Genomic DNA, 144179 nt, shown 5'->3' with positions numbered 1-144179 from the left:
TTCAGGTTGGAGGAGAGAGAAAAGGGACTTTGATCCTTTCTTTTGTGGTTGATTTCTTCATAAACTTTTAAATCCTAGTGATTTTGAAAATTTATTTAACAAAGGTTATGGGGTCCTGAGGTCGTGGGATTTAGGTCTCCGATTTCTGTTATGGAGTTTCCTCTGTAGACGACCCCAGCTCCGAAAATTGATGAATTCCTAGTCCCTAGTCCCCAAATATTTTTCAAATTGATTTTCTAATGAGTTACAGGATTTCAAGGTTGGGGGGTCTCTGAGATTTTGAATTTTATGCGCCCAACTTTTACCACCTCTATCTTTTGATCTAGGAGACCATTTGAAAACTTTTTTATACCATTGGAAAGCTATTCTAGAGAAATTTCTTATTGAGTGGGTCTAATGTGGTATTTGAGCTCATCTACTACTCTGAAAATGGCTCCAATTTTTTTTTATCCTTTTTCCTATTTAGCCCTTTGTTATATGAAGAATAATTGAAAGAAGAGAAGTGTACAACATTAGCTCCCACTGGGGATAGTTTCTTGCTAGAAAGGCACTAAGAACCTACACATTAGTATCTTGTTGGGCATGGAGTCAAAAATATATGTACAAAACTAAAAATGAAATAAACACTTTGGTACTTACAATGTTTCACTGGTATTTACAATGGAAGTGGATACATGACATTGGTGTTGAAAGTAGTGTTTGAGGTACTTCCCATTCACAGGAAACTCAAACACTTCACCATCTATATTTTATAGTAGGAATGTGTTGTTACCTTTGGCTTTATCTATCTTGAATGGAACAAACCATGGAGGATCAAATTTTCCATGTTTTCCTTTGTCTTCTCTCCTGACATCCCATCTAAGCACAAGGTCACCTAGCTGGAAAATTATGTTTTTTTCCTTTTTGTCAAACTTTTCATTCATCTTATCATGTTACTTGGTCAGACTCTAAGTCACATGCTCTATGTTCTCCTACAATTCAACCAACTAGTTTATCATCCTGATCAATGGATTTGGCTCTTCCTCTACATCCTGAATTAATTTAGCCACTGGCATAAACAATTGACTAGAGAACAATGTTGGAGTACCATATACTATTCAAATGGTTATTTTCCAATGGATCTATTTGTTGTGGCTCTATTTTCCCAAAGAAAAAATTTAAGTTGAGAGTCCTAGTTTTTCTTATTCTCTAAAATAGTTTTTTTTTTTTAAATTATCACCAAAGTCTTACTCAACGATTCTACCAACCCATTTCCATATGGATAATAGGTAGTAGAGTGACCAAGTATGAAGTTATACCTCGAGTAGAAATCAATGAGTTTTTCATACTTAAATACCTAGACATTATCAATCATTATCTTCTTCGAACAAACAAATCTAACAAAAATATTTTCTTTAAGAAATTTTATAACCACTGAATTAGTCACAGTCTGGGTAGGAATAGCTTCCACCCATTTTGTAAAAAGGTCAGTAGCTTTCAAACTGGAAGGTGGGTGAATTTATCCTATAAAATCCAATCCCCATTGTCTAAAAGGTTCCTAAACAAAAATTGGGATCAAAGGAAATGGAGCTAGCTTCTTATTCTGATTTAAAACCTGACATTCCCTGCAACCTTTCACTATCTTATAAACATTAGAAAACAAGGTAGGCTAGTAAAAACTAACCTTTAGGATAGTATGCGTTGTAACTATCCAACTATAATGATCTCCACAAGTACATTCGTGGTATTCATTTATAATATCGAGAATTTCATCTTTTGTTAACCACAACAATAATACACCAACATGATCCTTCCAATACAACTGACCATATGTAATCGCATATTTTTATGCCTTCATTGTCAAAGCCCTATACTTAGCTCTATCAAAATCTCTTAGGCTACTAAGAAATAATAGGTAATGAACAATAGTTTTATACCAATATGAGCAAAGATATTTATAGGAAATTCTATTATCTTACTCACTAGATTGGCCCTCCTTACCTACTACATTTGGTTCAAAAGTCCTGACTAGCAAATTTATTCCCAATTCTTGAAAATTTTCATATGATAAGATATTGGATAATCCATCCCCTTTTATTAGTTTAGTTGGCTTGATGTCCATGTCATACTCCTGAATTTTAGCTACCCACTTACCTCTTTTTCCTTCACTGTCTCCTTGTGTAAGGATGTCCTTTACAACTGTCATAGGAACATATGAAATTATATTAGATTACAAAACATAGGTCCTAAAAGATTTCATTACATTAACCAGAGCATAGGCCTATTTTTCCAAGATGACATACTTCAATTCTACATCCCTCGGTACTTGGCTAAAAAATGCCACTGGTTGTTCTTTCTCTTCTTCATTATTCTACAATAGGAGAGTTGCAATAGTGTTGGGAAATGCAAAAGAAAATATAAGAAATGGATTTTGATAATAGGGGCTAGCCAAGACTGGACCCTATCCAAAGGCCCTCTTGATTATGGAAAATGACTCTTTATTCTCTACAGTCCACTTGACCTCTCTTTCCTTTTTCAACATGTCTGTAATCTCCTTCACAATCTCGGCATAATTGGGAAAAAAACTCCTCAAGAAGTTTATCCTCCCTAAGAAGACCTATATCTCCTTTTTGTTTCTTGGCAAAGGGATGGCACTAATTGCTTCAACCATTTTGGGGTCAAATTTCACTCCATCTCTTGAGGCTATATGCCCCAACAATTTTCCTTCTTCAAGGGAAAATTGAGACTTCTTTAGATTCAGGGACAAACCATAGTGCTTGCATTTCTCAATTGTGTTTTACAAATGTTTCAAGTGTTCATCATCAGAGTTTGAGAATATTGTTATATCATCCAAGTAAATAAGCACAAATTTATCCTTCTCCCCAACAAATCTTATATTCATAGACCTTTGAAAAGTAGTACCAACGTTCATGAGACCAAAAAGTATTATGACATACATGAATGTCCCCCAAGATGTGGTGGAGGATGTTTTTTTATGATCCTCAGGATTCATAGCAATATGGTTGGACTAATAGAACCCATCAATCATGGATAATATTGATGACCCCACCAACTTCTGTAAAATATAATTTATCTTGGGCAGGGGATAATTATCTTTTATGGAGGCCCTGTTTAGGTTCCTGAAATTCACACACAACTTGATCTCTCCATTCTTCTTTATAACAGTGACCAGATTGGCCACCCAATCTGAATATCTCAATCATACAACCCAATCTTAATATCTCAAGAGCACAATGATTTTAGCTTGGAACATTTCTCTGATTTCTCTCGCTATCAAGGGGAGAAGCAATGAATTTATTTGCCTAAGATTTTTCTTGTGAGGTTTAATTCCAGACTTCAAAGAATCTTATGTTGAATTATATTGATATCATAAGTCTTCAAGTCATCATAAGACCAAGAAAAAATATCAGCATACTTCCTTAACAGGTCAAGTTACTTTTGCTTTTATCCCTATGGAATCCCATTGGCCAACTTAATTAGTTTGGGTTGCTATTTTGTACCAATGTTAAATTCCTTTGTATCCTCCTTACACTCCTTCTTAGCTGGTTTGACTGCCACATCATTAACATCAAATAACCTTTCCAATGGAACCAACCCCTTTGGGATTATGTTTCCTTTCATTTGCAAAATTTTATGCCTAACTATAGATTCCTCCCAAGGAATTTATTGTTCAACTGCTTCAATTTCCTTAATATATTCACCTTCTTGGACTATTACAGCATTAGAAAATTCTCCAATCACCTCCATAAACCTTTTAATATGATCTTCATCCTCAAACACCTGCCAATATTTTACATTTTTAGGCACTACCACTTCATACCTTAGTAGGGGATTTTGCAGGGGCTTGAAAGTGCTAGTTGTTGTTGCCAAGGAATCTACCATTCTATTTTTCTCCCTGGGAATTAATTAAATATTAAATGTGAAAAATAAATTCTCAACTAGGTCCCACACTTCATTTTTGTAATAGTTCTTCTTGGGATGATTGGTTTCACTTTGATTCTTAATTTGTTTCACAATCAGCTCAGAATCTCTAAAAATTGTCAAACATTCAATTTTCGGATCTCTAGAATCTTGTAGGAACAACACCAATGCTTCATATTCATCAATTTTATTTGTGGTGTCAAATTCCAACTTATATGAGAAAGGAATGAGGTTACCTTCAGGGAAGCTCAACAACACTCCTACTCCATTTACTCCCTCGGAGTAGGCCCCATCGATGTATAACTTCCACACACATCGAATTTTCATTTGTTGTTGATTTGTCTGTGAGAGAATTTCCACTTGGGTATCCTCCATAACTTGGTCATCCATTTCCAGCAGAAAGCATGAAACATATTTTTTTCCTATAAACTAGGGAGTTTTTTTAATTGTCTACTCTAGTGACAGTTTTTACAATCTGGATTTTCTGTACATCTTGCACTCTTCTCAACCAAACACTAGAATTGTGGAATATGTAAGATCTAGTTTTATGGAATCTCCGAGCTTCATTCGCTTGGATCTAGAGAGGAGCATACCAAATCTTACAAGAATTTCTATGACCACAAAATCCATTACCATGCTCTTCACATGGATTTGAGACACATTAACCTCCAGATCCTTAATCATCCCATGGCATTTCAATCTTTTGGATTCAAAGGAATACAAGTGCTTATATTGGTTTTGTTATTTGTTGTCCTAATTCTTCCATGACAATTAGAGGCATAATATTATGAGATTCCCCTAAATCAAGCATGCAATTATTCAACAATAAATCATGAATCTCTAAGGTGACATAGAATGGGGGTGTGAAAGGGTCTTACTCCTCCACATGTGGGCCAAACATGACTACATACCTTTCTTCCTACAAATTTAAATTGTCTTGTGATGAGGAAATATGAGACACATCCATGAATTCAAAGACTTGTTTTTTATAGAAAAGCTATTTCAACAATTCAATCAAGGGAACAAATATTTTCACCTTCTCTAACTCTTTTTGTAAACTAAAAACAAAGGAATTCCTATCCACCTTCACTGGCTAAATTGGCTCTTTATTTTCTTGATGTATTGGCTTTGTCTGCACTAGTATTTTGAGTCTATAGTTTCAAATCTAGGCTTAGAATTAATGGGGTGGGAGGTTTCTCCGTTGGGTGGTAGGTCAGGGTTAGCAGGTTTTTCCCCTTTATCAGTTTGTTTTTTTTTTTTTTTTGGGGGGGGGGGGGGGGGAGAGATTGAACTGTTTCTTCATTTTGGTCTTTTGTCTGAGATCTTTTTTTTGTATCTCAAATCATATCTCCTATGTAATTTTTCTTGCATGAAATCATAAAATTTCTTACAATAAGAATCTATCTCTTCTTCATCCAAAGGGGCATTCTGATCATCCTCCTCTCCTACCTGTATATCTGTCTCATTTTATTATTCTAAGAGAGTTGAATATTGGTTCTCTTGAACCTAAACATCATCTCCAATGTTTTCCTTAGGATCATCTTCTAAATATAGGGGAGTTTGTATTTGGTCTTGTTGGTCCTTTCTTTCTCTTTTAAGTATTTGCAAAGGAGGTCTCCTATATTGGGGATTGAATTTTTTGTTAGGGCCTTGTTGGATTTGTCGGGGAGGATTTTGTTTTCAAACTCTAGCTTCACCGGTTTGTTTGAAAGATTTCTAATAAAATTATTCATCTCATCTAGTTTTTTCTCTTGAGCATTGATGAGCCTCATTATTGCAAAAAGAATGTTGCAACTCCTAAGTCTACCAAATTTAAATATCAACCCAAGGTTTGTACAAACCTAAGACGTATCGACACTATATGTGCAACATACAATGTGTTATTCTTTAATTGTCATGATGTAATGGAGTAAATGTAATGAAATCAAATCCTAAAAAAAATTCATAAATGGAAATGTTACTTTGGAAAGAAATTAATTCTAGGCAAAAACAACAATTTGTAATTGAAATCCTAGAGCATGAATTCAAATAAATAGGCCTAATATAATTTTTAGAAAGGCATTTCCTAATTGGTGTTTTATTCTTCTTCAATCATGGATTTAGAGCCTAGGGGTTATGATTCAACCCTAAGAGACAAAAACCAAGCATTTTGAGCAAATCTAGTCAAGTTTACACATGCTAGAGGAGTGCTCCAAGAAGTTATAGTGTTTGATACATGAAGTTACAGGTTTGCTATAGGAAGATATAGTTCACCAAACAACCAAGTAAATAAAATCCAAATGGGATGGGAATTTTTTTTTATTGAATAGGATGTCTTATGTCACCATTCCAAGTGGGATTACTCAAAAATACCATTGTTAATGTGTGCTAAAAAATTACAAACAATTACTAGTCTAAAATATAGAAATTCGAGAACTAGTGACCTAGTTAATCTGTAAAACACCTAACCTAATCAAGTGAAAATTAAAAGGAATAAATTTTGTTATTAAATTGATCTTTTTTATTATCTAATGCAAGTGGAATAAACTCAAATGAAGCTCATTAGCATGTTCTAAAAAATAACAGAAAATTACTACTATTTTCTACAAGGGACTTCCAAAAATTTTAGATTTGTGAATAAGAAAACTAATCCAAATAGCTCAATGATTACTATTACCTTCCAAAGTTTTTACAATGATGAAATCATGCTTGTGATCCTGAAAAATAACTCACTTCAACAATTTAACCCAATCCCACAACAAAAAATCATCAATACTAAATGTAGAAATAGGAAAAACAAGAACAAGAGATGAATTTGAATAAGAAGTGAAAAGAAGAAAAGTAAATTATACAAAAGGGCTCTGAGGCTCCTGGGATGGCCAAGCCCAAGGAAACTTAGATTCCTATGAAAGATGCCAAGATTTAGAAGCTAAAAATGGAACCAAGCTTCATTAGTTGAATCAATCCAATTACATCCCTACTAGAAATGAAATTGGAGCTACAAAAATACAAGTTTTCTCCACAAGAAGACAAAGAAAAACCAACCCCTAGAGGAAAATCCGAATTGGTACTTATAACAAATTATGAGGAAGCATTCTCCTTGAAAGGAGGAAGCCTTTACCTCCAAAATCCCTCAAATAGTGGTTCTGGTTCCCAACACTAGGAATTTGCATTAAATAACAGGGAAGACATTCATAGATTTTCTCAATCATTGGAGCTCCAGAATTTGTGCAATAATTTCATAATATATTTTTGATTTATTATCCAATATTTATCCTCTTGTAGTAGGAAGAAATTGTTGGAAATAATACTGAGAGGGGGGGGTGAATCAGTATTATCAGATCAATAAAACTTTTTCAATGCTCAGAAACATATACGCTACTTTAGTTAAGTGAACCAGCGTGTACACGCTACTGTGTCTAAAGAAAACAGCGTATAACTAGAAAACTTATAATTCAGTTAGTTTATCTTCAGTTAAGTGCATCAGGTCATCATTCACCATATTAAGAGTAAACAGATGCAGTATAACAGAACAGATCATCACACAAAAGCCACACACATGAACACCATGATATAAGGTGGAAACCCAATGTGGGTGAAAACCACCTGCTGCAAGTCGTCTCTATCTTTCTTTAATAAGAATTTCAGTTTACAATCTTTTGTACTGGTGCAGCCTTATGCCAGTACGCAGGCTACAACCTGCAGAAGGCTTCAACCTTCTCTCGTTCTCCAATCTTCCTTGGAAGGGAGCTCCAACCCCCTTTGCTCTTGTGCTAGCTAAGATACTAGTACGTAGGTGCTGGCCTACAATCTTCTTTCCTTCAGGTACCACTTTTCATCAATTTTCAGACTGGATACTCTTGAAGCACAACATTACAATCTGAAGACCATGATTCATTCACAAATCATATAAAACAATCAATACTAGCATCATCAATCTTTGAATCATTGAACCACTGAAACCCTGTCAAACCCAGTCACCAGAACACAGAGCAGACTACAGAACTCTGCAATAACAGCCAGATCCAGCTGCAACCCAAAAATCAAGCTCCAAAAGATATACGCTACTACTATGAAGGCAACCCGCGTATACACGTGGTTTTACCGAAGACAACCTGCGTACAGATCTAAAAATACTTTTTCATAACTTGCAGCTGTACCAGATTTCGTTATACCCAGAACATAACATTGCGTCAGTATGCAGATCTAGAAATTCTCATAATCAACCATATAAAGATAGTTCATTTCAAACCATTTGATCACGATCTCTCGTTAGATCTTGTTCTCCATCAACCGATGAGATCTCTACTTAGCTCAGATCAAGCAATACACCATCAACCAATAACTTGCATACTGGATCTAATACTTCATCAGATATTCAAGACATTTCAGATACATTTGCCTAATGATCTTCTTCTCCTTATATAGCCTTAGGCCTTGCTCAATACCACGAGCCAAAACCATAGAAATCCAAAACCATCAACTCAACACTAGGGATCGACATGTCCGTCGAGACACCATGGTCCGAAACCATAGGCACAATTTCCAAGGAATAACCACCACGGACCAAAAAGGAGTTTTCCACATACACGCGCTTTTACTGAAGCCAACCTGCGTGTACACGCGACTTGGGCTTGATGAACCTGTGTATATGAATTTTCTCTTCTTCTTATAGTCTGATCATCAATTCCTTGCTGCTGACCTTCTGCACTATGATTTGTCATCAGTGAGGTTTGCCATCAAGGACAACACTTGTCTCATAATGCCAACAATCTCCCCCTTTGGACTTGATGGCAACCCCAAGATCCTTAGAATCATTCTCCCCCTTTGTCATCAAGGGCAAAGGGTTGTGCTCCCCCTGGGTACGTGCTGATTTCTCTGCTCTGCTGTGTTGAACATGCTCCCCCTGACTGTAGGCAAGATTTGCAAAAGATGTTCTTCAAACGAACCAAGACTTATACATCATAAAGGACCTTCCTATCACCAAAAGACTCAATGCATGCATCCATACTCCCAACCAAGAGGAGATACATCAGAAATATAATAACCAATAACATTACATCATTCATCCATCCCAGGCATAGTGGGGAAATCATAGGCCGTTACATGACCTTGACACTATAAAAGAAATATGACATAGAGACAACAAATCTAGACCAAGACTTCTGAAAGACACCAGCAGTATCTGATACACCTCTTTTAGATCAGCATCCAAGATTTCCTTCTGAGCTCCTTCTCCTGAAACCAACAACAGCTGTGTACTAGAACCAAAAGCATCTAAATGCCAACAATGCTTTATGAAACTTTAATCTGCTCCCCCTGAACCTGTGCCTGCTGCACCCCCTGAAACTGTGCCTGAAGCATTCTGGCATACCCATCTCAGACCTTCTTCAACCAGAGTCTGCCCTTGCTGTTCAGAACTCCATATACGCGACTTATCCTGCATAAAACAGCGTATGCACGCGGATATGCTTTCTGCAACACGCGTACGCCATACACGCGACTTTCCCAGCATAGATCAGCGTATATACGCGGATATCCCTTACGAAACTTGCGTATACCAACTTTTCTGTAGAACAGACAAGCTTCAACAGCAGGATGAAGCATCAACTACTCCCAGCTTTTGTCTGAGATATTCAAAAGTTTCCCTGGGCAGTGGTTTTGTGAGAATGTCAGCAACTTGTTCCTTAGAAGGAACATACTCCAACTTGACCTTCTGCTCAAGCACTTGTTCCCGAAGAAAATGGTACTTGATTGGTATGTGCTTGGTTTTTGAGTGCATGACTGGATTCTTTGAAATGCTGATTGCACTTGTATTATCACATAAGATAGAGACTGGTGAAGTGCAGGTGATTTGAAAATCCTGCAAGGTCTGCATCATCCAAAGAAGTTGTGTGCAACAAGATGCCGCAGCCACATATTCTGCTTCAGTTGTAGATAAGGCAATCGAGCTCTGTTTCTTGTTGAACCAAGATACTAATCTGGAGCCCATAAAGAATGCACCACCACTTGTGCTCTTCCTGTCATCCACGCTTCCGGCCCAATCTGCATCTGTATAAGCATGAAGTGTGAGATCTGTATCTCTAGGATACCATAAGCCATAATTTTGTGTCCTTTGAAGATATTTGAAAATTCTCTTCACTACCTGAAGATGAGTCTCCTTTGGATTTGCTTGAAATCTTCCAACTATTCCGACTGCATGCATGATGTCTGGTCTGGTACCTGTCAAATAAAGCAAACTCCCAATCATGGATCTATAAGTTGGTTGATGAACTGCTGCTGATTCATCATTTGCACTGAGGCTGCATCTTGTAACCATGGGTGTACATACAGGTTTTGAATCTTCCATGCCATACTTCTTCAAGATCTGCTTGAGGTACTTGGTTTGAGACAAGAAGATACCTCCTTCATTTTGTTGGATTTGCAATCCAAGAAAGTATGTCAATTCTCCAAGAAGTGACATTTCAAATTCTTTCTGCATAACCAAGGCAAAGTTTTGACTCATAGTCTCTTCATTGCTGCCAAAAATAATATCATCAACATAAACAACAAGTATTAGCAATTTGTTATTTTCAACTTTTATATAGAGATTGCTATCTGCTGATCCTTTTGAAAAGCCATGTTGGTGAAGATATTTGTCCAACCGATAGTACCAAGCCCTTGGAGCTTGTTTGAGACCATAGAGAGCCTTTTTCAATCTGCATACAAGGTTTGGATCATTCCCAAGAATGAAACCATCTGGCTGCTCAATATAAACTTCTTCTTCTAAGTCTCCATTTAGAAAGGCTGATTTTACGTCCATTTGAAATACCTTGAAATTTTGAAAACTTGAGAGAGCAAGGAACATTCGGATGGCCTCAAGTCTTGCAACAGGAGCAAAAGTCTCTTCAAAATCTATCCCTTCTTGCTGCACATACCCTTTACAAACAAGTCTGGCGTTGTTTCTAATTACTTCTCCATTTTCGTTCATTTTATTCTTGAAGACCCATTTTGTTCCTATGACATTCTTATCTTTTGGTCTAGGAACCAGTTCCCAAGTGTTGTTCTTTTCTATCTGCTCAAGTTCTTCATCCATTGCCTTGACCCAAAATTCATCTTTGCATGCTTCTTTCACATTTTGTGGTTCAGTGGAAGATAGTAATGCCAAATAGCTTGAAGCTTCTGCAATTCTTCTTCTTGTTTGTATTCCTGCTTCTTTCTGCCCCACAATCTGAGATTCTGGATGATTCTTTTGAACATATCTGGATGGAGTCTTCTCTTCTATTCTTGTCTGCTCCTCTGGTTCTTTTTGAGGTTCTTCCTCTTCTTGAGGTTCTTCTTCTTCATCATTCTGCCTTTGAGGATAGTCTTCATCTTCTTCAATGTCTTCACGATGAATTTGCCTAGGAATGTATCCCTTCTCATCAACCACTACATCAATGCTATCCACAATTCTCCCAAGTCTTTTATTGTAGCATTTGTATGCTTTGCTATATGGAGAATAACCAAGAAGAATACCTTCATCTGCTCTTGGTTCAAGTTTTCCAAGTTGCTCATCAGTATTCTTAATATAACATTTGCTCCCAAAGATTTTGAAGTGCTTCACCGAAGGAGTCTCACCACTCCAGAGCTGATGAGGTGTTTGAGTGCTGTTTACCCGGACATTTGTTTTGTTAACAATAATAACAGCAGCATGTGCAGCTTCACCCCAGAAATTTGCGGGAGTACCTGATTCATCAAGCATAGCATGAGCCATTTGTTGGATTGTTCTGTTCATTCTTTCCACCACCCCATTTTGTTGAGGAGTTCTAGCTGTAGAGAATTCTCTTCTTATCCCATGTTCTTCACAGAAATCGAAAAATTCGTTTGAGGTAAACTCCCCACCTTTGTCAGATCTGAGGCACTTAATTTTGTGTCCTGATTCATTTTCAACCAAGGCTTTGAAGGATTTGAATTTTTCGAATGCTTCATCTTTGTGCTTCATAATTCCTATCCAGACAAACCTGGAGAAATCTTCAATGAATAATATCAAGTATTCTTCTCCTCGAGGTGTTCTTTTTCTGAATGGACCACATGTATCTATATGTACTAGCTCAAGAGGCATGCTAGCTGATCCTTCCTTCTCTGGAAAGTTAGTTCTGGTTTGCTTTCCAAACTGACAAGATTTGCATATAGTGTTGTCTGGAATTTTGATATCTGGAAGACCACGAACTGCCTGATATTTGCATGATTTCCTTATTTGTGAAAAGCTTAGATGCCCCAACCTTCGATGCCATAGCCATTGTTCATCATCCTTGCTCAAATAGCATTGTTGTCTTTCCTCAAAGGTATATAGATTATTTGGAGTCCTTCTTCCCTTGAGCACTGTTTCACCTGTATCAAGATCGCGAACACAACATCCATTTGATCTAAATATTACCTCTGTTCCTTGATCGCACATCTGACTGACACTCAGAAGATTATGCTTCAATCCATCAACATATAAAACATTTCCTGCTTTGACCTTCTCTTTCAATGGAGCAACACCTTTTCCTTTTATGGCTGCAGAGATATCGTTTCCAAAAGAAACTTTTTTCCCCTTTTCTAATGCGGTATATGACTCAAGCTTTTCTTTGTCTGCTGTCATATGCTTCGAACAACCGCTGTCAATGTACCATATACTTTCTTGACCTTCTGCATAAAAGGCTATCCCACATCTTTTTGGTTGCGGTTCCTTTATTCTCCATGTTCTGACATTTGAAGTTTGTTCCTTCTGAGTTGTCTTCAGGAACCTGCTCCTACATTCAGAGTCTTCATGACCAAAGTTATTACAAATAGAGCATTCAACTTCATTTTCAAGAACCGAAAAGTTGTTATAAGTTCTCTTCATGGTTTCAGTCATTCTCCCTTGCTTTTGAGCTTCCCTAGTCATGATTGTCTTGTAGGCAACACATTGAGCTGCTTTGTGACCGAAGTTATGGCAAGAAAAGCATTGGCCATTAAAGAAACTTCTGCGATAATCAGATCTATCATCCAACCGATTGTAGCTTCTATTCACATTCATTCTTGGAGCAAATTGGGAAGATTTTTACCCGTGGCTGATTGTAGCTTCTGTTTGTCCTTAAGATGGATTGCCCCTGATAGTTTCTGTTTGCAATTCGTCCCTACTTTACCTGATGGTCTTCATTGTGCTTTTGCTCATTTCTTCTTGCTACATCAAGATAACTTTTAGAGGTAGAGGCTTGAGATGTTTCTCCATTATATCCCATACCTGTCTTGATCAAAGGAGATCGCTGCATATTGATAATCTCATCCAAGGTTTCAGATCCTTTAACAAATTTGAGATTAATAGCTTTTGTTTTCTCAATCTCTTTTCTAAGACCAACAATTTCACCTTCTAATTTTTCAAGATTTCTTTCCTTTTCATCAATTTGAAATTGTAGAGTATCAATGATCATATTCTTCTCTTCTATACATCTCTTAAGTCTAGTAATTTCTTCATGAAAATAATCCACATCTATAGCATCCATATATTCATCATCTTCAAATGCCATTAACAATTTATATTCATTACCTCGTTCATCTTCATCATTGTTTGATAGACCATCACTATCTTCATGAGTGTACTAGCTTTTCTTATTTGCACTTTGTTTCTTGTTCCATCTAGCAGGTTCCTTTCCTTTATCCTTATAAGGACATTTTGCAGCATAATGACCTACTCTTCCACAAGCAAAGCATTTAAAAGGCAACTTACCTCTGAACCTTCCAGAACCCCTTTGAAGATTTCTGACAAAGTTTGATTCTTCTTCTTCTTCTAGGACGTGGCTTGCTTCATAATAATCTCCTTTCCCTAATGCCTTGAAAGCAGCTTCTCTTCTGTCTGATGGACCTCCCTTTCTCATTTCATAAGCAGTTAGAATTCCATGTAGCTGAGACATAGTAAGAATTCATAGATTTTCTTTTTCTTCTATTGCAGATACTTTAGATTCAAACTTGGGGAACAATGATCTTAGAACCCTTTCAACCAATATAGCCTCTTTTATTTCTTCACCCAAATTTTTCATACAATTAACAATCTCATCTACCCGAAGAAAATAGTTAGCCACACTTTCATCATTATACATCTTGAGAGTCTCATATTGAATCCTGAGAGTTTGAAGTTTAGCACGCTTTACCTGTTCATCTCCTTCATAGCTCGTGACAATTTTGTCCCATATCTCTTTTGCGGATTTGTAGTGCATTACCTTCATGAATTCTGTTTGGGATATACATCCTAATAGGGTACTGACTGCTTTCGCATTTGTTTCATACTTCTTTTTCTCAGCTGCATCTGTAGGAGTAGCTGAAGGAAAAGTGTAGCCTGTTTCTACGATATCCCAAACTTCTGTACCAAGAGATTGAAGATAGGCAGTAACTCTTACCTTCCAATAATTGAAATTTGTCCCATCAAAAACCGGTGGCCTGATTGATGCTTCTCTCTCATAGTTGCTCATGATGAACGATCTACCTTAAAGCGATCAAGCTTCTCTGAAGGACCTGCTCTGATACCAATTGTTGGAAATAATACTGAGAGGGGGGGGTGAATCAGTATTATCAGATCAATAAAACTTTTTCAATGCTCAGAAACATATACGCTACTTTAGTTAAGTGAACCAGCGTGTACATGCTACTGTGTCTAAAGAAAACAGCGTATAACTAGAAAACTTATAATTCAATTAGTTTATCTTCAGTTAAGTGCATCAGGTCATCATTCACCATATTAAGAGTAAACAGATGCAGTATAACAGAAAAGATCATCACACAAAAGCCACACACATGAACACCATGATATAAGGTGGAAACCCAATGTGGGTGAAAACCACCTGCTGCAAGTCGTCTCTATCTTTCTTTAATAAGAATTTCAGTTTACAATCTTTTGTACTGGTGCAGCCTTATGCCAGTATGCAGGCTACAACCTGCAGAAGGCTTCAACCTTCTCTCGTTCTCCAATCTTCCTTGGAAGGGAGCTCCAACCCCCTTTGCTCTTGTGCTAGCTAAGATACTAGTACGTAGGTGCTGGCCTACAATCTTCTTTCCTTCAGGTACCACTTTTCATCAATTTTCAGACTGGATACTCTTGAAGCACAACATTACAATCTGAAGACCATGATTCATTCACAAATCATATAAAACAACCAATACTAGCATCATCAATCTTTGAATCATTGAACCACTGAAACCCTGTCAAACCTAGTCACCAGAACACAGAGCAGACTACAGAACTCTGCAATAACAGCCAGATCCAGCTACAACCCAAAAATCAAGCTCCAAAAGATATACGCTACTACTATGAAGGCAACCCGCGTATACACGCAGTTTTACCGAAGACAACCTGCGTACAGATCTAAAAATACTTTTTCATAACTTGCAGCTGTACCAGATTTCAGTTATACCCAGAACATAACATTGCGTCAGTATGCAGATCTAGAAATTCGCATAATCAACCATATAAAGATAGTTCGTTTCAAACCATTTGATCCCGATCTCTCGTTAGATCTTGTTCTCCATCAACCGATGAGATCTCTCCTTAGCTCAGATCAAACAATACACCATCAACCAATAACCTGCATACTGGATCTAATACTTCATCAGATATTCAAGACATTTCAGATACATTTGCCTAATGATCTTCTTCTCCTTATATACCCTTAGGCCTTGCTCAATACCACGAGCCAAAACCATAGAAATCCAAAACCATCAACTCAACACTAGGGATCGACATGTCCGTCGAGACACCATGGTCCGAAACCATAGGCACAATTTCCAAGGAATAACCACCACGGACCAAAAAGGAGTTTTCCACATACACGCGCTTTTACTGAAGCCAACCTGCGTGTACACGCGACTTGGGCTTGATGAACCTGCGTATATGAATTTTCTCTTCTTCTTATAGTCTGATCATCAATTCCTTGCTGCTGACCTTCTGCACTATGATTTGTCATCAGTGAGGTTTGCCATCAAGGACAACACTTGTCTCATAATGCCAACAATCTCCCCCTTTGGACTTGATGGCAACCCCAAGATCCTTAGAATCATTCTCCCCCTTTGTCATCAAGGGCAAAGGGCTGTGCTCCCCCTGGGTACGTGCTAATTTCTCTGCTCTGCTGTGCTGAACATGCTCCCCCTGACTATAGGCAAGATTTGCAAAAGATGTTCTTCAAACGAACCAAGACTTATACATCATAAAGGACCTTCCTATCACCAAAAGACTCAATGCATGCATCCATACTCCCAACCAAGAGGAGGTACATCAGAAATATAATAACCAATAACATTACATCATTCATCCATCCCAGGCATAGTGGGGAAATCATAGGCCGTTACATGACCTTGACACTATAAACGTAATATGACATAGAGACAACAAATCTAGACCAAGACTTCTGAAAGACACCAGCAGTATCTGATACACCTCTTTTAGATCAGCGTCCAAGATTTCCTTCTGAGCTCCTTCTCCTGAAACCAATAACAGCTGTGTACTAGAACCAAAAGCATCTAAATGCCAACAATGCTTTATGAAAAATTAATCTGCTCCCCCTGAACCTGTGCCTGCTGCACCCCCTGAAACTGTGCCTGAAGCATTCTGGCATACCCATCTCAGACCTTCTTCAACCAGAGTCTGCCCTTGCTGTTTAGAACTCCATATACGCGACTTATCCTGCATAAAACAGCGTATGCACGCGGATATTCTTTCTGCAACACGCGTACGCCATACACGCGACTTTCCCAGCATAGATCAGCGTATATACGCGGATATCCCTTACGAAACTTGCGTATACCAACTTTTCTGTAGAACAGACAAGCTTCAACAGCAGGATGAAGCATCAACTACTCCCAGCTTTTGTCTGAGATATTCAAAAGTTTCCCTGGGCAGTGGTTTTGTGAGAATGTCAGCAACTTGTTCCTTAGAAGGAACATACTCCAACTTGACCTTCTGCTCAAGCACTTGTTCCCGAAGAAAATGGTACTTGATTGGTATGTGCTTGGTCTTTGAGTGCATGACTGGATTCTTTGAAATGCTGATTGCACTTGTATTATCACATAAGATAGAGACTAGTGAAGTGCAGGTGATTTGAAAATCCTGCAAGGTCTGCATCATCCAAAGAAGTTGTGTGCAACAAGATGCCGCAGCCACATATTCTGCTTCAGCTGTAGATAAGGCAATCGAGCTCTGTTTCTTGCTGAACCAAGATACTAATCTGGAGCCCATAAAGAATGCACCACCACTTGTGCTCTTCCTGTCATCCATGCTTCCGGCCCAATCTGCATCTGTATAAGCATGAAGTGTGAGATCTGTATCTCTAGGATACCATAAGCCATAATTTTGTGTCCCTTGAAGATATTTGAAAATTCTCTTCACTGCCTGAAGATGAGTCTCCTTTGGATTTGCTTGAAATCTTCCAACTATTCCGACTGCATGCATGATGTCTGGTCTGGTACCTGTCAAATAAAGCAAACTCCCAATCATGGATCTATAAGTTGGTTGATGAACTGCTGCTGATTCATCATTTGCACTGAGGCTGCATCCTGTAACCATGGGTGTACATACTGGTTTTGAATCTTCCATGCCATACTTCTTCAAGATCTGCTTGAGGTACTTGGTTTGAGACAAGAAGATACCTCCTTCATTTTGTTGGATTTGCAATCCAAGAAAGTATGTCAATTCTCCAAGAAGTGACATTTCAAATTCTTTCTGCATAACCAAGGCAAAGTTTTGACTCATAGTCTCTTCATTGCTGCCAAAAATAATATCATCAACATAAACAACAAGTATTAGCAATTTGTTATTTTCAACTTTTATATAGAGATTGCTATCTGCTGATCCTTTTGAAAAGCCTTGTTGGTGAAGATATTTGTCCAACCGATAGTACCAAGCCCTTGGAGCTTGTTTGAGACCATAGAGAGCCTTTTTCAATCTGCATACAAGGTTTGGATCATTCCCAAGAATGAAACCATCTGGCTGCTCAATATAAACTTCTTCTTCTAAGTCTCCATTCAGAAAGGCTGATTTTACGTCCATTTGAAATACCTTGAAATTTTGAAAACTTGAGAGAGCAAGGAACATTCGGATGGCCTCAAGTCTTGCAACAGGAGCAAAAGTCTCTTCAAAATCTATCCCTTCTTGCTGCACATACCCTTTACAAACAAGTTTGGCCTTGTTTCTAATTACTTCTCCATTTTCATTCAATTTATTCTTGAAGACCCATTTTGTTCCTATGACATTCTTATCTTTTGGTCTAGGAACCAGTTCCCAAGTGTTGTTCTTTTCTATCTGCTCAAGTTCTTCATCCATTGCCTTGACCCAACATTCATCTTTGCATGCTTCTTTCACATTTTGTGATTCAGTGGAAGATAGTAACGCCAAATAGCTTGAAGCTTCTGCAATTCTTCTTCTTGTTTGTATTCCTGCTTCTTTCTGCCCCACAATCTGAGATTCTGGATGATTCTTTTGAACATATCTGGATGGAGTCTTCTCTTCTATTCTTGTCTGCTCCTCTGGTTCTTTTTGAGGTTCTTCCTCTTCTTGAGGTTCTTATTCTTCATCATTCTGCCTTTGAGGATAGTCTTCATCTTCTTCAATGTCTTCACGATGAATTTGCCTAGGAATGTATCCCTTCTCATCAACCACTACATCAATGCTATCCACAATTCTCCCAAGTCTTTTATTGTAGCATTTGTATGCTTTGCTATATGGAGAATAACCAAGAAGAATACCTTCATCTGCTCTTGGTTCAAGTTTTCCAAGTTTCTCATCAGTATTCTTAATATAACATTTGCTCCCAAAGATTTTGAAGTGCTTCACCGAAGGAGTCTCACCACTCCAGAGCTCATGAGGTGTTTGAGTGCTGTTTACCCAGACATTTGTTTTGTTAAGAATAATAACAACAGCATGTGCAGCTTCACCCCAGAAAGTTGCGGGAGTACCTGATTCATCAAGCATAGCACGAGCCATTTGTTGGATTGTTCTGTTGATTCTTTCCACCACCCCATTTTGTTGAGGAGTTCTAGCTGTAGAGAATTCTCTTCTTATCCCATGTTCTTCACAGAAATCGAAAAATTCGTTTGAGGTAAACTCCCCACCTCTGTCAGATCTGAGGCACTTAATTTTGTGTCGTGATTCATTTTCAACCAAGGCTTTGAAGGATTTGAATTTTTCGAATGCTTCATATTTGTGCTTCATAAGTCCTATCCAGACAAACCTGGAGAAATCGTCAATGAATAATATCAAGTATTCTTCTCCTCGAGGTGTTCTTTTTCTGAATGGACCACATGTATCTGTATGTACTAGCTCAAGAGGCATGCTAGCTGATCCTTCCTTCTCTGGAAAGTTAGTTCTGGTTTGCTTTCCAAACTGACAAGATTTGCATATAGTGTTGTCTGGAATTTTGATATCTGGAAGACCACGAACTGCCTGATATTTGCATGCTTTCCTTATTTGTGAAAAGCTTAGATGCCCCAACCTTCGATGCCATAGCCAGTGTTCATCATCCTTGCTCAAATAGCATTGTTGTCTTTCCTCAAAGGTATATAGATTATTTGGAGTCCTTCTTCCCTTGAGCACTGTTTCACCTGTATCAAGATCGCGAACACAACATCCATTTGATCTAAATATTACCTCTGTTCCTTGATCGCACATCTGACTGACACTCAGAAGATTATGCTTCAATCCATCAACATATAAAACATTTCCTGCTTTGACCTTCTCTTTCAATGGAGCAACACCTTTTCCTTTTATGGCTGCAGAGATATCGTTTCCAAAAGAAACTTTCTTCCCCTTTTCTAATGCGGTATATGACTCAAGCTTTTCTTTGTCCGCTGTCATATGCTTCGAACAACCGCTGTCAATGTACCATATACTTAGTTGACCTTCTACATAAAAGGCTATCCCACATCTTTCTGGTTGCGGTTCCTTTATTCTCCATGCTCTGACATTTGAAGTTTGTTCCTTCTGAGTTGTCTTCGGGAACCTGCTCCTGCATTCAGAGTCTTCATGACCAAAGTTATTACAAATAGAGCATTCAACTTCATTTTCAAGAACCGAAAAGTTGTTATAAGTTCTCTTCATGGTTTCAGTCATTCTCCCTTGCTTTTGAGCTTCCCTAGTCATGATTGTCTTGTAGGCAACACATTGAGCTGATTTGTGACCGAAGTTATGGCAAGAAAAGCATTGGCCATTAAAGAAACTTCTGCGATAATCAGATCTATCATCCAACCGATTGTAGCTTCTATTCACATTCATTCTTGGAGAAAATTGGGAAGATTTTTACCTGTGGCTGATTGTAGCTTCTGTTTGTCCTTAAGATGGATTGCCCCTGATAGTTTCTGTTTGCAATTCGTCCCTACTTTACCTGATGGTCTTCATTGTGCTTTTGCTCATTTCTTCTTGCTGCATCAAGATAACTTTTAGAGGTAGAGGCTTGAGATGTTTCTCCATTATATCCCAGACCTGTCTTGATCAAAGGAGATCGCTGCACATTGATAATCTCATCCAAGGTTTCAGAATCTTTAACAAATTTGAGATTAATAGCTTTTGTTTCCTCAATCTCTTTTCTAAGACCAACAATTTCACCTTCTAATTTTTCAAGATGTCTTTCCTTTTCATCAATTTGAAATTGTAGAGTATCAATGATCATATTCTTCTCTTCTATACATCTCTTAAGTCTAGTAATTTCTTCATGAAAATAATCCACATCTATAGCATCCATATATTCATCATCTTCAAATTCCATTAACAATTTATATTCATTACCTCGTTCATCTTCATCACTGTTTGATAGACCATCACTATCTTCATGAGTGTAGTAGCTTTTCTTATTTGCACTTTGTTTCTTGTTCCATCTAGCAGGTTCCTTTCCTTTATCCTTATAAGGACATTTTGCAGCATAATGACCTACTCTTCCACAAGCAAAGCATTTAAAAGGAAACTTACCTCTGAACCTTCCAGAACCCCTTTGAAGATTTCTGACAAAGTTTGATTCTTCTTCTTCTTCTGGGACGTGGCTTGCTTCATAATAATCTCCTTTCCCTGATGCCTTGAAAGCAGCTTCTCTTCTGTCTGATGGACCTCCCTTTCTCATTTCATAAGCAGTTAGAATTCCATGTAGCTGAGACATAGTAAGAATTCATAGATTTTCTTTTTCTTCTATTGCAGATACTTTAGATTCAAACTTGGGGGACAATGATCTTAGAACCTTTTCAACCACTATAGCCTCTTTTATTTCTTCACCCAAATTTTTCATACAATTAACAATCTCATCTACCCGAAGAAAATAGTTAGCCACACTTTCATCATTATACATCTTGAGAGTCTCATATTGAATCCTGAGAGTTTGAAGTTTAGCACGCTTTACCTGTTCATCTCCTTCATAGCTCGTGACAATTTTGTCCCATATCTCTTTTGCGGATTTGTAGTGCATTACCTTCATGAATTCTGTTTGGGATATACATCCTAATAGGGTACTGACTGCTTTCGCATTTGTTTCATACTTCTTTTTCTCAGCTGCATCTGTAGGAGTAGCTGAAGGAAAATTGTAGCCTGTTTCTACGATATCCCAAACTTCTGTACCAAGAGATTGAAGATAGGCAGTAACTCTTACCTTCCAATAATTGAAATTTGTCCCATCAAAAACCGGTGGCCTGATTGATGCTTCTCTCTCATAGTTGCTCATGATGAACGATCTACCTTCAAGCGATCAAGCTTCTCTGAAGGACCTGCTCTGATACCAATTGTTGGAAATAATACTGAGAGGGGGGGCGGGTGAATCAGTATTATCAGATCAATAAAACTTTTTCAATGCTCAGAAACATATACGCTACTTTAGTTAAGTGAACCAGCGTGTACACACTACTGTGTCTAAAGAAAACAGCGTATAACTAGAAAACTTATAATTCAGTTAGTTTATCTTCAGTTAAGTGCATCAGGTCATCATTCACCATATTAAGAGTAAACAGATGCAGTATAACAGAACAGATCATCACACAAAAGCCACACACATGAACACCATGATATAAGGTGGAAACCCAATGTGGGTGAAAACCACCTGCTGCAAGTCGTCTCTATCTTTCTTTAATAAGAATTTCAGTTTACAATCTTTTGTACTGGTGCAGCCTTATGCCAATACGCAGGCTACAACCTGCAGAAGGCTTCAACCTTCTCTCGTTCTCCAATCTTCCTTGGAAGGGAGCTCCAACCCCCTTTGCTCTTGTGCTAGCTAAGATACTAGTACGTAGGTGCTGGCCTACAATCTTCTTTCCTTCAGGTACCACTTTTCATCAATTTTCAGACTGGATACTCTTGAAGCACAACATTACAATCTGAAGACCATGATTCATTCACAAATCATATAAAACAACCAATACTAGCATCATCAATCTTTGAATCATTGAACCACTGAAACCCTGTCAAACCCAGTCACCAGAACACAGAGCAGACTACAGAACTCTGCAATAACAGCCAGATCCAGCTGCAACCCAAAAATCAAGCTCCAAAAGATATACGCTACTACTATGAAGGCAACCCGCGTATACACGCGGTTTTACCGAAGACAACCTACGTACAGATCTAAAAATACTTTTTCATAACTTGCAGCTGTACCAGATTTCAGTTATACCCAGAACATAACATTGCGTCAGTATGCAGATCTAGAAATTCGCATAATCAACCATATAAAGATAGTTCATTTCAAACCATTTGATCCCGATCTCTCCTTAGATCTTGTTCTCCATCAACCGATGAGATCTCTCCTTAGCTCAGATCAAGCAATACACCATCAACCAATAACCTGCATACTGGATCTAATACTTCATCAGATATTCAAGACATTTCAGATACATTTGCCTAATGATCTTCTTCTCCTTATATAGCCTTAGGCCTTGCTCAATACCACGAGCCAAAACCATAGAAATCCAAAACCATCAACTCAACACTAGGGATCGACACGTCCGTCGAGACACCATGGTCCGAAACCATAGGCACAATTTCCAAGGAATAACCGCCACGGACCAAAAAGGATTTTTCCACATACACGCGCTTTTACTGAAGCCAACCTGCGTGTACACGTGACTTGGGCTTGATGAACCTGCGTATATGAATTTTCTCTTCTTCTTATAGTCTGATCATCAATTCCTTGCTGCTGACCTTCTGCACTATGATTTGTCATCAGTGAGGTTTGCCATCAAGGACAACATTTGTCTCATAATGCCAACAGAAATTCCCTAAATTATCTCCTCCAAATCTTCATAATCTTCCCAATATTCTCAGAATATTCTACAAAAATAAATAATATTACGCACAAATATGCAATTATTCATAAACATTCCTAATGAACATATTAAAGTTAAAAAAACATTATTAAGTGTAGAAGGAGGGGTTTAATATAGCCCCCATGTGCCTAAGAAAGCTTAGATGGGCCTTAATTTGTGTCTAATTTGGAGGCCCAACATATCCCCTACTGAAATTGTTGCTCATCCTCTGAGCAACCTATTCATCCTCTTTTCACTATGGTTCTTCATGTATGCTAGCCTGTTTCATTCTCTGTTTGTTGGTCCATGTGTTGCTCCTCCTTATTCTCTTCTTGCTAATCTTATATTTTCATCTATTCTCCTATCTTAATTTCCCATGGTACTTATAATGCAGGTTTAGGTTACTTATTTCTCTTAGGTGATTCTTCAATTGTAATGGTTTCTATTTGTGAGGAAAACACCTTGCTTTTGGTTTGTCTTTTTGGTATTCCTCTGGGACTTCTCCTTGTGAAAAGAAGGATTTTTTGGCATCCATTACATCATTACTAATGTCATTATCACTGAAGTCCAAGCCTCTTACTGTTGATAAAAATTCTTGGCCACGACACATCATAAAATCCATAAAATTCTTATGAACACCCTTGATTAGAAATCTAAATTCTCTTTGCTCATTAAATTCTGGAATTGAAAACACTTAAGATAGAGCTCTTTCTTCTTACAGAGGGAGAAATGATGGTCAATAAACTGAAGAAAAAGAAAGGAATGATGTGATGACCAAACTAGTGACTTGGATGCCTTTCACCCTTAGAGAAGTTACCATTATGTAACCCAAACTTCCTACAACAAACCCTTTGCAGCTCTATTGTGTGTCTTTTACTTTTTGGAAATTAATTAATCATTACACCCCAGTAAATTTTTTTTTATCAAGGAGCTCTCCTGTAGTATTGTTGGTACTCTTGTAGCACTACTAGTACTCCTGTAGAGGCTTTGTTTTCCCCTGTAGCATCTTTGTTTGCACCATTTCCATTTCCTTTGAATATTTCCTTGCTCCCCAAGGCTTTATGGTGAAATTTTCCTTCTTATAGCACTCTTATTAACTTCTTGTAGCAGTTTCATGGTCGTCCTATGGCTTTTGCAGTCTTCCTATATATTCTAGTAGCTTTTCGGAGCCCTCCTGTAGTGCAACAAGATCTTCCTATAGAAATACAGAGGGGCTGAAATTTAATTTTTGAGCTACTAGGATGATGGATAGTGGTGAGTACACGAGCTGTACACAACCTGAATCTTGTAGATACTAATATTTGCATGCCAAGAGGTGGTGGGTGCACCTTTTAATTCTTTTATTTTTATTTTTAATTTTTTTTTTTCCATTATTTTTGTTTTCAAATTTTATCTATTTTTTCATTACATGCAACATAAAATCAAAGCTCTTTAAGTTAACTAAGTTGGCCTTCACCTTCTCCTTTGCACTCCTTGTCTTCCATCATGACTAAATGATTACATCCCACATTCTCAATTCCTCTTCACTTTTGTCTTGTCCTCTCCCCCATGTGTGGGTGTCTTGGTGGAAAAGTGAAGTTAAATGCTAGATAAGGCCAAGGTTGCTCTGCTACTAATATTGGTTATAAAATCATTTTCCTTCATACACTTGCAATGTTTTTCAGCTAAAATAAGTTCATAGGAAAGGTTTAAAGGATTGTATACCTGATCCTTACCCTTGATGTGTTTTTGTAGGTGATATTGAGGTTGCTGTTATGAATGTTGAAGTTTCCTTTGGTGGTCCTGAAGCTGCTACTAATGATATTGAAGTTGCATGTGATAATCTACTGGAGGTCCTCTAGGTTTTCTTGCTAATGTTGTTGCTTTGATCCTGATATTACCATTATGTGAGTGTTGTAGTTGATCATATATTATTTCTAAACAGAGGTAAGGTTGTTGTGCATGTCTTCTAAACTGGATTGTACCTTGATTGATGATGTTCATGTGTGTGTGCAGGTATTTCTCTCATGAATGGGTTGCATCTGTTTGTGGAGTTTTTTTCTAAGGGTGGTGAGTCCCTTCTAGGGTGCATACATTTCTCCCTCATTCTTTCTGTTGGTGAGGAGAAAAAATCATAGATTTCTTTTGACTGCAGAGGTTGCTACAAGAGGAGTTTCATCCTATACCAACCTTTTGATCCTTTCTGCTAGTCTTCAATTGGCATGGTGGTGTTGAGGGGAGTGATGAAAATCCATGTAAACAGGGTTGGATTCATGAGTAGGCAATGTGAAAATGGAAAATTAGAGAACAATGCTATCTGTGTGTGGTTTTTTTAGGCAGGACAAAGTGAACATTTTGAACAAGTTTAGGTGAAATGGAGTGGATGAGTGATGAAAAAAATGAGTAAATCATTGGAGGACCTCTATCAACCTTTCCTAAAGAGAACGTGAACTTTTTATCTCCTTCTCCAATCAGATCTGCCTCATGTAGCTTCTTCTCGATCATCCTATAGCAATTCAGACCTTCATGTAGCATTTCAGGACAACCTCCTGTAGCAAAATTGTTTTATGCATGTCTCTCAAATGGTAGGCTATATTGACTTGAATATTTTTGAACATGTTTCCATCATCCTTATCCACCTCTCCAAAAAACATCTTGGACAAAGGATGCACGAATATTGAGAAAAAATAAAAATGGTTATAGGTGATGGAGGTAGATTTATCGAAAAGTGTGCACCCGAATTTGCTGAAATTTCTTGAGAATGTTACCATCATCAATATGCATATCCCCATGAAATAGCTTGGCAAATGGATGCACTATGTTCAAGATATGATAAAATCAATTTTCTGCTATGTGTATTTTTGCTTCCTGTAGCAAAACAGAGCCCTCCTGTAGCATTTTAGGACAAGGAAGAAAATGCATGGGAAAATATTGGGAATGATGGGTGGATGGTGGAAATGGATGAGGATAATGGATTGACATGGCCTTGTTCCTGTAGGAACATCTGGGCAAATGAGGAGGAAGCTCAAGTTTGACTTCCTTTGACTAGATTTTTGACTAACTTTCTCTTTTGGTGCTATCTTGTTTTTGTTGCTTGCAAAGGTTGGAGAGCGCCTTCATTCACTAGAGAGAGATAAATGGAAAAAATTAAAAAAATCAATTTTTTTTTTCTTTTAGGCCTACTAGCTGCCTCAATGAGGTTTTCAACTAGTAAGTCTTCCTAGGTGCCCTAAAGGAGGTTTTCACCTAGGATCTTTTTTCTCTTTTTACAACCCATTGACCACCTCATGAAGGTTTTCAATCAATGAGCCAATATCAGATGCCTCAAATGAGTTTTTCACCTGAGATTTTATTTTTTATCTTATTTTTCATTTTTTATCTTTTTCTATCCTACTCTACTTGAAAAACAAAATCTCTTTCAAGTATAGGAATATTTCCAATGGAGCCATGTGCACATTAAGATGTTAGAGACACTGATATGTAGGCTTTAAATATATGCTTTGAAATGTAACTGAATTTCAGAGACCAAATTCTTTGAATTTGACAATATCAAGCATAGTTAAAGAAACGTGTTTTGTTGCAACTTAATGATTGTATGGAACCATATTTCAATATAGTTGTGATGCCTCTGGTCCACTTGCTAATCTAGATCATTATTTATGTCTTATTCTACCATGAAATTCAAATCTTCCTCTTTTTACATATTATTCTCTTGAATACATGGAGGATCTGATGGTAAACATGAAGGATCTTTCTTATTCGTTGATTCTAACGTATGCTCTTCATCAAGTGCAGCCCATGATTCTTTGGTCTTCTCATTTGAATCTTCTTTTTCTACATGTTGTCCTTCAATGACATCAAGAGAATCTCTTTCTTGCAATACTCTTCCTGAGTTAAGATCAATACCATTGAGATCAAGAGTTGATCCAAAAATGGATCCTGGATAAACTTTTAAGTCTAAAAGACTTCATGCAAGAGGTAAAAGGTGTCAAATGGAACAAATCCTTTGTAAATCAGAGGAAAATGAAAATTGCAGGCTGCTCTCAAAAATAGCCTTATTGTAGAGATCTTCTCATTCTGAATCCAACACAACTTGAATGGGTGAAAACGGACTTCAGATGAAGAAGTTATCATGAAAAGAAGCTCCTCTTGTTCCTTTGAAAATGAGGCAAATTCTTTGAAAAATGGGCTTAAGGCCTTAAAGAAGGAAATCACATCCGAGAAGCCAAGTGAAAGTGTTATCGGACCTTAGCCTCTAAAGGGAAGTGCGATTGCACATGGGCCGTTAGATCAATGGTGGAGATGGCTTCATTGCATCACAGTAGAACAACGGCGTTGGGCCGGACCTTAAGCCTCAAGCAATTGCGATATGCGATCGCCGCAATATCACATCGCAATGTTCCATTGAATATTGAAAGGACCCTGGGCCGTTTACATATGTGATAGCGATATGCCGATGCGATTGGCGATTGGAGCGCACGATAAAAAGGGTCATTGGCAATGCGATAATGTCGGCATGTGATATGCGATGCGATATGCGACCAACGATCGGGCGATCAGAGGAGTAGAGCATCAGGCCTTAGACACATGCGATATGCGATGGTGCGATTGCCGAAATCAGCGGATCACAATCGGAGCATTACAAAGGAATGGACATATGTTATATATATATATATATATATATATATGTATATATATATATATGTATATATATATATATGTATATATATATATATGTATATATATATATATATGTATATATATATATGTATATATATATATATGTATATATATATATATGTATATATATATATCTATGTATATATATATGTATATATATATGTATATATATACATATATATATACATATATATATACATATATATATGTATAGATATATATATGTATATATATATATATATGTATATATATATATATGTATATATATGCCCGATGCGATGGCCAGACCCGATGGGGCTATAAGCGAGATTTAATATATTTTGAAGTCCATTTGATGGTATTTTTGCATTATTTTCCATGTATTAACATATTTTAAAAATACAAAGGGGAAACCTATGGACAAGTGCGATATGCGATAGCGATTCCCAGGTAGACCCGATGGCGCTATAAAGCGAGATTACGAATGTTTGAAGTCTGAGACATAACGTTTTGGCAAATTCTCTCTGTTAAAATACATTTTCACTATGTTTAACAAAGCACAGTTGTTTTAGGAGTTGCAGAGGCCCGAGGCACTGTTATGTTACAGAAATGATGGCTACCTCCCCTTTTGGAACTAAGCAATGATGGCATAATGCCTGGAAGAGGGATTCGAAGCAGACAGAGGCTGGGGAGACTGAAAGATCAGAATCTGAAATGAATAGGTAGTGTGATTTGTCTTAAAAGCCACATAACAACAGATAATAAGGGTTTGCTGAGTTATTTGATGGTGGCCAAGTTGCTATTGCTGTTGAAGGTTGTTGTTGGGGTTTTGCTGTGAAGCAGAAGCCAAAGAGGCAGCCGAAGCCAAGGAGGTAGCGTTGAGACAACATCATAGAAGTAAAAGAGTAGCCTACGGGATCACTTGGAAGCCAAGTGGAAAGCCAAGAGGACTATTTTTCTGATAGAAGGCAGAAAGAAGCCAGAGCTAAAGAATCCAGAGCCAAAGATCCAAGAGCCAAAGAGCCAGAGTCAGAGCCAAGAGCCAGAACCAAGAGCGAGAGAGCCAAGAGCCAGAGCTTCAAGAGCCAAGGGATAAAATGGTGTCTGAACCCACTGTTTATGTGTAGAACAGTAGGAGTTGAGTCAAAGACTTGTAAAAAAGACTTACACCATAATCCCAGAGAGTTTAGTTGAGTTGACTAGCGCTCATGAAGACGTAGCCCAAGAGTTGTGGGTGAACTCAAAATTAAATCATTGTTTCTGTGTGTGTTTTATTGCTGCATTATCTCTACTATTTTTTTACTGTTATATGTATTTATACATTAGTATCAGCACACTAATTTATAGCATAACAACAGAAATTAAAGCAAGTAATCAGTTGAAAACAAATACAAGCATACACCCATATTTTCAAGCATTTCTTAATTTTGCATTGGTTAATCAAATAGACTTGGGAAAATTCAAGCTTTGGAAGTGGGAGAGTCTCTTGTAAGCTAAACAAGAAGCCTAAGAGCCCCATTTTCAGATCAGGTGGTATCAAAGCTTAAGATTGATTAGCCACAACCTCAAGGAAGGATTACATCAGAATGCTTGATTGACAGAGCAAAGACTGCTTATCTAAAAGGTGTTTGAACAACAAGAGGCTGATTGGATGCTTGTTTCAGACTAACTATTTGCTGAGGTTGCAGAGGCAAAGGGAAAGCTATTGATAGCTCAGTCTAGGAAGGACAACAAGGAGAAGGGTTGAAGGAATTATTCTATCCCAAAGGACATCAAGGCAATCCAAAGAACAAGAGGTTTGTTGCAAGAGGTTGCTTAAATAAGCTCTTTATTTATCTTGTTGAAGTTTTTTTTTCTTCATTGGCATAATGACAACTTCTACAAGTGGGTCCTCAAATTCTGCTCTCTTCACAAGAGTCTTTGATGAAGATATGAAGCAAGAATTTTCCACGATGATGGATATGGTGAAAGAAATGTATGAGGATGGAAGGAAGAGTAGCATGCTTATAAGGTAGTTGAATTCCATGAAGGAAGAGAAGTAGTTGCTTGCTGAAAAATTACAAGAAATGGAGAGACAACTTCATATTGCAAATATGAACTTGAAGAGGATGCATGAGTTGGAAACACAACTCTTTGTTGCCCAAGAAGCCTTAATCAAGTACTAGCTTGAAGAAGAGGTAAGCCATTCCAGTTTGTCTTCAAATTCCTCTAAGAATGCTTATATTGGTTCTTTTGAAAAACATACTAAAGGCATAGGTTCCAAGCTAATGTCCAAGATGGGCTATGAAGGATAGGGCTTGGGAAAGCATGAACAAGGTATTGTTGAACCAATAATGGTTGAGGAAAGGCCTTGTCATGCGGAAAGAGTCAATTTTGCGGACAAAACCGGCCTCCCTAGAAGCTAAGGTTTTCTAGTGACAAACAAGACAATTAAGCACTATCTTTCCCTAAATATGTATTTAGAATACAAGCAATCAGGTGTTTATAACATACCTTTAGCCCAATGCTGTTTGTAGCAGTCCAGCCTTTCTGATCCAGATGAGCTCCTCCTTCTCTTCGAAACCTGCATTCACTAACAAGCAAACGATTACATAGCACCTGAATAACTTATAAAATAAAACATATTCATCATAAAGACCAAGGAGTATATGAAACAAATTATATATAACAACTTTTTGAGAAAAATGAACTTAATTGTATTAAGTGGAAACAAAAGAAACCATTACAACCAGTGCCTTGGTGTTGTGCAGGTCCCTCCCAGGGTCCAGCAAGAGTTCTCCTTTACTTTGATCAGCTCACCCACTTCCAAATGAAGCTAAGAAAGGATGGGAATCTCTCCTCTCAAGCTCTATAGGGGAGTCCTAATTTCAGCAACATCTACCCTTAGTAATGTTCAGCTTTCAACCTCCCCTCCCTCTGGCCCAATGCCTGTATTTATAATGCTTTGGAGGAAGTTAATCAGGTCCACCATCAATGGGATAAACCCCTCTTTCAATGGGATAGCTCCCCTCTTGATGGGATAAGTTCCTCTTTCATAGGGATACATGAACCATCTGGAGGTGCTCAATACACGTCAAACCATCTTCTAGAAAGCTCTAGAATCAACCACAAGTAACTTTTTTGAAGTAAAACTCGCGCCTTTTGACCTTTACAGGAGTACGCACCCACCCCTTTACAGACAGAGCGTACAAGTACGCAGGTATTGTGAACTTGGACTGTGTACACGCAGGTAAGGTTAAGAGAAACTGCGTAACCAGAGTTAATTGACTTTTTAAGGACTTTCTCTCTTTCTTGGAGTTTGAAATGAGGAGCAGAGGTATGAGACTTGCCAAGGAGGATAGTATGACAGTTGATGGAGCCATACTCACTGTAGATAGTCATGGTGACAAATTTTAGTGTAACAGATTGCCCCCTAAAGTGCGAAGCCTGTAGTAGATTAGGGTTTCATATCATCTAGGAAGGGTGAAGTACTTTATCATTTCAAGGATTATCTCGTGGAGAGCCCAGTCGGAACCTGCAAATATTCAACACAAAATACATATGTAAGATCATATCATCACTGAGGTAGGCATTCCCATACTCAGATTGAAAACTTTAACTAACAAACTAACTACTGCTCTGATATAGGAATGATTTCACAGTACATCATAATCATAGACTCATGTAGACACAGTATGGACGCAGCCATCTGTTTATGATTAGTCTACTATATAATGAATACAAAACTCCTTGCAGCCTGGATGGTGGAAACTGGATCCAGCGTCTTCGTTTCTACTTCCCGAAATGGTACGATTCTATCCATGCGAATAAATGAGTTGATGTCGAAGATGGTAGAAACCACTTGATTACCAGTCGATGATGTAAACTGTTAACAAGTGTGAGAGAGACCACCAGTGATGTCAATGGTTCTCAAAGTACTCAGTACAATCCATGAGATGTGAATGAATGTGTTGATGTCGAACATGTCACGAAATCCTTCGATCGAAAGTCAATGATGTAAACCGTCGTCAAAGGCGAGAAACCTGCCATTGATGCATGCATATTTCAAGGTACTGACGATTTCTAGGTAATCTTTCTAGATAATGTGGTGATGTCGATAGAAAGCGACCCGTTGCAGGCAAGCCCACAACACGAAATCATAGATCAAGTTGAAGAAATGTAGCTGTAAGGACTGACTCATGGATGGTCGAGATGGATGCCAGGTATTTTGCAGATGAATGATTTATTTGCAGTGACCTCTTGAACACATAACGACATGACAGATGGCTTGGTGACAATTGACCCAAATTTAATACCCGGAACCGGCTGAAGATTTTCAATGTGGTTTGATCAACTGTTAGGCAAAGGATTTCCCAACTCAGGTGAATGAAAAGTGTCGTGTTCAAGAGTGGTGATAAGGTTTCTTCTGAGACAAAGGATAACAAATAGGCTCATTTTTCTCTCTTTTCCCCCACCATTTCTGGCAAGTACCTCTTTATTTTTTACAAGCTTGAGGAGGATAACATATGCTTGATTATAAGCTCATCCTTCGGATGAGTCCAAATTAGTTTAGATGTGAACCCTAAGAAGGAGTGGTCCGTTCCTGTTTGTAATAGAACAGGTCCTTTACTGTGAAATTTTAACGAGTCCAGTATAGGAGAAACTCGGCGTTTTTCAGTTTTAGAGAGTCTGAAAAACTTAAGAAAACTCCAGGTTTGAACTTTTTCGTAAATTTGTGTCTCCCAAGCCCGAAAAAGTATAAAATAATACTTGAGAGAACCGCTTGATCTTTTACGACCAAGGAGTACTTTCATAATTATTGTCTTTGATCTGAAAAGTAAAAATCGATCAAGGACACGTCGTTTTATTTCCAGTATCGAATTTGAAACAACAAAAATCTGGCAATCTTTTCCTGTTTTTATGGTCAGAAAAGGGCCATAAGGGGACAGTCTTTTAATTCCGTTTTAACGAGTGTAAAAGAAACGCTCGGCAATATTTTCATGTTTTAGGAGTCAGAAAAGGGCTTAAAGATGACTCTAATGTTTTTGTTTGTGAAAAAATGACAATTTTTCCTGAAAATCCTTTATCCTGCACAAAAACCAGCACATTACTCATACCTGTTTAAGATAGATAAAAAATACTTTGAAAAATACCTTTTCATGGTGAAAAATAAACAAATTTACCATTTATTTACCCAAAAAACCTATAAAAAGGGCTTTTACCAATTCATTTTTACCATTTTACTGTTGAGGAGAGAAAAAGGGCTTTTGGCAAGAAATTTGTTTTTAGGCCCTAGTTTCATTTTTTGGAGACTTTGGGGTTTCAAGGTCGGCCTTTCGGGGTACGCAGGTGCTCCACTAGTGACCCGCGTACCCCGACATTTTCTCAGTTGGGAAAATGCCGGGTGTACGCACCTTGCCTTAAGGGAAGCCGCGTACCCACGCCCTGTTCCTAAAGGCGGGGTGCGTACCCCGCAAAACGAGTTTTCAAACCCCAATTTCTTCAAAATGGACCAAATTTTTTTATTTCATTGAATCTAACAGATGTTTTTTGGTGTGTAGATTGCCCACCATGCTTGATTGGTGCGAGAGAGAGCACGAAGATGTTGATTTGGCCGCCATTAATCATCAACCATCCATTGATGCTTTGAAGGCATGTGGCCTTTACAAACACTGGGCCATACCTGGCATGAGGGCCCAGGTGTGCTTTCTAGAGTGGCTGGTAGAGAGATGGAACGTCCAGGACCAGTGCTTTTACATTGGAGGGCACCAGCTCGAGATAGAGCCCTTAGATATTTATTTTCTCACTGGTTTGCCCAAGAGAGGCAAACACTTGACTCTGTTCAGGACTAGGTCGGGTGGCCAGTCCATCGCTAGTCTCCGACAAGAGTGGTGTAACACTCAGTCTCAGGAGAAGGGGATAGAGATCAAAACTATATCTCGACCTGAACTTATGGTGATTTCTTTTATAGTTACCAGACTTTGCGGGGCTGCCGCTTTACACATTGCCACTGGATCCCAGATGCAGATGGCGATTGATTCCTATCGGGACACCATTTTCAACTGGTGTGATGCTGTGTTGGCCAACTTAAAGGGCCAACTGACTAGAACTAAAAACGGACAGCTGAAGACTTTTGGTTATGGGCCTTTAGTTGTGAGTTTTTGCCTAGAGAGGGTTCCGATGCTGATCCCACAGCAGCTCACTTTTGAGGTTGGGCCTCCCCGAGAGCCTAAGTTGATGCGATGGGTTACGGTTATGGCCCGTCATCCTGACGAGGGCACGGAGGTTGTTCGATTTACTCCGGAGTATTTTCACTGGTTGGAGGACCAGATCTTTTCTATACAGGATTTTCCTTATGCCGGAGTTGATTTTCGTGGAGATCCGGACATGGTTCTTCCACCGGGAGAACAATGGGATGACACAGGTACTTCATTTTTCACAAATTTTTAAATTATCTACTTTTTTTTTTGTTTTTATATCGTCTCAAAACTGACAGTAACAATTTTCAAAATGCAGATGTAGGCCCACGTCATCCAGCCAATCTCCGGCCTTTCGAGAGGAGACTACCAGTTGCAGCGGCACCAGCCCCACAGGACGAGGCCACAGAGACCCTAGCTCAGTTGGAACAAGACCTAGAGCGTCTTACGGCAGACATACCAGAGACTACTATAGATGATATTCCTATCAGGCTTCAGCGCTATGTAGTCGCAGTCCCAGGACCTTTTAGGAGGTTCTTGTGTAGGGTGGCTCGTGCAGTGGTGTCGTATAGAGAGCATCACCAGTGATTGGATGGTCGTTTTTGTAGACACATGTGACATTTTGCTTTTTTGTACTTATCATTTTTGCCGATCATAAGGTGTTTTTCAACCTATGATCGAAGACGATGTATTTTTTGACACATTCCTATCTATATATATCATTATTACCGGCTTATCTTGTTAAACATGTGTGATGAAATGTTTTTAAATTTACATGTATGATTATCGCAAATGTCTGTTTAACATTCGAGAAGCAATTGCATCTGCTAATGTATTTAAAGACCTTGGAATATGCTGATATTCAATGTAATCAAATTCACGTTCCAAGAGACGCACTCTCAAAAATAACCTTAATAACACTGGATTTCTAATGGCATACACTCTATTAAGCTGTAATACAATGAGTTCAGAATCTAACCTCACTATCAAACTCCGAATCCCAAATGAAATAGATTCAGACAATAACTCAATCACTGCACTGTACTCTGCAATGTTGTTTGTTGTTTGACCGAGGCTTACCCCATGCATAGAAACTAACTCGTCAGAGGGCGAATAGATAACTCAAGCTGTGGAAGAGATATTCCGTGTACTACGACAAGCACCATCAGTAAATCCAATGTATGTTTGGAGAGGAATCGACATCTGCAAACATCAAGCGTAAAACCAAGATAAGCAGAATAACGACGAAAAACACACTTTCTAAGTTGAGCACACTGTCTAAACTAACAAACACACCAGCTAGAAAGAAAAACCTAACCTAACTAAAATCTCCATACCCATCATTTAAGCATAATACCTCTTTAGGTAAAGTCCATTTCTGGGTTTACCTAAAGAGTCCCCGTCAAAGTCTACCAGCTCATAGACCCCTTTTGCTAGCTTTCGCTTGACAATGTAGGGCCCATGCCACATAGGAACGAATTTTCCAGCACCTAATTTATCGTTAGCTTGATCATATAATAGCACTAGGTCTCCTTCCGAAAAATTTCGAGGAGACACATTTCGATCATACTGAGCTTTCATACGTTTTGCGTGAGTCTCGATTGCCAATGCAACATCACGTCAAGTCTCATCTAATTGAGCTAAGTATAATAAATGCTTCTCCTCTTTGGAAGTAGCTGGAAGTAATTCGACAGCCATTTGAAGTGACGGGATTTCGCATTCAATGGGTAGCACAACTTCCAAACCATAAACTAGTTGGAAAGGAGTGAACCCTGTTGATGTTTTCACTGAGGTTCGATATGCCCAAAGCGCGGAAAATAACATGTTGTGCCAATTCGACCGATGAATACCAATGATTCGTCGGATCATGATAACTAAAACTTTGTTGATGGACTCAACCAGACCATTCGCTTGTGGATAATAAGGAGTTGAGCTATCGTGACGCAAACCAAGCTGGCCTGTAAGTTCTGTCATCATAACGTTTCGAAAATGGCGCCCATGGTCAGTGATTATCGCTTGTGGGACACCAAACCTAGCAATAATGTGATTGAATACAAAAATTGCAGCTGTCTTGCCATCTGCCTCGAATGTAGGCATCGCCTCGGCCCACTTAGTAAAATAATCAACCACAAGGATGATATACGCATGCCCCCCGGCCGAGTGAGGGTTACATGTAATAAAATCGATACCCCATTTGGCAAAAGGACCAACGACAATTATAGGGTGGAGAGGAGCAGGTGGAGCGCGCATCTTGCGATCAAACACTTGACAGTTGTGGCATTTCCGGACCGCAGTAATACAGTCTTTAAACAAGGACGGCCAGAAGTAGCCAGCGCGCAATATCTTTTGGGCTGTGGCATACCCAGACATATGACCGCCACACGCTCCAGAGTGACAGTCATTCAAAACCCTTTCAGCTTCCTCGTGAGTTAAACAACGGCGAAAAACCAAGTCCGCCCCACGGCGATAAAGATTATCTCCAATAATTTTGTACTGTTGGGATTGGAAGCAAATTTTCCGACGTTCCGACTTTGAAACTTCGGGCTGAAAGGATTAGGTCTAGAGATAGACGATGATATCCCCATACCACGGATCTAAAGTGCTGATGAGAAACAAAGATTCGTCCGCAATGGGCTCCTCTGCCACAGTTTCTGTGTCAGCACGCGGGAAGTCACACATTAACTCTGCAAAAACTAAAGATTTCTTAGACTTAGATTTCTCAAACTCCAAGTCGAACTCTTGCAGGATAACAATCCATTTAGAGTACTTGCCCCCTAGCAATTGTTTAGTCAAAATGTAGATCATAGGGTTGCAATCCGAAATGGCTGTAGTTTTATGGAGTAGAATGTAGTGACGAAAACGTTGGACAGCTTGAACGGCTGCCAATGCCAATTTCTCCACATGTGAATATTTGAGTTCAGTTGGATTTAACGTCCGACTAAGGTAATATATCACATGTTCCATTCCGAATTCGTCTTCCTGAACTAAGACCATTCCGATGGTGGAATGAGCGGCGGCGAGGTACAAAAAGTAATCTTGGTTGTAGTTGGGAGGATGCAGCAACGATGCATGGGTTAACGCGTGCTTGAGTGCATCAAAAGATTTCTGAGCTATCTCATCCCAAGAGAATTGAGCATTCTGTTTCAACAACCGGGTAAAACCCTTTATAATCTCGGCGTAGTTAGGAATGAATTGGCATAAAAAGTTTTCTTTCCCCTGCAAACTTTGGAGTTGGCGAAGACTCGAAGGAGGAGGCAATTTGATGATAGCTTCTACCTTCGAGGGATCGACGCAAATGCCGGCTTTCGAAACTACAAATCCCAGCAATCGTCCCACTTCTATGCAGAAGACACATTTGTGTGGGTTCAACCGAATATGATAATGCCTACACCTCATGAAGATTGCGCGTAAATGGACAAGGTGATCAGTTCGATGTAATGAATGAGCGGGCAAATCATCAAGATACGGTTGCACAATGTGTTTGATGTCATGAAACGCATAAGACATCGCCCTTTGAAAAGTGGCTCTGGCATTCTTAAGCCCAAAAGGTAATTTGCAATAAGCAAATGTCCCCCATGGACAAATGAAAGCCGTTTTTGGTTGATCGGCAGGTAGAATATTGATTTGGTTGTAACCGAAAAAACCATCCATAAAGGAAAATATTTCACTGCCGGCACAATCATCAATTATTTGATCGATATAGGGCGTTGGGTAGTTTTCCTTTGGACAAGCTCGATTAATATCCCTATAGTCGATGCATATTCTTATTGTTCCCTGTTTTTTGTTAACCGGAACAATATTTGATACCCAATCCGTTAACGGGATCGGATAAATGAACCCTGCTTTCAATAGCTTCTCAACTTCTGCTTTAATTGCAGCTGCTTTTCGTGGGTGAATCTGACGCAGATGTTGCCGGACGGGTTTAGCATCCGGGTAAGTCTTGATCTCATGGACAACAATCACGGGATCAATTCCTGGCATTGCCTCATAGGACTAGGCAAACACGTCGTGGAATTCTTGAAATAGGGCCTTGTATGTCTGAATTTCGTCATCTGAACACGAGGCACCTATATGAATGTGCTCAACAATTCCGAGCTTGACTGAAATGTCAATGGGAATAGTTCGAGAAATGTTTCCCAAATTCAGCTCTGAATCAGGATGTTTCATTGGATTCTGAGCTTCTTTGACATATTCAGCCGTAAAGATTGATGAGAAATCATTTTCAAAACGATCATCCTCAGGTAAAAACGAAGATCTGTGATGGAGATCTTCCCATGGTAAATCGTCTACACACAGGACTTCACGAAGTTGCTCGTCAGATGACACAACTTCGGGAAACGCTATTAACTCCGAGGTTGACGCGAAAAGTGATTCCTCACAGACCACATTCATTTGGTTGATTTTGGTTGAACGCGGGTCGGTAAAAGACTGCACAGCTTCATAGGCAATTTCATATGGACTCAAAGGCATAGCATCACCAAATGAGTCTATCTCAGATTCAGAAGGAATGATACAAGGATCGTCATAAACAATGGTATCTGATATAATCATATGAATGGATACAAACGAAGACGAGGCATTGATTGGAGGAAAAGGAAAAGTTCCCAGTAAACCGGCATCTTTAACTAATCCTACTCCAACATCCTTATAAGGGATAGTCGTTTTACCGACATGCTGGATACTCTCTGAAGAGGCTGGGTCGGATGAAAAGTAAGCCAACTGGTCTATGGTTACGATCTTGCCATTATGTGGAAACTTTATTACTCTGAAGATCGATGAAACGATCGTTGTCATAGCATAAGACCAACTTCGACCCAGGAGAAGGTTGTAGTCTAGAGGGGCATCAACCACCTCCACATCTAGACTAACGGTTTTTCCTTCAACCCCTATAGGAAAATCCTATAGAATGCCAAACAGATGGAACCCACGGCCATCAAAGGCCTTAAGAATTGTCAGGGATTGATTTAGTGAAGGAGAACCAAGTGATCTCCAACACTGTATCGACATAATACACGTGGAAGCTCCCTCGTCAATTACAGTCCGATGAATAGGCCTGTTTTTGACTATCACTGGGATCTAGAAAGCCATTTGATGAGGTAAACACGGTGTACTATTTTCTAGATCAAAGATTATTAAGTTTGGGTCCTGAACATCAACAACTCCTATAGCCGACAAAAGTAATTTACGTTGTGCTGGGCATGATTGCAACACTTCCAAAGCCGACATTGCTGAGGGTGAAACAGCTAAATCCTCAACAATGTTGTAATTCTAGGCCGCTCTCGCATGTGGATTGAAAGCAGACCTTCGAAGTACACCCTTGGCGGGCGGTTTGATTACTAAGTCCGGGTTAGGCTTCTCGATCTGTAGTGGATCGGAACCGGGAGCTGAGGTTGATGGATTAGAATGAGAAGATTTTGCTTCTTTGCCATCAACAGGACTCTTACTACCATAATCTTGTGATCGAGTCGCAATCCTTACATGAGACATCATCAATATGGGTTCTTCAGTGGCACTCGAGGAAGAACCTATCATCTTACTCTCCTGCTTTGGAAATGGATCTTTCAAAACAGCAGGAGTTTGGGAACCCTTGACGATTTTCACAACCTCGGCCTGATGAGGGCAATCTCTTGTAAAATGATCCTCTTCACAAATAAGACAAGGATATCGAGGTTTGCGCTTTTCATCATTGGTTTTCGATTTTTCATTTTTCTCGTTTGGAGTTTTGTCTGCTTTATTCTTCTTCTTACCTTTCTTTTTCCCACCGGATTTAGATTTAGCCGTAGATGACTCTACAACGTGAATATCAGTGGAAAATTCAGCAGAAGATTCTCCTGTCAGGGAGTCTGGTAAGGTTATAATAGGCGAAGAATTCCTTGAAGACTTCTTCTTGCTTTTAGTGTTCACCGTACCAATCATACCATCAGCGGCATGAGACCCCAAAGGAGCAGCAACGATTTGATTTGACTTAGGAAGATCTGGGATATTTTCGTGTAACGTACCTGATTGAGTGTAAACTAAGTCAAGGTATTGCGCTTGAGAAATCACTTGCTCCTCAGTAACTACTCCGGCCTTAGCTACGTCTTCAGTAATCTTCGGTAACAATGATTTAACAAACCATTCAGCTAAGATTTGGTCCGGGATAAAAACTTTCACTAACCGCCTTCGACGTCTCCATTCATGAATATGATCGGAAATATAAGTGGACGTCAATTGTTTTAATGAAGTTAGTAACTCCGTGCCATTATCATATCTGACCGGCAACTGAAAATGAGTTAAGAACGAGGTAGCTAACTGGCTAAAATTATAAAAAGAGGCCCGTGGTAACTCAATATACACTTGGCCGCGAGACCAGTGAGAGTATGCTGGAAAAGACGTAAGCAGATCGAATCATCCGAGATGGAATTAGAGGCACACCAGAGGTGGTAAGTCATCACATGATTCGACGGGTCCTCTCCAGACTTACCTTCTAACTTGGGTATGTCACTGGGCAACTTATTTGGCATTGGCGGCCAAAACAGAAGATAATTTATTGGATTGTTCGTTAGGCGCGACAAGTCTAGTAAATCCAAAGTTGCGATAAACGGTAATTGCCTATTAGGATCCCTAAAACTCTGGGTCATGAGACCAGTCCCAGGAGGAGGATATCCAGGATAACTTGGAATAGGAATCGCGTTCGGGATATTGTATCCTCCCGGAAAACCAGGATTAACCAGACCGTACTGGGGTTGTTGTGGTTGTTGATAAGTGTACCCAGGATACGGTTGATACTGGTAAACTGGCTGCTGGACAGCAGGCCCGTATTGGTACTGTCCCTGGTACGGTTGATAAGCGAATTGTGGTTGACTAGTGACAACCGTACTTAAACTAGGTTGTCCTACAGGCATCTGAACCGTAGTTTGAATCGTGGATCCAGACAATGGTAAAGATGTTTGAGGAGTAGTTACAGAGACAGTAGAAACCGGAGCTGTCGATACTCTAGAAGTAAGTGTGGTAGACTGAACAGATGTTGCGGTAGTTGCAGCAGTCGTTTGAGATGGAGTACTAGGTGCAATAGGCCCAGACTGAGAAACTACCGAAGGTACAGAAGTTTGAACATTAGACTGGACTGGTTGCTGGGGTGAACCAGAAACTAAGGGTTGTCCAGCTTGAGATAACAACTGTACACTTGGCTGCAATACCTGTTGAACTTGCGATGGATCCCACACTATGTTCATTTCGGGGTATTGACCCATGACAGGTTGAGGATATTGAGATCCATAACCGGATTGAGGGTAGGATTGATAATTGAAAGGTACATTTCCCGTACCTTGAACATAAGATTGACCTTGGGGTGGTTGATAACCTTGACTCGAGTACTGACCTTGGAGTAGATACCCTTGAGGTAAGTACTGATACTGGGGTTGACCTTGAGGTATAAATTGATACTGAGGTTGACCTTGGGGTACATATTGAGGCTGGGGTTGACCTTGAGGAATGTATTGCACCACGGGTACATACTGTCCTTGAGGTTGCCCCCCAGACGCAATTTGTGTACCTTGAGGTTTCCCCCCAGGCGTTAATTGAGGCTGCCCCCCAGGCGGTAACTGGCCACCTTGAGGTTGAGAACTGGGAATTGAACCTGACATCATGTAAATGTCTCCTACGCCCAAAGGTTTATTACCATTGTTTCCAGTTAATAACCCATGTTCAATGGGTTGAGGAGATACTCCCGCAAAAGTACCAGAAAGTGACTGATACCCAGAGGGAACAGAAGGACCGTCATACAAGAAAGATTCAGGAGATTGAGTAAACATAGACAACTGACCTGACATATTTACAGGAGTATAAATACCTCCGGGTGGATAAGGAGTACGAGGTGGAGAAAAACTTGACCCTGAGTTGTCCAAATAATTAGTTAACAAAAGATACCAAGTAGTACTTCTAGGTGGACCGTAAAAAATGGATTCACGCTCCCTTAGATCAATAGTAGGTTGATCTTCAGGGATAGGGACGCCTATTTCTTCTTCTGGAGCAAGTTATTCAATAGCTATCAAACCAGAAGGAAGATTTTCGGTGATGACTCTTTCTACCCTAGGTGAATCAGGAGCACTAGAGGTTGGAGTAACAGGTTCAGATATCTCAGGTTCTTCGCCTATATCACTAGTAGATGAAAAACTACCAGCAAGCTTAGACACTGGAATAGCTTCGGGATTATAACCTGTTTCTAGACTTTGGTAATCAGGATAAACTACCAACGAAGACTCTCCTTCTTCAGGTGAACCTACTTTACTGCCACTAGGAGTTACAAGGACTTTCAAACCTTCGTAATGACTCGGGACATCTTCAGGAGGTTGGCCCCGAAGTCTACGGGACTTCCTCAACAAATCGGCCACGGTTACAATCTCAGGAGACTGGCCCCGAAGTCTACGGGACTGTCTCGGTAATTCAGCCACAGTTAAAAACTTTTAATGACTGCATACGCAAACAAAGTAAAATCTCAAAGAAAACCGCCTAAAGTCTCTAAAGAACCAAACAAATTCGAATCACATGCCTAAAGAATCTAGGGCGTCAAACCATACACAAACAGTAGCCTTCTGGACCGAAAACACTAGTTGGTGATGAAGCCCAACATCGCCGAATTCAATACAGAAGTGGCGGGTGGAACAGTTACCCCGGCAACCTGCTTAATGAATAGACCGGCACAAGTTCCTCCACTTTAACCATCTGGAGTGAAGTGAACGCCTCGGAAAATCCAAGTGAGTCTAGCCGACGTTTGCTCCAGGTACAGTGGGATCTTCCCTCCACCGTCACCTTGGGTAGAACCCTAAAGATAATGGTCACTAAGGTCACCAACAACAACAAATACACCTGGGGGAACAGTCTACGATCCGATAGCACGCAAGGGCAGAGTATCAAGCTCAATCCCCTTGCCGGCTCCTTGACAATAATCCAAGGTTTACCGACAAGTGACCCCAGGCTCCTCGACAATAATCTGAGGTTTACCGTTTGTAGTACGTGCGTATCTGGCGTCGTTCCCAATGAAGGAGGATTGATCCCCTCACTGGTTCGGACACGATCTCGTGCTTCTCCTTTAAGAGGAGCTTTCTCAGAGCATAAATGTAACAGCTGGATTTATCCTACCACAAGATGAGCTACTTGTTTGGTTTTTCTGTCTTGGAGAGTTAATTACTCTCCTACTCCAAGACACTAGCCTGATCTATATTGGTGTTTCAGAGCCCTAGTAAATAAAAAGTTACTAAGTTAATTTTACTTTAAGCGTTAATTTTTATGGCTTTTCTTTAGGACAAAAGGTAGTGGAGATGAAACTGATGGTGTGTAGACTCGACTCAAATCCACTAAAAAGATGCACCTAAGATGATTTATACTATTTTTCTTTTTTCAATGAATTCTCTAGCTAAGAGAGTTGGAGAATGCAAAATTGATATAAAGAAAACTTTCTTGGAAATGAAAATCAAAGAAACAATCTCTTTATCTTTTCCAAAGCATACAACACATGACCACTAATTATTTCACGAAAATTCCTTTCTCTCTTCAAAGACTTCAAATGCTACTAAAACAAACTTTTCTTCAAAAGAGATTTTTGTATTTTTTCCTATATTAACAAAGCATATAAAACTACTCAACAAAAATCAAATTTAAAAAATCTATGACAATCAAATCAACTTTTTCTAAAAGCAAATCTAAGAGAAATTTACCTAAAAGCAAATCTAATGAGGCAAAAGCCTACAAAATATAATTCCAGGATGTTTCACTTAGTTACAATTCAACCAAGGACTAGTTCATGTAGGATCATAAACCAGTAAAAAACAAAAATCAAAATCTTTTGTTCTTTTTCTTAAGAATGAAATTCACAGCTTTAACAAACAAGCTTTCTCGAAATTCCGCAAAGAGACAACACAAAGGTAGGTTTCTCAGACAGGTGGATTTTATGAAAGGTCCGACTCCTAAGAAGACTGAAAAGACCAGGGATATCCAAGGTTTTACAACTTCTAAAGCCAAAGTCACTACAGGACCAATGCAAAAATCAAACCCTAGGGCTAGAACTTCTATGAATTTCACTAAAACCCTTGATACTAATGAAACAAGCTTAGATGAAGACTTCTGACAGGTAACCAGTGGATCTGGGCAGCAAAAACAAATTATTAACAAAATCTAATAGGAAAAAAGGAAAAAATGGAATTTTCTCAACTTTTGACAGGGTACGCAGGCAGCCTGTTTGCACAAGTGCGTGTACGCTCTGTGTACAAAGCTGCAGTGCGTACAAGTACGCACTGTGCTTAACGCAGAGGGCGCGTACTGCTAGCAAAACCAAGAAAAATAAATTATAAATTAACCCTAAGCTATTCCACCCAAATTCACAGTCAATCAGTCAAAAACCAGAAAGAAATCGACTTTTCTCAAATCAAAGTATCAATCAAAAGAGAAATCAATCAAATCCATGGATTCCCCAGTGGAGTCGCCATTTTGTCATGCAGAAAAAGTCAATTTTGCGGACAAAACCGACCTCCCTAGAAGCTAATGCTTTCTAGTGACAAACAAGACAATTAAGCACTATCTTTCCCTAAATATGTATTTAGAATACAAGCAATCAGGTGTTTATAACATACCTTTAGCCCAACGTTGTTTGTAGCAGTCTAGCCTCTCCGATCCAGATGAGCTCCTTCTTCTCTTCGAAACCTGCATTCACTAACAAGCAAACGATTACATAGCACCTGAATAACTTATAAAATAAAACATATTCATCATAAAGACCAAGGAGTATATGAAACAAATTATATATAACAACTTGTTGAGAAAAATGAACTTAATTGTATTAAGTGGAAACAAAAGAAACCATTACAACCAGTGCCTTGGTGTTGTGCAGGTCCCTCCCAGGGTCCAGCAAGAGTTCTCCTTTACTTTGATCAGCTCACCCACTTCCAAATGAAGTTAAGAAAGGATGGGAATCTCTGCTCTCAAGCTCTATAAGGGAGTCCTAATTTCAGCAGCATCTACCCTTAGGAATGTTCAGCTTTCAACCTCCCCTCCCTCTGGCCCAATGCCTGTATTTATAATGCTTTGGAGGAAGTTAATCAGGTACACCATCAATGGGATAAGCCCCTCTTTCAATGGGATAGCTCCCCTCTTGATGGGATAAGTTCCTCTTTCATAGGGATACATGAACCATCTGGAGGCGCTCAATACACGTCAAACCATCTTCTAGAAAGCTCTAGAATTGACCACAAGTAACTTTTTTGAAGTAAAACTCGCGCCTTTTGACCTTTACAGGAGTACGCACCCACCCCTTTATAGACAGAGCGTACAAGTACACAGGTATTGTGAACTTGCACTGCGTACACGCAGGTAAGGTTAAGAGAAACTGCGTAACCAGAGTTAATTGACTTTTTAAGGACTTTCTCTCTTTCTTGGAGTTTGACATGAGGAGCAGAGGTATGAGACTTGCCAAGGAGGATAGTATGACAGTTGATGGAGCCATACTCACTGTAGATAGTCATGGTGACAAATTTTAGTGTAACAGGCCTAAATATTTGGGTCTTCGCTATGGATAGTCTTATGGAGAGAATTCCAAAGCTGCCATGAAATCCATTGAAATAGTCCCAAGAAGGAGTTTCATTCCATGCCCTCTACCTCAAAAGTGTGAAGGTTGTATCCAAGAGGAATACAATAGCTTGAAACATCAATTGCAGGATGCAGGTGTTCAGAAGCACACACTTGAACCAGAGAGTTGGGGAGACTTTAACAGCCTTGAATAGTTTGATGGTGTTCCAAAGGGAGCCACTTCTTCATTTGCTTCACCTCCTCATGAAGGCAATAAAGGTGAAAGAGGCGGGTATAAATCTGGTTCTAATTATATTCCTTTTGATTTTGCAAAGCATGATAAATTTCCACATAAGCATGGGGAAAGATTTTCATGTTCCTTTTGTGGTTTGGATAACCATGATGTTTCTAGATGTTGGAAGAGAATGGCTGCATACAGGAATCAGAAGAAGGAAAAGAAGCAAGCAGCCAAAGGTCCATTGGACAAGGCAAATCATGCTATCAAGAGGATGCACATGCAGTTCACTTACTACCATAAGCAAGCAAATCCTGCTGAAAAGTGTTGGACACTGAATCCAACAATGCTTCCACCAAAGCTGAAGAAAGTGGAAAGAGAAGATGGCAGAAATGGAAGTGAAGATTCCATGAATGATGTGTCTCAAAATGATTCACATGTTGATGCTGATGTGCAGGCAAGGGTAGTACCTTTGAAAGGGATTGGTAAGGAACAATTAGAGTTCTTATCTAATTAATATTGCATGTCTATTGATGCATCTACATTATATTTCATTACAACTTTGAAAGTACAGTGTGCTTAAGTGAAAGTTGAAGGATGAAATGCATGCATGAGCATGAGATGCATGAGCACAGGGATGTTGATGATTTCCTTGTTTTTGAACATGTATGTGTAATTAACTTGCAGGGTTGATTGCTTTGACATGCATGTGATGCCATGTTGACTTGAAAGAAGTTAACTTGGTCTCCAATTGGAGATAATGATGAAGTGTTTCATCTTTTGAAAAAGAGTCATACTGGTCTTTTTCTACATGCTTGACTTAAGGGTCATCTATTTAAAGGCATGTTTTGTGGGCTTGTTATCTAGTCCATCATTTGTATGCAGATGTAAGACATGGAGGTGTTCACAAGATGTGAAATCCGTTTCTTTTGTTGAAGCAGGAGTTAGTCCATCCAGTTGTTTTCTATATGCCTATTGTTGTTAACAATTGTTGTTGCAGCTTGTCAAACAAGTACAAATGAAAGTTTTGTGGAGCAGATGTACTTTACATTTGTTTGAGCCACCTTGGATCAACAATCAAGGCAAAGAAGCTCAAACTACCTTCTATGACCATTTCAATGGAAGTTCTGCAAGAAGGTGAGGAGGAAGACAATTCTTCTTAGGAAGACCAGCCCATCCAGAGAAAGGAAGTGGTTAGAAACTTTGGTTTAGAGGCACTATGCAATGGAAAGTGTAGGGAGGCTTAAAGAAGAGGGTGAGTCACTTTCATTCACTATTCAGATCAATATATTAGTCTTTGGAGACCAAAAGTTCTTTTAGTGGGAAGGCATGATCCAAAAATGGATCCTGGATAAACCTCTAAGTCCAAAAGACTTCATGCAAGAGGTAAAAGGTGCCAAATGGCACAAATCCTTTGTAAATCAGAGGGAAATGAAAATCATAGGCTGCTCTCAGAAATAGTCTCATCAGATATATTCTCATTCTGAATCCAACGCAACTTGAATGGGTGAAAACAGACTTCAGATGAAGAAGTTATCATGAAAAGAAGCTCCCCTTGTTCTTTTGAAAATGAGGCAAATTCTTTGAAAAATGGGCTTAAGGTCTTAATGAAGGAAATCGCATCGGAAAACCCAAGCGAAAGTGTTATCAAACCTTGGCTTTTAAAGGGAAGTGTGATTGCACATGGGCCGTTAGATCAACGATGGAGATGGCTTCATCTCATCGCAATAGAACAACAACGTTGGGCCAGACCTTAAGCCTCAAGTCATTGCGATATGCGATCGCCGCAATATCACATCGCAATGTTCCATTGAATGTTGAAAAGACCTCGAGCTGTTTAAATATGCGATAGCGATATGTTGATGTGATCGGCGATCAGATCACATGATAAAAAGGGTTGTTGAGAATGTGATAATGCTAACATGCAATATGCGATTAGCGATCAGGCGATCGGAGGAGTAGAGCACTAGGCCTTAGACCCACGCGATATGTGATGGTGCGATCGCTGAAATCGGCGGATTGAAATCAGAGCATTACAGAGGAACGATCATATGTTATATGTGTGTGTGTGTGTGTGTGTGTGTGTGCCCGATGCGATGGCCAGATTTAATATATTTTGAAGTCCGTTCGACGGAATTTTTGCATTATTTTCCATGTATTAATGTATTTTAAAATACAAAGGGGAAACCTATGGACAGACCAAATGAGATATGCGATAGTGATTCCCAGGCAGACTCAATGGCACTATAAAGCGGGATTATGAATGTTTGAAGTCTGAGACATAATGTTTTGGCAGATTCTCTCTATTAAAATACATTTTCACTGTGTTTAATAGAGCGCAACTATTTTAGGAGTTGCAGATGCCCGAGGCACTATTATGTTACAGAAATTATGGCCACCTCCCCTTTTCGCGTTAAGCAATGATGTCATAACACCTGGAAGAGGGATTCGAAGTAGACGGAGGCTGGAGAGACCAAGAGATGAGAATCTGAAATGAACAGGTAACACGATTTGGCTTAAAAGCCACAGAACAACAAATAACAGGGGCCTATTGAGTTATTTGATGGTGGCCGAGTTGTTGTTGCTATTGAAGGTTGCTGTTGGGGTTTTACTATGAAGCAGAAGCCAAATAGGTAGCGTAGAAGCCAAGGAGGTAGTGCTGAGACAATAGCGCAAAAGTAAAAGAGCAGCCTACGGGGTCACTTGGAAGCCAAGTGAAAAGCCAAGAGGACTGTTTTTCTGATAGAAGGCAGAAAGAAGCCAGAGCCAAAGAAGCTAGAGCCGAAGATCCAAGAGCCAAAGAGTCAGAGCCAAGAGCCAGAACCAAAAGCTAAAGAGCCAGAGTCAGAGCCAAGAGCCAGAACCAAGAGCCAGAGAGCCAAGAGCCACAACTTCAAGAGCCAAGGGATAAAATGGTGTTTGAACCAACTGTTTATGTGTAGAACAATAGGAGTTGAGTCAAATACTTGTAAAAGAGACTTACATCATAATCCTAGAGAGTCTAGTTGAGTTGACTAGAGCTCACGGAGACATAGCCCAAGAGTTGTGGGTGAACTCCAAATTAAATCGTTGTTTCTGTGTGTGTTTTATTGCTGCATTATCTCTGCTATTTTTTTTTTATTGTTATATGTATTTATACATCAGTATCAACACACTAATTTACAACATAACAATAGAAATTAAAGCAAGTAATTAGTTGAAAACAAATACAAGCATACACCCATATTTTCAAGCATTTCTTAATTCTGCATTGGTTAATCAAATAGACTTGGGAAAATTCAAGCTTTGGAAGTGGGAGAGGTTCTTTTAAGCTAGACAAGAAGCCTAAGAGCCCCATTTTTAGATCAAGAGGAGATGTTAGGAAGTGTTGTACTTCATCATTGTAAGTGGGTTGTGTTACTTCCTTGTGTAGGTTTGGAAATGGTGGTATAGGTAGTTGAGTGGGAGTTGATCTTTGAGATGGATGTGGTTGAGGTTATGGTTGTGGTGGAGGTGGATGGTAGGGATACCATGGAGTTGGGTATGGAGGATATTAAGGAAAATATTGAGGATATTATGGATTTCTCTCATAAGGTTATTTCCAACCTTGTTTTCAAGATTGGTTTTGGGGTTTAGATGACCAAAGTTTCCAAGGAATGGGTGTGTTGCAATTACTTTGAGATGGATGTGCATAACCTTGAAATTTTTAATTAGGCTCTTGCATCATACCAGGTTGACTAGGCTACCATGGTCCTCTTGGAGCTACATAACATAACTGCTTTGGTGATTGACTTGCTCCATTTTCCTCTTGGTAAACTTCCTTCAACCTTGGTAACGATGGAAAATATTTAACAGCATGTGATTTTTCATAAACAACACAAATATCCACATATACTTTTTCCTCATCTTGCATTCTTAACATTTTGACTTGTTTTCTTAGATTGCTAAGAATTTATGTTTTAAAGTCATCAAACAAATTTCCAAGTTTAACTCGACTTACCGATCTTGATGCCGATTTCATTTATCTTACCCTTCCTCTTGATATGTGTTTGCATGTTTCACAAATTTATTCAAATGATAATTGGTATACATCACCTCTACTCATGAGATCGAGGAGATTAATTCAATCATCCCTAATTTTTCTAAGTAAGAGGATTTTTGTGTGTCAGATCCTAAATGATTTAATTTTTCCCTCTTAACATTATACATGAACCTCTCTATTAGATCCTTAAGAATCTCATATTGTTTTTGAGTCATTCTAAATATTTCTTCCTTAAGATCATGGTGTTTATAATTTTCTAGAAATATCTGTTGCATATCATTCCATGATCTTATTGAATTAGTTCTTAAACTCATGAACCATTTAAGAGCTCTATCCTTCATTGTTGCCAGAAACAATCTCAATTTTTGAGTGTTTAATAAGTAACCATAATATCTACAAACAATTTCTAATTCAAAGAGAAATTTTCTCAATCCTATGACCTCATACCATAGAAGTTAGGAAGGAAAGATGGAGGGATGTTCTTCATATGCACACCACATCAGTGTCTTGAATGGGAAATCCAAGAGGATCTTCTTCATTGTCATCATCTCCATCCATTTCTTCTACCTTCTCTATCACCTTCTCTTCTTCTACTTGAAAACGTGGATGGTGATGTGACTCTTACTAAACCACGTGATCAAATTGGGGGGTTGGTGTTGGAGAAATATTTTTAAATTTGAATAAGAATTCTATTTCATTGCAATTTTATGTTTTTTAAATGAAATATGCTTAATGAAATATTTTTTGTTTTTTCAAAAAGTAAAATAAATCAATCAAATAGGGAATAAAATAATGCATGCTTTGACATCTCCCTGGAAACGGTGCCAAAAAGTGATGAGCCTCAGTATTGCAACAAGAATGTTGCAACACCCAAGGCTACCAACTTTAATTATCAACCCGTTGTTCGTACAAACTTAAGAAGTATCGACACTATATGTGCAGCATACAATGTGTCATTTGTTCTCTATCATGATGAAATCAAATCCTAAACAAATTTCATGTATGGAAATGTTACTTTGGAAATAAATTAATCCTAAGCAAGAACAACAATTTGTAATTGAAATACTAAGAGCATGAATTCAAATATATAGACCTAATCTGCTTTTTTAAGAAGGCATGTCCTAATTGGTGTTTTATTCTTCCTCAATCATGGATTTAGAGCCTACGGGTTATGATTCAACCATAAGATACAAAAACAAAGTGTTTTGAGCAAACCTAGTCAATTTTACACATGCTAAAGGAGTGTTGCAGAAAGTTACAATGTTTGCCACAAGAAGTTACAGGTTTGCTATTGGAAGATATAATTTACCGAATGACCAAGTAAATCAAATCCAAATGGGATTGAACAAATTTTTTATTGAGTAGGATGACTTACATCACCATTCCAAGTGAGATCACTAAAAAATACCCCTGTTAACACGTGCTAAAAAATAGCAGAAAATTACTAGTCTAAAATTTAGAAATTCAAAAACTATTGAGCTAGTTAATATATAAAATTCATAACCTAATCAAGTGAAAATGTAATTGGATAATTTATTTTATTAAATTGAATTTTTTTATGATATAATGCAAGTGTAATAAACTCAAATGAATCTTATTAGTATGTTCTAAAAAATAGTAGAAAATTACTACTATTTGCTATAAGGGACTTCCAGAAATTTTAGATTTGTGAATAAGAAAACTAATCCAAGTAGCTCAATGATTACTATGACATTCCAAATATTCTCCAAAGGTGAAATCATGTTTTTGATCCTGCAAAAGAACTCACTTCAACCATTTAACCCAATCCTACATCAAAAAAATCATCAATACTAAATGCAGAAATAGGAAAAACAAGAACAGGAGATGCATGTGAATAAGAAGTGAAAAGAAAAAAATTAAATTATAAAAATAGATCTGAGGCTCCTAGGATGGCCAAGTAAAATCAAATTCCTATGAAGGAGACCAAGCTTTAGAAGCTAAAAATGGAACCAAGGTTCATTATTTGAATCAATCCAATTACATCCCTACTAGAAATGAAAGTGGAGCTGCAAAAATACAAGTTTTCTCCTCAAGAAAACTAAGAAAAACCAACCCCTAGAGGAAAATTCGAATTGGTACTTATACAAAATGATGAGGAAATATTATCCTTGAAAGGAGGAAGTTTTACCCTCCAAAATCCCTTAAATAGTGGATATGGTTCCTAATACTAGTAATCTACATTAAATGACAGGGAACACATTCCTAGATTTTCACAATCATTGGAGGTCTAGAATTTATGCAGTAATTTCATAATATCTTATTGATTTATTATCCAATATGGATCCTCCTGTACTAGGGAGAAGTTCCTTAAATTATATCCTCCACCAAATCTTCACAATCTACCCAATATTCTCACAATATTCTACAAAAATAAATAATATTAGGCACAAATATGCAATTATCCATAAACCTTCCTAATGAACATATTAAATCTATAAAGACATTATTAAGTGTAGAAGGAGAGGATTAATATACTACTCGTGTTCCTAAGAAATGTTAGATGGGCCTTAGTTTGTGTCTAATTTGGAGGCCCATCAAGCATCCCTCGCCTAGCCAAATGAGTTGGATTCCTCTTTTCCTCTTCTCCTATCACTATGTTCTCCCTTTGCTTTCAACTTCCCAATAGATGCAAAGTTTGCTTCAACTTCTAGAGCATCGTTCTAGATCTAGTCCAGTGTTAAGGATTTCCTCTCTCTGAGGGTAAACCTGAAATCTGACTCAAAGGCTCCAACAAAAACTACCTTATTTTTTGCCTATGGAGGTTTAATCTCATCACTCAAAATGTTTTACAATTTATTAGATATTTTTATAAATTTTGTGACATATTCATTATGCGTTTTATTTATTTCATTAAACTCAATTAAGAAATATCCATGGTATTTCTTCTCCCCTCATTTTTTCATAAAGGTGTTGTCCAATTCCTCCCAAGTGTTCATTGAATTGTTTGGTAGGGTCTTGAACCATTTTTTAGCCTCCCAATATAAATACTGAACAAATAGCCTTAGGACTACATCTACTTGTTCCACATTTAGGTTTTTTATAAAGGCACAAAAGATCTCAATATGTTTTTGGGTTGTGACATCATCTTCCCTAGTGAATCTATGCAGGAATTCCAAAAGCTACAAAGATAGATCACATACTCCAAATATCGGTGCTTGGAATCACCAAAGACTTCTTCATTAATCTTCAAAAAAACATACATTTCATAAGGCTTCAGAACTTTCCAAACTCACAGAATATTATGGCCTCTAGAATAGAAAATCAAACCCCTACAAATGAGATCTTCTTCCCTTTTATAGGGAGACTCCTCACAAAATGCGTTACAAAATATCTCTGAGTGTTCCCGCTGTTTAAACTAATCAATTGTGCAAGTGTGCCAATGGCCTAGTTGTCCTAATTATTACATAACAAACTTGATTTAGTGGCCTAGTTTGTGGCTTTTACTATAGCTTTCTGTTCTACGATTAGTTTCAAGTGTTCCCATATTTTCTTTATTTCAGAGATGATATCATCCCAGATTACCTACCTAGCTTCGATGAGGGACATGTTTCCCTTCAACTTATTCTTTAGTTCTTTGATATCGTCTTATGCCACCTGATACTTATTATTAATTTGATCCACACTTGCCTTGGTGGACTTGAGTTGTTTCTCCTTATTTTCTAGCATGTACTTGGTGTTTTCCAAGTCAATATGGATCCTTTTAAGCTCGCTCTCTAACAGTTGCAGCTTTGTGAGGGCCTTGGTTAAGTGCTCGGTGGGGTTTTGTGGGTTTTCTAGCACAATCACAACATAGATATGGGAATTAATATTTTGTTGCAGCTTAGTTACCTTCAGCTTGAGTGCTACCACCTCATTATTCCTTTCACTCAGTTCCTTTTCAAGGATTTCCTTCTCATTTTCAACTTGAGTCAACTCTTTGATTTGTACATGTTCGATGCTAGGCACCTTAAGTTGTTACCTTAGTGGTTATATTTATGAATACAATCCTTTAATGATAACATCTATGGAAACCTTGTCACTTAGATCCACCCCCGGCGTGATAATCAGCTCCTTATAGCCTTCATTTTGGAGATGGAGGGCCCTTGAGTTGGCCTCCTCCAACGGGGTGTCCGAGTGGTCTTGGAGGCAAGGTTCGACCCCCTAGAATTATCATAACCCTCAATTTGTGCTATTGAATTTATTGGCTCTGACTTTCCTGGGGCAAGCGTCGACTTAACTGGCACTCTTGTTAACCCGCTAGAGAATTTCTTCGATGAGGTCACTTTGAGATGGATGGGGATCCACCCCACGAATGGATTATATTTAATTGTTACATTTGGAAAGTGGGTGAAGTCCCATTGCCACTCAATGGATCCTTTGTACTGAAAATGGTGTTGCCAAGACTTCCTCACTGTTGAGTTATAACCTGGATGCCCTAGTGCCCTGGTTCCCTAGTCCCCTAGTCCTCGGAAGCTCGAATCCTCTTGAAACATAATTGGAAATTGTTACAGGGTTCTGAACCTCTGGGTTATGTTGTAGGGATGAAATCATATTGTGTCAGGTGATCCATGTGTCAAAGTGTGATTGTTCAATGTGCCATCTATATATGGTCCTTTTAGGTGCTTGAAAACACTAAAGTTGCTTGTCGTGTGCCCACCTCCTAGTGGAAGGTTGTTGACGTCACCTCTACCCAATGAGTTGTTGCCACCTATTTGGTCGAAGGAGAGAGAAAAGGATATTCGATCCTTTATTTTTTATTGATTTCTTCGTAAAAGGTTCAATCCTGATGCTTTTTAAAATTGATTTAACAAAGGTTACAATGTCGAAGGATTTAGGCCTTTGATTTCTGTTATGAGGTTTTGTCAGTAGATGACCCTTTCTCCGAAAGTTGATGAATCCCTAGTCCCTAGTCCCCAAAGCTTTTTGGAATTTATTTTCTAATGAGTTACGAGATTCTGGGGTCATGTGGTCTCTCGGATTTTGACTTTTATGGGCCCAACTTTTACCGCCTCTATCTTTTGATCTAGGAGGCCATTTGTAGACTGCTTTATAGCATTGGAAATCTCTTCCAGAGAAATTCTGATTGATTTGGTCCGATGTGGTTTTTGATCTCATTTATTTCTCTTAAAATGGATCCACCCTCTACTATTCTTTGCATCTTGACCCCTTTGTTATATGAAGAATAACTGAAAGAAGATGAGGGTACAATAGGAGGAACCCACTATGTTCTCTAGATTGAGAGTTGTTAGATAAATCCATGATAATGATGATGTATATGCTAGAGGGATCTACTAGTTTCTCTAGTTAGTGTGGGTGTATAAATAGAGTTGAGCCTAGGTGGATTTTCTATATCAAAGTATAGGCATAAAACATGATGGATTTGGGATGGTGGAGCCCGCGAGCCTAAATCCACATGGTGAGAATTGATTGGAGTAGAGGACATATACATGGATGACATGTAGGAGCCATGAGAGGTGTTAGACTATCAAGGATGACATGGAAGGTCTACGAGGGCCGCATGCAAGTGAAACATGGTGGTACATTGATGATGTGCCATTATCTAGTTGGTAAAAATTTAAATGGGCATAATTTTTTATCTGTGATTCAGATTTAGATAAAACTCACATTCTTAGAAATGTATCGATGAGCTAAGTATGATGGTGATATCATAAGTTAATTTCACAAGCTTTGAATAAAGATGATTTTTGTAACCCCATCTTCATAATACACCATGGAGATTGGGTTAATTATAAAGTAACACATCTCACAACTTGAGAATATTTTAATGGGATGGGAGGGAGTGTTAAAAGTGGTATGTGAGCAAAGGTTCTACACTGGACCTTTGGAGATAAAATTTGGAGCTCATATACTAAGCGATATCATAGCACCCAAGTTCAACACTCGGAATGATTGGTTCTATAATGATGATGTTAGAAGATATATTAGGAATTTTAGAGAACAATAATTATATTGATTATTGATTGTTGTATGCATATGGGTGTTGATTTCATAATGTTAACTATTCTGACTACTGACCTAACAAATTACTTATAATTTTTTTTCTAACTAGGATACTAACATGATATTGGATGTCCAAGTTAGTTCCACATCAGCATGCTTAGTGCAAACATGGCAAGGTGATGGATAAATGTGTCTATTTCAGTTTGATTTAACTAACATACATGTGCATATGACAACATAGACATAAGAAGTAAACGAGGAACAAGAGGGAAATCAAGGAATAAGCAGAAAAATGGTAAAATATAGCACCGATAAATCCTAGCATTGTTAGGAAGAAGACTCAATTGGGAAAAGGAGAGATGAAGACTCCCTTGATTGGATGAACACCTTTCGAAGTTTAAGCTCTGAGTTGAGAAGTTATAAGGTTGACAATGAAAATATTATCAGAGGCCAAGAGAAGCAAGCAAAAGTAAATGAAACCACATTTCAGAGCTTATCAGATCTACAAAGGTAGAAGAAACATGAGCTTGTTGGAAATAACAACAAGAAATGTTAAAAATAGAAATGCTAAAATAGCATTGCTATAAATAGAATTTCAAGTACCAGTGTTGGACATAGCAACAAGGAATGAAAAAATGGAAATGCTAAATATAGCATTGCTATAAATAGTATTTTGGGATAGGTTCCAATTTTAGTTAGTCCCTGCACTAAAATTGAGAATTAAAATTCGAATTTGATCTTAGCAACTGTTTGTAAAATAATTAATTAATTCATCTTGAGTTAATTAGTTGTAGGAAATCAAACATGAAGTCTATGTGAAGACATGCGACAGTTTCTCCATTGGTTGAGGAAGTTATCCCTTGATTAAAGGAGATCAGGATGAGTTGTACTTTAAGTTGTAATTAGTTAGCTCAATTATCTTAGTTAAGTCCAGTCAAATTAGTTCCAATAGTTTTTGGAACTGATTGTAAGTTCAGTTAATTAATGCATGCATGCATGTAACTATTGCGCTTCAGATAACTGAATATTCTCTCATAAATAACTCATGCATGTTAGTTCAATCAGAGACCCAGTTGAGATCAGAGGAAGGGACAATGTACTATTAGTTGGAGGATTTTTCCTATATAGGAAACTCATCCATGCAGAAGGAATTATCTCCTTCAGGATTGTGCAATTACTACTGAGTTTAGTGAGCAGTGTGAGAGGTGAATTCACACAGGTGGCAGCATTGGACCCTAGGAGAAACTGCAAAAGGAAATAGGAGGTTTGGAGGATTGGAGGAAGGAATATGTTGTGTCTATGCAGTCTATGATTTGTATTGAGGGATTGTACTAAGAGCTGGATAGCTTGTGAGCTAAAGCTTTGTGTAATCTGGACATATTTCCACTTGTATGATAATACACAGATCGGGGTTTTAAGTTGAGGCTTTCCCCAGAGTATTTTTCTTCTCTGTTATATGTGTTCTATTTGATCTTGCTCAAAATCGATTAAGCTTCCGCAAGTAAAAGTAGATCAAGTATTTTACTTTAGTATATTGCATTATTAGGTGATCTATAGTGGGAAATTCTATAGAGCTAGGTGCCAGTTACCTAGGAAAATATAAATCTAGTTAGAGCTTGTATGGAATTTGGAAACATGAATTGGAGGCTAATGGATGAGAAGGTATAAAACCTAATAATGGGAACATACAAGCAAGTGAATATATGGTGAGAGGAGGAACTCCACTTAACACTCTAGAGAGAAGAACAAGAATTCATGAGAAATTGTCTAGTGCTCTAATTAAGAGACATCACCAATATAGGAGAAATGAGAAAAACTTGAAGCCATGATAATTTAAGAAGGAAAGACATCTTACCTTTGATTGATAAGTAAAGAAGGCGAAACAGGCAGAAGCATGGCTACTAGGAATGAAGAAGTATTCTAGGGTTCATGACTACTAAGAAAACATGAAGGCAAGAGTAGCTGTTACACTAAAAAATGTCACCTTGACTACTTACAGTTAGTATGGCTCAAATCAACAGTCATGCTACCCTCTTAGGCAAGTCTCATGCCTCTGTTATCCATCTCAAACTCAAAGAAGAGAGAAAGTCTTGTAAAAACTATGTTTATCTCTGGGGTCGCAGGTTCTCTCTAGTCTTACCTGCGGGGACGCTGACCATGTTCACAAAATCTGCGTCCATGGACGCTCTGTATGTTAAGGGACAGGTGCGTCCCTCTGTAAAAGGCAAAATGCGCGAGTTTTATCTTGAAAAAGTTACTTGTGGTTACTTCTAGAACATTCTAGAGGTCGGTTTGATGAAATGGATGCGCCTCCAGTTGGTTCATGTATCTCTATTAAGGGGGAACTTATCCCATCAATAAGGGAGCTATCCCACCCAAAGAGGGGGATGATCCCATTGATAGTGGACCTAAATAACCTCTTTACAGCACTATAAATAAAGACATTGAGCCAGAGGGAGGAGAGGTTGAAGCTATACATTTTCTTTGGGTAAATGCTGCAGGAATTAGGACTCCCATTTAGAGCCTTGTGAGGAGAGATTGTCTTTGCTTGATTCTACTTGGAAGTGGGTGAGCTTTTTCAAAGTAGAGGAAAACCCTTGATGGACCCTGGGAGGAACTTGCACAACACCAAGGCCAGGTTGTAAGAGTTTCTTTGTTTCGTTATTAATACAAACTGGTTCATTTTTCTCAATAGCTTGTGTTAATGAGTTATTTCATGTGTTCCTTGGTCTGCATGTTGAATATATGTTTTACTATATGAGATGCAAGTGCTTGGTAATTGTTTGTGGTTGCAGGAATTGATGTGAAGGAGGAGCTCATCCGGATCGGCAAGGACGGGCTACAACAACAGCGTTTTGGAATAAGGTAAGCCTAAACACTTGTAGTTTTCATGTTTTAAAAGGTGTATTTAGAGAAAGATAGCTCCATTTTGTCTTGTTTGTCGCTAGAGAGTTTAGACTCCTAGGGAGGTCAGCTGTGTCCGCACAAACGAATTTTTCCGCCATGACAGTAGCCATCATTAGTTTGAAGATAAAAGTTGATATTTTGTGGAAATACCTTACGAATGTCAAGGACATTAGATAGAAATAGATATACTGAAGAAGATTTGAGAGATATTTCCAAGATGTATCTATTTGAAAGGTACAATGATAGCAATATTAAAGACTTTTGTAAACACACATTAGGGAAACTTACAACTGATGAGTACAAAAAATAGGTTCTTGGATCTTCTAAGGTATGTACATTCCATCAAGGATGAGAAATTAAAGATTCATAGGTACCTTAGTGGGATAACACAAGCTTACAAGTATAGAATTGAGTTTGATGAGCCAAAAACATTATAGGACACCATTCATGAGGCAAAGTACTAGTATGAACAATCCAAGCGTAAAACAAAATTAAGACTTGAATGGAAAGAAAAAGGTAGGAACAATTTTAAGGGAAAAGGCCATAACTATTTAGGACATAAGCTAGGAGGAAAGGATGTGAAGTTCACCACACCTTTTAAGGGTGATATCTACAAAAAATATAATATTTCCAACATAGACCGGTCATCTAAGCTAACGAGAGAAGAACCAGAGGAATTTAGAAGCAGACACATGTGGTGAAAACCACATGCAAAACGATTGTCCTTAGTGACAAAATAAAGTCTCAAGGTTGTATAATGTGTAAGAAGTAGAGATAGTGAATGATGTGGTTTAGAACATGCAGTGGATTTATGCCACATTGGACAATAGGTAGGCAAATCATCAAGCTTCAATTATTGATATGGAAGGTATGGTTATTAACCAACCTATTTCAATTTTGATTTACTGAGGCTCTAATTTAAATTATGTTAGTTTGGATACCTATTGACAGGATGGAATGTACCATCAATAGCAAGTGGATATCCTCAATGTAAAATCCCAATTAGTCTCTACACATTTTGTTTTAGGAGACCCATCTAGTATGTAGGCCTGGCTACCATCTCGTTGGTTCAAATTCACTTTGGACAAAAGAAGTAATAATCGTCAGAGAAAAAATAAAGGTTTAAGAAATGAAAGTGACCTATGGAAATTCAACATATAAGATACCATGAATAACAACAACATAATATCAAAGCATGAATCTCAAGAAAATTAGTGTTACGCAAAGCTTCAAATAAAACCCAAGCACTTTACAATGATACATTTATCAATCATGAATAAGTTTGTGACCAATAACACCATGAAAGCATAAGTAAGTGCACAATTTTACAATGATGTATTGTTCAAGTCAATATAACAGTTCATTGACATAAACTTGAAGAAAAAACACATCATATACCATACATTCACCATAAGAGAAATCCCACAATGCTCAATGACACATGAAGAAATTGTACGCCAAAATTCATAAAGATTGAAACATTAAGCTGAAATATCCATGGCACCATCACATGGGAAGTCCATTAAATCCATGATTGGAAATATGAAATCACCTATTTCATTCACCAAAGCATCTATTATTTCTAAAAAAATATGCATAAATGAGTCCAAAACCAAAATTCCATTACATTGTGCCATGAGGATATATTTATAGAAAAAGGGGGTGACCTTTCATCTACCCCTATGACTCTTGAGCTACCTCATGACCTTTCACACTCCCATGAGGCTTTCTACTCTATTGTAGTATTCTATCATATTACATGAAATAAATGCTCCTATTCTACTAATTTAGTTATAGACATATTTGGGACATCTAGATGTAACTCCTGTACAAGATACATGCACCAAATCTTGTATTCCTTTGCAACATTGATGACCTTATTCTATTACCTGTCTCCATGTTTGTGAAGGCATTCTAGGGCATCTAGCAGCGAAGTATTATTCTTTACCTTGATCTAATTATATAGGGTCATGAGCTTGGTGTATATCCTTATAGGCTCCACCACATATTGGGTAATTTATTCCTTTGTAACCTGTAAGTTTTCCATGGTAGAATCTTGTTTGAAAGGATTGAGGAATGCCTGGATTTATTATAAAACTTTTTCTGGTGGCCTTACTTCACTTACTGGTCCAATAGGAGGAACTTTGTGCATTTCAATTACAAATTCCAGCCCACTCGGCAAATGCCTATATGAAGCTAACACTTTATCGAAATCATTGGTTAACTCATCACGTGAATGAAACTTGATGTGAATATAAACTTTATCATCTTATGTAGTTATCCAACCCTTTCTTGGGAGAGCTTATAACACATCCAAATATTAAGTGGTCTATTCATGCATGTCTTAATAGCTATCATGGCATGTTAAAGCATAACTATCTTTTTTTTTTATTCTACCTGTAGGGTTGGTGTTGGCTTGTTGGGGCCTGACCCAGGTTCAGAGGTGATTTAGCCAAAAAAATCTCGGTACTACTGGCTCTTTTGGCAACAGTTCGTGGAGCGCGGACTGAGATCTCAGCCGAAATAGTATGGGAGGGTGCTAGAACTAGGTTTCTGCACCCCAGAGATGTCTAATGGTTTCAAGTGGTCCACGGTTCGACCCTGCGCACACGTTGCTACACGTACTTACCCGTACCTCACAGCTTGCGATGCTACCTTCGCACAACCCTACTTGGGGGCCGAATAGTGTTCTTACCCAAGTCCTTACTAGTAATCCAGTATTAGTTGATTAACTTAGCTTAATTGTATGCTTTTCGTTATGCTTAACAATATAAATCATTCATACAAGTGCACGCAGTAAATAAACAATATAATTGCAATTCATATCCAATAGATAATAAGCCAAGAACAAATACACATAATTCAGATAAAACTTCTCTTTATTATTCTCTTCCTTCAGTTACAGACTCTATTGCACCCTACGCACTCAGATGCAGGGATCTGTGCACTTAGATGCAGACTCTACTAGGCCTCTGCGCACTCAGCTGCAGAGCCTTTTCCTGCTCTATGACCCAAGATACACTTAGACACTTGCTTTGTGCTTATATCTCATACTCCACTCTTCCTTACTAACTAACTTTTATACTTAGAGCTTCGCTCTATTTATACAATCCTATGGTCCGCAGACCATGGGTAGGTCGAAATTACATTCAAAACTTAGGGCGGACAACCCTTATGACTCTAACATACATTTCGCGCTTGCAATTCGTGGAGATTTACAACAATATTATCTCAAAACTTGGGCTTTGAGCCCCAAACATATTGTGGGGGGATTCCATGCCCAACAGGCCCCTAACACAAACATCGTGACTCGCCCTCGAGTCACTCTGTCGACACGGTGATCTTGGCACAGAGTCCCTCCAACTGCTCTTGAATAGTACTAATGTCTGCAATGCACTTATTTGTTGCTTGTTGAACCTGTTGCATCCGTTCTTCTGAGACCTCTATTGTCAGCGCGCTTTCCATCTATGCGTACATACCCTATATGTGCGCAAGTTTCCCTTTGATATTGGCCGTGATCATGAAGGCCTCATCAATCCATGGATAAATGCATGCTTTGAGAACTGCTTCCTTATGGTGCACCGTGTCCACTTACTCCTTTAATACCTTGCCTTGCTGCATCCTCGCAAGCCGCTGAGTGAGAACTATTGTTTGCGCAGTTCCTCTAACGCTGTCATAGTGTTGCTAGAGTTTGCACACCTCTATCTCTAGTTGTTGGATGTTGGGGTCCTCCTACAAAGTCGTGAGGACCTCAAGTGCCTATTCCAACATGTTGGTATAGTCACACAATGCACCTCCAATTTCTTCAAACCCTGAGGTAATAGCACTAGCGTGCTATTCTCTGATTTCCATGGGAGTGGAAGGTTGCGCCTTCAACCGCAGCTCGGCGATCTGGAGATTCAGCTTCAGCTGCACCTTTGTTGTCTCTTCCCTGGCCTCATGGATGTCGGTTTCCAAACTATGGATCTACTATGAGGTGGGTAGAAAGGTTACCAACCTGACGGGGGCACACCTGTAATTCCTGCAGCTGTGCTCTGAGGGTCCCCAACATAGTTTGATGCTCCTGCATAAAATCCTGAAGTGCTTCATTTGTGACATCGCGGATTATCTCGCCGATGTCATGGAGATCATCTTCAATTAAGGTGATCAGGTCAATGGCCAACTTCAAGGCCTTGACCTTCTTCCTTGGTCCTGCTCGCTTTGCGATGTGTGGCCGCTTCAATTGTGTGGATGCAGCCCCTGGGTCTGTGCTCCCTTATGCTGTTTCTATTTCTTCTGTCTCCTGCCCCTCTGAGGATGTTGCTTGGCCCTCATCTTCCTATGTTTTTGCTATCTCGACTGCTTGTGCTACTAATACTGCTTCTATGGCCTTCTTCTGCTCCACAAATTTCTGTGTCGCTTCTCTCGCTGCCCCTACCTCAGCTACTGCTTTTTCCTACTGTTATCACCCTAAAATCTTTGTCTCTAAGCTTTGGAAAGTTGCCTTGTTTCTAGTCATAGTCTTATAAGTTTTGAGTCATCTCATCACAATTATTTTCATTCTCATTTACAAACCCTTCTTCTAGTCATGGTGTTAAAGGGTCTCTAGGTCATTTCACGCTTTAAGGGTTAGGTCATAAGGTTAGAAGTCGTTTAAGGTCATCTCTTTTCCAAATAAAGTTTGAAAGCCTCATTCCATGTCATAGAAGCCTTACCAGGTGTTTAGAATTCATATCTCACATCATGTTAGAAATATTTTGAAACTAGCTACGAAATCACTGAACTAGGAGTTTTCGTAGCGCGCTACGAAATCCCTGAAAAAGCCTGTTTCAGCATAAAAAACTTTGCTTTCTGCGTTTACTAGTCAACTTCCAGAAGGGTTCCTGAGCAGCTGAGAACTCAATTTTGAATACTGAAAGAGGCTTTTCTTTATAACATACCAAAATACAAAAACCTCTTTCAGTTTCTTCAAATCCATTTTGAGGTGGGAGGAGTTTATGGTTAAACTTGTGCTACGAAACTACTGAAATTCAAGCTTGGTCTTCTAGTTTTAGCAGTCTTTTTCAAGATTTGTTTCTGGTCACATGAAAAGGTATTTTGGAATTATGAATGAGGTTTCTCTTCATAAACTCTCCAGATACAATAACCTATCTCACTTTAATCATAAGTATTTTCAGCTGGGAGATAATAATCTTTCTTTGAAACCCAAAATTCAGAGAGTGGATTTTTCTTGTTTGACATGTGTTGTTCAAGGACAAATTCTGGACAGCTGGAGAATTATTTTAAAAAACCAAGAGAGGTGTTTTTTCTAGACATAATGGAATACAAAAACCTCCTTCTGTTTTGAAAAATGTGTCATGGATGAGGAGATAAAGGCTCTGTCCCACGTGCCATTTTCAGGGATCCTAAACCTAAAAACAGGGAAACATGTTCCCTAATTTCTAGGGTTTGTCTTTAGCAGTCAGATGACCACGTGGGAGGCTTCATCAAATTCGACTTATTGAGGTTGAAATTTGTCAAAGAATGCTTTAAATGCTTAGATAAGGTTGTTGTAATCATGATAAGGAGTTACACTCCTAGTTGTATTAGGTCTCTAGGACTGCTAGTTAGGTGTCATTTGCATTTAATAGTTAGTTTTAAGTATCAATAGGTGTCATAGTAGGATGAATTCGAATTCCCCTCATGCTTGAGGAGGAATATAAGTTATGTAAAGAGCTCTATATATAGAAGAAGATGTAATGTACAAAGGGTTGGAAAATTATTGAGAAAGGCTCTCATATTGTGCTTTGTGAAAAGACTCTGTTTTAGTAATACAATACTTGGCTTTGCTTCTCAGGAATCAGAAGGAATTCTTGTCTTCTTCCTATTATCTACAGTGGTATGAATGTGTGATTACTTAGAAATCACTAACAGTGCTCTAATTTCCTTCATGCATTTGTGAACTGTATTGGTCCTATGTGTATCTAGTGTTTTCTCCTTATGTTGAATTCTTATGCCCTGACTTCTATGTAAAGCTAACATTATTGTCAATACTGAAGCATATTTGACTCCATAAACCCAATGGATACTTTCTAGTTGTGTTTCAACCTCTTACACTTGTTCATTTGTTTCATAGAGTTAGCCATCTTATTCATTATCCAAATCCTTAATCTTGTGAGAGAGCCCTCTCAGGTTGGGGAGGCTAAGCCTCAGCCAAAAGTTGGTTTGAAAGAGTTACACAAGGTCTACCTGATCAGCAACCTATCAGGGGTCTGATTTTGTGATAACACCTTTCACCTTTTCTTTTCCAATTGAGTGACGTGCATCTTGGCATTATCCTTTTTATTCTATGCTACCACCTTCTCTAATTCTGCCAGATCCGAGGCACGCCATTTGGTAGGCCATGTCTCCAAGACAGTAAAAATCACATCGTCAGTGGCTACAAATGGTAGCTTCATCCACTACTTTGCTATATCCTTTCGTGCCCTGATATAAATGTTGTGCATATTAGCTTTGAAGTCTGCAAAACTCTACAGACTATTGTGCACTGTAGGTGACAGGCGCGGCTTCCGATTGATCCACATCCGGATGCTTTCCTCCATGAGCACCCAAAAAATTTTGGTGTCGCGAATCCATTTTGCATCCTTCGTGGCCCAAAGCAAAGCATACTTCGTAGCCTCTAGTAACTCTCTGTCAATGTTGGGGAGTTGACTATCCTCCGCAGTTCTCCCACTACTAGAAATATGGATAATAACAACCACACGTAGTGCAAGGTTTTACCATGCTCCTGGGCTTCGTGAAAATTTGTCAAAAATTCTTAGCAGAGGAATTCAGACTAGTTGAACTGGACCCCCTCCACACACTGCTCGGCCAATGTGACCATCTGCACCGGTACCTCATCGGCGCAGCACTTCCTCATCACTTTGCCAGACAGGAGTTGGGTTGTTATGCATACCCCTTTTTCTTTGATGCTAGAGATGGCGTAGCTCCTCTTCTTCTTCTCCAGCTTGTATTTTTCTTTCATGGCTTCTACGAGAGCCAAATCACTGCCCTTTCTGGCTATAGTCACAGGGTCCTTTCCTTTACAGGGGAGCTGAGAAATATGGTGAATGAGGTCTCCATGATAGGAATAGGCTTCTCTAGCCATAGATACCCATCACGCACCAGGCAATGCAGCTGCCTGATGACGAAAATGGTGATGGGCACACGGTGGAAATGTGGTATCCATAATAAGTGTAGAAACCCGGCCTTTTCCACACTATGCAACCATTTCCATGGATCTAACATTATTACTGCTCCCTCAGTATTCTGCTCATCAGAGTCATGGTCTCCAGATGAGGGAACTTCTCATGATCAGTGAGGTCCCAGTCTTCGAACTTCATGGTTGGCACATGGCCTAGGTGCATGCCTTCAAACACGATGTCGTCTAGGAGGAGTGGTGTTTGGAGCGGACTCTTGGTTTCCTCCAGATTTTTCGGCACTTTCCCTTTCTGTGGAGGGACATATGTAGGCAGTTTCATTGCAGAGTGTAATAGTTGGATATCCTCCTACATGTCTTCTTCTTCTTCTTTTGTAGCGATCAGGGCCTGCAAGTTGTCTTCTTCCTCATTAGTGTCGATCGTGGCAACTTTCCCCTTTTTTGCTATTGATATCTTGTTGCGCATTGGGTTACTTGGGGACATGCGTACTAGAGCCATTGTCTATTTATCTTTCTTGGGCCTCGGCATTCGCGGTGATTTGAGGATTTCTGCCACAACCTCGGCACCTTTTGGAACATCCTCCATCATTGGGTCTGCTGGGCCTCGCTAGCGGTTACCTCTTGAATTCCCAAACCATCCTTAGTGGTCGTCATCATATCTAGGCTATATTCTATCACTCGCGAACTTAGGGGCTCAATTATCGCTCAGCTCTCAATCCTCAGTGCTCTACTTAAGCACTCAATTCTCAAGTGACCAAGTGTTGTTCGCTAGCTAGCCATTTGTGTTTTATAGTGCCTTTTGAATTCGAATTCAACCGTTCCCCCCAATTTCGGGCCATTAATGCTTTCTTGGCAGCAGATTTTCCCAAATCTTTCCCATAACTCGTGTCTTAAATGCCTGTCACCCATTCCATTTGGCCTCAAATCTCACATCCCATCGTGTATAGAGACCTCAATGATCACTTCCTAGCCAACCCACGTGGCAGCGCAGCCCTCCGTGCACGGCCGTGAACCCTGTGACATTCTAATTCTATGTGCATGTCCAATATCACACAACTCCCAGGAAGAATATTTTATAGTCCCACGCTCCCTTTCAGCTGCATGGAGCATGAATACTATTCCTCTGATGGCTAGTCAGGTGGTCGCACCACTCGTGCAGGGCTCCATCCCGTCCTCCACCATAGTTCGCAGAGAATCCTCATCTTCCATTGTGGTGATTGACACTACTAACTTTACTACTTGCAATGTACTACCCTGGTTACCTTGTTTGGTGATATGTGGTCCAAGCCACGGTAGCAAACTAACCAATTCACAGTGATAGTGCTCCAACTTATTTGTACGATCATACACACCTTGCCTTACCATTCCTAGCTTTTCGATGAGAAATGCTTCCTTCATTTTGTTTTTCCAGCTTCTTAACCTCCACATCCATTAAATTGCTTTTCTCCCTTAGCCGTACTCGGTCTTTTTCAAGTTCGCGAAGCCTAAAGTTTCCCCGTTGGATTTCTTCCTCAAGTCTTATATGTTCTGTTTCTCATAGCTGTGTGATTTCTTCATTCCTGTCTGCTGGACCATCATATCTATGGGTGATGTTGCATGTGGACTTGGCTTTGCATGCTCCACATGGATTATAGCCCCTACTTCATACTTCAGCTTTAGAATTGCTCACGCAGTTAGGGTCTTGCACATGGTCCTATAATCCCATACAGCCGCTTGTACTCTCAGGTCCTAGTCGATGCATCTCACCTGGTGGAACCTGTTCAGTACTTCACACACCTTGTCAAAGTCTTCCCTGTGTATGATTTTTGGTGTGATAGGTCTTATCATACTTCGTTGTTCATGCACTTGTCTTGCCTTCTTCTGCTTGTTGTTCCTTTTTCCTATCGTGAGAGTGGTGTGCATTCGTGCGAGCTGTGTACCATATGCTTGTACCCATCTGTAAAGGTGGTCATGCAAGTTGTTTCATCCATCATTCTCGGCTTCCATTCACATATAAGGCTTCCCAAATCGTAAGCACATCATATTTCTGCATTCACACCAGCTCTCAATACTTCTCTGATGCGTACCCCACCACCTTGCAGGTGTAGCGCGCAGTGCCCATTTCAGAGCATCGAACCACTACTATTCTAGAACTTCGATTTCAAATTTGTTCAGGAATTCATCCACCATTGTCAACCCATCATACATAGGCATATCCCTTACCTCTGTTGTCACGCAGCATAATGATCTTACCATCATGTTGCAATTGAGCGTGGTTACCTCGTGTAACTGGTTCTGCCATCATTCTATTTCCTCATCCGAATCTGATGTGCAGGAGCTTTCGCGCTCCCACGAAATCCTGCCATCCATTATAGGATTTACCCAATCCTATTCCCAAGCAGTTATCTTGTAGATACAGTCTAGCTCGTCGTCACTCTCGTCGTCGCGCACTAGCTCTATGTAGCACAATCCTTCCGCAGGGTCTAAAGGTACCACTACGCACAGTGATGTTTTCTCAAAAATAATTTTGCACTTCATTAGATTTATCACTCTATTCATATCAATGGCCCAATCTATTCCCAGTAGCATGGGATAAGGATTGTTGTCATCGAAAATCTCTATCACTTCAAAATCTACAAGCGCGCTCGCACCTTTGATGTCTACTATTATTCCCTGCAATCTTCCCATCAGTAGGATATTTTACTAGTTCACCATTCGCAATTGAATAGGGGACCATTGCAACGCGGGCCTATGCATGTGCTCCCATGTCTACTTTGGTAGTACATTCGCGTCCGATCATAGATCTAGAATTACTTGATCCATTCCATAGTCCCTGATTTGCATAGTCAATCTCATTTCCCTTCCTGTTCGCGATGTATGTCTCTCGAGCTTCTGAACTACGTGTGGTTCTCCTAACCCAGTGCACCTCATGATAAGTTCCTACAGTCCTTTCACAACTTTGTTGTCATGAAGCAGCTTCATACATGTCTCCAGAAAGGTAGTGAGCATTGAAGGATCCATCTCCAGTCCAAGCTGATCCTTACTACCTGAAGTGGTGGCCTTTGTGAAGCTCTTCTTAGCTTCCATGAATGTCTCCTTCATGCGCTCCAAATGAAATTCAGGCTCCTTTGTGGGAGCATTGCAAACCCACGCACTTTCTTCAGGCTGCTTACCTTTGTCATCCCCTGTCGTGATACCGCTTCGGAGCATGATGTTTACATTCGGGTCCTCTTCGTGCGGCTCAGACCTCATCATTTGCAAATTCTGAGTCGGGCAAGGTTGGAGTATCCCTTTATCGCGCAGCCTCACTGTTAGTGTAGGGAAGTCTTCCATCTCATGATCAAACCGAGTACAATATAATCATGATGCTCTCATCAGATTTGTACAATCGCGGGCATAAAGCCTTGGGCCTCCGTAATTGTAACAAATTAGCTGTCCACGACCCCTTCCTGGTCTCATTCCACCTCGACCTCATCCGCGCCCATGAAATCCAGCACGCGTCATCCCTGCATTTTGATTGAGGGCTCACATTTCGGTCTGCACTCTGTAGGCAAGGGTTTGATCCATCATTAGTTCATAGCATTTTCAGGTGCGCTCATCATGGCCTACCGACCTGCAGAAATTACAAAATAACTGTTGGGACATCCGTGTATACTTCTGTAATAGGTGACAATTATACGTCGCATGCTTTCCTCCTATTTGAAAAATCACGCACCATAATGCAGGTGTCGCACTCGGTCCTGTTTGTGCCTCTGGTCTTAATGGCATCGACCCTCCTCCTGCCAAGTAGTTTGTGAAGACTGGACAGTGGTCCTTGTCATGCACTTGGTCTTTGCATTTTATGCACCATACCTCCTCATGCACTTTTGGGCGAGTTGTCCAACCCTGTTTCAAACTCTACATTTCCAGACACAAATTTTGCAGTTGCGAGTGGATTTGTTGGAATCCCAGGCCAGGATCTTGTATTGGGGTCTCATGTAGTCTCATTGCAATCTACAAAGCTTTGGCCTGGGTGGATAACTTTTGCTGTGACAGCACCGTCCTTAAATGTGGAGTTAGTGACGCTACAAACCATGCACGGTGTTGTCCATCCATTAAGGTCATGTTGACTTCATGAATCATACTCTTCAGTCTCTGATCCAGATCCCATGGGGTCTCGCCTGGGAGCATCTTAATTTCCTTAAACTTGATAATCAATTGTGTCTCCGATTTTGGCCTGCTAAATTCCCTGTTCAGCACAACCTGGATATCTGCAATCCCCACATTTGCATGGTCATTAGAATGCTTAATGTACCATGTTAGTGCGCGATCCTGCAACACGCTTACCAGCGTTGCCTTCTTTATATTTTTATCCATGACTCCTTGTGCTTCCTATACGACTTTTACCACAAACCAAAAATGGTTTGGATCTTCATTCCCTACTCCTCTGAATATCGGAAATTTTATTGCACTCACTATATTAAAATGTGGTGGTGGCGGAGGTGGTGTGGGTGGAGATGGAGGTGACGATGGTGAAACCAGTGGGTGTGGTATGCGCGGAATTCACTGCCTTATCAAACTTATCGTGCTTCTTAGAGAAATTTTCACGAGCTCTTCCTCACTTTCTCGTCGAGGCAAAATCAAGGGGCTATTCTCTATCTCTGCACTTCCTTCATTTCTATAGATCCTCCCACTTCGCGTAGCCCCAAACATCAATTTATTCCCATAACCCACTTTTCACACAGTAGCATTTTAATCCAAGTGTTCAAAGACTTAATGTACTTACCTCGCAGCCCTTTAAGGAAGCGTTGTTCTGCCTCATTGTATCTGACTGAAGTATCTACCGCAAATTCGGTCATAAACCCTCCTATAATTTGATCGAGCCAATGGTCCACAGTGCGCGTGATCTTATCTTCCAATGCTTCTAGTTTGTGCACCAATTCTAGAGTCCACACATTCGGTTTGTCGAGCCTACACCTTCCCTCATTGTCTGTTAGCTTCACGATCCACTCATACAACTCAGAGGGGAAGGATGCAAAGAAAAATTCATGGATTTCCCTATATAAGTAGCGCTCTAACCACTATTCCTTTGATACTCACGGATTCTTGTTTTTCTGTGCCACAAACTCATGAATCTTTTTGTCCAACCACCCTTAAATTTCTTTCTTTGTCAGATTCCAGTGACACGACATCAAACATCCCTTATGTAGATCCCAGTCTCAGCAACAGAACCATTTTTTGGCTTGTTGGGGCCTGACTCAGGTTCAGAGGTGATTTAGCCAAACAAATCCCGACACTATTGGCCCTTTCGGTAACAGTCCATGCAGTGCGAACTGAGGCCTCACCCGAAGTAGTATGGGAGGGTGCTAGAACCAGGTTTCCGCACCCTGGAGATTTCTGAAGGTTTCAAGTGGTCCGCAGTTCGACCCTGCATGCACATCACTACGTGTACTTACTTGTACCTCGCAGCTTGCGATGCTACCTTCGCGCATCCCTACTCGGGGGCTGAACAATGTTATTACCCAAGTCTTTACTAGTAATCCAGTTTTAGTTGATTAACTTAGCTTAATTGTATGCTTTTCGTTATACTTAACAATATAAATCATTCATACAAGTGCACGCAATAGATAAACAGTATAATTGCAATTCGTATCCAATAGATAATAACCCAAGAATAGATACACAAAATTCAAATAAAACTTCTCTTTATTTTTCTCTTCCTTCAGTTACAGACTCTATTCTTCCCTGCGCACTCAACTACAGGACTCCGCACACTCAGCTGCGGACTCTACTAGGCCTCTATGGACACAGTTGTAGAGCCTTTTCCTACTCTACGACCCAAGATACACTTAGACACTTTCTTTGTGCTTCTATCTCATACTCTGCTCTTCCTTACTAACTAACTTTTATGCTTAGAGCTTCGCTCTATTTATACAATCCCATGGTCTGCGGACCATGGGTAGCTGACATTACATTCAAAACTTAGGTCAGATAGCCCTTATGACTCTAACATACATTTCACGCCTGAAATTCGCAGATCTTCACAACAATATCAACTCAAAACTTGGGCTTTGAGCCCTAAAACGTGCTGTGGGGGGATTCCATGCCCAACAGTTGGAAACATCATTGTAGACTGATGTAACTTCATCATATTTTGATAGAAAAATGCCATGGAATATTCTAGTGTTTCCACTTCCTCTTGAATGGATTCTTATAATTATTTTCTTCTTGAATGAGTCATGCACAAATCTTGGTTCTCACCTAGTACTTGTGCAACCCTTTGCTCAGAAGCAACAAGCTTGGCTTGTAGATCAACAACTCATTTGTTCAATATACTCATATCTCATTATGTTGCAGTCACAGAGGTTGTCCCAACTTAAGCAATCATCTTGGGGTTCATAGTGATGTCTATAACAATTTCTTTCTCTATGACCACTAATATGGGATTATATGGGTTTTTAGCATAATATTTCCTCCTTTCTTGCATTATTTTGTATCGAATTTGATCAAAAGTTAGCCTTGTGATATCTAGTACTTCCTCTTATTCTCTTGTTTTCTCTTAGCTATTGTTGTGTTACTTTCTTCTAGGGATTCCCCTTCTTCATCTTCTTTTTCATGATCCTTTGGGATTTCTGGATATTCACTTTTATGCTTCTTTTGCTTTCCATTATTGTTTTGTTGTTCTTTCTTCCTCTGAAGTAAAGCTCTTTGATCCTCAAGGCTCGTGCCTTCTCTATCCTCATAATGTAATTGCTCTTATTATTGTTGTTATTCTTATTGTTTCTCATTTTGACCAAATTCCCTAGAGGCATTATAAGAGCTATTAACCGTGTCCTCTCCATTCTGTTGCTCATGCCTATAGGACCATCCAACACCAACTTCTTTACAATGCGCAGAAGAAATACCCCTTGGGTCATATTTTTGGATGCCCATATCAATGAAACATAAACCTTTTATTTATTCATATTTGGCTTTAGCTTCTTTGAAACTTTCAAGAGAATTTGCCCCAATTGTTAGGGGAAATATAGGCCAAGGTCATTTTTTTCCTTTTGACAATGTCTTGGATAATCTGGTAGCTAGTTGATAGCATATTTCTTGAAAGAGTACTCTATTTGTTGTTATTTTTGGGAGAGAATGTGGAATCTTATATGCGCAAAAGACCCTAATATAAGTTTCTTCCCCAACTGGAAACCAATCTACCACCTCGATAAGAGTATTCTGAACTTCTTGTGACATACAAGGTGGATTATGACCAAAGTGTGTCTGATGTAACAGAGCAATAAAATATTCCAAGGTAGTTTCAAATGAAACCTTGTAACTCAGGTTCTAAAAGCACTTGTAATAGATATGTACTCATTTAGGTACCTCTAGAGCCCATCTAAATCTCCATCCTTCAAATTAGCATTGGTGCAAACTATATCAAGAAGATAAGAGGCCATGTAGAATTATTATGGATTACCCTTCTCTAAACTTTTGGATCATTGAATATTCGTCTTAAGTGAAAATGCCAAAATTCTTTTGCAATTGAATATGGTGCCTCTGCTGGAAACTGCATGCATTAGAGTTACCTATGGTCCAAGGAAGGTGTCAATACCTTCTCTCCCATACAACTTGGGTCATGTTCATCATAGCAGCCATAAAATAATATAAATTTCTTAGGCCTTCTATCTTATAGATTTGATATGGTTTGACCCTGAACTTGGAGGGTTACTACCTCATGATTTTAATATGTCTTTGGTATCTTTGGAAGTTTCATTGAAATATTACAACCACCTAGTGTTGAATGATTCCTCTCAGTTTGGAATATTGTAGTAGATGGAAATGTCAATTGCAATAAAAGAGGCTAAAATCCCTCCATCATGCCCTTTGATGGCCCATTGACTGAAATACACACACTGCGATAGCCAACCAATAATTTTGGTACAAGGGAATATCGGCAGGTATGTAACTACCTTATGCAACCAAGATCTTTTGATGTTGATGTAAACTCTAAAGTATTCTCTATATTTTTGGATATCATGGTTGGAAAAATTGAGATAAATATCCCACCAAGTCAACTTTGTATTCTTATTAATATTAGAGATCATGTCCCCATAAATTGGCAGAGAAGGTGGGTTATCCACGACTCCTTCTATGTTGATCTCTTCTCTATCTGAACTCTTGTGAGAACTCTTGACCACTAGAAATTCCCTCTCTCAAGAGAAGGATGAAATATTGATATAATCAAGTTCAACGTCACCTGGCATTTCAAAGATGTGATCTAAATACAACAAGGTTAGAATGAATAAAGATGACTAAACATGAATAAACTATCAGGTACAAAACAAAAGGGTTACTTGGTTGGAATTTGGATTGTTAAGGAAGGTCAAAATCTTGAATTGTGAGACAGGTCACATAGGGCTTCAAAAGGATAGGCTCCAATGTCCCTCTGTCAGGTAGGTCACAAAAATGGACCAACTTTAATAGCACATAGGCGTGACTATGTGACTAAGTAGTTATGTGTAGGAGTTCAAGATCAAGGATAATTGCAAGTCACACATCACACCTTGTGTTAGACTTATTGAGTGTGATATGCGATTACGTGATCGAGTGATGATCCAAGTGAGATAGGGAAAGGGGAAGTCACGAGTCACATAGACATGCAATTCATAACCTTGGATGCCTTCTTGCATGTGAATATGTGATTATACAATTAGGAGTGATGAATGATTGGTTGCAGGGTTGTTGCACTAAATAGGTCGCAAAAATATAGGGTTATTAAATTGTGACCATGTGACTTCGGGATAGTCATACATTATGCCTCAATCACAAGCTGCAATCAATAGGCGCTCATTTGAGCTTTGTTTGAAATTTATGATTACACTTTGTTAACGACCTAAGGTGATACAAGGGTTATGTACCTAACATATAACTTCAAAATTTCAACTAGGCTCTCTGGTTAATAAATATTCAAGGGACTTAGAAGACAGAAGCCACTTGACAATGGAAAGGACTTACTATTGGTTGTGAGTTTTAGAGCTTAGTGAGAGGGATAGAATTTTATGGTTTCATTTATGTAAAATAAAAAATCTTCTTCGATACAAGGAATGGTGAGGTGGGACAAACATCAGATGAATTAATCAGACTCATTGCATGGAAAAGGGATGTGGTCAACACAGATGCCAAGATAAGGAGATTAGGGAATGAGGAGTGTGAGGATGTAAGGGGGAAAAATAGTTGAGAAACACAACTGGGAGCATATTGGGATGATTATGAGATTTATGTGCTCTTATGGAGTGTTTTGGGCATTGCACAGTCATAGTGTGAGGGATTCATCTAGGTGGAAGAATCAATAAAAAATAATGATGATATGAGTGAGATGAGAATATGCTTACCTTTGGTGGTTGGGGAGGAGCTCTACTCACCTAGTGTCAGGTTTAGAATGAGAATGAATTGGATAGGAGGGGAAAAGGGAATATATGTAAAGAGAGCACACATGTGGGGGAAGAGGTTACGCATGGAGGGGATGCTAAGATGAATTTGTGTGTGACTATCTCTTAGTGGAGATCACAAGAGGCATTTACACTTGAAATATTGTCACATGTGACCTATTTTTGGGGGTCACAAAGTCACATCAGAGTGGGGTTGTGAGGTTAAAGTGTGAGTTAAGTGTGACTATGTGAATATTCGAGGTAGAGGTAGAAAGGTCACACCATTAGGTAGGTTGCAGGTTTCATAGAGATAGGGATTGCGAGGTCACACGAAATATCGGGTCACAAAGTCCATGGTTTCCAACCATGTGACTATGCAATTATGAATTTATGAATATTAGTTGTTGGAAAGAGAAGGTCATATGCGACCGAGAGGAGGAGGCTCACAGGTTGCATCTTTAGATATTATGCTAAGGTCTCCAAGTACGACTAACAACCTAGAAGAAATAATTCGAGGTAGGGATTGTGATTTGAGATTGTCCTAAGTCTCAAAAGATCCTAGGGATGCAAAGGAGAAAGGGAGGCCATACAATGCCAAAGACAAAGATTTGGGTTCTAGCATGGGGGGCTCCAAAACTTTGAAATAGGTCAAATTTTTGTGTTGTTGTAGTCCCTACAACAATTAGTGATTCATTGGTTGAACTGTAGAGTCTCTGCTTAATCTCTGTTCAAAATTTAGTCACGCCTTGTGAAAGTTTCATCCCGGGCCCATATGTGCCACTAATGTCTCCAAGTTACCCTTTGATATTAATCACAATCACCTCACCACTTTGGCCTGGATTACTTGAAACATCAACTAAGAACGGTACAGATGACTTCAATATGGGTTTGGACAATAATGAATGGGTTGTATATACGTTTAGGACTGAAATTATAGATTTATGGTGTCACTATGCTACCAACGAACCTTGTTAGTACCCTAGTGGAGTTACTCCAAAAAATCACAAACGTTGCTCTGCTACCAGCGAGCCTGGTCAATACCCCGATAGATTCATTACATCAACTCTCTATGTAGGAAGCCTTTCTCAATCCTTTACCCTTTATTCAATTATATTTTTTGTATATTCACATTGGAACCATTTATTAGGCATTTATTTTGCTAGGGTGGATGAGTGATCCTAACTTATTTTGCATGCAAGAGAGGTTGTTTCTGGTTTTTCAGAGACTTTGTTATTTTCTTGGCAATAGTTTCCCATTACACATTTTCCTTCTTCTTATCAATTCACTTGGTCTAAATGCAAATTTTGAACCTTTAAAACCAAGTCAAGAGTGAGGGTCTTGCTATTAAATATAAGGTGTCTAGAATAATCAAGGCTCCCCACCTAACTCAGTCCTTACATTTTAGCAAGGATTTGACCTAAAGACCTTCAAGACCAAACATAGACAAGAAGTGAGCAATTCAACCATTGGTGTATTGGCTACCTAAACTTTATGGCATACATTTTCTTCAGGATAATGTCTAAGAACTCTTTATTCAAATGTAGAGCCTTTATTTATATACAAGAGGTTGCTATAATTCAGAAATTGTGTAGTAAATGCATGGAACTAAATGAAGTGCAAAACTGAAACATGAAAAGGTAAAAGAGAGATATGTATAGGGGTGAGTGGGAAGCTGCAAAAGCTACTAGGTGAAGTAGAACTCAATATCTTGGCAATTTATAGGAAGAGGTTCAGTCCTCCCATCTAGGGTATGGATGTGATAGGTATGTTAACCAAGTTTTTCTTTGACCTAATATAGTATGATCCACTTGGATTTAAATTTGGTCTATTTACCCTTATCCTCATGGGATTTATCCCATTTAAAGACAAGTTCACATACGTTAAAATTGTTTCTCTTTGCAGATATCTTATCGAACCATCTATTGATTTGATTTTGATGCACGAAAATGTTTTCTCTAGCCTTTTGCCTCTCTTCCTCCAGTTTAAGTAAGGTATCGTTCTAGTTTTGCATGGTAGGACATGGTGTACCTCAAGGTTCTTATGACAGTGTAAGGTGGGTATGTAGAAGTTTCGTGGTAGGATTTATTCCTTCCCATATACCAGGAAGTATGGATAGGTTCCAAGAGATAGTTTCAGTGTGACAGAGTCAGCGCATGGGGCATTGGTTAGGTCATTGTGCCAATTCTTTTTTTGTGACAACAAGGTTTTCTTGATGATGTGAATTAGGTTTTTATTAGTGGATTCAACTAATTCATTATCTTGGGGGTAATAATTAGTAGAATGTTTCAAGATAATACCATTTTCCAAAGAAAAATCATACAACTTAAACAATGAAAAGTAAGTAACATTACAAACTACTATAGGGATTAATGCATGGGTGGTTGTAGATAGAAAAACCCTCCCGGGTATCCAAGACCCAAGGTAGATGGAATCATATGATCTAAAACTATTCAAATATACATGCATATAGTCATTTTACTCTTATAATCAAAAAAGTGAGAGAGAAGAGTTACCTCTCTGTCTCTAGTTTAGCTTCGTTGGAGACCTTAGTGTGGTAAATGGAGGACCGCTTCACCCTCTCGTTAGAGGAGAACTTGAACATAAACAAGACAAGAAATAACCTTCACATCATATACATCTTGATGATTAAAAGCATTAACATATAGGAATACATAAAGCAAGCATGCATCTAGCATAATCATCAATTTCAAATCTGCATCAACATATACAGAAAGGAGTTTTCAACATCATCAAGTAGACAAAACAAGAAAAAATCTATATTATCAATTGTGAGAAGAATGATTACAACCATGGTTGATGAATCAATTCTTCCATTAGCTCCTTGGCTCCTTTCTCTCCCTCTCTCTCAACTCTTTGAAAACATAAAAATATTGATCTAAATTTTTTTTATCCTTGTTAGAATGGCCAAGCCCCTAATTTATAGATGAGGATAGACTCTCTCCTTTCCAATTCCTTCATGAGTTCCAATTAGGAAAAATCTTGGATGTTACCTCACTTTATTTTTCTTTCCCTTCCCGTGAAGCTTTGTTAGGAATAGAAATGTCCTTATTTAGGCATGAGGTAGATGTTTCCTGCTTTTCGAGCTGAAATTTGAGTAAAAAGTGGAGCGTTAGATAGTCAACTCATGCTTTGACCTCCGTAATCTCATAAATATCCAGTAACGCTGCCCTTTAGGCAAAAGAATGGATTAAACTAGGGACTAAATCCCTCTACTAAGTCATGGTGAGTGTTATAATTCCTTCTGTTTTTTTTTGGGGTACGTTACCATGGCAAGTAGGCCCACAACTTAGTGTTTTCTTCCAGTCAAAGTGTACTTCTCCTCTGATATGATTAGGAGGTCATTTTGTGTATAACAGATGCCCCCTAAAGTGTGAGGTCAAAGACAAAGATGATGGTCGAAGTACTTTATATAAGAGAGAGAGAGGATTGGAGCTTCAGAACTATAGGACACTTGAAAACAACAACATATGTCAGAAATATATCAATTTTTCCTAAGTCAGGCATTCCCATGCTTATTAGCTATATCAAAATGATTTCGCAGAAGAGGTATGACTATCATGTCCACCGATAGGCTTAATGTGAAATATGAGTCATAATATGATCAATATGAAGATTTGTCTCCAAAAAGAGCCTCTACCCAAGGTCTTGGTCATCGCCTCTTTGAACGACATATTTTTCACATGTGAATAAAGGAGTTGAAGTCGAACATGTGAGAAATCCTCTGATTACCAGTCAATGATGAAAATTTTTAATAGATGCAAGGATGGTCACCGATAAGGATGATGGTATCCAAGATGTCTAGTACAAACTAGCGAGTGTGAAAAAAATTTTGTCATCGAACACTCGTAGAATCATTCAACTAGGAGCCAATAATAAAAACCCCCAATCAAACGCAGGGTACCTACCATTAAGGACTACAAGTTCCAAGGTACTGATATGCTTCTGGATCTACTTCCTTGATATAGTGTTGAATTCGATAGGAAGAGATCTATCAAAATGTAGGAAATAACATTTCCTACATCAGTTGACACGAAACGGGACGAGAATGATTGTTTTGGAGATAGATTAGACAAATGGGTCAAACAAATGGAGTGAAATTTCAGGCATATGATGGTATCATCGATACAGGAAGCAAAGGATAGATGAATCCCTTAAAAAATAGAAGGAATGATATAAATGTTACTAGGAATCTTAGACTCATGAACACCAAAGAGTGTTATGATACAGGGATGTAGGAATATCAGAGTATGAAGGCTAAACTCATAGAATGGTATGGTTCAGCGAGAAGCTAACAAAAGTGGTTTGCTGAGGGGGTTCCATGTGTTGGGAATCATGATTTCCATTAGACCAAAACCCATAGGTGTTAGTCAACGATCACATCCCAAGAGATAAGGATCGACAAGAGGCGGTTACTCCATGTCACGAAACACACAGGGAGCGTTGGTTTTTCCAATGTCCAACAATATCTTCCCCAATGCAAGCTGAGTGTGTATCAAACTTGTGACCTATGCTTTGATACTACTTGTTGGGAATCATGATTTCCATTAGACTAAAACCCGTAGGTGTTAGTCAATGATCGCATCCTCAGAGGTAAGGATCCATAAGAGGCGGTTAGTCCATGTCACAAAACACACGAGGAGCGTTGATTTATCCAATGTCCAACACCCTGTTCAAGGGATTGATGGCTGCCAAAAGATCCTTCAGAATATAGATATTGAGCCATTGTTCTATCCATTTTTTCTCCATATGATTAATTTTAACGAGTCTAGATGGGTAAACTTGGTGGTATTTTCATATTTAGAGAGTCTAAAAAGATCGCAAAGACAACTCCAAGAAGGTACCTTTTTCATGGTTGATGACTGGGTGCGGAAAATGGATAATAATATACCTGACATAGTTCCTTTTCCGTAAGTTAGTCCATTGAGTCTGGATAAAGTGATAAACCTATGCTCAATGGATGTCTACCTCATTTTGTTACGAGTACAAGGAGATAGTCAACTCAATATTATTCATGAAATTTTAATGAGTCAGATGAAGAAAAACTCGATAGATCTTCATAAAATTTTAATGAGTCAGATGAAGAAAACTTGATATATCTTTTTTCAGTTTAAGGAGCAAGAAAAATAGGTAAAACAAATTCCTCAGGTCTTCTTTGTAGGAGTTTTACAAGCCCAAAGAAGATGACTTGGGGGTTTTTCAGTTCAAGAGCAAGAAAAAGTCCCAAAAAAGAATGTGCTCATATCCTCTTTGTAGGATTTTTATGAGCCCAAAGAAGGTAACTCAAGGGTTTTTCAGTTTAAGAGCGAGAAAAAGTCCCAAAAAGGAATGTGCTCATTTGGAGTCAAAATTTTTCAACTCTGCATAAAGACACTAAAATATCATCAGAGCATAAGTAAAATTTGACAGAATATCAATATGGCACATGTTTAAACAAGATAGGAATGAAAAGCTTCAATTTCAATGACTAGCTAGAGTGAGGCATACCTCTAGAGTGACTATAAGAAGGGTGACAAACCCTCATTTTCACTATTTGAAGTTTGTGAGAGTGATCTGGAGAGAAAAAGGAGAAAAACTTTCCTGTGTGATTATGAGCAATCCAGACAACCATTTGACGTTCTGCCAGTTCCAGGTAGATGGCTTGATCCCTAACTTGCATTTAAATACTTAATTCAGGTAGTTTTCTGGTCAATTTTGTAGTTTTGAGCAACGCCTAGGTGACTTGGTTGGCTAACATAGTCGCCCAGGCTGACCAAGCGCAAGTTAAGTTTGGTTTTCTTGATTTCCTAGGGATTTTTTCCAGCTAGAGACTGATTCAAGGGTTGTTTGTGCAGGAATCAATCTTGCAAGATGAATCTGTGGAGACAAAGAGCTCATGATCTCGAGGAAATACAAATGCTAAATGATCTGGCATGTTTGGCAGCTTTGAGATGATGTGGGTTGCTGAAGTATGCCAAACTTGACCTGATGAAGAGTCAGGAGGATCTCTTGAGTTGGATTATCTAATGGTGGGATGAATGATAGGGTGTGTTCAAGATTGGGGACCATGAGCTCTCAATTGAGAGAGATGACATATATTTCCTCATTGGTTTATCATGTAAAGGTGCACAAGTAAACTTGATAGGAGGGAGAGAAGATCTTAGGACCACCATGGAGTTGATCCAAACATATTGCATAGATGGCAGTCACCCAGTGAGTAATAGAATTCCAATAGAGTGGATCAAAACAAGGCCAATGAGATATATTCTATGGATGGTCATGCACATGGCAGGTTCTAAGAGTCAATATGTGACTACAAATGCCCAGTTGCTATTCGCATTAGAGTGCTTACAACTGCAAGTATTCAACTAGTGTGAGGGAGTCCTACATCGGGTGAAATCAAAGTTGACAGCGTGTAAGACTCGAGCCCAAAGAGAGTTTGGGTATGGCACCTTGATCATTTCCTTCATACTAGAGAGGGTTTCCATGATGAGGCCTCATATGATTCTTGGTATAGTTGGTCCCAAGGAGCCTAGACAGGAATGATGGGTAGCCCTAGCACCTTGTAAAGGAGGGGGACCAATTAGACAATTCTTTGAGGATAACTTATTTGAGTGGATTAGTGGCCAGATCCTGATAATTGAGTATTATCTGTATGCCGACATGAACTACTTAGTGGATCTGGAACTGATATTTCCACTCGAACCTCAGTGGGGGCCTCTAGGTAAGAGGATAGATTAAAGTGAAAAAGTGTTTTTTGTTTTTTGAATTTTATGCAATTGGTTTTATTTATGGGTGAATTTTTTTTAGATGAAGTGTTTGCTTGACACAGATGTGGCACCAATATGTTTTGTGGGTATACCTCACCATGCTAGGTGAGGTGATCAACTACCTGGGGTTGGAGCAATAGCAGAGGGTGGGGAAACCCTTGAAGAGGGAGATGACACATAAAGTCTTTGCGAGGTTTTTAGGAACCTCGAAGGTTTGAGCATGGGTGTGTCACCTCTTCCCATGTGAGAGATACTAATTCACATTCATCAGCATAGAGTGGGTGTGCTTAAGTATTTTTTGGTGCCTTTAAGGAGGTTAGCTATAGCAGTGATCTATTACCATGAGTGGCAGGCTTAGTAGGAGTAGGGTATGACCAGCAAGTGTCAGAGCGAGGCTTAGAAGATCCATTTTTTTATTTTAAAACACCCAAGTTTTGGGAATTTTTGATGTAAAAAGACTGGACACGATCTATATATATATACAAATATTTTTTGGCGATTTGATGGTGTATGTGTTTTGTGATTTTTGTAAATTTTTAACTATGAAAATTTTACACTCATGCATGTAACTATAAAGAATGTGACAGATGCCAATCCAATACATAATTTTCCAATGAATCAGCTAATGCATTAGATTCTCTAGGAATGTGTTCATAAGTAAGAAACTCGAATTGACGTTCTAAAAGTCGTACCCTTAAAAAGTAACGTAACAAGATTGGATTGTGAATGTGATAATGATTAGTTAATTGCATAACAACTAGCTAAGATTCTAACCTCCCCACCAGATTATATATGTCATGAGATGTGACTTTAGTAAGGATTTTGATAACAAACATGCACTCATCAATATTCTTGGTGGAAGAACCAAGAAAAAATCCCCTGGAACTAAGTAGTTCCGACTCAAGTGTATAAAGAACCCAAGTAGTTGATGCAATGTGCCATGTGTGATGACTGGCACCATCCACATATCTGACGTATGGTAAGGGTGAAAAAGACATATGTGCAATGAGAGACATGTATGAGACAAATACCTATTTAAAAACTGAAAAAATCTAGACACACCAAAAGAAGCAAAACTTATAGACATAAAATTAGAAAGAAGATGCCTAGTAAAACACTAGGGAAAATACCTCTTCAAATAGAACCCATTTTGGGGCTCAGCAAGTGGGATTCCATCACAGTCCTGAAGCTCATAGGAACCTTTAGAAAGAACCTTAGTAACGACATATAGACCAACCCATAATGGTTGAAGGGTTCTTGCCTCCAAGAGATCATGCTTCTAATCGTAAAGTAAAATGAGGTCGCCCTCTTGGTCAGATCGAGGCTTGACATGTTTGTCATATTGGGCTTTGATTCATCGCTTATGTGCTTTGAGGGCTAGTGTAGCATCTTGATGAGTCTCATCCAGCTGAAATAGTGACAACAAGCGCTCTTCTATAGAAGTAGTGCCGGGTAGGAGTTCAACAACTAGTTTAAGGGAGGGAATTTGGTACTCAATACAAATAATTGCTTCCAAGCCATAGGCAATTTGAAATGGCGTAAATCTTGTAGCAGTTTTGACTAGCGTTCAACATGCCCATGCCAACAATTTTTATGATTGCCCACTAATTGATGGATAATGGTCTTGATGATTCCATTGATGGCTTCCACTTAGCCATTGGCTTGTGGGTAGTATGAGGAAGAATGTTCTTGATAAAAACCAAGCAAAGATGTTAAGTCAGACATCATATGGTTCTAAAAGTGGGAGCCATGGTCTGTAATGATCTTGTGGGGTACAATGAAATGACATATTACCTGATTAAACAGGAATAAAGAAGCAGTTTCTCCATCAACCCAGAAAGTGGGAATGGCCTCAACCCATTTCTTGAAGTAGTGTACAGCAACAACAATGTGGTTGTGTCCGTCAGAGGAAGTGGGATTACAAGTGACGAAGTAAATTCCCCATTTAGCAAAGGGACCGATGGAAATAATTGAGTGAAGAGGGGCAAGGGGCACACGCAATTGTTGGACTATAGTTGGACATTGTTGGACTATAGTAATACACTCTTTAAACAAGGTTGGCCAATAGTATCCTGTGCGAAAAATTTTCTTGGTAGTAGCCATGCCAGAAAGATGGCTGCCACATGCCCCAGCATGGCAGTCATTAAGAACATGTTATGCCTCGAAAATTGTAAGACAATGTCGAAGAACTGAGTCAGCACCATGATGATATAGAGTATCATTCAACACTAAATAGTGCTTAGCTTGGTGGCAGATGCAACGACAGTCGTCTGACAATAGATCTAAGTGAAAACGTTTTGTTTAGCGGTAGACAATAATTTCTCCATACCAAGGATCAATCAAGTCAATCAGATAGACAAAATCATCAAGCATAGGATCATGAGCTACTTCATTTGGGTCAACTTTGGGAAGGTCCAACAATAATTTGGAAAAGACTAAGGATTTTTTATCCTTGGCAGGGGCGAAAACTAGATCAAATTGTTAGAGGATTACAATCCATTTGGAACATTTTCCTCCAATAACCTGAAAAGACAGAATGTGTCTCATGGGATTTTCCAGGGCAATGATAGTAGTCTATCACAACATGATGTAGTTCAGAAGCAATTAACAACAAAAACAAATTCCAAGGATAGTTTCTCCACATGTGAATACTCGATTTTGGTCCCAACAAGGCCTTTTGAGAGATAGTAAAACCATATGATCACTGTGAACATCGTGAGTTTGAACCAACACCATGCCAATGGAGGATGGCAAGGCTACCAGGTATAAGAGAAAGTCACACGAATAGTCAGGAGGGCTGAGTAGTGGGGCATATATGAGTGCAAGTTTCAAGGCATCAAATGATCATTGAGCTTGATCATCCCATAAGTACCATACTCCTTTCTTGAGAAGGTGCATAAAGCCTTTCATTAATTCAGCATAATTCACGATGAAATGACGTAAGAAGATTTCCTTCCCTTGCAAAATTTGGACATATAGGATGGATTGTGGTGTGGGAAATTCAGTAATCATCTTTACCTTATCGATATTAACCCCTATCTCGTATTTTGAGATAATGAAACCAAGAAATGGTCGAAACTCGACCAAAAATACGCACTTATGTAGATTCAAACAAATGTTATAGAACCAACACCTAAGAAATATTTCTCAAAGATGAGTTAGGTGTTGGGCTCATTTCCTAGAGTGAGCTGGAAGATCATCTAAGTAAGCTTAAATAATATGTCTGGTATCATGACATGCATAGTCCATAATCCTATGAAATGTTGTACCGACATTCTTGAGACTGAATGGGAGGTTCTGATACACAAATGTGCCCCAAGGATAGATGAAGGTATTTTTGTGCTGGTCCCCAAGTTTTATAGCAATCTGGTTATAGCCTGAGAAGCCACACATGAAGGAGAAGGACTCACAACTGAAATAATCATCGATTATTTGGCCAATGAATAGAGTTAGATAGTTGTCTTTTGGACATGCAGCGTTCAAATCACGGTAGTTGACATGGACATGGATGGTACTTGTTTTTTGTCTACATGAACCATATTGAAAACCCATTTAGTCAAGGGAATGTGATAGATGAAACGAGCACTCAACAGTTTTTCAACTTCAGTCTTGATAGCTGCAGTTTTGCGAGGGTGGATTGGTCAAAGTATTTTTTGAACAAGCCTGGAATTGTCATAAACCTTGATCTCATGCTAAAAAATACAAGGATCTATGCCAGGAATTTCCTTGTAATACCAAGTGAAAAAATCACAGCATTCTTGAAAAGGTAGGTGAAGCTCACAATTTCCTTCAGACTGCAATCAACTCCAATCTGAATGTTTTCCATGATGCCTGTTTTGACCGAGATATCAATGAGCATAGTCTTTGAAATATTTCCCAAGTTCCCTTTTAAATCCATAGTTTGGATAGTCGTATAAGTTGAAGGAACAATATCAGCTGGGTCAAAAGGTAGGATTTGTAGAGGTGTCACATCCAAATCAGATATCGAAGCACGGTGATGAGAATTTTCCCAAGGTCGCTCTTCTAAGGACATAATCTCTTAAATAGATTCGTCTAAAGGTAGGACTTCACTGAGGAGATGATTATAAGGAGGCATGATGGGAGAGGAAGTGGTACCATTGGTTTTAACCAAAGCAGGGGAAAAATTAGATACAAATTGAATGGCTTCATAAGCCAATTCAGCTAGTGAAAATGAGATTTGTTCTCCATAAGAGTCAATGTATGAAGGGGCTGAGAGGATCCAAGGATCGGTTGGGTCATGAGGAATGGTGAAGACCATATAAACCGTCTGTGGAACCTCGGGCAATGGGACAGGAAAGCAACCCAATAGGGAGGAACCCTTAAAACTACGGTACCTACACTAACATAAGAGTCAGGTATACCACCCATTAAGGGCACGATGTCGCTAGGCAACAGGGAGTAAATTGGGTTAAAAAAGGACATTTGATCCATTGTAAATAATTTCTTATCTAATGGGAAGAGGAAGAGTCGAAATACCGAAGAAACAATGGCAGTCATGGCATAAGTCCAATTGTGGCCCAAAAGTTGATTATAGTCGAGATGACGATCTACGACTTCAATATCTACCATTACCATTTTCCCACTTAGTGATGGGGTAGCTAGTAAGGTATCATTTTGGGATGAAAGTGTGGCCATCGAACTATTTGAGGGAATTTGATGGTGGTTTAAGAGTGGGAGAACCTAGGGAGAGCCAACATGAAGTTGACATTATGCAGGTCGAAGCACCTCCATCAATGATCATTAGATGGATAGCTCTGCATTTTGATATAACCTACACCCGAAATGCAAGCTGGTGGGAAAGGTGATGCTTACTTTTCTCCATGTCAAAATTTTATAGCATGGAATCCTAAGGGTCAATTCCACCAATTGCAGAACGAAAAGCTTTCCATTGTGCTGGACAGGTTTGTAATACTTCGACGACAGACATGGCTGATAGTGCTTGCACCAAATCTTCTACAATATTGTAGTTTTAGGCAACACATGCAAAGGTATTGTGTGACATGCGATGAAGTGTCCCCTTGGGGGGATGGATCACAAGTTCAACGACAGGCCTTTCGATATGAAGATCATTAGGTGGCGGTGGATACGAACTCGAGGCAGTGTCCGGAGCGTTAGTGGCTAGAGTTCCATAATTTTTGGCTTATGTTTGAAGATCAACCATTTCAAAGGTATAAACAGTCGACGATCCTTCACCATAGGAAGGAGGATGTGAAACGTTGTTGCTCCCCTTGCGGGGATTACAGTGGGTTCGAAATAAGATGTTGTTTCTGTTGAGTAGGGAAAGTGTTGTTTAGGACTGCTAGGATCCAACAAGTGTCCTTTTGAGAAAGAAGGTCTGCGCATTCATGAAGATGAGGAAATTTGTAAGTCATGTGGTCCTTCGTAAAAATATTGCAAGGGAACTCGATAGTTTTTTCCTTTCCTGTGTCAGATTTGGAAGCAACTTTTTATTTGGGGTTATTCTGTGTAGCAGGCTTCTCCTCAAAAGGAGAGGTCTTTTTCTTCTTGTTTTTGTTCTTACCGCTAGGATTTTTTGTAGACTGCACAAATTTGATCACAACAATTGGAAGAACATTTGATTGGGTAGTAGGAGAGGTATCGATAGAGAACTGGGTAGCTTTCCCACTAATTTGTGTTACATAAGCCCCAAAAGTAGCACCGACGAGGCCATCAAAATGCGCACCAGGTTGTTGAGTAGTGGAAGCATTGAAAGTTCGAGGGGCATGGAGAATTAAATCGTAGAGTGTGCTAGAATGGTAGTATATCAAATCTAAATTTTGGGAAAAATGAATGGATTGGTCTTCTGTGACTGCACCACCTAAGGCAATGTCCTTGGCAATTTGAGGAAGAAGTGACTTGCAGAACCAATCTGCTAATAGGGAATCTGGAATGGGTGCTTTGAAAATCCTTCACCTACATATCCATTCATGGATATGATCAGAGATGTGGGTAGAGGTGTCTTGGAATAGAGTAATAAGGAGTTCCATTTTGATTTTGTAACGGATAGGGAGTTGGAAGGACTTTAAGAATTCCAATGCCAAGGCACCAAAGGTATTGAGTGACGTGTGTGGTAACTCAATGTACCACTTGAAAACATTTCCAATAAGGGTGTGGGGAAGAGTCTCACCTGGATACTATCATCAACCATGGATTTCAATACACACCATAAATGGTAGGTGGTGACCTGTGTAGCCAGAGCAGCCCCTTGTTTCCCATCAAATTTTCGTTGGCTGGTATCTTGTGTGGGATTGATAGCCAATGCAAGTTATGTTTGATGGGATCATTAATCAATTTATACAGATCAGGGATATCAAGTGTTTCCAAAAAAGAAAAATGTGTAGGTTCCCACAAGTTTGACTAGGTTGATGAAGAATGACTTGAAGGACCAAGGGGTTCCCCCATCAAGTTGTTTCCAATAGGATACATAGGATTCATTGGATAATAACCTCTAGGTTGTTGTGGTGCAGTCATATAATATGGTGGTCCATATGGGATATTAGTTTGGGGGGAAAGGTTGGTTTCCCCCAGGAAGAAAAGTCCCCCTTGATTCAATGTAGGTTGAGGAGGGGGTGCCCAAATGGATGTAGAAGGACCAGGTTGAAGGAACTACTAGCCATATAGTTGGAAATAGGCACATGATTGACACTAGAATAGTGTCCACTTGGAGGAGGTAAGTCAATCAACGAAGATCCAAGTTGTCCTATAGGAAAAAGGGTAACAATGATGCCCCCCACTAGTACATGTATGTTGGGAACATTGCCCCCAAGCATCTGGACCTGGGGGTTAGAACTTAGAAAAGGGTTCCAACCAAAAGGGTTACTAAAGTAAGCCATGATAATAGCGCTACTATAAGTGAAATACAAAATTCCAGAAGCTGACACGAAAGGGACAAAAACTGGGATGTGCAGGATTCCACTCATAGCTGGTGTAACTAGGTTTCTCAGATTAGGCATAGTGTTAATAACAAGGTAACCAGTTAGTTGTGTAGTACTGATCATAGGAAGGGGAAGTGATGGTGGAGAAATATTTTCCATAAAGGACCATGACCCATTTTTCACCAGAGGAATATTGGATGTGGATACTAACAAAGACATGACAGGTACAAGTGTTACCTGAGCCAACACTAGTCCAAGAGGAGCAATGAGGGGAGGATTATAAGGAGGTACTAATCCTTCACTAAAAAATTCCTCAACCAGTATAGTGTCTTGGGAAGTGTTATGTGATTTAGTGTTAGACCCTAGAGACTGATTTCCCAAAGAGGGAGAATCTGAATCTCGAGAGATCTTCCAGGGTCAATGGTGGAAGACCTCATTGTCATCTAGATAGATGACAAGGGTCGAATGTAGCCACAGTGACAAATATATCTTATAAAAAAAAATTAAAGTGATATTTATTATAGTCTCAGAGATAACAAACCATCACCAAAAAATAAAAAAACACTCTAAAAGACAATCAACAAGTAGCCAAGGGATATAACTATGTTCGTTAACCACCATTCGCTGGAGATGAAACCCAGTATCACAGTGGCTAAAAGAGAGAGTTGGAAAAATGTATAGTTACAATTACTCTTGAGCTTCACCTGACCCTTAGATTAAGGGGCCAAGTACTCTCGTGAAGACTATCACCCTCCCAAAAACTGAAGACGGAGTAGGTTCGTCTATTTAGGTACCAGGGCAACCTGCCCCAGTCGCCTTGTGTTCATCCCTAAAGAGTCTGGCCGCTAAGGTTACCTCAAATCATAGACACCACTGAGGGGTGTTAGGTTTTGGTAGCATCAGAATTGTTCTAGCTTTGAAAACTAGTGGAGAGCCTAAGGCACATGAGTTCTAAAGAACCCAGAAACCGTTTGGTGAAATTCCACCCGGATTGTATTTTATTAAAATAATTAATATTTTTAATGGATTTCCTAAGTCTAAATTTAGGGAAATTAAAATATTAATCAAAATATGCATAAGAATGATCTAGAAGGCAGATCAAGTCATGTTTTAATCTTAGCAAATGATTAGAGACTTAAAATCAGATGTTGAAGACTCAATAGGAAAAGTATAAAATGGAGGCTTGGGGTTCATTTGAAAACATACACAGAGAGATTGAGGAAATCAATTTTCTGAGGTGAGAAGTTCTCAGGAGGAAAATTGATTGGAGAGATGTTGTAGCAGAGGGGCGAAGAGATTTTGGGAGAAGGACTTTCTGGAAAATATAGAACAGAGAAGTGGAGAGAATCTTACGCGGAGGCAGCGGAGTATCCAGGAGAGCTGACGCATAAAAGATGCCTGTCACACAGAATCTAGAATTTTCGAAATAGATGAAATTGTTGGAACTGCCGAAACAATTGGAGAGCTGACGCAGAGGCAACCTAATAGCCGTGAGAGATGATGCATAAAATCTGTTTGACACATAGATTCCAGAACTATTAGAACAACCAAAACTATCAGGAACTGCCAAAACTGCTAGAACTGTTGTGAACTATCGGAACAGCCGGGAGAGCTAACGTAGAGGGGAGAGAAGGTGGCGTAGGGATGATGCAGAGCCAGAGCAGAAATAGTCAGGGTTAGCCAGTCTTGTACCAGATCAGCCATAATTCTTCCACGCTAAGTGATGTAAAACTCACTCATATTTTTTTCTAGTATTTTCTCTGTAAAGGATTGCTAGATGAGTATCCTAGATTTGTATTCAGATATTTCTCCTGCATAATAATAAACCCTCAAAACTGTTGCACCGATTTTCCTGCATTGGGTTTTTCTGGGGACTATTGTGTCCAAAAATAAGTGTGTCCTATGTATATTGTTCTTTGCTCTAATTTTTGTTTCATGGGATCAAATATTTAATTAGTGTAGGCTACAAAAGTAATTTTCTTCTGTATTCAGAAGAATAACTTGATGAGTGCAATTTAAAAATCAAGTAGGTGAAGTAGATTCAGATTTTCTACAGTAGGGGTTCCTTCAGAGTGTAGGAATTTCACATGGTATCAGAGCATTGATTTTGAAACAAAAAGACAAGATCTAGTGTTGAGCAGTGAGGCCAAAAGATGCACTTGGCAGCAATTCAAATCCCCTTGAAGGGATTGCACAGTCCTTGTGAAGAAGCAGATCCAAGGAAATATCTCTCTGAGTGAGATGACAGAGAGGTACAATTTGCAGTTCGTGAGTTTATAGAGGCAGAGGGAGTGATGCAGAGCCTCAATGCAGTGCTTGAAGGGTGTAGTTTCTGCTAGAAAGGAAGGAAGACACGTATAAGGGGAATTTTATCTTGAGAAAACTTTTCGCCAAAAAGTTTTAGTTTCTCACTTGTTGAGTAGCTGAGGAGTGCTAAGGAGTGACTAGAGGAGTCAATTCAACAATTGGGTGAGATGGCATCACATGGGCTCCGAGATGAGGATAGGCTGGAAGGGGCTTCCAACTATGTCATATGAAAGACTAGAATCATAGTTGTTCTGGAGGAACATGATCTCAAGACCTACGTCAATAGTGTTGTAGTTGTTCCTACTGACAGCGATCAAAATAATAAATACAAGGCCGAGCAGGGGAAGGAAAAGAAGTTCATTCTCGATGGAGTTCGATATCATGTGGTATCACACTTGCAGGGAAAGGATGCAACCCGAGAGATGTGGGAAGCCTTGTCTTCTCTATATGAAGGCTCTTCTAAACAACGGAAGATGTATTTGGAGCAGAAGTTGCAATGGACTTTGATGCATAATGGAGAAGGGGTGAACCTCTATCTTTAACATCTTCAGGACACTAGAGACTAGCTTTGTGCATTGGGATCCACTCCTTAACCAAACGTGATGGTGAGGATATCCCTGAATGGAGTCTCAGATGAATGGGAAGTTTTCATCCAAAGCATATTGGGCAGAGAGAAACTACCTTAATGGGATGATATGTGGGCAACTCTTCAACAAGAGGGGTTAAGGAGGGACCTAGTGAAGGTCAAACTTAGTGGTAGTAGTGACAGTGGCTCAAAGACAAAGGAGGGGGAAGAAAACATAGCTCTAGCTTTGAAGGGAAAGCAGAAGCCGAAGCGAAAGAAGGACATTTCGAAGGTGAAATATTTCAATTGTGGCGAGATGGGCCACTATGCATCCCAGTGTTCTTTGAAGAAAAAGGATAAGGATGAGAAACATGATCCTAAGGCTGCTTAAGAAAATATTTATGAGGATGAGTTTGCCATGTGTGCCCACACATCTCCAGGCGGGAGATGGGGCGATATTGAGTTGTAGTTGAGAGGACTACATGTGGGTAGGATCCTTGAGGTTCACCTCTTATATCAATTCCTTGCTATGGGATCTTAAGATTTAGCAGTAGTAAGATGGAATTAGTGTTAGATGATGCAATGGAGTGTTTGGAGGACAGATGTCGTATTTGGGGACTAGAGACAAATCAGGCAGAGCAAGGTTGGAAGAAAAGCAGTTGGCATAATTCAGGAGTCAGGAACAACGCAGAATATTCAGAGGGTTAGAATTAGTAGCAACCAAATTCCAACATTCATTGTATTATGTTGAACAAAGTTAACTTCAAATAATTTTTGATGCTTTTTAGTTGCTTCTCTCAGCAACAGACTTGCAGTACGGATGCAGTGTTAGCAGTGGTAGTGCTAGAAGCATAGTAGATGCAGCGTTTGAGAGGGAGTTTCAGAATAGATGCAGCAGTGGTAGTGGTAGTGTCATGGGCAGTAGTACAGTAGCAGCAACAACACAGCATTGGTGGCAGCAATAGTGCAGAAAGGAGGTGCTTCAGAAACAAAGCAGCATGCAGGTGGACATTATTGTTATAGCACTTTCCTCGCTAAGATGTAGTGTTATTTTTTCATAGCATCGAAAGTTCTCTAGCCTTGAAAATTGGTGGAGAGGCTAAGGCACATGATTTTTAAGGAACCCAGAAACCGTTTGGTGAAATTCCACACGGATTGTATTTTATTAAAATATTTAATATTTTTAATGGAGTTCCTAAGTCTAAACTTAGGGAAATTAAAATATTAATCAAAATATGCATAAGAATGACATAGAAAGCGGATCAAGTCATGTTTCAATCTTATCCATTGATTAGAGACTTAATATCAGACGTTGAAGACACAACAGGAAAAGTATAAAATGGAGGCTTGGGGTTCATTTGAAAACACACAAAAAGAGATTAAGGAAATCGATTTTCTGAGGTGAGAATTTCTTAGGAGGAAAATCAATTGGGGATATCTTGTAGCCGAGGGGAAGAGAGAATCCGCGAGAAGAACTTTCTGGAAAATACAGAATAGATATGCGGAGAGAAGCTGACGCAGAGGCAACATAGTAGTCGGGAGAGTTTAAGCAGAAAAGATGGATGCCACACAGAATCTAGAACTGTTAAAACAGCCCAAACTGTCGAAACTACTAGGAACTCCAGAACAACTGAGAGAGTTGAAACAGAGGCAATGTAGTGGATGGGAGAGTTGACGTAGAAACGTTTCCTGTCATGCAGATTTCAGAATTGCTAGAACAACTGAAGCTGTCAGGAACTGTTAAAACTGTTGTGAACTGTCGAAATAGTCGGGAGAGCTGACACAAAGGGCAGAGAAGGTGACGTAGGGCTGATGCAGAGTGAGTGCAGAAATAGCTGGGGTTAGCCAGTCTTGTACTGGATCAGCCTGAATTCTAGCTGGTGAAGTGAACATATGCACAAAAGTCTGATAGACAATGCTCTAACAACTAACCCAATATAGATAGAAACAAACCAACTAAAATAGAAAACTAAAGTAATTTTTTTCATTTCATTTTTCCTGAAAATAAAATGCAATTAATCTATTTTCTAAAAAAAAAATGATCTTGCAAATAGCTAACCAAGAAAAATTCACAATTACAAATCCAAGGGGCTAGATCATAGGAAACCTATCAACCTAAGAATCCACAGAATTGGGCGGATGTCAATCTATTGGTTCAGTAATTCTCCTCATAAGGATAAGCAGATCATTAATAATAGGACTAACGCTTTTTTCCAGACACTGGAGTGAATTGTAGCGCTCTGGATTTCATAAGGAAGTACGTTACAAAGAAACAAGATGAAAAAAGGGTCCATTTAGGGTCTAATCAGAAGCTATGAGAGGTAGAAGAGGTTAGGAAGCATACTGGGTCATCAAAATGAGAATCTAGAAGAGAAAGAAGCGTTGGAGAGAAAGAAAGATCTAGGAACAAGGAGAGAAAAGACAGGAACTAAGAGCATTCCCTAGTGGAGTCACCAATTCTATTGTAGGGATTAATGCACAAGTGGTTGTAGATGGAAAAACCCTCTTGGGTCTCCCAGGACCCAAGGCAAACAAAATCAAATGACCTACAAATGTTAAAAGATACATGCATATATTCATGTTACTCTTATAATCAACAAAGTGCAAGAGAAGAGTTACCTCTTTGCCTCTACTATAGCTGCACTAGAGATCTCAGTGTGGTAAAGGGAGGACCGCTTCACCCGCTCCTTAGAGGAGAACCTGCACATAAACAAGACAAACAATAACCTTCATAGCATATACATATTGATGATTAAACGAATTAACATATAGGAATACATAAAGCTAGCATGCATCTATGATAACCATCAGTTTTGAATATACATCAACATATACAGAAAGGAGTTTTCAACATCATCAAGTAGACAAAACAAGAGAAGATCTATATTATCATATGAGAGAAGAATGATTGAAACCATGGTTTCTGAATCAAATCTTCCCTTAGCTCCTTGAATACTTTCCCTCTCTCTCTTTCAACTCTTCAACAACATAACAATACTGATCTCAAAAATTATTATCCTTGTTGCAATGGCCATGCCTCTAATTTATAGATGAGGAGAGGCTGTTTACTTGCCAATTCCTTCATGAGTTCCAATTAGGAAAAATCTTGGATGTTTCCTCACTTTATTGCTCTATACCTTCCTGTGAAGCTCTGTTATGAATAGAGATGTCCTTAGTTAGGCATGAGGTGCATTTTTCCTACTTTTCGAGCTGACATTTGAGTGAAAAGCAGAGTTTTAGTCAGTCAACTCATGCTTTGACCTCTGGAATCACATAAATATCCAGTATCATTTGCCTTTAGGAAAAAAAATGCATTAAGCTAGGGACTAACACCCTCTGCTAAGTCATGGTTAGCATTATAATGCCTTCTGTATGTTTCTAAGGTGCATTACCATAGCAACTAGACTTGCAAATTATTTTTTTCTTCCAGTCAAAGTGTCCTTCTCCTCTAATCTTACGAGGAGGTGATTTTGTGTGTAACAAAAACATGAGGGAGGTAGTAACACAAAACCTGGTTATGATGTTTTAACTAAGGAAATGAATTACCTCCTGGTCGTTGATTTTTCGTAGCAACACAAATTACACCCATCTTGTGAAATAATCCATGGTTGTGAGTATGTACTTGTGTTGTCTCGAGGAATGTGGCATAATTTCCCCAATGAAATCCAACCCCCATTGCTAAAAGGGTTCTTCCACTTCAATAGGATGGAGTGATGTAGCTGACCATGATTCCATTCTAGCACATTTATGATAGATAGGACATTTGCGCACATATGCATGGGCATACATGAACAAGAAAGGACCATAAAAACTAGCCATCATGATTTTTTGTGTTGTTTAGTCATCGACATAATGCCCACCTACTGGCCCATCATATAGCTCCTTCAATACTCTTTTGGGTTCATCAGATTCGATACACCTGCATAATATGTTATTGTATTTTCTACTTTATGAACAAGGTAGGAGACAAATTCCCTTGTCCTAAATATTTTTTTAGATCAAAATACCATGATGACGATGAATCAGATGATGGCACTAAATCATTATGATATATTTTAATTTCTTGTTCCCATCCTGTTAGTTTTTCATCTAACTAATCAGAAGCTTCAGTAGTTAGTTTACATAGTTTATGTCCTTTGACTGTGTGAGAAAATTTGAATTCCATATCATATTCCTAGAGGTAGGTCATCCAATTAGCTCTTCTTTCACCCAAATCCTACAGCACAAACAACAATCTTACAACTGGATGGGGCACAAACATTATCACATGATTTTTTAGAATGTAGGTTTGTAAGTGTTTGACGGCTTTTTATACTACATATGCATGTTTATCCATATCATATAGTTAAGATTTGATCTATGCAAACCAGTACTCATAAAATATATGGGTCGTTCATTTCCTTATCTATCATTTTGCATCAACATGGCTACTAGAGATGAATTTGAAGCAAAGGTATACAAAATGAAATCCTTACTTGAATAATGGCTATAAAGAGAGGGGGCTTCAATGTTGAATTTCTTGATATGATTAAAATCCTCCTTTTCTTGATTCCATTTGAATACCACATCATTCTTTACCATTTTTTTGCAAAGGTTTCACTATGTGGAAAAATAAAAAATAAACATGGAAAGAAAGTTAATCTTACCCAAGAATGACTTCATGGCCTTCTTTCCATTAGGATGTAAGGTTTGCATGATAACTTTTACACATTCATGATCAATTTTGATACTACTCTTGGTTATTAGATGTCCCAAAAGGTTACCTTTGGAGACCATGGAAATGCTCTTCTTAGGATTGAGTGATATCCCATATTGCTTGCAACGTTCAAAAAATTTCCTCAAGTGATGTAGATGATTTAATCTTCTTCTAGAGAACATCATTACATCATCGAGGTAAACTACCACGCTTTGACCAATGAGCCCTCCAAATGCAATATCCGTCACTCTTTGAAAATTATCTCCAACATTAATGAGACCAAAGGACATATGCTAAAAAGAAAATGTCCCCCACTTTGTTCTGAAAGTTGTCTTTAGTTGACCTAATTCAACAACTAAAACTTGATTGTAACTAGAAAATAAATCGAGAAAGTAAAACATTTCAGACCCAAAGACCATTTGCAAAATATCCTCCATAGATGGGACATGATAATTATCTTTGTTAGAAGCTCGATTCAAGTTTCGAAAATCAACATATAACCGAATATCACCAAACTTATTTATTACATGTACTAGGTTAGAGACCCAAGTGGAGTGTTTGACCCTGAAGATAATTTGTGCATCTAACAACTTCTTCAATTCCTTTTGGACAAGGGGTTCTAGTGTCAGATGCACTTTCCTTAACTTTTGTTGGAACGGTTTGAACTTGTCCTTTATGGGTATCACACGTTAGATGATACAGGTGTCATATGTCTTAATATCTCTGTGAATCAAAGTGAAAATATCTTAGTACTTCTTGAAAATATCAATAAATGCTCGTCTCTTAGTAGGTGAGAAACAAGTGTTGAGATTAATCAAATTTTGGGTCTGCTTCAGTTCCAATATTGACTTGTTCGTGCAATAACATAGAATTATGTGTCTTGGTATTAGGAGGTCCCTAAAACTGGTTTTGAAAGTCAAAAAAATTCTCTAGAGTAACAACACCTTTGGGCATGGGATTGCCCTTGTGCATCAGCCTCTTCTTGCAAAGCTATTTTTTGTTCTTCTTCATTTACTGCTACATTTTTAATGCATTGGTGATGAAGTCAAGTATTTGTTAATCATTGTTAAAAACACAGAAGTTAGTCACATTGTTGGGGATGAAAGGTTTATAAACAATTTCAATACAAAATCATCCCTAAATGGCGTAAATCTAGTTGTAGAATTAGTTAAAGTATCAACAACAACATTATTAATCCTAAGAACATATTTAATACCAAAATCCTTAAAAGAAGAGATCAACCACCATACCTCTTGTTGATAAAATTTTAGGTGTGGTTATAAACAATGGATTATGCTTCATACATGCCTGTGATTACTTCTGAGTGTTAGAAAATTAGATATTATAGAGCAATGGAACACATAAAATATATTGCAGAAATATAAACACAGAAAACACATAACACAAGAGAGACAGAGATATACATGGTTCACCCAATTTTGGCTACGTCCACAGAGAAACAGCCAGTCCTTCCTTTTATATTATCCAGCAAAATGAAGAGATACAACCTACAACAGATCCGATGTAATTCCCTCTTCACTCTCAATATCATCTCTCTTACTCACTTAGAATACAGATCTACATAGATGCAATACAATTCCCTCATATATAGTGAGGGGTTGCCTTTTAAGGAAAAAAACCCTAAATTAAACATAACTTCTACCGTCAAATCTCTCCCTAATGAACAGCCTAGATTGAATACGAAATTACAAAATTTGATAAGGCAATTTTACATCTATTTTTAGCTTCGGGGACACTGCCCCTGATCCCCTGCTGGGGGGGCCTCCAAATAATCGCCATCTTCCCCCCCTGGCGATGAACATTTTACCGGTGGCGTTTCCGCCACATTACAAACTGGGGTCCAATGCGGCGATACCTCTGAATAAAGAGGATAATCGGGCTCCACACCCAACAATATCCCACTTGGAGACTGATTATGGAAACTCCACTGCTGCTTCATTTGTTGGAAAATGAATCCACTTTGGACCTGGTTGTTTCTCATCTTCTTCATCATACTTGAAGACCAATTGAAACTAATCAAAATCTCAGTTTCTCCCTGGTTGCAACTTTTGTTAACATATCTGCAAGATTCTGGCTCGTGTGAATCTTTTCCAGCTTCAATTGTCCATCTTCCAACGCTGACCATATGAAATGGTACTTGAGTTGTATATGTTTAGTCTTGGAATGAAATGCATAGTTCTTTGCAAGATGTATGGCACTCTGGCTGTCACTATATAACCTGCCCAACTCCTGCTTCTCACCCAATTCATCCAGAAACCTTTGTGACCAAATCATTTCTTTACTAGCCTCTGTAGCAGCAACATACTTTGATTCTGTAGTTGAGAGTGCAACAACACTTTGCAATTTTGAAACCTAACTAATAGTTGTTCCACCTATAGTAAACACATACCCTGTGGTTCTCCTCTTGTTATCTCTATCACCCGCCATATCTGCATCAACATATACCTACAGAGGAATGTTTGAACCACCAAATCATAATTCTTGATTTGTGGTACCTCTCAAATACCTGAGAATCCACTTCACCGCCATCCAATGTTCTTTTCCTGTATTGTTCATGTACCTGCTTACAAATCCTAGTGCATGTGTAATATCAGGCCTTGTGCAGAACATTACATACATTAAGCTTCCAATTGTTGATGCAATGGAATTTTATACATATAAGGCATTTCTTCCTGATTCTTGGGACACACCTCCTTACTTAGTTTGAAATGGCTAGCCAAAGGTATACTAACTGGTTTTTCATTCTGCATATTAAATCTTTTCAACACCTTTTCTATGTACTCACTCTCAAACAATGTTAATTTTCGATTCTTCTTGTCTCTAGTTATTCTCATACCAAGGATTTTTTTGCATCACCCAAATCCTTCTTTGCAAATGAGTTTTCCAATTTTCTTTTGAGCACATTTATTTCCTACATGTTAGAACCTGCAACAAGCATGTCATCTACATACAATAACAATATAATATAGCTACCATCATTTTTCCTTTTGAGATAAACACAATGATTAGAGTGACATCTAGTATAACCTTATTTGGACATAAAACTATAAAATTTTAGATACCACTGCCTTGGAGCCTGTTCTAAGTCATACAAGCTCTTCTTCAACCAGCACACTAGTTTCTCCTCCCCTTTTACCTTATATCCTTGTGGATGCTGCATATATATCTCTTCCTCCAAATCCCCATGGAAAATGTTTGTCTTTACATCTAATTGCTCAAGATGCAAATCTTGAGCCACTACTAGACTTAAAATAGTTTTGATTGAAGTCATTTTAACAACAGGAGAAAATATCTCATCAAATTTTATACCCTTTTTTATGCAAACCCCTTCACCACAAGTCTAGATTTATACCTTTTTCTACCTCCATCTTCTTCCTCCAACCTGTAAACCCATTTATTCAGCAATGTTGTTTTACCTACAGGCAACCTAACTAAGTCCCAAGTCTGGTTATGTGCTAAGGAGTCCATCTCTTCTTTCATGGCTTTCTTCCACTTCTTCCTGGTTTCTACCTGCACTTCTTCTTCATAACATTTTGGTTCACTAGAATCAGTCAACAATACATAATATAATTAAGGAGAGTACGTTCAAGGGGTCTACTTATCCTAGTAGATCTTCTAACACCACTTTCAGTTGTTTGAGGTGCTTGTTGATGTTGTTGTTTTGCCTGTTGATCACTATGATTTTCAGGCACCTTCACTTTTCCTGTGGTCTCATCAAGCACTATGTATTCTCTGTTTTCTTTTTCCTATTTCTTTTCTTGCATTTGATCCTTATACAAAACCTTTTCATTGAATATGACATCTCTACTCCTAATAATTTTGTGTATTTCATAATCATAAAAGAGATAACCAAAATCATTAACACCATATCCAATAAAGGTACATTTCTTTGATTTTGCCTCAAGATTTTTTCTATTTTCTTTATTAATGTCGACAAAGGCTTCACAACCAAAAGTTTTTAAAAATGAGTAGTTTATCTTTTTACTTGTCCATGCCTCCTCTGAAATACCACCATATAAGGAACTTGGAGGCCCTATATTTATTAGATAAATAATAGTATCTACATCATCTACCCAAAATTGTAAAGGCAATCTTGCATGCAATCTCATGCACCTTGCATGCTCCATGATTGTCATGTTTATCCTTTCTAACACACCATTTTCTTGTGGTGTTCCTGGAACCATCTTCTCTTTGTGAATTCCATTCTATGAATAGTGCCTATCAAACTCTTTGCTATAATATTCACCTCCATTGTCTGATCTGAGACACTTCAACCTTTTACCTGTCTCATTTTCAACCAAAGCTTTCCATTTCTTGAAAGTATCAAATACATCAGATTTATTTTGAATACAATAAATTCAGGTTTTTCTAGTTGCATCATCAATAAAATTAACATAATAATGAGAGCCACCAAGAGATGATACCTAAGCACATCCCCATACATCTGTATGCACAAGCTCTAATTTTTCGCTCTTCTTTTCTTTCCCAACTCTGAGGAATCTGACTCTCTTTTGTTTTCCATAAACACAATTCTCACATAATTTTAAATCAACATGCTTCAAACCTGGAAACAAATTTCTTGAGTGAGGAATCTGCATCCGCTTCTCACTCATGTGTCCGAGCCTATGATGCCACAATGTCATATATTCTCCCGTAGAGGTTAAAACATTAACAAAATTAGAAATACCATTGCATAAATACGATGTACCAACCTTTTCTCCTTTTTCTATTACCAGGGCTCCTTTAGTGACCTTCTAGGTTTTATCTGTAAAAGTTGTTACATAGCCTTCACCTCCCAACTACCCTGTTGAAATCATATTTTCCTTTAGATCTGGAACATGCCTTACCTCTTTCAATAACCATTGATTTCCGTTTTTTTGTTTTATGAAAACTGTACCCATTCCAATGATTTTACAAGATTTATCATCACCCAATTGAACTTGTCCAACATCTCCTTGAACATAATCATGAAAATGTTTCCTATCAGGTGTGGCATGGAATGAGGTCCCTGAATCTACCACCCATATATCAATAATATTTTCTAATGAAAGAATCAAAGCATCTTGCAACACATCACCTGTCACATTCTCTTCATGATTGATTTATTGTTGTGCGTCTCCTTCTTTTCCCTTCCGAGACTTGCAGTCTTTCTTTAGGTGTTCTTTCGTCCCTCAGTTCTAGAACACTATCCTCGATCTAGAAACGGAATCTGCCTTTCCTTTACTTACTGTGATATCCTAGCCTCTTTCCTCTTTCTTGTTTCCATTTTTCTTCCCCTTGTCTTTGCAGTCAAAGCATTACCTGATGTCTCACTGGAGCTTTTCTATCGCATTTCCTCGCTAAGGATTGCACCAACAACATCATCAAACTTTAAAGTACTAGATCCAGAGATAGAGTTACTAATGGCCATAACTAAACCATTCCAACTTGCTTGCAATAAGCATAGAAATAACAAATCCCTAAATTCATCATCAAAAGTTACCCCTAAAAAACTCAACTGACTAGTAATTGTATTAAATTCATTTAAATGATCAGCAACGGATCCACCTTCTGACATCTTCATGTTAAATAAATGCCTCATAAGAAATACGTTATTTGAGGCCAATGGTTTTTCATATAGATTGGCCAATGCCAACATTAAACCCTTTGTTGTCATTTCCTTTGAAATATTAAACGCTACTGACGCCGGTAGGCACAACCGAATTTTTCCAAGTGCCTTTCTGTCGAGAATATCCCATTCTGTATCTATCATACTTTTCGACTTCTTTGTCTTTCTGCTCACTAGTAGGTACAGATATTTATGAGATAGATAATATTCCATTTGCATCTTCCACAACTAGTAGTTTTGGTCGTGAAGTTTTTCGACCCTAAACCTACCATCTTCTACCGTTTCTCCCACTCGAACCAGGAAGCCTTCTCTCTTGCTTGTTTTTCAGCCAAACAGACTTTCGGCTCTGATACCAGTTGTTAGAAAATTATATATTACATAGAAATGGAACACATAAAATATATTGCAAAAATATAAACATAGAAAACACATAACACAAGAGAGACATAGATATACGTGGTTCACCCAATATGGGCTACGTCCCTGGAGAAACATCCAGTCCTTCCTTTTATATTATCCAGCAAAATGAAGAGATACAACCTACAACAGATCCGTTGTAATTCCCTCTTCACTCTCAATCTCCTCTCTCTTCCTCTCTCAAAATATAGATCTACATAGACGCAATACAATTCCATCATATATAGTGAGGGGTTTCCTTCTAGGGAAAAAAACCCTAAATTAAACATAACTTCTACCATCCGATCTCCACCTAATGAACAACCCAGATTGACTACGAAATTACAACATTTTACAAGGCAATTTTACATCTATTTTTTAGCTTTGGGGGTGCTGCCCCTGATCCCCCACTGGGGGGTCTCCAAATAATTGTCATCACCCCCCCTTAGACCCACCTGGGGGTGAACATTTTACGAGTGGCATTGCCACCACATTACGAACTGGGGTCCAATGCGACAATACCTCTGAATAAAGAAGATAATCAGGCTCCACACCCAACACTGAGTCACCAATTACCTTCAAACATTCAACTTTGAGGTCAATAGCTTTCTTTTGTCCAAGGATCAACACTTCATATTTTGCGATGTTGTTAGTACACTGAAATTATAACCTACAAGAAATCAAAACCTTATCTTTTTTTGGGATCCATCACGATACATCCAACACCAACTCCATCTTGAGTCTTGGACCCATCATAATATAAGTCCAAACATTACTACCATTAAAATGTAAACTAAAACTATTTACATATAAAGTAAAAGATCCATTAACATCACTTGGAGGACAAGGAAGGAGTTCCATTTGCATATCTGATGAGATGGGAAATTGTATGGCTTCATAACACCTTATGTCCATCTCCAAGAAACACATCCTCGACTCTTCCTGAGCGAAACTGATAGGTTCATTTGCTGCTTTCCGTTCAGTAACTGTATGCTTCATATATGGTTTGTTATTGAATCTGATTTGGTTATTCTTTCCCTTGTATGGGAGCTATAGATGCAACCAATCTATTGCAAAATAACCCTGCAGCTTGTTGGACCAGTCCCTACTTAGCCATAACCCATATGCTTCTAGTATGTCAATGACCATGATGTCTATTCATTAATGGACTCTAGAATCAAAAGACAATTTGATTATTATGTTGTTCAACTCTCCAACGACAAGAACTAAATACCTATCGAGCTAGATAATCTTAGCATATGTCTTTTTGGGATCAATGTTGAGTTTCTTACAAACTGATAGGAGCATGACATTGGTGGATGTGTCAGAATTGAAAATACATTTATGGGAATTGTAGTTAAAGATCTCAAAAGTTAAAAGGAATGGAGAAGTTGAACCTCTAGAATTGTCATTAGCAGCATTGAAAATTGACTACATATTAACAAGAGTTTTATACTGACTGGAAGAGGTATTTGTTGAAGAGGAAGAAGTCTTACTGGCAGAAGACATGGAAACAAAGGTCTTGATAGTTAACTCTTATCGACTAACTAGCTTAGAAAGTTCATAAAGTGAAATATTAGCTCATGTCTTCTTCAAATCTTCAATGATGTTATATCCAATATCTGAACATAATTACCTCCTTATATGTTTGAGAAGTAGAAGCAAGTTGCGGATTTTTAATAGGAGTTCCAGGAGTATTAGAGTTGCCTTTTTTTCTTGTTGAAGTGATGTTCAAGGATTGGTCAGTCGAAGGTTTAGGAGTTGAATTCAAAGGCTAGGTATGGTTGTTGGGGGCAAGATCCTTCTTAACATCACCTTGTTCTTTTCTTCTATCTTTGGCTTAGTTACTGGTCCTTTTCTCCTTAGACTACAGGTCTTCATGGTTTTAGGAGGAAGAGCTTCCCTGATAAAGGCTTCTTGGATAAATTGAACTTCCACTCCTATGATAACTTCAAATGCCAATACATTTGAACCTTCATTATCATCAGAAGGAGAAGATTCCTCTTCAACATCTTTCACTCCATCTTCTTCACTAATTGTTTGAACCTCTAACACCTTGATCACTCCAGTACTCATATTATATATCCATTGCAGACACATATTTTCTAGATGAGTGGCTTGGTGAAAGGTGTAATAGTTATCCATGTTAAGCTCTTCTATGTTAAAATTCACTTTAGAGATCTGAGATAACATTACAGGTAGATTGTTATTGCAGGTGGATTGAAGAAAGTCTTTTATGGTTTTCTTCTTGATGAACTCTCTCTAGTATTTCTCTTCAGCTTAGACACTTAATTAGTTAATTGCTTCAAATATTTAACTCAAGCCTCAAAATCAAAAGAATATTTATCATGATATTTACTAGATAGGGCTTGAGTTTTCTTACCATCAACCTTCAAATATTTGTGTGTGTCGTGTTCCAAATCTCCTATTAAAATAAGATCCTTTTAATTGGCATGGGCCTCCACACAATTCTCCACCAATGTGACCTTTTCTTCCCTCTTCATGAACATTTCAATGTCCCATGGTAATGCCTTAGTATAATAATCAATATTTATGGAGTCATCGAGAACAACATCACTTGGGAACTTATTTGGGATAATATTAAATCGTTGATTGAAGTCCTTAAACTTCTCCTTCTTACCCATATTCAAAGAACTAAGCTTAGTGAGAAGCATGGAGGGTGTCTTACCCTTAGCAAAGTTTTTGAGATTTTTTTCTTGAAACTTGTCCCAATTCTGGATGGAAGCTATAAGTAGAGAGTGATACCACATAGTGGCCTTATTCTCTAAAACATGTGGAAACAACCTATAATAACATCATCATGTTGTACTCACATCATTTGCAAATCTAGATAAAAGTTACTGATATGATCTTCGGTCGTGGTTCCTTTATTGGGATCATATTTTGGTAGATATTTCTTAGGGTCTCAAGGCATGTCATGAACTTGACCCTGAATTTCCAAGGGAAACTAAGACATACAATCCAAAGGTTTTCTTCAATTAGCTCTCTATGGATGGTAGGCCATTTGGTTAGCATTATCTTCCTCATCACTTTCAAAACTAGACCTAGAGCCTTTACTAGTGTGCAGGGGCTATTCCTCATTCCTTCTAGGGACTCTAAGATTTCTTATATTTCTAATATTTTTGAGGTTTCTATGGTTCCTAAAATTTCTCTCAAGTCTAAGATTTCTTTCATTCTAGGATTCCTCCTCATTTTGTAAGTTTACGTGATTCCTATTATTCCTTCACCCTGTGGTATTTGAATAGTATATATGTTCTCCCATCAGTGATAGTTTCCACCTTCTAAATTCTCCCCTCCACAACCTTCCTCTTCTGACCCAAGGGGGATTTATAAGCCTTGGATTAAAAGTCTTTAAACAACGTTTTCATAGTCATCTAAGGTCATATTAATCCATTCTTGTACTAATCTTACTAGGACGCCCTTATGGGTATGGTGGGGCTGAATTGAACATGTAGGAGGAAGGGAGCTTGTGGTAGGGATACATTTGCGGATTTTAGCAAATTGATGAGTAACAGGGCATAAAGCTCTTAATTTCTCATACGTGGCTTCATAAAGAGGTGGACCTTCATCAATAGGGCCATATTCAAGTGGGGATGGTTGAGTATGAACAAAGGGAGTGTCATCGATATGTGGTCCTTGAGAAGGATGATGAGAAGGTAATGGAAGAATAAGAGGAGGTTGGTTACTAGCTTACTATGAGGGTTTAGCGCGAGGATGCCTGTTAATGCTATCCATTTTGGAGATGGGATGTGGCCTTGCTTATAGAACCAAAAATTTGTTGATGAACTGGAATGTATCGCCAACAATAAGGCAATCTCCTTAGTGTAGAATCCCAATTATACTCTACACCATTTGCTTTAGGAGTCCCATCAAGTATGTAATCCTAGCTGTCATCTCCTTGGTTGAAATTTTCATTGGATGAAAGAAGTAATGATCGTAAAAGAACAAATAAAGCTTTAACAAATGCAAATAAGTGACCTATGGAAATTCAACACATAAGATACCATGAATAGAAGAAACATAATATCAAATCATTAATCTCAATAAAAGAAGTGTTGACAAAGCGTGAAATCAAACCCATCCACATTGCAATGATATATTTATCAGTCATGAATAAGTTCATGATTAATAAAACCATGAAAGCATAACTAAATTCACAATTATACAATGATATATTGTTAAAGTCAATAAAAGAGTTCATTGACATAAATGTGAAACAAACACATGATATACCATACATTCATTGCAAGAGAAATCTCATAATGTTTGATGACACATGAAGAAATTGTATGCCAAAGATCATAAAGTTTGAAACATTAAGTTGAAATATCCATGGAACCATCACATGAGAAGTCCATCAAATCCATGAGTGGAAATATTAAATCATTTCTTGCATTCACCAAAATATATATTAGTTCTCAAACAATATTCATAAATGCTTCCAAAACCAAAAGTCCATTACATTGTGTCATGAGGAAATATATAGAAACAATGGGGTGACCTTTCATATACCCCTGTGAATCTTGAGCTACCTCATGACCTTTCACATTCCCATGATACTTTCTACTCTATCCTAGTCTATTATCATATTACATGAAATAAATGCTCCTATTCTACTATTCTAGTTATAGATAAATTTGGGACATCTAGATGTAAATCCTATACAAGATATGTGTGCTAAATCTTGTATTTCTTTGAAACACTTATGATCTTATGCTACTTCTCATCTCCATGTCTATGAATCCATTCTAGGGAATTTGGAAGTAGAGTTTTCTTCTTTACCTTGATTTGATTAGATAGGGTTGTGAGCTTGGTATATATCTTTATAAGCTCCACCACATATTGGGTAATTGCTTCCTTTGTAGACTGTAAGTTTTCCATGGTAGCTACTTGCTTGAAAGGATTGAGGAATGCCTGGAATTCTTACATAAATTCTTATTATGGCCTTACTTCACCGACTAATCCAACAGAAGTAACTTTTTGCACTTCAATTATAGATTCCATCCCACTTAGAAAATTCATATATGAAACTAACACTTTATCCAAATATTTGGTTAACTTGTCACATGAATGAACCTTGATGTGAATTTGAACTTTATCATCTTCCAAAGTTATCCGGTCCTTTCTTAGGACATCTTATGATGCATCTAGATATTGAGTGGTCCATTCATGTATGTTATCAAGAGATGTCATGGCATGTTTAAGCATAGTTGTCTTTTATTTTGATTCTGCCTGTATGGCTTGAAACGTTGTTGTAGCTTGATGTAACTTCATCATCTCTTGATAGACCAAGGACATGGCATATTCTAATGTTGCCACTTCCTCCTAAATGGATACTTGCAATTCTTTTTTTCTTGAATGATTCATGCATAAATCTTGGTTCTTACTTTATACTTGTGTAACCTTTTCTTAGAAGCAGCGATCTTGGCTTGTAGATTAGAAACTCATATGTTTAATCTACTCATATTCAATTCTGTTGTGGCCACGAAGGTTGTCCCAGCTAAAGAAATCATCTCATGTTTCATGGTGGTGTCTATAACAATTTGTTTCTCTCTGACCACCAATACGTGCTTAGTTGGATTTTTAGCTAACATTTCCTCCTTTCTTACATTATTTTGCATTGGATTTTATCAAAAGTTAGCCTTGTGATATCTGGTACTTCCTCTTCTTCTCTTATTTTCTCTTATATATTGTTACATTCATTTCTTCTAGGATTTATCCTTCTTCATCTTCTTTTTCATGATCATTTTGGTTTTCTGGCTAGTCACCCTTCCACTTCTTCTTTCTTCCATTCTTCTTATTTTTTTTCTTTCTTCCTCTCAAGTAAATTTCTTAAGTCCTCAAGGCTCATTCCTTCTTCGTCCTTTTCATCTGACTACTCTTCTTCTTCTTCTTCTTCTTCTTTATCATTTGGACCCAATGCCCTAGAATCATTATAAGAGTTGTAGACCTTGTCCTCTTCGTTCTGTTTCTCATGCCTATAGGACCATCCAACACCAACTACTTTACAATGCATAGTAGCAATACCCCTTGGGTCATATTTCTGGATGCCCAGATCAATGAAACAAAAACCTTTTATTTCTTTAGCTTTGGCTTCGGATTGTTTGAAACTTTCAAGAGAATATGCCCCAATTGTTAGGGGAAATACAAGCCAAGGTCCACTTTTCCATTTGACAATGTCTTGGATAATCTAGTCACTAGTTGATAATAGACTACTTGCAAGAGTAATCTATCTGTTGCTAATGTTGGGAGAGCATGCGGTGGCTTATATGCGCCAAAGACCCTAATATAATTTGTTTCCCTAATTGAAAACCAATCTACCACCTCAATAAGAGTATTCTGAGCTCGCTCTAACATACATAGTGGATCATGATAAACAAAATGTCTTATATAACGCAGTAATAAAATATTCCGAGGTAGTTTCAATTGAAGCCTTGTAACCCAGGTTCCAAAAGAACTTGTAGTAGATATGTACTAGTTTAGGTACCTCTTTGGTCCATCTCAAGCTCAATCATTCAAAATTGCATTTGGCGCAAACTGCATCAAGAATATAAGAGGCCATGTAGAATTATTATGGCTTACCCTTTTCTGGATCTTTGGCTACTTGAATATTTGTCTTAAGTTTGGATGCCAAAATTCTTTCCAAATTGAATATGGAACCTCTAGTGGAAACTACATGCATCAGAGGTACCCATGATACAAGGAAGGTGTTAATATCTTCCCTCCCGTACAACCTATTCATCATAGAAGTCATCAACTAATATATCTTTCTCAGGCCTTTTGTCTTATAGATTTGATCTGGTTTGACACCAAACTTGGAGGGTTCCTTCCACCATGATTTTAATTTGTATTTGGTATCTTTTTAGTTTCATTAAAATCTACTAGACACCTAGTGTTGAATGATTCCTCTCACTCTAGTTACTTGTAGTAGATGGCAATGTTAGCAGAATAAAAAGAGGCTAAAATCCCTCCATCATGACCTTTTATGGTCCATTGATTGACATTTGCACACTCCAATAACCAATTAATAGTTTTGGCACAAGGGAATATCGATAGGTGTGTGATTACCTTATGCAACCAAGATATTTTGATGTTGATGTAAACTCTAAAGTCTTCTTTGTCTATGGGGATATATTGGTTGCAAAACACGAAATACATATCCCACCAAATTAGATTTGTCTTCTTATTAAGATTATAGTTTGTGTCCCCATAAATTGGAAGGTTAGGTGGTCTATCTATGACCCCTTCTATGTTTCTCTATGATCTAGTTGAACTCTTGCCTGAACCTCTATAAGAACTATTGACCACCGACGGTGTCATCTCTCTAGAGAAGGATGAAATATTGACACAATAAAGGTTAAAATCACCTAGAATTTAAAAGATGTGATCCTAAGAAAATGAGGATAACAAGAATAAATATGACTAAACACAGATAAATTATCATCGGTTCAAAACAAAAGGTTTACTTGGTCAGAATGTGGATTGTCAAGGAAGGTTGCAATCTCAAATTGTGAGAAATGTCACATAGGGCTTCAAAAGGATAAATTTCATGGTAACTCTCTTAGGCAGGTCGTAAAAATGGCCTGACTACAATAGTTTATAGGTGTGACTATGCGACTAAGTAGTTATGTGAATGAGTTTGGGAGCAACGGTAGTCGCAAGTCGCACATTACACCTTGTGGTTGTCCTTATTGAGTGTGACATTTGATTATGTAATCAAGTGATGGTCCAAGTGAGATAGGGAAAGGGGAGGTCGCAAGTCGCAACCTTCGATACCTTCTTATATGCGATTATGAAATTATATGATCAAGGGCAATAAATTATTGGTCACACAGTTGCTGCACTAGATAGGTCACAAAAATCCAAGGCTATCAAATTATGATGATGTGACATCAGGATAGTCGAGTTTATGCCTCAATCACAAGTTTCAATCAATAGAGGCTTGTCTAAGCTCTATTTTTATTTGTGATTACACCTAGTTATAAACCAAGGGTGATACGAGGGTTATGGACCCAACCTATAACTTCAAAATTTCAACTAGGCTCTCTGGTTAAGAAAGATCTAAGGTACTTATAAGACATAAGCTAATTGACAATGGGAAGGAATTGGTGTTGGTTGTGAGTTTTAGGCCTTGGAAAGAGGGATAGGATTTAGGGGTTTCACCTATTCCAAAAAAAAGAAAAAAAACTTCACTATAATGAGGGGTGGTGAGGTGGTACAAATGGAGGACGAATTTCCTAGAATCATCGTATGGGACAGGGATGTTTTTATTACAATTGTCATGATAAGGATATAAGGGAATAATGAGAGTGACTCTATGTTGGAACTATGATGCATGTGTTGTCCTCGATAGAAACTCACTTGTAACCAAACAAGTATATGATGAATCTACATATCAGAGGTGACATAATGATGGAACATAATAATTTTTGATACAAGGAGATTGTGTTAGTATTGTCCTTGATAAGAAACCTACCTAATGAGTTGTCCTTAATGAAAACCTATTTGATGAATGGACTACTTGATAAAGGTATAAACAGGATGTGATAGAATGGATGGCAATTGTGTTTATAGATGTGACAAAATGCATGGCAGTTTAGAGGGATCAATTCAGAAGTGATGTATGATGGCACTCACATTGTAATAGGTCAATTCAAGGGTAACATACTAATGGCATAGAAGAATAAGATGATGGACAAAGAATTACAGATCAAAATCAAGCAATTGAAGAAAAATAAAGTTTTAGGTTGTATTAAGTTGTATATACTGTTTCGACTTCGGTGAAGGGTATGGGAGTGAAACTGATGATGTATGGGAAGGATGAGACGTGGACGAACAACTAGGGTTTTCAGGCTTCTGCAAGTGTTGAACTCCATGGAAGGGTGCAAAGGAGGGAGCTCCACTCCCTCCTACAAGCAGGTCATTGCCAGCTGAGGTAAGAAACCAATAGAAAAATTCATAGGTCCTTCAGGAGAAGGGAATGTTATAGGAAAAATTGACCTCCTCATCAACTCAGAGGTGAAAGACAAGGTGACTGAAACAATGACCACAATTGTAGGCCCAGAATCCACACTAACGCTCTCTATACACTAACAACCTACTTTATAAAGCTTGTTACCAAGCATAAAGGAGCATTACTCACCCTGCTAACTCATGCTGTTAGACCAGGGGGAGAGTTAGTGAACTTATGTGATGTTCAAAAGGTCATGCCAATGAATCTGCTCATAAAATATCTAGATACTAAATCCCTATATTTATGCAAGAAAAGCAAGGGAACTCCAAAAATCAAGATATTTGGAGAAATTTTATTATGAGAATGAAGGCAAATGGGAAAAAGCTTGTAAACAAAGCAGGTTCATGGTTTTCACCCTAATGAACTCTAGATGGAGCTTGGCAGCCCTAACTCGATTGATACATAAGCAACGAGAGGGCCATTGCAAAAGGGTCAGAGAATTTAGAAGGATATCCCATAGAGTTGTTGTGAACTGTCATATTCTTGAAGGAGCTAGCTGAAAGAAGGAGAGAGAGAGAGGAAGAAGGGGTAAGGAAGGCTGATGCAATGGATTGTTGTAATCACTCTTCCTTTCTGAACATAGAACTGCAGTTGTGTTCCCTAATCGAAAGTTTCGGTGATATTTTCCATTTATTTGTTCATTCTAATGCTTGTCAAGTTGAGTAGTTAAGTTATACATTAATACATGTTTTTTACGGATTCTTACATTAGTTTTTAGAAGTGTATGTTGTGATTGGTTTGCTTTGTCCTTTGTGCAAGAACTCCTTCTAAGCCGGCTCCAAGTTGATTCCTGCACAAAGGACAAAGCAAACCAATCACAGCATACACTTCTAAAAACTAATGTAAGAATCTGTAACAAACATGTATTAATGTATAACTTAACTACTCAACTTGACAAGCATCAGAATGAACAAATAAATGGACAATATCACCGACACTTTGGAGTAGGGAACACAACTGCAGTTCTATATTCAGAATGGAAGAGTGATTACAACAATCCGTTGCATCAGCCTTCCTTACCCCTTCTTCCTCTCTCTCTCTCTCCTTCTTTCAGCTAGCTCCTTCAAGAATATGACAGTTCACAACAGCTCTACGGGCTATCCTTCTAAATGCTCTGACCCTTTTGCAATGGCCCTCTCGTTGCTTATGTAGCAATCAAGTTAGGGCTGCCAAGCTCCATCTAGAGTTCATTAGGGTGAAAACCATGAACCTGCTTTGTTTACAAGCTTTTTCCCATTTGCCTTCATTCTCGGAATATAATTTCTCCAAATATCTTGATTTTTGGAGTTTCCTTGCTTTTCTTGCATAAATATAGGGATTTAATATCTAGATATTTTATGAGCAGATTCGTTGGCATAACCTTCTGAACATCACTTAAGTTCACTAACGCTCCCCTGGTCTAACAACATGAGTTAGCAGGTGACTAACACTCCTTTATGCTTGGTAACAAGCTTTATAAAGTAGGTTGTCAGTGTGTAGAAAGCGTTAGTGTGGATTTTGAGCCTACAATTGTGGTCATTGTTTCAGTCACCTTGTCCTTCACCTCTGAGTTGATGAGGAAGTCAATTTGTCCTATGACAGGGGAAAGGAACATGGAAGAAGAGCAAGATTGTACCAAATCAAGGGAGGATAATAGCACAAAATAAAATGAGGAAGAAGACAAGGAATAGCGAGCAAAAAACAAAGCACAAAAGGGACCATGTAAACCCAAAGCTAAGGTCACACCCAGAGTAGTTTTAAATGATCCTGCTCTGCAGGTGCACAGGGACCACATGCGGACATATGCTATCATTTGTAAATTCATGGGATTATGGCCCACTGAAAAGGCATTACAGACATGGATTAAATACCACTGGAAACCAAAAGGAAGCATAGACCTACATCTTGGGTCAAAGGGATTCTTCACTGTGGTCTTTACAAATATTGAGGATAAAGACAAGGTGTTTGAAGGAGGGCCCTACTTCTATGCAGTAGCAGGCCTCTACATGTGGCTGTGGATGATGAATTTTGTCCCAGAGCGAGAGAATTTCACTTCGGTCTCGGTCTGGGTAAGACTCTACTCCCTACCTCTTGATTATTGGCAAATGGAATCGTTATCTGCCATAGGAAATAAATTAGGGCGTTTTTTCAAAGCTTCCAAGGCCATTAGAAGGGGAAAATACACTTCCTTTGCATGAATATGTGTGGAGATGGATCTCTCTGGAGCTCTACCAGATGAGGTCATCTTGGAAGTTTTTGATGAAGAATGGGTGCAAATAGTAGATTATGAACATATTCCATTCAGATGTCAGAGGTGCCATGAGCATGGGCACCTATTTAGAGACTGCCCTCTCAGTAAAATAGAGAACAAGAGTAAAGATGCCACAATGAAAGATACTAAAAGCTTTCACAAAGTGGGACATAGAGGAAAAGGGGGCAAAAGGGGGCCAAAGCCACATCAAATAGAAGGGAAACAGGCCAGTCTAAACAGGTTCCAGGTACTAAAAGAAGAAGAAGAGATAACAAAAGTAGATCAGGTAATGAAAGGAAGTCCAGTGGAGAAGGAGAAAGAAGAAGACAGTGAACAAACACAGGATATTAATAAATAGAAAGAGACTATGATGAGCGATGTAGAACTAGAGATGGACCAGGAAATGACCCAGAGTGAGATCGAAGTGGAGGACCACGAACTATAGGAGATTCTTGATAGCGAACACCTAGATTTGGAAGGGTTCTTGAAATAGGGAACCATGGGAGGGGTAGACTCATTACCTCAAGAAGATTTCAATAGAGTATAGTAGTTGTTCCTATGGAAAACTCAGGCTAAAGGGTTGGAAAAGCAAAGAAACAATGAAAGGCAGGGCAACAAACGTGTGAAAACTATGAAAATCACACCAAGATTAGCACCTAGAAACCCAGGAAAGAAAAGAGGCAGGAAAAAGTAGAACGAGCTATTGATGGAATGTGGAAAGCTAATGATAGATTCAGGTAAGATGAAAGACCTAACCAGCTACTCCTTTACAAATCTTTAATAATGAAGTTCACATCTTGTAATATTAGAGGTCTAGGTAGTAAAAGAAAAAAAAAGAATATTTAGAAATAGAATGAAACAATAAGCTCTGGATATGATCTTTATCCAGGAAACTAAATGTTCCATTCGAAAAATAAAAGAAATTCACAGCAAATGGCTCAATCGATTTGAGTTTCTAGAAGTCAAAGCAGAGAATACAGCAGGAGGCATACTCACTCTTTGGAACCCCCAAAAGATTGGCATAATAGATGCTGAGGCATCTAGGAATTATTTATCAGTTGTTATTCAGCCTATGGGAGATAGGGAGACTTATCTGGTTACGAATGTTTATGAACCTCAAAGAATGGATGATAAACTCAGGTTTCTATATTCTCTTGTGGATCTCAGAGAAAGACATGTAGGAGTACCATGGATCATGGGTGGGGACTTCAACATGATCAAATCACTTTCGGAGAAAAAAGGGGGAACCAGAACTTTAAGAAAAGACTCTTCAACATTTCAAACTTTTATAGATAATATGAAGCTAGTTGACACTGATATGAGTAATGGTCTCTTTACTTGGAACAATAAAAGAGGAGGAGAGTCTCAAGTAGCCTCAAATTTAGACAGATTCATAATCTCAGAGGACCTTATGCTCATCGACAAGGAAATGATAGCGAGAATTCTCCCCTTTGGAGGCTCTGACCATTGGCCTGTTCAACTTGAGGTTCAGGGCATTGGTACCCCTAGGAACAGACCTTTTAGATTTGAGAATATCTGGCTCACCCACCCAGATTTCATCAGCAACATTGCAAATTGGTGGACAAAATATTTGCATATTCAGGGTACAAGGATGTTCCTACTACACAAAAGACTAAAGCACATCAAGCTCAGACATAAAGGTTAGAAAAAGAATGAATTTGGAAATATTTTTGAAGCAAAAAAAGCTATTGAAGTTAAAATGCAGGAACTCAACCAAGCCCTTATCATGGATTGCTTTGATTAAGTCAGAAATGATCAAGTCACCAAACATCATCAAGACTGGAAGAATTTATGTAAACAAGAGGAAATATTTTGGAGACAAAAATCTAGAGTTCAATGGGTAAAAGAAGGAGAGCGAAACACTAGATTTTTCCACAGATCCACCATGGAAAACAAATCTCATAATAGGATCTCTTCAATCAAGGATGAGGGAGGTCATCTGCTTAATTCCCATGAAGATATAGAAGTTGTGTTAGTTCAACACTTTCGAGGTATAGAAAAGGAAACCATTTCAAACAGAGAGAATTTTATCAGGGACTTAATAAGGCATATACCTAGGCTATTATCTAGAGAGGATAATTTCAACCTTAATAGGCCAGTGACTGAAGAGGAGGTCAGTGAGGTCATCAAAGAAATGCAGAATGGTAAAGCGCCAGGCCCTGATGGTTTCAATGTGGATTTATGTAAAGCTTGTTGGAATGTTGTTAAACAAGATATTCTGAATGTAGTGGAAGATTCTAGGATGAATAAAACTATTTTGAAGGTGCTCAATACTTCCTTCATCTCCCTGATCCCCAAACAGGACAATGCTCAGACTCCAGACAGGTTTAGACCCATAGCTTTGTGCAATGTGGTATACAAGATAATATCCAAGGTTGTTGCCAATAGACTCAAACCTCTTCTTCCTACTCTAATTTCTATGGAGCAATCTGGTTATGTGGAGGGCAGACAAATTCTCAATAACATCATTCAAGTGCATGAGGTGGTGCACTCATTGACAAGCAATAGGAAGGTTGGAATGATCATGCAATTGGACCTAGCCAAAGCTTACGATAAGTTGAATTGGACCTACATCAGGAAGGTCCTTATTGCTTTTGGGTTTGATCATAACTGGGTAAGATGGGTCATGGCCTTGGTAACTTCTTCTAGCTTTTCAATTCTGGTTAATGGTTCTCCCTCCGAGACTTTTATTCCTTCAAGAGGCCTCAGGCAGGGAGATCCGCTCTCTCCCTTTCTCTTCATCCTCATGATGGAAGGACTAGGTTGGTCTATTAAGCATGCGAAAGAAGTTGGTAAGATCAATGGTCTCCAACTTTTTGAGACTAGACAGGCTTTGACCCATCAAAAATTTGTCGATGATACTATGCTACAGGGAATCCCCACGGTCAAAGAAGCACTAGCGTATAAAAAAATCCCGTGTGACTTTGCAAAGGCTACAGGTATGGAAGTTAATCTCTCCAAATCTAATATTTTTTTTCTTTAATACCAATATTGCTATTCAGAGGAATATCTCTAGAATTCTGGGCTTTCAAAGGGATGTCCTTCCTTCCAAATATTTTGGAGTTCCTCTAACAGCTAAACCTTTGCACAAGAGAATTTGGGAGCTGGTGATTAATAAGATGCAGGATAAAATTAGGAAATTGAGTATTAGATATTTAAACTTGGCTGGTCGGTTAGTGCTTACAAAAGCTGTTCTTTAATCAATCCCCGTCTTCATGCTATCAGCCCTTCCAGCTCCAAAAGGAGTTTTGCAACAATTTAGAACCATTCAAAGAGACTTTATTTGGGGTAAGGGGGAGGAAAGAAAGAAATGGGCCTTGGTAGCGTGGGATAATATTTTCAAACCTAAAAACCATGGGGGTTTTGGATTGGAAGATCCGGAAGTACTAAGCAAAGTTTTAGGGGCAAAATTATGGTGGCATTGGGTAAAGGACCCAAAGGCTCAGTGGGCTAGTATCTAGAAAGAAAAATATGCCAGCACTTGGCAAAATAATGATCACATAAGGATGTCTGGCATCATAAAGGGCTCACACATCTAGAATAAGGCCTAGGAGAACAGAGGCTTAGTACAAAAAAATAGCTTCTGGGAAATCAGAGAGGGAGATCTAGCTTTATTTTTGGAGGATAAATGGAAACAAGAACCTACAATGTTAAGAGAGGACTTTCTGGACCTCAAGAAAGAGACAGACACCAAAGGGTTATCTAAGGTAAAAGATTTTTGGGATCAAACCAATAGTGCAGGAAAATGGAGAACCTGGAGGAATATAGATTATAGGGATGATAGCCCCTTGAAAGCAAAAGCAGAGGCACTTATGAAAATTTGGGAACAAAGGAAGATTTTAGTGACAGGGGGGCATGACCAACTTAGATGGGGCAACAACAATGAAGGTACCTTCAATCTTAAGGAGGCAAATGCATACTCCTTGAGTTGGATTCAAATGCACTAGACAAGGTTTGGCAGAACCTATGGAGGCATCAAGGTTGGATGAAGATTAAACTCTTCATGTGGTTGGTACATCATAAGAAAATTTTAACTTGGAATAACATTCAGAAGAAGGGTGTTCTAGGGCCTTCCAGATGCCAGCTCTGTGAAGCCCAAGAGGAAAAAATGGAGCACCTTCTCAATAATTACATTTTCACCTCCACATTGTGGGATACTTTTGCCACTATTTTCCAACAAACAGACAGGGACAAAGGTAGTATTATCAATACCCTAAACAACTGGAGATGAAACTTCTCTGATTATGAATTTCTTGGCTCAGGTAGGGCTCATACGCCAAGATTCATAATATGGAATTTCTAGAAAGAAAGGAACAACAGAATCTTCAAAAATGAAAAGAGTTCCTCCCAACTCCTTTTCGAGCAGATCTTAAGATAGCTTAAAGAGACGGTAGGTGCTATAGTGCGAACCTCCCCTAAGAATCCACCTTCAGAAGCTGAAATGCAGATACTTCTTCAGTTGGGTATGCAAGGCTTATACCACAGGGCTTGGATAGGAAGGTAATGAAACTAGATACTAAGCAAGATTACTGTCATCCTCCCCTCAGGGTTTTTTGAAATACAACATTGATGGGGCTTCAAAAGGAAACCCAGGTATTGCTAGATTTGGAGGGGTGTTAAGGGATGAAAACAATAGTATCCTTTTCATCTTCCATTGCCATTTAGGAAGAGCCACTAACAATATGGCGGAATTAATGGCTCTTGAGCAATGTTTAGAATTCCTGGAGCAGGATAATCGCCAAAATGTGATTGTCGAAGCTGATTCTAAGTTAATCATTAACTTGGTCAAGAGAATCAGTTGTGGCACGAAGCCCGAAAAAGTCTCAAAACACTGGAGGTTTTTTCAGGTCTTTCAACAGATTGAGATTCACCTCCTGTGCCTTCGTACAGTAAGTTTTATCCATGTGTGAAGGACGGCCAATAAATTGGTGGACATTCTACCCAATCAAGGGGTGCTCTGTATCAAGGGGTGCTCTGTACCAAAAGCAAGGTCGCGCTGAGTTGGCAAGAGGTGCCTCATAATAGATTAAAGGCGCATTGTCACGACCAGGCGAATGAGGACAGGATGGTGTTTCGAAACAGAGCCACAAAGGTGGGGCCTAGCTGATTTGGATTCATTATGAAATGTTTTTCCTGTAGCGAAGTCATTTTTGGGATGCAGGTCATTATAGCCCTCCTCAACCCTAGTAAGTACAAACATAGAAATCTTAGGTGGAAGTTTCCCGGCAGACACTGTTTCTCGGATGGTCGGCTGGAAGGATGGATTTTCATCATACATTGGTTCATGCACCAGTGGAGAGGGGATGGTGTGAGGGGTCGGAGTCCTGGCTTTCTCAGTTGCCTTAAAACCCCCGTTTTTCTTTATGTGGATGCAATACCGCTCTCGGGGTGGTATATGGTTTATCGCAGGCCCTTCAAGTTGGAAGCGGTTTTTTGGAATTGGGAGCGATTCCACTCACCAAGCAACACGTGTCCAAGGGATGGGAAAGAATACCACCCTCATCGCGCGGTAATTATCGGTGCTTTAGGCTCATGTGATATGATCCTTAGCCGTCGGATCAAGCAAGATGAATCTAAGATAAGGAATAAGCGAGCATGTTGGTGGGTCCAGGTGGTTTACTGCGTGGTTAATTCTCGGGATTCTAGGTACTGCGATATAATCCTCTGTCATTGGAGTTGGCGAAGAGATTCGATGGTTAAGAAAAAGTCTGCAGGTTCGGGTGAGGACCACCTTCCATGCTTGTTTCGCTTCATGGTGGGAATCAATGGTTTTCGTGCATTCTACATGCTCGACGGTTATCCCCCATTTGGACCCAAAATCCTTTTAGATTGGTCCCTATTTCCTCACCGGCTCCAATTCTAATTTTAAAGTGTTTGCTTGTTTTCAGCTCGATTTGAGCCTCATCCGTCGGATCTCTAAGGAGAGATCAAACGGTCTCGGCTTTGTCTATTTTTTTGAGGGTATTGTAGGTTTGTTTGTAGGGCTCAGTGTTTTAGCCTTTAGCTCGGTGCCCTCAGCTTTTAGAGGATAGGTTTTTCCTTGGCCCACAATTCCTTGAAGACTGTTGTATTTTATGTAATTTGTTTTCTGATTTAATGAAATAGAAGGTACGACTCTTGCTTCAGCAAAAAAAAAGTTGTATATGTTGTTTCACCTAATCCAAGTAACGTATACAAGCGGGTACACAAAAAAAAAATGTATAAATATGCATGCATTTTCACAAGAAGAAAAGCGTACATGGGATGGAAAATTAAGTTTAAATAATACCAAGCATCCATACCATGGTATTAGCCCACAATATTGAGCAGAATAACGGTTACTTGATCCCGTCTAAGAATACCACAGGTTCCAAGTGTTGTTTTGGTCTGAGGTATTAAAAAAGACTCTAAGTATATAAGGAGGAGAAGATCAAAGGGATTATTGTGCAAGTGAAAGGGTTTTTCATGAATACTCCTATCTGAAGTATATTTTGTGTTGTAAGGGTTATAGTTATGAAATAATATGAAATATCTTGTGCACCCTTGGATACAATGTTGGATCAAGATCATGAGACCTAAAATGAGTTATCATTATATGATCTAATAATGGATAGTCTAGATCTGATTGCTAACACATCTTTTATCCTTTATATTCTATGATATGGGTATATATGAAGTCTAGAATAGTTACGAAATTATGTTATTATTTGTAGATCTATACACTGGTTCACCTTGGTGAAGGTGCGCATACACTTTGGTTTGGCACTTCCAAGTAGCGTATGCAGAAGAAAAGCTTGTTGTTCAGAGATGATTGATCTATCTGATCATTGTTGTTGTTTTACTGTTGTTTTTCAATGATGTCTTCATTAGATCTGAAATTAAAACTAATTTCATAAGGAGATTGAGTCTGGTTGATTGATTGATTGAGTAAGAAGGCTGATCTTTGCTGTTATTTGTTTAGAACTCTATAATATGATAGTAGATCTTTAGAATGTCATTGGTTGGTATAGTTTTGATTCAGAAGTTTCATGGTTCAGTATCTTTAGAGGTATACATAGGTTTGGTTACAGAAAATAGTGTATACATGCAAGTTGGCTTCATTGAAGTAGCGTATACATTCTGACATATGATTTTTGAGTTTACAGTTGGTTCTGGTTGTTGATGCAATTTTCTAAGTTCAGTTATGTGTACTAGTTATAGTGATCTAATTGTTCCAGTTGATTGGTTGAATTTTGATTAAGTGTCAGTTGATTGAGTTTTGAGTATATGGTTGATTCCGTTGTATCAAAAATTGATGATTAGGTGATTCAGTTATGTCAGAGGTTTTAGTGATTGATTGATTCAGTTGTGGTTGATTCAAAAGTGATGATTGGGTTTCAGTTATATCAGAGATTGATGATTGGGTTTCCATGATTGTTGATAGATTCAGTTGTATTTTATGGTTATATTGCAGTGATGATGGATTTTTAGCTTCAAAGTTACTCATGGGTCAAGTATGAAAATTTGATGAAACGTGGCCTAGATATTTTGTTGATGTGTGCCAGGAGTATCCAATCTGAAAATTTATGAAACATGGTCCCTGGAGAAAGAGTGAAGGTAGTAGCCTTCTGTAGGTTGGTGCCTACATACTGGTAAACATATCAGCCAATACAAGAGCTAGGGATTGGATCTCCCTTGCAGTAGCAACTGGAGAACGAGTGAAGGTTGTAGCCTTCTGTAGGCCAATGCCTACGTACTAGTAAACATATCATCCCGTATAAGAGCTAGGGGGTTGTAGCTCCCTTCCAGTAGAAGTTGGAGAATGAGAGAAGGTTGTAGCCTTCTACAAGTGGGTGCCTACTTATTGGTATGATCCTATGCCAGTACAAGATTGTAAACCACTTTTTATATTAAAAAGAAGAAAGAGACAACAACAACAGTTGGTTTTCTCCCACATTGGGTTTCCACCTCAAATCTTGGTGTTCATGTGTGTTTCTTATCTGTGATGGTTTATTCATTACATCACATGGTTAATGTTTATCTAATGGTCAATAAAGTACTAATTCACTAGATGAAGACAAAAATATGATGGATTAACTGAATTTTAAGTTCACTGGATATACACTTATAGTCTTAAGAATAGTTGCATACACACACAAGTTCCATTCAGTAAAGTCATGTATAGAAATCTGAAAATGAAAGGTGAAAAGTTATTGATTTGTAAATATTGTTTCACCCCCCCCCCCCCTCAGTATTTTCCCCAACAATTGGTATCATAGAAGTTCCTTAGGTAGAAGCTTGATCACTTGAAGGAGATCCATCGAGAGAATGGGAAAGAAGCAAAAGAAGAAAGCACCTCAGAAGAAGAAGACAAAGGAACAGTGACAGCAGGAGAGGCAATTGGCTATTAGGTGGAAGAAAGCATTCAGATTCATAATCACCTCATATTGAAGATGAACAAGCAAAAGAAGTATTAGGTACTAATTTTTTGTCTTCTAGTGATACATTTCTCTATTCATGCAATATTGAATATAATGAAAGTGATAGTGAAACAACTGAATTTTCTCTTATGGGTGAAATTGAAATAAATCTAATAGAGACAAAAGTTAAAAGACTCATAGATAAAATTAGAGATCAACAATATCCATTTGAAGAAAGGGATTGTACCTTCAAAGAAGAAGTTACCAGGTTAAAAGCTCAGTTGGAGGAAGGAAACAAAGTAAGGAATCAGTACAAGGAAAAGGAAGATCAATGTCAAAGGCTATAGGATGAAGTGACATCATTGAGAAATGAAGTAAATGAAAAGGATACAATAATCAAGAAACTTAAAGATAGATCCAATTACTATGAAAGTCTTGAAGCTGAGGTTGTCTCTCTAAAATAAGATCTTGAAAATTCAAATAAGAAGAATGAAGAACTGCCTCAAGTAGATGAATAACAAGAAAGTGATATTCTCAAATTAAAACAACAAGTGGAAGAAGGAAAAAAACTTGAAGAAATCATTAAGAAGCAGTGTATGGAAAAGGAAGAGCAATATCAGGTTGAGGTAAATATCCTAAAAGGTAAATTAGAAGAAAAGGATAAACTTTTGAGATTTCAAGATAGTACTAAGATTTTGGATAATATTCTTAGTAGTCAAAGGTCTCCTACAATCAAATCTAGTCTTGGTTTTATGAAACTGTTAAAGGTGAATCTAGCTCACAAACTGAAGCAAAGAACTCTAATGCAAAATCTGAAATGATCAATAAGGAGATAAGAGGTCAACCCCATCAACAACCAAGGAAAGAAATTCTTCAAAGAAAATCATTTACTCCTAGCTATGTGTTGGCTTGAGGGGGCCTGACCCAGGTTCAGCATTAATTAACCAAAAAAATCCCTACACTACTGGCCCTTTCAGCATCAGCTCGCCGAATGTGGACTGAAGTCTCACCCGAAGCAGTATGGGGGGATGCTGGAAGCAAGTTTCCGCACCCTTGAGATGGTTGTGATGTCGTTTGATCTCTTCTATCCCTGCCTTCATGCAAGTGAGCTCGCTCTAGGGCTTGTGAGACAAACCCCCTATTTCGGCCTTCAACACCTTCGCGAAAGTATATGGTCGACCTTCACGCATCCCTACCCTGTGGCTCAGGTACTTTTGCGCTGCTATAGTGGCGTGCCGTGCAGATTCCTCAATTGTCCTAAATGTTTTGCTTATCTTATCAAATACTTAAAGTTGTCACTGCGTAAGCAGATATTCGTGATTGTTTTTAAGTATTCAATGTAATTGCATTCATTCACGCATCATATAAGCATAATAAAGGAAATTCATACACAAATATCCAAACCCATCAATAGAAAAAATACACAGAAATTGCAGAATAACTTCTTTTATTAATATCTTCCAAGTATTACAGACTCTGTTCACCCGGTGCACACAGCTGCAAGGGTCCGCACACTCAGCTGTAGATTTATACCCTAGGCCTCCGCGCACTCAGTTACAGAGCCTCTACCTACACTAGAACCCAAGACATAGACTTCTAGCTCTAAAGCTATGACTCTCTTACATGTGTTATGCTTCATCATTCTAACTACTTGGAGCTTAGCTCTTTTTATAAAATCCCATGGTCTACAGACCATGGGTAGATCTCTTACAACCGACTTTACTTTACAAAACTAAAGGCAAAATACGCTTTATGACACATAATACCTTTGCGCTCCGTGACCACAAAATGTGGAGTCTTTACAATAATATTACAAAAGCTTGAATTAAACATGGGCTTTTAGCCTCAAAAGTTCCCTTGGGGGATCCCGCTCCCAACATGCCCCCAACAAAAACATCGTGACTCACCCTCGAGTCACTCGGCAGACGCAGATATCTTTGCGTGAAGCCCGTTCAGCTCGACCCTAATGACCGCAACTTTGGCTATGCACTAAGCTGCTACCTACTTCGCATCCTCGACTGTCTTCTCAATTACTACCCCTGCGCTATTAGCTTGAAGCTATTGTTTCATCACTTGCAGAGTCACAAGCTTGCCTTCAATATTTCTTGTCATTGCATAAGCTTCCTCTAGCCAGGGCTTTATTCACACCTTCAACATTTCTTCCTTGTGCAGCCTTACATCCACCTGTTCCTTCAGTTTCTTGGCTTCCTGTAGCTTGGCTAACCTTTGTGTCAGCGCGATGGTTCGCATTATGCCATTTACTTCGTCATAGTGTTGTTGGAGTTCATGCACTTCTGTTTCAAGCCTCTGGATGTTTGGGTCCTCCTGCAAGCCAGTTGGGACCTCAAACGACCTTTCAAACAACTGGGTGCAATCTGCTACTACACTCTCCACTGACACGACTGCTTTTGTGACAATGGCTACCCATTTTTCCTTTACCTCCGGTGGCGTTGAAGGCTAAGCCCTCAACTGAAGCTATGTAATATGCAACTTTAGCTTCAACTGAACTCACACCATCTTTGTCCGAGTGTCGCGCACCATTGTGGCCAATTTATGGATGTGGACCTCAGATGGCTCCTCCTCCAGAATGGGCAATTCCAGGACCATTCTGCAAGCCTCCTCCATGACCTATATGATCTTTTGTCTCTGGCTGGTCACCTCGACCTCGGTGGAAATGGAAGAATCCTTTTGTAAGGCCATCTTCTTAGTATTTATTCTCTACTCGTTGATAACTTGAAGGGCGTGGTGCTCGCAAGCCCTCAGCTCTGCAATTACTCCATCTTGCAAGGAGTGGAGTGCTTCGCGCGGGAGCACTTTCATGTTCAATCCTATTCCCTTTAAGGTGCTGGTAGTGGGCCTGTCAACCTCATTCTCTATTGTCATTGCTCCATTCAGCAGCACTAGCACACCAGGAGTCTTCGTGCACATCATATCGGCAACCTCTGATGTGCCGATAGTCGAACTGATAGACGCTGCACCAACTTGTGACGTGTGGGCCTGCAACTCATGCAGTCCCATCTAGATGGCCCCTAAGATGATCTGTTGCTTCTTTTCAAACTGTTGCAAGGCCTCCATGGTGACATCTCTGACTTTGTAATCGATGTCGTATAGGTCTCCCTCCATTAGTGTTATGGGGTCCAGCGAGGTCTTGGTCGCCTTGGAATTCTTTCTAGACCCTCCCTTTTCTGGCTCTCTTAGGTGCTTAATACGGCTGAACGTCTCCTGAGGGTTCGCGTCATGCTACTTTGTGTCCTCTTCTTCAATTGTAGGTGAAGGTGACTGCGTGCCTTTGTCAGAGCCCCGTTCTATGCCTCCTATTTTTTTTCCTGCCTCCTTTCTTGTCTGCTCTGCCTTGACCTTCTCAATGACCTCCTTCTTCCTTTTCTTGACCAGCTGTACCATCTTCAGCTTGGCCTCATCCTTCTTCTTTTGTGTGGCAGACTTTCTTCCACCCACTGCCAAGTCCGTGGAGGTGTGCCACTCTGCCGGCCATTTATCTAATACCTCCTCGATGGCATCATCTGTGGCTAGGTATGACAAATCGTACCACTTCTACGCAGGGTCCTTTCACGCCTTGATTGAGATCTGATGGAAGTCTTCTTTGAATTCGGCATAGCTCTGCAGGTTAGCATATACTGTGGGTGACAATCACAGCTTGCGATTGATAGCCATCCTGATGTTCATTTCCATCAAGATCCAGAAGATCTTGCTATCTCGCACGCAGTTCGCATCCTTGGTCGCCCAGAGTGAAGCGTACTTCACTGCTTTAGGAAGGTCCGGCACAACCGAGGGGAATTGTATCTCTTTCATTAGCTCCCATGCTACGAGCACAATCAATATCAAGAGCCACGCGTAGTGGAACGTCTTGCTCTGCTCCTCCACCTCGCTACAGTTTGCCAGGAACTCGTCGTGAAGGTAGTCCGACCAGTTAAACTGGACTCCTTCCGTGCAATGTTGTGCAAGCATGAAAACAGGCATCGACACCTCATCGGTGTGGCACTTACACATCACCTTTCCTGCAATGATCTACGTTTCCACCTTCACAGCAGGGTCGTCGATGCTGGAGATTATGTACCCACACGATTTCTTCACGAACTTGAACTTTTCTTTCATGGATTCTGCGAGCACCATCTCGCCACCCTTTTCACCAAAAATCATTGTTGGATTTTCCCCTGCATATGGTAAGCGTGTGATGTGGTGAATCAACATATAAGTGATGTGTATTAGCTCCTCAGTCACAGACATCCATTATGCACCAAGCACAACATCTACTCTATGACTAAGACCATCACGGGGGTGTGGTTGTAGTGTAGCACTGAGATCAGGTTAATTAATCCTACCTTCTCAACTCCTCTGAGCCACTTCCTTGGCTCCAGTGCAGTGATCCCCGTCGTTGTTTCTATGATGAGGCACATCAACTGTTAGATTTCCAAGTGCGGGAACTTCTCATGGTCTGCCAAGTCCCAGTCTTCAAGCTTCAATGTGGGCAGCCATGCCAAACGCAGACCATCAAAAGTGATTTCATCCGGTAGTAAAGGGGTTTGCAGGAGAGTCTTACTTTCATCAATGTACTTTGGGACCTTGGACTTAGGCTTGCGCAGAGGGACATACTCTGGCAACTGTGTAATAGGGTCTACACCCTAGGCTTCGACCTCCTATATCTCCACTCCCACATCCTCATCGTCCATGGGGATGCCTTTGATATCCTCCTCTTCTGCCTCTAGGTTTATAGCCTTGCCTTTCTCCTGGGTAGTGGGCTTTCTTGGGTTTTGTCTCGGTGACGCACGCATCAAGATGGTAGGCTACTTGCCCTACTTATCTTTCACAGTCTCCTTGGTTGGGGTTGGCTTTGGTCTCAGCATTCTCAGAGATTTAGGGACCTCTGCCTGTACTTCAGCTACTTCTGGGGTAGCTACTTTGGTCTGTTTCTCCATCTCTTGTGCCGGTTCTTTTACCACTCACTGTGTATTGATAACTTCTGGGAGTGAGGACATAACACTCTCTATCAGTACAGGTGACGTTTCAAGCAAGTTCGCAAATGTAGGAGTCCATTTGAGAGCTTCAAAAAAACTCTGGGTCCATAGGCGTCTGAGAGCTCAACAATTGAATACTAAAAATGCCAAGTGTTTCTTGCTGGATAGCCACTTGTAATTTATAGGGAAATTTGAATTCAAATCTGACCATTCCCCCCAAAATTGATTCATTAATGCCAGATTGGCGACAGATTTTCAAGGATCTAAGCCATAAATTTCATCTTAAATGTCAATCGCCCACTCCATTTGGCCTCACTTCTACCGTATTTTCATGAACAGTGACTTTAATTATCAGTTTCCAGCTAACCTGTGTGATTTCTCCCTGGGTAGCGCATCTCCCTCCGCACTGTCGCAGACCGAGTGACGTGTCCTTGCTCTACATCATCTTCCAATCGTGCAGCTCCCTAACTTGGGTAGTGTAGTTTACAGTCCTACACCTCCTTTCAACTTCTTGGAGTGCTAAGGCTGTGCTACTTTCATTTAGTCACATGGCTAGATTGCCAGTGTATGGCTTCAAGCGACTGCCATTCACCTTTCTTGGGAAATTTTATCCATTTAACTTGACCAGCTATACCGCTCCTTCGTCGGTAATCTCCTTAATAACGTAAGGCCCTAACCAATGCATCCTGAATTTTTTTGGAAATTTATCAAACTTACTATCATATAATAAAACCAGACGATTTACCTTAAATGTGCACAACTTGATGTGTCGATCATGCCATGCCTTTTCTCACTGCTTTTGGACTTGCTGGTGAAATCCAGCCAAAATATTTCTTCTTTGAGCTCATCCAGCTGCACAAGCCTCTCTTCCAGGGCTCCATGATCCATCATACCTGTGAGCGCTACTATGCGTAGACTAGGCATGATATATTCCATAAGCATTACATTTTCCACAGCATAGACGAGCCTAAAAGGGGTTTGTCCCATCAACTTCTTGCATGTCGTTCGATAAGCCCACAATACTGCAGGTATGAGTAGGTCCCAATCACTTCACTGAGCATTGAAAACCTTGGTCAGTGTGTTTTCAAGCACTTTGTTGAATGCCTCCACTGTCCCGTTAGCCTGTGGGTGATAAGGTGTGCTCTTCTGGTGATATACCTAAAATTCCTCCATTAGTGCACTGATCGTCTCATTTAGGAAGTGTGTACCACGATCACTTAGCAATATCCTTGGACACCCATGTCACGTCTGTACATGCTCAAATAGGAATTTTGCGGCCATCACGCCCGTGCAATCCTTCACTGGCTACGCTTCTGCCCAACGAGTCAAATACTCCATCGCAGTGATAATGTACCTTGCTCCTGTCTTCCCTTGTGGCTGAATGGGTCCTACAAAATCTATTGTCCACTTCTCGAAGGGTTGCAACGTCATTTATGGAGTCAAAGGCATTTCATCCCTCCATGATGTCCTGCCTTTACTTTGACATACATCACACACCTTGCAATATGCTTTTGAATCTTGATGAAGGGTTGGCCACCACAACCCGATGTGTAGAATCTTTTGCGTAGTTTCTCTCCATGTATAATGTCCTCCCGTGGCGTAGGTACGTATCATCACAAGATCTCATCAATCCCCATCTTGTATAGATGCCCAGCAATTACAGATAAATCCGTCGCGTGCACCACTAATTCCTTCTTTTGCTGGACAGAATATCCTTCCAGTGCAGTTCCTGTTGTTAGGAAGTGTATTATATCATCGAAATGACCATCCAAGACACACACTGCAAATAGTTGTGCGTTAGGCAATCCTTCTTCTGAGTTAGTAGGTTCCTCCCCTGTTTCGATGCATGACAGATATTTTGGTCCCATGTTCAATCGTCCAGGCTTCACAACAACTTCAAAATCATACTCTTGGAATAATAAGAGCCATCTACAGATTCCCCCCCCCAAAACAGGCTTATTGAGCAGGTACTTCAACGCGGAGTGATCCGTATACATCTTAAAATGGCCTCCTAGCAAGTAGTGTCACTACTTCTGGAGCACATACACCATAGCTAGCCCCTCGCATTCAGTGGTAGAATAGTTCTTCTCTACTTTATATAATCTGCGTCTTGCAAACGCAATAGGATGGTCCAAGCCTTCTCTGCCATCCTGTGTTAGTATTGCCCCTAATGCTATACATGATGCATTGACATGTACATGAAACTCTTTCTTCCAATCTGGGAAGACTAGAATCAGCGCGGTAACCATGTTTTCTTTCAATATATCCAAGATTTTCTTATAGTCATCCTTCCAACAAAACGTTGCATCCTTCTTCAACAGTGTTTCCATCGACACAATTATATCAGGGTCCTCAATCTGCAGTCCTTGAACCTCGCGGTGGCCTTCTGTTTATGGAATGTTAATCTTCCATGGATCCTCGTCCTCTGCTTTAGCAGTTATATTATAACAGTTGAGCGTGTGACTGAGTTGAGTAGCCCATTCAGGCTGAATCAGGTCTAAAGGATCGTGTGGTATCCTAAAGATGGTTTCTTTCACCTCTTGTAGTGCTTCATCAATACTGTCAAATCCCTCCCCAAAACAAAATGTCATCATGAATCCTTCACGCAGGATATCCCATTCGCCTATCCCATGGAAGAGCTCTGTTTCTATATACCAATTTATTGGGATAACAGACATGGTATGACAGAACAGGTGCACCCACTCAAGTTCAGGCTTTTCTCCATAAGCCTGCGTCCATTTGACCAGATGCACACGTGGATCATTCTTCCCATCATACTTTTCTGTCAGTTGCATCTTAGGCTTCCAAAATCATGTTCTCATCATCTTCCTACATTCATGCCAATCATCAAAGCTTCCTTTGTGCATACCCCACCATCTCGCGGGCATAGCGCGCAATGCCCAGTCCAAGGCCTGGAAGCGCTTATTTTCTGGTACCTCTCTTTCAAATGCATCCAAAATGATATCTACCTCATTTAGACCATCATAAATAGCTATATTTCTTACCTTTGATGACATATAGCGCAGCGACTGGGTCATCATGTTGTAATTCAACGTAGTTACTTCATGTAACTGATTTTGCCAGCGTTCTATTTCTTCTTTGGAGTCCAAAGTGCATGAAATCTCAGGATCCCATGTAATCGATCCATCTGCATTGTGATTCACCCAATCTTGGTCTTGCGTTGTTATCTTATAGATACAGTCTAGATCATCATCGCTCTCATAATCGCAGACTAGTTTCATATAGCACGATCCTTCAGTGGGATCGAGGGGTTTTATTACGCGCAGCAATTTCTTCTCAAAGGTCATCTTTCACTTCTTCAAATTGATTACCCCGTTCATATCAGTAGCCCAGTTAATTCCCAAGAGTGCAGGGTAGGTATTGCTATCATCTACTATCTCTATTACTTCAAAATCTGCCAACATGCTTGCTCCCTCAATATCCATGGTCATCCCCTGCAGTCATCCCATGGGGATGATATTCTGTTGATTTTCCATCCTTAGCTGAATCGGAGACCATTGCAACGCAGGTCTCCCCATTCGCTCCCAAGTCTGTTTTGGTAGGACATTCGCATTTAACCCCAGGTCCAAAATGACCTAATCCATTTCATACTCTCCTATTTATGCGGTCAGTCTCATCTCCTGTCCCGTCCTTGTTTTATGCTTGCCAATCTTTTGTACTACGCGCAACTCACTTGGCATAGTTCTAGCACATCTATTGATGAGTTCTTATAACCCTTTCATAGCCTTACTATTGTGCAGTAACTTCATACAGATTTCCAGGAAAGTTGTGAGCATAGAGGGGTCCATCTCGGGCTCAGGCTTATCCTTACTTCTTGAGGCAGAGGCCTCAACGAAGCTCTTCTTATCTTCCATGAAGGTTTCACCAATGCACCCCGAATCGAACTCAGCCTCTTTTGTCAGGGCTTTACAAACCCATGTACTATCTTCTGACTATTTCCCTTTGTCATCTCCCCTCGCGATTCCACTTCTGAGTACTATATTTATGTTTGGATCTTCCTCGCGCGGCTCAGATCTCATCATCTACAGGTTCTAAGTCGACAGAGGTGGTAGCGCCCCTTTGTCACGTATCCTAGCTATCAACATAGGACAATATTCCATTTCATGATCAAAAAGCGTGCAATAGTTACATGACGGACGTGTTGGATTAGTGCAATCGTGGGCATAGTGTCCTGGTCCTTCGCAATTATAGCAAATCAATTGTCCCCAACCTCTACCAAGTCCTCCTCTGCCTCGGCCTCGTCCACGCCCATTAAATCCTATCCGTGCCATCCCTGCATTCTAGTCAAGGGTCCGCATTTCAGCCTGAACCTTGTAGGTGGAAATTATATCCATCATCAATTCATATCTCCTGCAAGTACATTCATCATGTCCTATCGACCTACAAAAGTTGTAGAACAACTGTTGCAGTGCTTGTACATACTTCTGTAGCAAGTGATAGTTATCTGTGGCATGTTTTCGACTACCTGACAGATAGCGCACCATAATGCAGGCCCCGCGCTAGGTCCCACTTGAGCTTCTGGCCTTAAAGGCATCGATCCTCCTCTGGCAAGGTAATTTTCAAAGACTAGGCAATGGTCTTTGTCATGACCCTAACTCTTGCATTTCAAGCACCATACCTCCTCACGTATCTCTGGCCGAACTGTCCTATCCTGCTTCAGACTTTGCATCTCAAGGCACAGATTCTTCAGCTGCACATGGATCTGCTGAACTCCTAGATTAGGATCTTGCATCAAAGTCTCATGTAGTCTCATGGAAATCTCCAAGGCCTCTGCCTGAGTTGTTATATTCTGTTGCGATAGCGCACTCCTTAAGTGTGGTAGTAGCGAAGCCACAAACCACTCGCGATGGTGTTCATTTGTCAAATTCATGTTGGCTTCATAGATTGTACACTTCAGCCTCTGATCTAGTTCCCAAGGTGTCTCACCTGGTTGCATCGTGATCTCTTTGAATCCTACAATCAATTGCACCTCAGATTTAGGCCTGCTAAATTCCCTATTTAGTTATGCCTGGATGTCTGCAACTCCAACATTTGGGTTATAGTTAGAGTACTTAATATACCATGTTAGCGTGCGATCTTGAAGAGAGCTAACCAATGTCGCTTTCTTTATATGATCATTTGTAACACCTTGAGCTTCCCATACAACCCTCACAACGAACCAGAATTGGTCCGGGTCCTCATTTCCCAAGCCTTTGAACAAAAGAAAGTTCACTGTATTTGCCATACTAAACCACGGTGGAGGTGGAGGTGGTACGGGTGAAGTTGGAGGCGATGGAGGTGAAGTCGAAGGTGGTGTGGGTGGAGGTGGTATTCATGGGAATACTTGTCTTATTAACTGAATAACACTTCGCAGAGAAACCTTCGATATCCCTTCTTCATCTCTTTGCAGTGGTGAAATCAAGGGGCTATACTCTAGACCCTTATTTCTTTCGTTCCTGTAATTTTTTCCACTTCTCATAGTCCTGAACATCAAGGTAGTTGCATAACCCATTTTTCGCACAACAACGTTTTAATCCATGTATTCAAATATTTTACGTAATTACCTCATAGTCCTTTGAAAAAGCGTCACTCCGCCTCACTATATCTGACTGAGGTGTCGACCCCGAACTCAGTCACAAATCCTCCTATGACGCATTTGAGCCAATGATCGATAGCACGGGCAATCTTATCCTCTGATGCTTCCAACCTTCACACTAGCTCTGGGGTCCACACAATAGGACCGTCAAGTTTCCACCTTCCTTGGTATATATGCTAGCTTCACGATCCACTCATATAGCTCAATAGGGAAATGACATAAAAAGATTTTGTGGATCTCTGTATACAGGTATTAGTCCAACCACTGTTCCTTTGACAGTCTTGGGTTTCTGTTCTCCTGTGCCATGAAATCGTGGATATTTCTATCCAACCAGTCTCAAATTTCCTTCTTAGTTGGATTCCATTGATACGCCATCACACATCTCTTATGCAGATTTCGGCCCCGACAACGGAACCATTTGTTGGCTTGAGGGGGCCTGAACTAGTTTCAGCGTTAATTAGCCAAACAAATCCCTACACTACTAGCCCTTTCGACATCATCCGGTGGATCGCAGACCAAATTCCCACCCGAAGCAGTATGGGGGTATGTTGGAACCAAGTTTCTACACCCTTGAGATGGTTGTGATGTCGTTTGATCTCTTCTATCCCTACCTTCACGCAGGTGACCTCACTCTAGGGCTTGTGAGACAAACCCCCTACTCAGGCCTTCAATACCTTTACGAAAGCATACGACTAACCTTCGTGCAGCCCTACCCTATGGCTCAGGTACTTTTGTGCTGCTATAGCAGTGTGTTGTGCAGATTCCTCAATTATCCTAAGTGTTTTGCTTATCTTGTCAGATACTTAAAGTTGTCACCGTGTAAGCAGATATTCATGATAGCGCTCAATTATTGAATGTAATTGCATTCATTCACGCATAATTTCAGCATGATAAAGGAAATTCATACACAATATCCAAACCCATCAAGAGAACAGATACACAGAAATTACAGAATAACTCCTTTTATTAATATCTTCCAAGTATTACAGACTCTATTCACCCTGTGCACACAGCTGCAGGGTCCGCGCACTCAGCTGCGGAATTCTACCCTTGGCCTCTGCACACTCAGCTGCAAAGCCTCTACCTACGCTACAACCCAATACTTAGACTTCTAGCTCTAAAGTTATGACTCTCTTACATTTGTTATGCTTCAACATTCTAACTACTTGGAGCTTATCTCTTTTTATACAATCCCATGGTTCGTGGACCATGGGTAGAGCTCTTACAGACAACTTTACTTTACAAAAATAAGGGTGGACTACCCTTTTGACACATAATACCTTCACACTTTGCAACCACAAAATGTGGAGTCCTTACAATAATATTACAAAATCTTGACTTAAACATGGGCTTTTAGCCCCAAAACTGCCCTTGGGGGATCCCGCTCCTAACACTATGGAAGTGCTAATCGATTCTTTCTTCTGATGAATAATGTTGAATGTTTTATATGTCATAATTTTGGACATGTTGTAGCCATATGCAGAAGTAGATTGTTTCAAGATAATAACCATTTCACAGAAATATCATTAGCTTCTAGGTACTTTAAGGGATATTGTTTTTCTTGCAATACGTTTGGTCACAAAGCCATTGATTGCTATAGAAGTAATATGAAACATATAAGATGTTATACTTGTAACAAGTTTGGGCATATAGAAAAAGAATGTAGGGACATGTCTATGGATCATCATTTACAAAATGGAAAGCAATCAAATAAGCATATTTATATCAGAAAATCTGAAAAATATGAATCCATCGAGAATCAAGAAAAGAAATATCAAATAAGGTGTGATCTTGCTCTCTACTCATTCGAAGACAAAGATGATAGTCGATGTGCTCATCACATGACTGAAAACAAAAGAAAAATGGATTCTCTGATAAAGAACCATCATGATAATGATATTCTTGGAACTGATGCTTCAACAAAATTTCTAGGACCAGGTACAGTCAGAACAGACTCAGGAGGAACTAAAAGTATGAAATTTCAGTGTTCTAATTCTCATACATAGATATTATGAAGACAAGTAGCGTATATATGCTAGTTTGAAACTACACAGTCGTGTATATGTTTGTTTGATGAAGAAGTAGTGGGACAAACTCAGAAAAAGGGTCTGATATGGTTCAGACAATTATCAATTGTCTTTTCTAGTTTTATGTTTGATGACTACAGTCTGTGTATGTTATTTAGAAGTGATTTTGACCCTCATAAGTTGTTGATGACTTGATGTATAACTAGTTTATGATGATGCCTTGATGATTCTTACTGATATTTGCAATGATCAAATCTGACAGTGAACAGTTGGCACAGGTTCAGGGGGAGAATATGTTATGCTTCTAATAATGCATTGTTGGCATTATGTTTAGAAGTCTTTGGTACATAATGATTCTTATCAATGATGAGGATGCTTATGTTGATAGAAATGTTTAAATGATACATCATGCTATGTTGCGGTCATGGGTTGCCTATGATGAAATCTTAGATAATACTTATATTTCTTGAGCCACATATTTGTTATTGAAATTAGATTTGTGGATGACTCTTTTGATGATGCATATAGTTATGTTGCTTACATGGTGATATTCATAAGTTCAAGGATAAGAACAAAGATTGAGTACACATCTTCATTATTTGATGATGTAAAAGTATGATGTTGTCATCATGCCTTCAAAGATGCATAAATTTCATATGGTGCAATTATGGATGAGTATTCCTATAGTTCTTGGATCTCACATGGTATATTCGTTGAGGATTATTGATCTTGATGATATCAAGAAAGTTTGACTGTGAGATCATGATTTGATTTTATCATTGATGAGAAGCTAGATACACCTTATGCTGGATACATGGATGATTAATTAAGTTGCATATTGGTAAATATTGTTGGTTGGCCAAGAGAATGGTGTTATTGCAGGTTTCATGAAGACATAGCTATTTGAAGACATGAATATTCAGAGACATGGATTACTTATTCACATAATGATGATGACTTCTTACTTTATAATGATAGGTTTGATACTCACATATGTTGATTATCATGGTTTATTCTTATTAGATGTGGGATGTTGGAAAAATCCCTAGTGAAGATACATGGTTGATATATTGGGGGTTGTTATGGAAAGATCACGTAGTTCTTGGTACGATGATGATGATATAGTCATGGATGATAACTATGGTGTTTTCACATACATATGATATGATGTGAATGGTTTTGTGTTACTTCTTGGAGATATGACATATGCTTAGTTGATTCATGGAAGGCTATGTTAAGGCTTTTTCTACTAAGGAAACAGAGAAAGTTGATCTTGATAAGATCAAGAGGATGAGTTGATATCTATATGTGGCATACTTTGTCACAGGTTGATGATATTAAAGGTACATTGTCTTATCTTGCGAACTGATGATGGACACATACAGGTTGTTGTTTTGGATGCTGCTGACAGATGCTTATGGTGTAGATCATATATGGTGTATGATAGTTGTTGATAACTATCATGGTCTTGTTTAGATCTTTGGTATTTTTTATAAATTTCATGTATATCATTTGATGTAAAGTTCATGTAAATACCTATGATGTAATAATTGTCATATTCAGTCATGTATGGACTTTTAAGATCATGTCAAATATGTAAACCCACTTGGTTGGGTGGATGAGTCAAATTTGGTGTATCCCCACTTGGTTGAGTGATTGATATATGTATGATTCATTGGTGATAGGAAGGTAATACTCACATAGTTGAGTTATAGATTCATGCTATTCTTTCAAATATTTCTACACACTCTTCATATGCTTAGGGGGAGCATGGACGGTATAGTGCATCTTAGCATGTACTAAGGGGGAGTTTGATTAGAGAATTCATCACATGCCTAGGGGGAGCATGATTAGTGTTCATATTCATAAGTTCAGATATGGAAGTATTCATTTAACATTGGTCAAACCTTTGCCCTTGATTTCGAAGGGGGAGAGTAGCTTGGTGTTTGGAGAGTAGAACTTTATATTTTGAAAAGCGTGGTGCTTGTCTTGATGTTATTTTTAGGTTGTCGTGATCAAACACCAAATTGGTTTCCATCAAGTCCAAAGGGGGAGAATGTTGGCATTATGATGCATTTGTTGTCCTTGATGGCAACACACTTGTAACAGAACAAGTATATGATGAATCTACAGATCATAGGTGACAGAATGATGGAACTGAATAATGTTTGATACAGGGATATTGTGTTAGTATTGTCCTTGATAAGAAACCTACCTAATGAGTTGTCCTTAATGGCAACCTATTTGATGAATGGACTACTTGATAAAGGTATAAACAGGAATTGAAAAAATGAATGGCAATTATGTTTACATATGTGACAAAATGTAGGGCAGTTCAGAGGAATCAGTTCAGAAGTGATGTATGATGGCACTCACATTGTAACAGGTCAATTCAGAGGTAACATAGTGATGACACAAAAGAACAGGATGATGGAACAAAGGATTATAGATCATAATCAAGCAATTGAAGAAAAAGAAATTTTTGAGTTGTATTAGTATACGTTGTTTCACCTAGTCCAAGTAGCGTATACAAGCGGGTACACAAAAAAAAAAAAAAAAAATGTATACGTATCCACGCACTTTCACAAGAAGAAAAGTGTGTATGGGATGGAAAATTAAGGTTAAATAATACCAAGGGTCCATACCATGGTATTAACCCACAATATTGAGTGGAATAACTGTTACTTGATCCCGTCTAAGAATACCATAGGTTCTAAGTGTTGTTTTGGTTTGAGATATTGAAAAGGGCTTTAAGTATATAAGGAGGAGAAGATCAAAGGGCTTATTTTTCTAGTGAAAGGGTTTTTCATGAATACTCCTATATGAAGTATATTTGTGCTCTAAGGGCTATGGTTATAAAATAGATCTAAAATATCTTGTGCACCCTTGGATACAATGTTGGATCAGGATAATGAGACCTGAAATGACTTATCATTGTATGATCTGATAATGGATAGTCTAAATCTAATTGCTAACACATGTTTTATCCTTTATATGCTATGATTTGGGTATATCTGAAGTCTGGAATAACTGCGAAATTATAAGTTATTATTTGCAGATCTATATGTTGGTTCGCCTTGGTGAAGGCACATATACACATTGGTTCGACACTTCGAAGTTGCGTATACAGAAGAAAATCTTGTTGTTCAGAGATGACTAATCTATCTGATCAGTGATGTTGTTTTACCATTGTTTGTCAATGATGTCTTCATTAGATCTGAAACTAAAACTGATTGTATAAGGAGATTGAGTCTGGTTGATTGATTGATTGAGTAAGAAGGGTGATCTTTGCTGCTATCTGTTTAGAACTCTATAATATGACAGTAGATCTTTAGAATGTCATTGGTTGGTACAATTTTGATTCAAAAGTTTCATGATTCAGTATCTTTATAGGTATACGCAGGTTGGGTTACAGAAAATAGCGTATACATGTAGGTTGGCTTCATTGAAGTAGCGTATACATTTTGACATATTATTTTTTAGGTTACAATTAGTTCTGGCTGTTGATGCAATGTTCTGAGTTCAGTTATGTACACTGGTTACAATGATCTGATTGTTCTAGTTGATTGGTTTCATTTCGATTAAGTGTCGGTTGATTGAGTTTTAAGTAAATGATTGATTCAGTTGTATCAAGAATTTGATGATTGGGTGATTCAGTTATGTCATGTGTTTCAGTGATTGATTTATCCAGTTGTGGTTGATTCAAAGATTGATGATTGAGTTTCAGAGTTGATGAGTTTTAGTGATTGATTGATTCAATTGTGGTTGATTCAGAGATTGATGATTGAGTTTCAAAGTTGATGAGTTTCACTGATTAATTTATTCAGTTGTGGTTGATTCAGAAAGTGATGATTGGGTTTCAGTTATATCAGAGATTGATGATTGGTTTTATGTGATTGTTGAGAGATGTAGTTGTATTTGATGGTTGTATTGCAGTGGTGATTGATTTTGAGCTTCAATGTTACTAATGGGTCCATTATGAAAATTTGATGAAACGTGGCCTACATATTGTGTTGATGTGTACCAGGAGTATCTAATCTGAAAATTTATGAAACGTGGTCCTTGGAGAAAGAGTGAAGGTAGTAGCCTTATGTAGGTCGGCGCCTATGTACTGGTAAACATATCAACCAGTACAAGAGGTAGGGGGTTGAAGCTCCCTTCCAGTAGTAGTTGGAGAATGAGTGAAGGTTGTAGCCTTCTGTAGCTCGATGCCTATATACTTGTAAACATATCAGCTAGTACAAGAGCTAGGGGTTTGTAGCTCCCTTCCAATAGAACCTGGAGAACGAGAAAAGGTTGTAGCCTTTTGCAGGTGGGTGCCTAAGTATTGCTATGAGTCTATGGCAGTACAAGATTGTAAGAAATTTTTTATATTAAAAAGAAGACAAAGACAATAGAAGTAGGTGGTTTTCTCTCGCATTGGGTTTCCACCTTAAATCTTGGTGCTCATGTGTGTTTCTTATGTGTGATGGTTTATTTATTACAACACATGGTTAATGTTTATCTAATGGTCGATAAAGTACTAATGCACTAGCTGAAGATAAACATATGATGGATTAACTTAATTGTAAGTTCACTGGATATATGCTTATAGTATTAAGGACATTCACGTACACATGCAGGTTCCATTTAGTAAAGTCATGTATAGAAATCTGAAAATGAAAGGTAAAAAGTTATTGATTTGTAAATACTGATTCACCCCCCCCCCAAAGTATTTTTCCCAACAGTCTGTAAGGGGGAAGACTAGTTGAGAAATGTAACTGGGAGCACAATGGGATGATTATGAGGTTTATATGCTCTCATTGAGCATTTTGGGAGTTGTGGAGTGATAGTGTGAGGGAGTCATCCAAGTGGTAGAATCAATAAAAAATAATGATGACAGAAGGGCGATGAGAAGACGCTTACCTTTAGTGGTCAGGGTGGAGCTCTACTATCCTAGCATCTAGTTTAGAATGATAACGAATTGAAGAGGAGAGGAAAAGGACATATATGTAAAGAGATCACATGTGTAGGGCAAGAGGTCACACATGGAAGGCACATTAAGATGAATTCATATGTGACTATCACTTACTGTAGATTACGAGAGGCATTTGCGCTCGAAAAGGGGTCACGTGTGACCTAATTTTGGGGTTATCAAGGTCGTGTCAAAGAAGGGTTGTCAGGTTAGAGTGTGAGTTAAGTGCGACTATGTGAGTAGTTGAGATAGGGGTTGTAAGGCCACATCATTAGGTAGGTCACAAGTTTCATCAAGATGGGAATCATGAAGTCGCATGGTAGACCGGGTCGTAAATTTCATGGTTTACACCTATGCAACTACACAATTATGTGATTATGAATATCATTTGTTTCAAAGAAAAGGTAACATGTGACCAAGAGGAGGAGGATCGCAAGTCACATCATTAGGGATTATACTAAGGTCTCCAAGTGTGACTAGTGACCTAGAAACAATTTGAGGTAGGGCTTGTGATTTGAGATTGTCCTAGGTCTTGGAAGATACTAGGGATGCAAGGGAGAAAGATAGGCTATAAAATTCCAAAGACAAAGATCAGGGATTCTAGCATGGGGAGCTCCAAAATTTTGAAATAGGTAAAATTTTTGGGTTGTTGTAGCTCCTACAACAAGACCACATAAAGGTGTGTGTTACAGAAGAAATACCATGAAAAATTATGGCTAGTTCAACCAGCCACGAGAACCAAATGATGAGTCATGGACATGGTGAAATCATGCCCAATAGTGATAGATGGTATGCCCACATTATCCAATTTGAATATATTACCGTTGGGTTCATATGATGTGCTAGCCAACATGGACTCGCTAGTGGCCCACAAGACAAAAATTAACTACTACTACAAAAAAAAAAATTAGAATGTATCAACGATGAAGGAGAAAGAGTGAGAATGTAGGGGATAAGAAATACAATGGTTGTCGGCCATATATCAACACTGCAAATGAAAAGATGCAACTGAAAGGGATGTGATTTATATGTTGTCCAAGTGACTAGAGAATCATAAGACAACATGGATAGAATGGAAGAGTATATGATATTAAGATAGTTTAGTGATGTATTTCCTAAGGAAATATTAGGATTTTTGCAAAGAAGAGAAATCAATTTCTCAATTGAATTATTGCTAGGATCAATACTAATTTCAAAAGTCCCATATCACATGAGAATGACATAGTTGTTAGAACTGAAATTATAGCTAAAATAAATGTTGGAAAAGGGTTATGTTATACCTAGTGTGTTTCCCTGGGGATCCCCAACCCTATTTGTGAAGAAAACACATGGAACAATGTGGTTCTACATTGATTATAGGAAATTGAATAAAGCCGTAGTAAAGGACAAGTATCCTCTACCTAGTATTGATGACTTGTTTGATCATCTAAGAGGGCTTGTGGTATTCTCGAAAATAAACTTGAGGTCTAGGTACAATCAAGTTTGGATTAAGGACGAGGACGTCCACAAGAAATTTTTTATAATTAGGTAAGGACATTATGAATTTTTGGTGGTGTCATTTGAGCTCACAAATTCTCCAACCACATTTATGTGTCTCATGAATAATCTCCTTAGCCAACATTTGGAGAAGTTTGTGTTGGTCTTCGTATATGACATCTTGGTTTACTCTAAAACCAAGTAGGAGCATGAAGAATATTTGAGAAAAGTGTTGCAATTGTTGAGAGAGCACGAGATCTATGCCAATCCCGACAAATATGATTTATTCCAAACACAAGTTTAGTACTTGGAACGCATCATCTCAAAGAAAGGAATGGAAGTACATTCAAAGAATATCAATACCATCATGGAGTGGCCTACTCCTTGGAATGTTTGAGAAGTTAGATCCCTAATGGAGTTATCTAGATATTGCCATAGGTTCATTCCAAAATTTTCAAATATTGGGCATCCAATAACAACTTTATAGATGAAAGGATTTAATTTACAATTGACCTCTGAGTGCACATCTAGTTTTGAACAATTAAAACACCTACTCACACATGTGCCAATATTGAGAATAACCAATCCAGAAAAGGATTTTGTGGTTTGCACAGATGCTTGCAAGGAGGGTATTGATGGAACCATACTGCAATAAATACACATGGCTTGTTGTGAATCAAACAAATTAAATGAGCATGAGAAAAATTATTTCAATCATGAATTGGAGCTTGCAGCAATAGTGCCTGCATTGAAAATGTGGAGGTACTACCTACTTGGAAGGAAGATTGTTTTAATGTCAGATCATGGATGGATGAGATATTTATTTGACTGGCCTAAGTTGAATGAAAGACAAGATATATGGATAGCCTTGATTAATGAGTTTGATTTTGAAATAAAGTATATTAAAGGAAAAGAAAACAAAGTATCATATGCACTTAGTAGAAGTATGAAAGTAGATCAAGTGGCACCCCATAAGTACTTGTGAAATTGATAACAAAGAGAGGATCAAAGAGGCAGCATATGAATGAATTATTGCAACAAGTTCTAGAAGGATCATTGAGATAGAAGGATCATACCATCGATCACTAATGATTGTATGGTGAAATTCAAGGATAGATGGTATGTGCCCTACATGGGCGACTTGAATAAGTTCATCACGAATGAATTTCACAAAATACCTTATTTAGGTAATCCTGGTTATTAAAAAATGATAACAACCATGAACAAAATATATTATAGGCTAGGCATTAAAAGAGAAGTTGCTAATTAAATTGTCAAGTTCCTAGAATGTCAGTAAGTTAAAGTGGGTTGTGGCCATCCAATAAGATTGTCAAAGTCAATTCCAATTGTTGAGTGGAAGTGAGAATTCATCACAAGGTTGCCAAGGATATCTAAACAACATGATGCTATAATGGTGGTAGTGGAAAAGTTGAGAAAAGAAACTCATTTTATAGTTGTTAAGTCCACCCAAAATGAAATTGACATTACTTAGATTTTCATGAAAGAAATATTAATATTGCACAGTATACCCAAGAAAATCATTTTGGATCAGAATGCCAAATTCACTTTAAAGTTTTGGAAAGCATTGTTTACGAGTTTTGGAACAGAGGTAGCATTTAGAGTGACATATCATACTTAAACAAATGGAAAAACTGAAAGAGTAAATAGAGTTTTAGAAGACATGTTAAGAATGTATGTCATGCATCAACTAAAGACATGGGAAGAGTTCCTACCCTTATTTGAATTTTCCTACAAAAATAGGTACCAAGAGTCAGTAATATGAGTCCTTTTAAGGCTTTATATGGTAGGAAATATAGCACGCCCATTAGTTGGGGTGATCTAGTAGACACGGTGATTCTTGGACCCAATATGTTGAAGGAAATGGAGTAAGAATTAATTATTATCAAGAAGGAATTGAAAACAACCCAAGACAGGAAAAAGAGTTTTGCATATCACCAAGGAATGCATAAGGAATACCAAGTGGGATAATATGTGTATCTCTACATCATACCAAGAAAGAGTTCACTAAGAATAGGGTCTTGTGTTAAGTTGGCACCAAGATTTTGCAAACCATTTAATATTTGGAAAGAGTGGGGACAATGGCTTATAGATTGTCCTTGTCACTCACAGTGAAATCACATGATGTTTTCCACATTTCTTTTCTTAAAACATATGTGCATGATGTTAATAATATTGTATATTGGAATATGATACATGTGGAATCTAAAGAAGAATTCCAACCAAAACCATAGTGCATTATGTATTGGAAGTGGATGTCACTTTGGAATCAAGTAATAAAGGAGATAAAGGTGCAATGGAATCACTTTGGACCAGATGAAGCCACCTTAGAAATTGTTGATCAAATGAGGGTATCTTATCGAATTTTATTTAATATGAAAATGAATGTAAAGAGTTGTATATATGTAAAGCTCAAGTTGTATTTTGTGTTATGTTTATAGAACACCGAGGATGGTCTTCCTTTAAGAGGGCAGAATCTGTAACAAACCTTTTTTCTACCCCTTATATAAATATCATTGTGTTAATTTTCTTATGTAAATAAATGTAAAAATACAAATATGGTTTAGATAGAGGAGTGGAAATAGATTCAAAATTATGAGGAGAAGATGTAGCTTGTGCAAGTGATCACCATTGCCACACTTACGTCATTTATTCCCCTACCTATTTCCCTAGTGGATTAAGTAGTCTACCCAACAGGTAGTTAATGGGAGTATGGGCCATTTGAGTGAAGTATGAGGCCCATGTTATCCCTTTTCTTGGGGGGACGTGTTGGGAAATTCAACATCCAAGGGTAGAGAAGAGTAAAGGGAATGCAGAAAAAATAGAGAGGAAATAGTAAGAGAAGAGAGAGAACATCAGATGATAGTGCATGGAGAGTAGTGTGTGTATAACACAAAGAAAGAGAGAGAAGACAACAAAGGAAAAAAGGAGTGTTTGGAGTGTTACATTAGAGAAGAATCAACTTCAAGCCAAGGCCCTGTATTGGGACATCATTCCCTATAAATTCGGTGAAGACTTGGTGGAGACATTCACTCACTTAGTGCTTGTTGAGTAAGTTGATAAACCTCTAAGTTATT

This window comes from Pinus tabuliformis, chromosome 1_2, assembly GCF_031772625.1.
Source record: "Pinus tabuliformis cultivar Carrire ecotype Pingquan chromosome 1_2, CPIR1, whole genome shotgun sequence".
Classification (NCBI taxonomy): domain Eukaryota; kingdom Viridiplantae; phylum Streptophyta; class Pinopsida; order Pinales; family Pinaceae; genus Pinus; species Pinus tabuliformis.
The sequence above is the reverse complement of the archived record's forward strand: the minus strand, read 5'-3'. Positions refer to the sequence as shown.